Here is a 144,179-nt window from a genome sequence, read left to right as displayed (position 1 = left end):
TGCTTTCCCAGCACCACACTCTTGACTCTAATCTCCAGCATCTGCAGTCCTCACTTTCTACTAACAACGTCCTTTACCTACTGTCGGTCCGATTATGACCTCGCTGCTTCAATCAAATTTCATTTACTCATTGTCCCTATCAGTTTTTCCCCCTTTCCTGCCATACTATCAACCATTCCTTTGTCTAACTTTCTTTCTCTCCCTTTGAGCTTGGTGAGCTCATTTCCGTCATCAGCTTTCGTACAGTTTCTTCCTAGGTACTATCAGTTCTGAAGAGAGGTCACTGGACTCAAAACATTAACTCTGCTTTCTCTCCATGTATGCTGCCAAGACCTGCTGAGTTTCTCCAACAATTTCTGTTTTTAAATCAGCCATTTCCTCTCTTTTCCCCAGGCTGCCACCAGTGAACGTGTGCGTGAAGGTGACGAGAATGTGGAGCGAGGTAACTGGTCCTCGAAGATTGACTACTTGCTCTCAGTGATCGGTTCTGCTGTGGGTTTGGGCAATGTATAAAGATTCCCGTACCTGGCCTACAGAAATGGAGGAGGTATTGTCATGAAATCCAAAATACAGGGGAGAAACAAGCACAAAGACAACAAGTAAATGGTGTAAAAAAAAAATCACATTCAAAGAACCAGAGAGCATTTTTAACCTGCGCTCACCAACGGTAATGCCATCCGCCCTTACTCCACACTAGCACTGTGATCAAGTTTCAAATATAAAAACAGTATGTGTGCAATTTAACAAAAACATACAATCACAAACAGGCACTACAAAAATAACTGACCTTTTTGACAAGATGGAAGTTGCTGCTGACTTCAAGACATGCAAATAGTGACTGGTAGATTACTGTCTCAGGTGGTGTCACTTGTGATTTCCTTTGGAGAGCACACAGGAGAACTGAGGACAGCATCTCAGAAAGGGCTTCAATTTCAAACATTTTTGCTCCACTGATACTTTTGTAGTAACTCTAACTTATTTGTGCTCAACAGCATTTCAGTAAATTTGAGAGGGTAGCTGAGATCCTGCATTGAAAGTATTGTTGCCAATCGAAATGATTAGATTAGATTCACTACAGTGTGGAAACAGACCTGCTAAAGAGCGACTCACCCAGACCCATTTCCCTACGTTCACCCCTGACTAATGCACCTAACATTATGGGCAATTTAGCAAGGCCAATTCACCTAACCTGCACGTCTTTAGACTATGGGAGGAAACCGGAGCGCGCGGAGGGCACCCATGCAGACACTGGGAGAATGTGCAAACTCCACACAGACAGTTGCCCGAAGTGGGAATTGAAACCAGGTCCCTGGCGCAGTGCTAACCACTGTGCCACTGTGCAGCCCATATAGTGTATGCACTTAACATCGCTATTCAACTAATGATCGTCCATACTACTACTGCTCATGTCAAATTATGCATCTCACAAAGAATCAGAGAATCCCTCCAATGCAAATAGAGGCCATTCGGCCCATCATCTCTGCATTGTTTATCCCTGTATCCCTGCGTTTCCCGTGGCCTATCCACTTGATCTGGACATCCCTGAAGACTAGGGACAATTCAGCATGGCCAGTCGACCTAAACTGCAGACCTGGAGAAAGTGAGGACTGCAGATGCTGGAGACCAGAGCTGAAAATGTGTTGCTGGAAAAGCGCAGCAGGTCAGACAGCATCTAAACTGCAGACCTTCAGACTGTGGGAGGAAACCAGAGCACCCAGCGGGAACTCCTGCAGACGTGGGGAGAAGCTGTAACCTCCCCACAGTGTGAACAGCCCGGATGTTGCCGCTCTCTAAACTGGGAATCCCGGTGTGAATAGTTGATAGGCAGAAGGATTCCAGCCGCTATCTCTGTAACTTTCCAATGGGGGTAGGGCAGTAAAGGCCAGATTTAACTGTGGGAGAGCCGTCACTGGAAGTAATTGATGGACAGGATCGGGGTAGTTTATATAATGAGGAGGATGTTGATTGAGGGAGTGTATTCCCACCGGTATTTACAGACTCACTCCAACAACACAAGCCGCACCACGTGACCGTCGTTCGTTGGGTCTCGCGCGCTCCAATTCGAACTCCTGGCCGTTGGCCACCAGCTGCTGCGGAGCGCGAACGCACGTCAGAACTACAACTCCCATGAGGCATCGCGGGCAGTCCATCTAATACCAAACGTTGGACTGCACTGCGCAAGTGCAGGGATGGCTAACGGCACCGTGGGTAATGTAGTCCAAACAGGATGTGTTGGCGGAAGTCTTGCGAGGAGAGTCAAAAAGCTAACTGCAGCACTGAAAGGCGCAGGAAAATGGTGTTTTTGATGTTATGAACAAAAGGGAATAAGAATGAAGGGAAAAGATAGTGAAAGTGCCTAGAGGCGGAGGTTGCTAACCGTTGTGAAGTAGCGATTGTACACATTGCTCAGAGCAAAGTCAAGATACAGGCTTGTGGGCAAATGGAAGGAAACTGGAGAGGGCAAACAGGGCAGCGCTTATATAGTTAATGGTAGGGCCCTGCAGAGTGCTGCTGAGCAGAGACCGAGGGATGCAGCTTCACAGTTCCTTCAGAGTCGCAGGTAGACAGGATTGTGAAGGAGGCGTTTGGTACACTTACCCTCATTGGTCAGTACATTGAGTATAGGAGTTAGGATGTACTTTGTGACTCTCCAAAACATTGGCCAGGCCACTTAGGGTCGTCTAGTTATCATTGTTGATCGTCAGGATAAACTCGTCTGGACAGTGGTGAGACCACTTATGTAATACTGTACTGAAACCAATTCCGGTCACTCTTCTATAGAAAAGGCATTGTTAAACTTGAGAGGACACAGAAATGTTGCTGGGATTGGAGGGCTTGATCCATTGGGAGAAGCTGAATAGACTGGACAAAGTTAAAAATCACAAAACTAGGTTATAGTCCAACAGGTTTATTTGGAAGTACTAGCTTTCAAAGCGCTGCTTCTTCATCAGGTGAGTGTGAAGGAGGACAATTTTTAAAAACATTCTTCTTTGGAAATAGAACCAGTTTTACTCAAGATTGGGATACAGACAGACTCAAACCCTCACACCTATAAGGTGGTAAAAACAATGACTGCAGATATTGGAAACTAGATTTTGGATCAGTGGTGCTGGAAGAGCACAGCAGTTCAGGCAGCATCCAAAGTGCAGCGAAATCAAGGCATTCTCTGAGCTGAGATGTCACCTGTTGTGATAAAACCTTAAGTTATCTGGAGAATGTGACTGAAAAGAAGTTCTGGGATTTACATATTAAAGAACCGAAACCAGCAAACCCATTCAAAAAGATGAAAAACTTAACAATCTAGGTGTGTTCAACATATCATTGTGTCACTATAATTTTTTGCTATACATTCTGTGTCATAGGTCCTGATTCATAACCACCTGATGAAGAAGCAGCGCTTTGAAAGCTAGTGCTTCCAAATACCTGTTGGACTATAACCTGGTGTTGTATGACTTTTAACTTTGTCTGCCCCAGTCCAATACTGGCTCCTCCAAATCATGAATAGGCTGGGCATTTTTCCCTAGATTATTGGAGTTGCGGGGTGACCTTAGGGTGGTTTATAAAATCATGAGGGGCATGGATAGGGTGAATAGCCAAGGTGCAGATGTCCAAAACTAGAGGGCAAAGGTTTAAAGGGAGTGGGGAAAGAATTAACAGGGAATCCAGGGGCAATGTTTTCATGCAGAGGAAGGTGCTTTTATGGAACAAGCTGCCAGAGGAAGTTGTGAAGGCTGATACAATTACAAAACTGGAAAGGCAACTTTTATATCAGATACATGAGGAGGAAGGTTTGGAGGGATATGGGCCAGACGTTAATGGGACTAGGTCAGATTGGGATGTCTGGTTGGCATAGACGAGTTGGACTGCAGTGTCTATATCTGTGCTGTATGACTCAATGATTCTATTCTAACCACCAGGTCGTTGTACCGCTCCAGTCTGAAATCAGGTCCTCAAATCATGTAGGCGTTTGAAGATACCATGCATGGCCATCTGTAGTTTCCTGCTGTGAGAGTCAGCACATTGCACCAGTCAAGCTTCAGTCATGAGGGCAGGAATGTAACATTGGGCTGGGTGGCAATATCTGAAAGACAGTAAAGGCTTGCACACAAGGGTGAAGAGTTCAGTGGTGTAAAGCTGGCTTGTGAAGATTTTTGGTGGTTTTTATTTATTGATTAATTTTGGTGCAGGGATTTCCTGGTGGAAGAGTTTGAAATGAGTGTGATGCTGGTGAATGATTGGTGTGTGTTAGGGTGGGGAAGTCTGTGTTCATTGAAGGATAGCCTCACAATCTCATCGTACCCATGTCGATGGGGTCAATGTCACCTTGTCCCTATCTCCTCTTTCCAGTTTCTGACCCTTCCTCTTTCCAAGACAGGAAATGGTGCACAGAGGTAACTTTGCAGCTCTCCAATGGCCAGGACGAAATGGAGAATGTGGTGCATCACCCCAAACTTGGAGAATCTCTCTGACACTCCTGGAAAGATTGCCCTCCTTACAGGAAGCCTTATGGTGTCACACTGTTTTGCTACATTCATGGTTCTTTTCCCTGGTCCACAAGCATGAGAGAAACAGCTCTCCTGAGGAAAATGGAATCAATGTCAGTAGCATCATTCGACTGCACTGATTGTATTTTCATTCCAAGCTTCAATCCTATAAAGAGGCCCTTTCCAACCTCCTGGCCATTGGAATCATGCATTTTCCTCCTGACAGTCATCCTGAGGCTGCCAAGTACAATTATCAAAGCTAAATAAAAGCAAAATAACGCGCATGCTCGGTGCGTAAAACAAATAGAGAATGCTGGAGAAATCAGCAGGTGTGGCTGACCTAAGGTTTTAGGAGCAACACTGTTGTATAGGTCCCTGAATGTTGATTGTACACAGGATCTAAATACAAAAAAAGACGCAATCTACAATCTGCAGCCACACTCTTCTGTCAACAACATTTCATTCCAGTATTAATACGAAATGAATTATTAGTTATGAAACCTGGTGACATTAATATTCAAGCAATTTATTTGACTTTCCCTTTTCTATATTTTGCAGGTGCTTTCCTTATTCCCTACATTCTGATGCTGGCAGTCACTGGGATGCCAATGTTTTTCCTGGAAACTTCCTTTGGGCAGTTTGCCAGCCTTGGACCGGATGCAGTGTGGAAAGCTGTGCCCGTGTTACAGATTAGTGTTCTGAGCAGTCTTGATTTGGCAACAGTTTAAATGAGCAATTGTGTTTTATACCCATGAATATAGTCACTATATTTACTTCACCAGATGTTGGTGTTAGATCGCCTTGCAGAGATGTTGTTCACAATTAAAACAGTGGAATATCCCCTTTCACTGTTTCAAATTCACTTTCTGAAACGGTGGTAGAGGCAGGAACCACTACAGCATTTAAAAACAGTCTAGATGATCACTTGAAACACCAAAGGATACAAGGCTAAGTGCTGGGAAATGGGATTAGAGTAGATCAGTTCTTGATAACTGGTACAGAAACAATAGGTTGAAGAGCATCTTCCTATGCTGTAACACTGTATGACTTGATGTCATTAATTGAGGTAGACAGAGTGGAGATGCTGGAGAGATCCGTTTGTTGACTTCTGAATTTGACAGAACCTATTTGTAAACATGATGTTGTAGGTGATTCTGCTGGGATCTGCAAGAACCTCTGAAACTTGAGTGAGTGAATTATTGAAGACCTTTTCCAGTATAATTATCTTAAGGAGATGTTAATGGAACAGGGGAGTCTCCTTGTTATCCAAACTGGTGAAAGACCTTTGTTACTCCACGTTCATAATGTAAGCATGTTTGTGTACTATTTTCAAACAGATAGCTTTGCAATGAGATTTAAGTAAAACAACAGTTTCCTGTAATAATCTCGTGTCCCTTGATTTATAGGCATAAATCAGTTTCAGCCTTGGGCAAGCTCAACTATTGAGTTTTCATTGTCGTTTGGGGCAAAGATTTCTGAATATTCACTGCCCCTATTTTTGATTGATTGATGAAATTCCAAAAAATTACAGTCCAAAATGACTCACCCTTTATTGTAATATAGGAAACCTTCCTCCTGCGTTGACCATGTCAATCCCTGCAAGACTTTTGTATGATGGCATTAGATCACCTATCATTCTTCTAAACTCCATCTGCAAATTTGGAAATATGATGTTGAACCCTGACTGAAGAGTCATAATGAACTCAAAATGTTAACTCTTTCTTTATGCACGGATGCTACCAGGCCTGCTGAATTTCTCGAGTGTTCTGTTTGTTTCTTTAAGATTCCCAGCCTCTGCAGTATTTTGTTTTTCTTCAAATCATTCCTACAGATTATAAATAGCTGGAGCCCAAACACTGACCCCTTTGGAACCACACTAATTGAAGCTTACTAAACTAAAATTGAATCAGTTGTTCTTATACTCTTTCATGTCCATTAATCAGTTCTCAATCCATGCTAATATATTCCTCCCCCAACTCCCATGTGCTCTAATTTTTTTCACTCCAGTGTGGAACCTTTTTGAAAACATTCTGAAAACCTAAACCGACAACATCTATTGGTTCTTATTTAATATATTATTTAGATCCTTAAACTCTCCCAGGTTTGTCAAAGATGATTTTCCTTTCCTAAATCCATGTAGACTCTTCCAAATCCAATCATATTTTCTAAGTGGGCTGGAATTGTGTCTGCTTCTCATGGATTTACATTTGCTTTTGCTGTTCTATTCCTTTTTACATGTATATAAAAACATTTACACTCTGCTTTTGTTTCTCACTCGTTTAGTTTCATAGTCCATTTTATCAATGTTTTCCTTGGTTCTCCTTTACTAAAATGCTCTGAATCTTTTATTTACTTTCTTTTTGACACTTTACAGGTGTCTTCCTTTGATCCATTATGATCTTAGATTTGTTTTGTTACCCGCAGTTGGAACACTATATTTGGGAGGTCTGTGCTTTAAAAGAATGTATTTTCATTGCTAATTACAGAGAATGAAATTAGCTGGTATGCCTCCCACCTCATCCAGGCAGAATCAGCAGTGAGCTCAGAATCCAAAGCGAGCCTTAAAGCACTACAGGTGGGCACTTATGAAACACCATGAAGAACATCCCACCCAGTGATGATACCAGACAACTTGATTGTTATAAGAAAGGAATCACGCTCCTGCCTACACCAACTGTTTGATGGTGTGCGCAGTGTAATACTGTGGTCAACTGAGTCTTTAACAAATCATTTGACCATTAATTATTTGTGTATGATGAGAGAGTTACTGACTTTAACACCCACCAATGCTCCATGCTTTGGGAATGAGGTCAGGGAGTGTACAGGAATGTTGTGGATTAGCCTACAGTTCCATATAATATCTATCCCCACCAAAAACATATGCTGTTGTGACCTGTGGTATTCCATCATCTTTGTTTGTCTTTCAGTGTTAACCATTAAATGTCTACTGTCGTACCTTTCATTTTGGGTCGTAATCCACCCATAGCTAATCTTTATCTTCACCGTTTATTAAATCCCTTTGTTTATATTTAATATAATCATTTTTGATTGAACTACATCACTTTCAAACTCAATGTAAGATGCTATCATTTACTCTGTCTTATAAATAAGCCAGTTTATTGCACACAAAAAAGGACAAGAAACAGCAATTATAGTCCGTTATACAAGAACTAATTGAAATGGTCTTTTCCAACTGTAAAAAATAAAGAGTCAACCTTTTTATGAGTTATCATTAAATTCTTCATTCCAGATTTGTATTGAATTCAAATTTTGCCATCTGTTATGACAGGAATCGAACCCTGGTTCCCAGAACATTATCTTGGTCTCTGGATTAACAGTTCAGCAATAATACCACCAGGCCGTTTCCTCCCCTTATAAATTATCTGTAAGGTGCTTAGAGATGTCTTACGTTTATGCAAAAGACTATAAGTGGATACCTTTCTTGTTTTCATTCACAGTGAAAGGTAATGTCCTCGATGTTCTCGCCTTGCTGTTAAGACATGCTGCCTCATTGAGTAGTTTGCTGTTTACATAGGATTCGGAGCAGCTCCTTTGCCTTTGGTATGACACTGGGACAGGCCAGTAAAATCTCAGACTATTGGCTTTATTAGTAAATTATTTCTTAGATCAACATCCATTTCAATCCCTTCTAAAATACATAACTGATGACAGCATATCTGGAATCCTGAAAATCTCAGCCTATATTGTTCAGGATTTTTGTTGCAAATGCAATGAAAATGCGACATTTGAAGTTGAATGACTCAAGAATTTTACATTTCAATAATTTAGAAACATATCTATCCAAATTAAGGTTCTTGGAATTAAAGTACAGCTTATACTCATCCATCACGTGCGCACATAATCCTCTGGAAATACAAACAACAACAGAAATTGCAATGCCAACTGGCAACTAGATAAGATTGATTTTGTCTACCAGCTAATTCTGTGAGGAGGAATGGTGTGCCCTTATTCAAGAAGGGCTGTAAAGAAAAGCTTGGGTACGATAGATCAGTAAGCCTAACATGTATGGTAGGTAAGTTGCTTGAGAAGATTCTACGGGGTAAGGTGTACATGCGTTTGGAAAAACGGTTTGTTTAGGAGTAGTCAGCATGGTTTTGTGAATGAGAGACTATGCCTCACAAATTTGTTAGCAACCTTTGGTGAAGTGACCAGGAAGGTGGTTGAGGGTGGGGCGGTAGACATAGTCAAAATGGATTTCAGTATGGCCTTTGATAAGATTCCACATGGTAGGCTGCTCTGAAAGGCTAGATCGCATGTAATCCAGTTGGAGCTGGCACATTGGATCCACAATTGGCTTGATGGTAGAAAGCAGTGGGTAATAACGGAAAGCTGCTTGTTGGACTGCAACAAGTGGAATGCTTCAGAGGTTGGTGCTTGGCCCATTACTGTTTGTTATCTATATGAATGATTTGGATGAGAATGTTCAAAGCGTGATTAGTAACTTTGCTGACGACGCTAAAATAGGTGGTATAATGGAGAGTGAGGAAGGTTATCATAAATTGCAACAGGACCTTGATCAGCTGGGAGTGGTCCGAGAAATGGCAAGTGGAACTTAATATAGATAAGCGTGAGGTCTTGCATTTTGGAAAATCAAATCAAGGTAGGAGTTTCATGGTGAATGGTAAGGCTGTAAGGAGTGAGTGGAACAGAAGGATCTTAGAGTTCAGGGATTCCCAGTTTACTGAAAGTGGAGTCACAGGTAGATAGGGCAGTGAAGAAGGCTTTTGGCACACTGGCCTTCATCAGTCTGGCCAATGAGTATAGAAATTGGGGAGTTATGTTGCAGTTAAACAGGACATTCGTGATGCCGCGCTTGAAGTATTGTGTTCAGTTTTGGTCACTTTGTTATTGGAAATATGTTATTAAACTGGAAAGAGTGCAGTAGAAATTTACAAGGATGTTGCTTGGACTCAATGGTCTGAGTTATTAGGAGACTGAGGGAGGATCTTATAGAGGTGTATAAGATGATAAGAGGCATAGGTAGGGTGAATGCTCTGTCTTTTCACAGAATTGGGGAATTGAGGACCAAAGGGCATCAGTTTAAGGTTAGAGGAAAAGAATAAAAGGGAATAAAACTGAAGGGCAACCTTTTTCATAAGGAGAGTGGTATGCATATGGAATGAGCTGCCAGTGGAAGTGGGTATATTAACAACATTTAAAAGCCATTTGGACAAATAGATGGATAGGAAAGAATTAGAAGGATATGGGCCAAGTGCAGGGAAATGGGATTAGGACAGATGGACATTTGCAATTTTTGAGAAGGTTAGTAGCTCAGGTTGTGGTTCAGGTTGTAAGTTTGCTCGCTGCGTTGGTACATTTGTTCTCAGACATTTTGCTAGGTAACATAATCAGTGAGCCTCTGTTGAAGCGCTGGTGTTCTGTCCTACTTTCTCTTTACGAGTCTCAGTCTGTCATGATGGGTGATATCTTCTGGTTCTTTTTCTAAGTCCAAATGGGGTCCAGATCGATGTATTTGCTGATGGAGTTTCGGTTTGAATGCCAGGCTTCTAGGAATTCCCATGGGTGTCTTTGTTTAGCCTGTCCCAGGATGGATGTATTGTCCCAGTCGAACTAGTGCCCCATTTCATCTGTGTGTAAGGATACCAGTGATAGTTGGTTATGTCTTTTGGTGGCTACTTGGTGCTCGTGTATCCTGTTGGCAATTTTCCTGCCCATCTATCCAATGTAATGTTTGTTGCAGTTCTTCCAGGGTATTTTGTAGAGTGACATTTTGGTCAGCATGGGGCAGTTTGGGCCAAAGGGCCTGCTGCCGTGCTGTAGGACTCTATGGTTCAATGTCTCTTAATTTATTTCAGAACAGTTTCAAAACTAATCTCATGCTTCTTATTTAATTTTAAGGTTTGGGCATAAATACCATTGTATTTACAGCATTTGACAACATTTCATATACCTGTGTCCTCGCCTACAGTCTGTACTACCTGTTTGCATCCTTCCAATCACCATTGCCGTGAGTAGAGTGCTTCAGTTGGTGGGGAGTGGATGAAACATGCAGCAGGACTCTCAAAGGGACAGTGCTCAATTCTGTTGGGACTGATTGCTCATTCTGTCAATCTGAATGAGTGAGAGAAATGGACAATCGTTTTGCATAGAACATCTTGCATAGATGTCAGTAGCAAGAATATTATTGAGTCATTGGATTTCCAAGGATAATCAACGATACCTTTTTTTTGAATATAGGGTAAGCATTCATGAAAATAATAATTTCTATTGCCGGGAATTTAGTACACTTTGGGCCATAAATATACATTAAATCAGAACAGACAATTGTAAATTGTCTGAATTCTGACTTAAATTTCAACTTTTTCATTAACTTCAGTGTGTTAAAATTGCTGACTAATAATGTTCTGACAGCAGGGAATTGTACTGCACAATTTGTCTGTGCCCAGTTAAGGTGAGATGCAAACATCTTGCTGCCTGCTCATCAATATGGTTGCCAGGATCACATCGGGTTTATGACGCAGGAACAGACCATGTGCCAATTGAAATTCTGCAATTCAGCAGGGGAGAGTGAGAGTTGCAGAAGCAATGTGTAAATGTCAGGTGGTCTCATATTTGTTCCCCTCATATAAAGCTGGTATTTTTTGCTCTTGAATACAAGGCATTCTGCTGGCCTTCTGACAGAAACTGCTCTGTGATGGCACTGTACAACTATGATGGTCATGGGCAATACATGATTGGCTGGCCACACCCAGTTGAAATCAAAAAGTATGGGGTTGGAAAAGCACAGCGGGTCAGGCAGCATCAGTGGGACAGGAGAGCCGATGTTTTGGGCAGAAGCCCTTCTTTCAGAATGGGGTTTATGCCCGAAATGTCAACTCTCGTATTCATCAGATGCTGCCTGACCTGTTGTACTTTTCCAGCAGTATGCTTTTGGTCTCTGACTCTCTGGCATCTGCATTCCTCACTTTCTTCTATGTCTTGTTGGGCTAGTTGAAGAAGGGTCAGTGGAAGAACAAAGGTTCTGCATACACCATTTAACAATTAATTCCTAAAACGTTTTCTAATCTAGGCAGCAAAACCCCAAGATACCAGCAGAGTCAACTCTTACCAGAATTGGCTGCTAACACAAAAAGTTATTTCTTGCCTTCAGAGCAGCTGCATTCTATCCCTCTCTGTCCCTCTCTGTCTCTCACTCTCATTCTTGCTCTCTCGCTCTCTCACTTTCTCTCCATAGTCATAGAGACGTACGGCAAAGAAACAGGCCCTTCGGTCCAACTTGTCCATGCCGACCAGATATCCCAACCCAATCTACTCCCACCTGCCAACACCCAGCCAATATCTCTCCAAACCCTTCCTCATCATATGCCCATCCAGATGCCTTTTAAATATTGCAATTCTACTAGCTTCCACCACTTCCTCTGGCAGCTCATTCCATACATTTACCACCATCTGCATAGAAAAGTTGCCCCTTAAGTCTCTTTTATATTTTTCCCCTCTCACCCTAAACCTGTGCCCTCTAGTTCTGGACTCTCCAACCCCAGGAAAAAGACTTTGTCTGTTTATCCTACCCCTCAGCCTCTGACGCTCCTGGGAAAACAGCCCCAGCCTATTCAACCTCTCCCTATTGCTCAAATCTCCAACCTTGGCATCATCCTTGTAAATCTTTTGTGCACATTTTCAAGTTTCACAACATCCTTCCAATAGGAAGGAGACCAGAATTGCACGCAATATTCTAAAATTTGCCTAAAAATGTCCTGTAAGCTGCAACGTGACTTCTCAACTCCTGTACTCAATAGTCTGACCAATTTGATTTTCAGTCAGTTTTGGGTTTGGTTTGTTGTTCATGATGTCCTAATTTCTGAGCAGAGCCATAGTCTTCCCACCATTCTCCTCTCAGGAACATTTTAGTTTCATTTTAAATGAGGGAAGGTTTGTAAAACATAACTATGACTCCTGTAAATTGGATCTACTCCATCATCTGTAAGTGTGTTACTGTTATGATAGAATCCAGCATTTTGCCCACTAGGCTAACCGGTCTATGCTTCCTTCTTTTTTTCTGAAATGGCGGGACTATGTTCATTACTTTCAAAATCTTTGTCAAATCCCAATTTCACCTCTCTCTGCATCAAATGGGCATATTTTTCTTTCGTCTAATTGTTTCAGATTCATATACCCACAGAAACATTTAAAATCTGCTTTCATGTCTCTCTTGTTAGCCAATTCTGATTTTCATTTTTCTTTTCTTGTCCTTTACTGAAGTCTTCAATACCCCAAACCTCAGCTCACTACTGTTTAGGGCGATATTCTTAGATTTTAACTTGCATTGAATGTTGTCTTTACGTCTCTTTGTCACCACAGTTGGACTACATTTTCTGTGCAGTGTTTTTGCCTTAAAGGAATGTACATAAAGTGTGGATTTTACATTAAATTATATTTATCGTAGATTGTCTTCAAATTCTACTTCTGCTTACCTACTACCTCAACTTTTAATTGAGTTTCCCAGTCTATCATAGTTGACCTGTCTGCTATTTAGATACAAGGCCCAAGATTTGACTGATTGTGAAAGCATTTCAATGTTAAACTATTTCATATTACTGTCAGTCAGTCTTCCCTAGAGACTCCTTCTCTACAGGGGTGTTAATTAGTCCTTTCTCATACAGAATGCTTGATCCAAAATTGCCTCCTTGTTGATTTGTGAACACACTGATCTAGGAGATCAATTGCGAACTTTCTCTGTAATTGTCCTGCAAGCTGTCACTGCTATTAATGTTTGCCCAGTCTATATGAAGAGTAACTTTGTCAATGATCAATGATTACCCAAATTACATGGAGCACAAGTCTCCTGACATTCACTCTGCCCTACTCTGCAGCTCCTGTTGGGGGCTGTGTAATAACGTACGCAAGTGCTTTCTCCCCCTTGATTTTACTGAGATCCACCCAAACTGATTCTAATTCTTGATTTCCTGAGGTTAGGTTCTTTCACTCTACTGTCATTATCCCAAAGTTTTGTTGTTCCTTTGGTATTGATACCATTTCAAGTTAGAGTTGCAAAGTCATAACAGTTTGGAAATGGACCCTTTGGTCCAACTAGTCCATGCCGACCATATTCCCTAACTAAACTAGTCCCACTTGCCTGTGTCTGGCCCACATGCCTCCAATTCTTTCCTATTCAAGTATTTATCCAAATGTCTTGCAAATGTTGGAACTGTATCTGCATCCATCACTTCCTCTGGCAGTTCATTCCACATACGAACCACTCTCTGTATGAAAAAGTTGCCCCTCATGTCATTTTTGAATCTTTCTCCTCTCATCTTTTAAAAATATACCCTTAAGTTTTGAACACGCCCACACTAGGGAAGAGACTATTGCTATTCACCTTATCCATGTCCCTCATGACTTTATAAACCTCAATAAGGTAATCTCTCATCCTCCTACTTTGCACAAAAAAGTCCCAGTCCACCCAGTGTTTCTTTATAACTGAATCCCTCCATTCCTGGCAACATCCTGTTCTATCTTTTCTGAACTAATGATATCAGCAATACTATTTATTGTTAGATCATATATAATTTTAATTGGAACTCATAAATCATCTAGTTTGTCTCAAGTGCATTTGAATTGGTGCTTTTATCAAACACTTCTTCCTACTTCTTTCTGACACCACTTTCATCACTAATGCCCTTTCTTTTCCAATCTTTTCCAAATGCAAACATTTCAGTTTCATCCAAAACACTGCTGCATCTCATTGTCTTGGCATTTCCTTTCTTGCCTTTGTATGTTCTGAAACTCCTAATCTGTCCTGCTGCTGCCACCGTCCAACACAATTTGTGTTTGGTTCATGTTCTATCCCACAAATTAGAACGTAGAAAAGAAAAGAAGTTTACCAAATAGGGAGAATAAACAGATGAAAATTGGGAAAACTGTAGTTGCAGTTTATGGGATCATGTGATACTGATGAGGTTTATGCACACATTGTGTGTGCTCAGAGGACTGATTATTTTTCTCTAGTATCATTATCCCAGAGTTTTGTTCTTACTATGGTATTGATGCAATTATGAGTAATAGAGTCATACAGCATGAAAGCAGATCCTTTGGTCCAACAGTCCATGCCAACTGTGTTCCCAAACTAACATGCTTCTGCTTGCCTACTTTTGGTCTAAATCCCTCCAAACCTTTCCTATTCATGTACTTATCCAAATGTCTTTTAAATGTTGTAAATGTACCTGCATCCACCACTTCCTGTGGCATTTCATTCCACATCTCTGTGGTTGTCCCTTATTTCATTTTTAAATCTTACTCCTCACATTCAAACGATGCCCCCTAGTTTTGAACTCACCCACCCTAGGAAAAAGACCCATCCTGATAAATGATATTGGTAACAATATTTGTTATTAGGTCATATATAAATTTGATTTATACTCATTGATCTAATTTATGCTAAGCACTTTTTGCAATTGAATTTGTGCTTCTAGCAAGCACCTCTTCCTTGCGCCACATTATTCACTAATGCCCTTTCATTTCCTGTTTTTCCTAAATGCACACATTTCATTTTCATCCAAAACACTGCTCTCTGTCAATGCCGTGCATTTCTGTTGCTGCTTTTGATTTTTCTGAAAACTTCTACTTTCAAGTCTGTCCGTCCGCTCTCATTGCCCAATCATTGTGTGTCTGTTTGAAATTCTGTCTCCAAACCAGAAAGTAGTAGAAACAAGGTTTACTAAATAGGAGGAAGAAACAGAAGGAAATTGGCAAAACTGCAGTTGCTATTTATGGGATGATATGATGCCGAGAGGTTTGTGCACCCTGATCGTGTGCACTCAGAGGTTCATTCAACAATCACTCTTTCTGTTTAAGTTCTTCACTGAGCCTTCATTGGAAATATGTTGAAGTCCTGTAGTATACTCTTGTCCATGTTCTTGCCAGTTCTGAAATCTTGTGTGATAAATCAACAGTTATTGAAGTCACGCTTAATAATTGAATGCAATATTATCAGTGACAAGCAGTTCAAACTCCGTGAAATTGACCATTGCAAACAGAGTGATTTGCCCGAGCTGGGCTCTGTGTGAGTGCAGCGTACAGACTATAACTCTGTGTTCTGATCCATCTGTAATCTTGCCATGCAAAGGGATTAAACTGATTCAGACAGAGTGGAACAATGATCTTAATTATATCACTAGAATTTGAAATATAAGAATTTGAGCAAAAAACTGGAAATAAAATGTTGACTTCATTGAACGTGACCAGGAGACTCTTGAATTGTTGACTGTACCTCATTGGCAGACTGGTCTATAATAAACTGTTTTATCTTAGCAAATGCGGTTGTCCGTTAACTGCCATCTAAAGAGGCCTAATGACCTGCACAACTAAGATTAGCAGTTAATGCCTGCCCTCCTAATAATCTGTACGTCCTAAGTAAGTAAATTATCCTTTAAAAACTTGTTCCATAATTTCCAGATCCAATCTGCAATTTCTCTCTGGACAATGGATATTTTGAAATTGTTAATATAACATGGCTGCAGACAAACAATGAAACTTGTCGAAATGGATCAGAAATCTCCATTCCTCACCATGGTCCGAGTGAGCAATACTAGGAGTAAGTACGATTCAGAGAGCTACACCTCTAATCTGCATAGCTGGGCCAACAACTCCTCCTGGGATAGTTCGTTGGTAAATGAGAGAGAAGCTGTTTGATTGCAGTCAAGATTTACATTATTCTCCTCTTGTATACTAACAGGGGCTCTTGCTTTAGTTTGTATTTCCCTGGTTTGTAACACCGCAGCTTTCCTTTTAACAGGAATTTAAGCAGTGTAGATTTTATCAAACAAATATTTATTTTCTTATATATTTGGGTTTGAAGACTGATCTCCCTTTCTTTGAATTATCAATTGAATATAGTATTGTGTTTAACCCATAATCCAGGGAAATTTATTAGGGAAATTGGGAGTGAACAGATGTTTAATGATATGAAGGAGCTGAATTCACTGGGAGAGACTAACCCAGGTAGTTTTAACAGAGCAATGTCAGGCTGTCAATGAAGCACCGTCAGGAACTCCTTCAAACCAAATCAGCCCACAGGGGAATCACATCAGCATTGACTATTTAACAAAGCTTTATTCCTATAAAAAATGAGTAGAATGAGAGACAATATTGAAAACAATACCAAATTTAGTCTCCCTTAATACCATTCGCACCCTGGAATATAGTTTTAAAAGGATGTTAACAACAACTACTTAGATTTATATAGAGTTTTGCCCTTAACATCAGTGACAAAACTGAAATATGTTACAAGGGCAGAAAGAATACGTAGAGGCTCCTCCAGCCTGGCGTTCAACACAATCTGATGAATTTCTGCTTAGCCTAGTGCTCAGAAAGTGACCTTTTATCCTGAGGCTAGACTTCCATGTTCTAGATTCTCCAGTCAAACAAAATAAAGGGTGGGATATTCTGTTCTCAGAGCTGGTGAAAAGATTGGTAGATGGGTGAACTTGATCGGGTGAGAGGCAAAAAAGTCACATTCTCACTGTTTAATTACCCTTCAACAAATAATTTCTCCACTGTCAGGTGCTGGGTTAGTTATCTCACCAGCAAGTTATGAGTACGATGGATCATGAGTAAGTCTCATCACTTGCCTTAGATTACACAGTGTATTTTATTACATGACAGTAACTACGTACAGGTTACACTAATCCTTAATGCATTTTGATTTATTGTTGTGGTTCTGCTCGCCGAGCTGGAAGTTTTTGCTGCAAACGTTTCGTTCCCTGGCTAGGGAACATCATCAGTGCTGTTGGAGCCTCGTGTGAAGCGCTGCTTTGATGTTTCTTCCGGTATTTATATTGGTTTGTTCTTGCCTCTTCCGGGTGTCAGTTTCAGCTGTCGTGATTTGTATGTGGGGTCCAGGTCGATGTGTCTGTTGATGGATGTTCTTGCCGCTTCCGGGTGTCAGTTTCAGCTGTAGTGGTTTGTATATGGTGTCCAGGTCAATGTGTCTGTTGATGGAGTTTGGGGATGAATGCCATGCTTCTAGGAATTCTCTGGCTGTTCTCTGTTTGGCTTGTCCTATGATAGTGGTGTTTTCCCAGTCAAATTCATGTTGCTGGTTGTCTGAGTGTATGGCTACTAGAGATAGCTGGTCGTGTCGTTGCTTCTAGGAATTCTCTGGCTGTTCTCTGTTTGGCTTGTCCTATGATAGTGGTGTTTTCCCAGTCAAATTCATGTTGCTGGTTGTCTGAGTGTATGGCTACTAGAGATAGCTGGTCGTGTCGTTTTGTGGCTAGCTGATGTTCAGCTATCTCGAGTAGCCATACACTCAGACAACCAGCATCATGAATTTGACTGGGAAAACACCACTATCATAGGACAAGCCAGACAGAGAACAGCCAGAGAACTCCTAGAAGCATGGCATTCATCCCCAAACTCCATCAACAGACACATTGACCTGGACACCATATACAAACCACTACAGCTGAAACTGACACCCGGAAATGGCAAGAACATCCATCAACAGACACATCGACCTGGACCCCACATACAAATCACTGCAGCTGAAACTGACACCCGGAAGCGGCAAGAACAAACCAATATAAATACCGGAAGAAACATCAAAGCAGCGCTTCACACGAGGCTCCAACAGCACTGATGATGTTCCCTGGCTAGGGAACAAAACGTTTGCAGCAAAAACTTCCAGCTCGGCAAGCAGAACCACAACAACGGATACCCGAGCTACAAATCTTCAATCAGATTTTAATTTTGATTTATTATCAGCCATATGCAGCAAAGACATGTGTATCTCCATCAGGAGACCAGTTCAGACTCCAATTGATTCCTAACCCAGAATTGTGGGACATCAGCAGATTGGGTGGAGATCAATGTAGCTCAAACATTAACTCTTTCAGAGTGTTAGTTTATACAGTAGACACCCATGAGGATCCACAGACTGATGTGGGGTTGTTGTACTGCACTGTGCGTGCTTCCACAGGGGTCATTCTAAAGCAGACCACAGTATTATGGACGAGACCAGACCCTTCTAAGATATAGTAAAGAGATAGCCTCGACCCTACCTTTAATATTTATTTCCAGGCTAGTGTAAGGTGCTGTCTTCCAGATTTGATTTGATTAGTCGACTACTCAGCATTAATCAAAACAAACATTATCCTTATGACGCAATTAAAATACAAAAATAAATGGCATAACTTTAACTGTTTTGAAATACTTAACAGGATGATTCGTACTTAAGTAAAACATTATCAACTGTTCCAATATAAGGAGCATCCCATAAACACACACTTGACAAGGCAATTTAGTAAAACAGTTAAAGTTGTCATGTGCTGCCTCTCTCCTGTCCAACAGAACAAAATACTGAAAGAAATAGTCTACCTCATATTATTTCAAAGAGGAAGCCTTTCACCTAAGACTCTAACAGCAGAGAAGTCAAACTGTTAGCTCAGCAGCAGAAGAAACCATCTCATGAACTAAAAGAAAAGCTAAACCTTTCCTGGGTCTGTATGAACCCTTCACCCATTTATGCCTCTTTTGTCTCATGAAAAAAAAACACTGAGGGATATTGCCAAACTATTTACCAACTGTCTGCCTGCAGCAGACAGTCTGGTCTCTGTGGCAACACCTCTCTGCAAGAGAAACAGCAGATAATACATCTCTCTTAAAGGCACAAAACCATCACAATAGGGCTACTGAGGAAGATACTTCGACCGATGAAGTACTGTGCTGTAGACTATAAACAATGTGTCCGGCATCATAGTTGTTTGCATGTCTTCCACAACCTGACTTTACCAAAGGGTAATGTCTCAGAGGTGAAGAGATGAAAGAATGAGTTATTATTTGAGGAGGTAGCTGGAATTGAGGATACTGTGATGGCCCAGGATGGCTCAGGTGGATATAAGGAATACATGGCTATGGTCTGATGAACTAGGGAGTGACATGAATACCTCAATGCTGCACACCCCTCAGGGAATTGAACTACACTGACACATTTCTTTGACTGTTCTGTTTTTTATTGGCCAGCCTGCCAATTTAAAAACATTGCTGTCTGCTTCCTGTCTGTATTAATCAATTCTTCACATTTACATTCCAATATCTTGCTGCCTTCAATGATCAATGCGAAACAACTGCCAACAACTTTTAATCACGTAAGCTCTTTCGAACAATGCCATTAAATCTGTATTACCTCTACTCATCACTTCTGCCAAAAAAGCATCACTTCATGTGTCTTTGGATGAAATCCCATTTGCCATCTACCTGTCCATTTGGCCTGAATAAACATTTCACAGAGGTCAAATATCTTTCTTTCAAAAGCTTCTTTTAGATTTTGAATGCTCCATTTTGATGTTTTTTTTTGATTTTCAGGGTTTCCTTTTCCATTCTCACTCACACTTTCATTAGGTGATGCACTCAGGCAGTAACATTATCTTCTGTACACGTGTTGACAAGTATGGAATTGAGACCTAACTCAAAAGCAGAATTTGAAGAATCCTCAATTATCATCCTCCATTAAACATATGATCAGCACACCCACGATAAGCATTAATATTGTCAGCACAGCAGTATTTTAATCAGTATAAGGCAATAGGCAGAAGTTAGAAACTAAAGCTTCTTTCAAAAATATCTGACGAACACTGCAGCACAGAAAATCATTACCCTACCCTGTCCACACTGGTGAAGTCACAACTAACACATTTTCATTGGATATGCTTGAAGTTGGAGGATTTTAACCGGGCAGTTATTATCCTTTTTACTATATCTTAGACTCAATAGATTTTAATTTAACAATTTATCCAACATTGCTTTTAATCAAGCATCAATTCTTACTTGCATATTTGAGTTCTAAACTTCTTCCAGCTGCCTTATGTAAATGTTTCCTAATTTCACTCCTGAAGGTTCTGTCTCTAATTTTCAGGTTATGCACCTTTGCCATAGACTCCCCTAAATTAATTGTTTGCTTATTTGATTATTTTTCTTCCCACTATAATATCTAATTAGACTTCCCTAGTGTTTCCTTCACTGACTAACACTTTGAAAAATCTTAAAGTCTTGAAAAACACTATTAAAATGCAGCTGTTTATCATTGTTTGGGATCTCAGTTCATACAAAAAAATTGCAAGTTTAACTTTAACACAGTCCTTGCATCTCAGGTGTTCATGGTATGCAAAATAATTTGAGAGATGTTAACACAAAAAACAAACCTGTTTTTATTGAAATAAATCTATTCAGTATTCAATTATCCAAATAATAGTGTGCATTAGAATAATATCCACTGCTTTTTTTCCTGTACAGTCTTGAATTTACACAGCCTTAAGCTAAAGACGTCACATTTATTTGCAAGGAATTCATTGTCTCAGAGGCTTGACATTTTTCTGACCAACAGTAAATTTTTAATTGACAAGTTTAAAGCTGTTCTGTTCCCTTCACAGCCTTTTCCCTTTACACCTTCTTTTCTTCCTGGCCTCTACATTGTAGCCTTTCTCTCCTAGCAACGCCATTTCCCCCTTGTAGTCTCTACCAACAGAAACCACTGTCTTCTTGGCAGCGCTTGCCCCACAGCAACATCTCCTCATGGCAGCCTTGTTCCCATCAGTGTCTCCTCATTGCCTCTCTCATTGGCAGTCTCTTCCCCAGAGGAACATCTCCCCAACAGCCTCTCACATCATTACTGTTGTGGTGCTCAGGATTATGTGCCCCCCACTCACATCTGCTTACTGCTCCTGCAATCACAGGCTGTTTCTCCCCCACATTTCTGCACTAGTCACCCTATCAGTAGCAAATGTGGGAGAAACAGCACATGATTGGAGAGCAGCCCCTTCCAGATGCTGAACAGGGTTTCTTTTCTTGGTCACTTCCACAACTGAAATTTCCAGGTCTTTTTGGGCCATTCAGTATGAAATCACACATGAAATCTGTGCATTTGGAACTCATCCATGTAAAGCAGCAAGTTAGCATGTGTGCAGGGTTTGAGTTCAAGGCAGACGAGGAATGAAGCAAAAACGAAGGATAACTTAGGATTTATTACTAGAAATCATGAGGATAAGAAAATTATCATTAAGGTGCTTCATCTGAATGCTCGTAGTATTCGTAACAAAGTAGATGAATTAATGGCACAAATCATTGTGAATAATTATGATGTAGGCATCACAGAGACGTGATTACAGGGGTTTCAGGACTGGCAGTTAAATATCCAAGGATTAACAGCTTATCGAAAAGACAGGGAGGTGGGCGGAGGGGGCAGGTTGCCTTGTTAGTTAAGAATGAAATTAAATCTATGGCACTGAATGACATTCGGGTCAGATGATTTGGAGTCTGTGTGGGTGGAGTTGAGGAACCACAAAGGTCAAAAAAACATGATGGGAGTTATGTGCAGACCTCTTAACAGTTGTCAAGACCAGTAGCATAAGATGGACTGGGAAATAGACAGAACATGTCAGAAAGGCAAGGGGGACTTCAATATGTAGGTGGACTGGGTGAATAATGTTGCCGGTGGATCCATAGAAAGGGAATTCATGGAATGCTTAGAGAATGGCTTTTTGGAACAGCTTATGATGGAGCCCACAAGGGAGCAGGCTATTCTGGACTTAGTGCTATGTAATGAGGCATAGTAAGGGAACACGTAGGAGGCAGCGAACAGAATATGATAGATTTCAGTCTGCAGTTTGAAAGAGAGAAGGCAAAATCGGATGTAATGTTGTTACAGTTAAATAAAGATAATCACAGGCACATGAGAGAAGAACTGAAGAAAAATGACTGGAAGCAGAGCCTAGTGGGGAAGACAGAGCAACAATGGCAGGAGTTTCTGGATGTAATTTAGGACACAGTACAGAGGTTCATCCCAAGGAAAATAAAGATTATCGGGTGAGGGGGTGGGGGTGATTAGACAGCCATAGCTGACAAAGGAAGTCAGGAAATGTGTCAAAGAAAAAGAGAGAGTCTATAAAGTGGCCAGGAGCGCTCGGAAATCAGAAGATTGGGAAGAGTACAAAAACAAACAAAGAATAACAAGAAGAGAAATAAGAAAGGAGAAGATCAAATGAAGGTAGACTAGCCAGTGATATTAGAAATGGTAGTAAAAGTTTCTTTCAATACATAAGAAACAAACGAGAGGCAAAAGTAGACATTAGGCTGCTCCAAATTGATGTAGGAAGGCTAGTGCTGGGAGATAAGGAAATAGCTGAAGAACTTAATAAGTACTTTGCGTCAATCTTCACAGTGGAAGACACGAGTAATATCCCAACAATTAAGGAGAGTCAGGGGACAGAGTTGAGTATGGTAGCCATTACAAAAGAGAAAATGCTAGAGAAGCTAAAAGATGTAAAAATTCTTAAATCTCTTAGCATCGATAGGCTACATCCTAGAGTTCAGAGGAAATAGCGGAGGTGTTGGTTGTGATCTTTCAAAGCTCATTAGTGTCAGTGAAAGTCCCAGATGATTGGAAAATCGCTGTTGTTATCCCCTTCTTCAAGAAAGAATCAAGACATAAGATGGAAAATTATAAGCCGATTAGCCTAACCTAAGTTGTTGGTAAAATTCTAGAATCCATTGTTAAAGATGAGACATCTAAATTCTTGGAAGTGCAGGGTCAGATTAGAACAAGTCAGCATGGATTTTGTAAGGGGAGGTTGTGCCTGACAAACCTTTCAATACTTTGAAGAGGTAACAAGTAAGTTAGACCAGGGAAACCCAGTAAAAATAATCTATCTGGACTTCCAAAAGGCCTTTGATAAGGTGCCTCATGAAAGGCTGCTGAGTAAGATGAGCGCCCATGGTGTTTGAGGTGAGCTACTGGCATGGATTGAGGATTGGCTGTCTGACAGAAGGCAGAGAATTGGGATAAAAGGTTCTTTTTCGGAATGGCAGCCAGTGACCAGTAGTGTCCCGCAGGGTTTGGTGTAGGGGCCACAGCTGTTCACTTTATGTTAATGATCTGAATGAAGGGACTGGTGGCAATCTGGTGAAGCTTGACGATCTTAGGAAGTTATGTGGACAGGCAGGTAGTACTGAGGAGGTGGGGAGGCTGCAGAAAGATTTAGACAGTTTAGGAGAGTGGTCCAGGAACTGGCTGATGAAATTCAAAGTGAGCAAATGTGAGGTCTTGCACTTTGGAAAAAAGAATACAGGCATGGACTATTTTCTAAATGGTAAGAAAATTCCTAAAGCCAAAGTATAAAGGGATCTGGAAGTGCTAGTCCAGGATTCTCTAAAGGTTAATTTGCAGGTTGAATCTGTGATTAAGAAAGCAAATGTAATGTTGTCATTTATCTCAAAAGGGCTGGAATGTAAAAGCAGCGATGTGCTTCTGAGACTTTATAAAACATTAGCTAGGCCCCATTTAGAGTAGTGTGTCCAATTTTGGGCCCCACACCTCAGGAAGGACTCACTGCACTGGAGCGTGTCCAGCGGAGATTCACCTGGATGATCCCTGGAATGGTGGCCTAACATGTGATATACACTGAGGATCCTGGGATTGTTTAGAGTTTAGAAGGTTGAGGGGAGATCTAATAGAAACTTGCAAGATAATGCATGGCTTAAAAGGGTGGACTCTGGGAAGTTGTTTCCATTAGGTGGGGAGACTAGGACCCGTGGGCACAGCTTTAGAATTAGAGGGGTTCAATTCAGAACGGAAATGAGGAGACATGTCTTCAGCCAGAGAGTGGTGGGCCTGTGGAATTCATTGCCACAGAGCACAGTGGAGGCTGGGACGTTAAATGTCTTCAAGGCAGAGATTGATAAATTTTTGATTTCACAAGGAATTAAGGCCTCCGAGGAGTGTGCGGGTAAGTGGTGTTGAAATGCTCATCAGGTATGATTAAATGGCGGAGTGGACTCGATGGGCCAAATGGCCTTGCTTCCACTTCTATGTCTTATGGTCTGATGGTCTAAAGTTGGAGGCAATTTCTATCATTGTCACTGCTCACCAATTCTTGAAGTCTGGTTTCTTCCGCAAGATCTTGAAGTACTATTCTGCATTCTGGAGTCAGGCTATTTAGAGTAAACGCAAATCAAATCATGGATCCAGTATTGATCCTTGGGATACACCACTGTATATTATCCTTCACTATGACAATAACCAATTCCTATAATTCATTGTATTCTACATTTAAGCCATTTTAAAACACAGTTGGACACAGGTCCTCCTATACCAGAAGCATCAGTTTTATTAACCAGTTTTTTAATGTGTCAAATGTAGTTTTAAAATCGATATATACAACATACATTGGATTTCCATCATCAGCATTATCCATTATTTCATTACAAATTATCAATTAAGTTAGTCGAGTATGATCTGCCTTTTGAAATCATGCTGTCTATTCTCCATCCATGCTGATGTGCCCCCTTAACTCCATGACCATTTTATTTGTACACTAATCTTTTCTCCGACATAACTGAATACCTTTGAAAATCCAAATTCTTCATTATTTGTAACCAAGAAAGCATCTAACAAATTAATTGAATATGATTTTCATTTAGTAAATATGTATCGTATAATATGTTTGTAATGGGTTGTTATGTTTCTCTTGATAATAACATTAAAACATTTTTCCATCAATTGATGTCAGCTGCCTGGTCAGTCAGTTCCTATTTTCACTTTCCTGTTTTTTCTTGGAAAGTAATGGTACATTTGCTAATTTCACTGAGACCATTCTAAACCATAGGGATTCTGAAACATATTCACTCATTGGTCCATTATCTCTGTAGATACCTCTTTCCAGATGAGGATGTACCCCTTAAGGTCCTGGGGATCTATTGGCTTTTCATCACTTAGTTTTTTCCAATACTTTTTCACTGCTGATATTAATTAGCTTAAGTTCCCTTTTATTATTAGTTCCTTGGGTATTCTCTCTTTCTGGCCTTGACTTGATATGGCATGAAATGCTGGTGATTTGCAACTATCACACTGTGACACTTTTATTCACGCCTATAACATAAAGATGAAATGTGGGTTATGCAGTACTAAAGAATTCAATAGACTTGTTATAGCTCCTCATATTTACTAGTGTACACTACAGTCACTGACAATTGTGCGTTTGGACTCAAGCTCAATAATCAAATGTACTGTAGTATGTTTCTCAGTATGTCATTCTGCAAGAGGCTAGAGGTCAGTAAGATGGAGACGGAGAACTTTGTACCACTATGTCACATGCCATGATATATTGCTGGCATCATGACCATTTTTCGAAATGGTATATCACACATGGATGTTGAGATATAACCTGACATAACCCTTTTTTCCAAAGATAAGAGGTCACAAACAGACAAATGAAACTGTTTTATACAAGTACCTGTTGTCCTTTTAATAATTATAAAAATATATTGAAACAGTATTAACAACATTAATAGAGTCATAGAGATGTATAGCACTGAAACAGACTTTTCAGTTCAACTTGTCCATGCTGACCAGATATCCCAACCCAATCTCGTCCCACTTGCCAGCACTGGACCCATATCCTTCCATAACTTTCCTATTCATATACCCATCCAGATGCCTTTTAAATGTTGCAATTGTACTAGCCTCCACCACTTCCTTTGGCAGCTCATTCCATACATGTATGACTCTTGCATGAAAAAGTTGCCTCTTTGGACTCTTTTATACCTTTCCCCCTCACTCTAAACCTATGCCTTCCAGTTCTGGACACTTCCCTCCCCAGGGAAAATACCTTGTCTATTTATCCTATCCATGCCCCTCATGATTTTATAAATCTCAGCCTCTGATGCTCAAGGGAAAACAATCGCAGCCTATTCAACCTCTCTCTACAGCTCAAATTCTCCAACCATGGCAACATCCTTGTAAATCTTTTCTGAACCTCGGATAGTAAGCTGATAGGGGGATATGAGTCACTCCTCCTTTGACACACATGCCTTAGGTTGGTTTGACAAAGATCTGCGATCCATTGTCAGATACTATCTACTTTGATATGCCAAATAAACTGACAATAGTAGGAATTATTTAAGTAATGCTTACATTCATCATATTACCAATTCATCAAACAGTTATTAGTTTAGTGAAGTTATCAGTCATGAGGATGTATCCTGCCCGTGCACTGTAAGCATGTTAGTTGCTATTTTTCTCCAGTGATTAAAAGGAACATTGTCCAGATGTAGAGGTTGCTGAGGTCGGTCAGTTTTGCCTTTAGCATGTGTCTCTGAGTTGCTAGATTTCCTTATTCATCTCAGACTTTTATCTATTTCATTAAGGAGTGAGGGCGAAGCTGAGGTGGTGGAGGTCAGGTCCCAGATCAGTCACAAACTCATTTAATGGTAGGACAGGCTCAAGGGGTTAAATAGCCTTCCTCTGTTCCTGTATTCATATCTATAGTCAGGAAGTCAATGAAGGGGTTCCTGTGCATGGTAAAGCAGTCAATGAATCATTTCTTATGAATGTTTGTTTTTGAATTAAATTAGAATCTGAGGAATTTCATCAGCGTTCACAGTGTGAACAAAATCTTGAAGATCCCTTGTGATGTGGTGGTAATGTCCCTTCAACTGAGCCAGCAGGTCTGAGTTCATTTCCTATCTGCTCCAAAGATATGTAATAACACTTTTCAACAGGATAATTGAAAAATACCTAGACAAAACCTGTTAACCTTATAAGGTGTCTCTGTGCAAAGACATTTGACCTTAGACAAACTGTTTTCTATTGTTATTTTGTTCAGTAAAGCGGTTTTACGCCGTATAAGTTCAATGGATGAGACTGGGGAGATCGTCTGGTATTTAGCCCTCTGTCTGTTTCTGGCCTGGCTCATAATTGGGGCGGTGTTATCAAAAGGAATCAAATCTTCAGGAAAGGTAAATGATTAGTGCTGAGTAGAATTAAAACAATTATAAAAATACAGATTTCTATAACAATAAAACTAGAGCTTATAAATTATTTGTGAAGTGGCTGGTTTATCTCCCAGGTAATGTTAACAGTGTCTCATTGAAGAGGGGGAGATTCATAAAACTTAATTGGCACTTCAGGCCTGAGGGAGATCTGTGGATCTTTCTCCTGAGGAAAAGAACAGCAGTATTCCTGCAATGTCTCCCTCATTTTAAGGATTTCAGTTACTGCTACAGGGACTCTGGGGAGTTTTGTTTCCCTCATGCATGTGTTGAACCCTGATCTTTAACTCAAAAGTACAAATTTTTTGTACTACGACCCACTTCGAATATGAAACCAAACATGCTGTGATGTAAACTTACTGGATAGCAATATAGAACAGCACACGTGTGAAGGTATGTGTTCAGCTTCTCGTGTTTGCTTACAAGCTATTATCCCCTTGCATTACTGTTGGTGGTTGGGTTGATGGGAACAGTCTGCGACATAGTAAGTACAATAGCTTGTTTATAGGTCAGAATGGATTACAATCTCTCCAAAATCTCTCTCTTGTGACAGCAAACTCCCTATCTTTGAATTAAAATCTTACCCTTTGACATATAACTTTTCATGAGTATATATCATATCTTAGAAAAATAATGTATGATTTAATTTCAGTTACAGTGTACTCCAGCTGATTATTATTTCTCTAATTCTATTCTGTTTCATTCTCTGCATCGATTAAAGTCCTATTGCTTTAATATTCAGTTAAGTTGAATACTTTAAATGGGGAATATGGGAATATCTAATAATTTATTCTGTGCTCAGGTGGTTTATTTCACTGCGACATTACCTAATGTGATTCTGACCATACTCCTGATCCGAGGGCTTACCCTGGAGGGAACCTCTAAAGGAATTGAATTCTACATTGGAATCCAATCAGACTTCTCCAAACTGGCAGAAGGTCATGTACGTACACGACAATAATCCATAGAATTTCAGTTGCCTCATCAGAATCAAAGTAACATCTTTGACAGTTATAGTATAGCACACATTGAGAGATGTACTTTTGGTCAGCTGACTGGAGTCTGGACGTGAAGCTGTTCAGGGCTGTACTAACCTTAGACAACACTGATAATACATACCCACCTTGACTCCATTAGAAAGAGGTTTTCTTCCAGGAGACTGCAGATATCAGCAAAGACATGGCACAGAGGTCTGACTGTTGCAAGGCACTATTTATCTGTCAATTGAGGAAGCCAATCCTCTACTTACATACCTTTTGCCAGGCATATATCCCCCTTGGAACTAGGTCTCTGTCTCCACCATGTCTGTGTGATGGAGAGGGATGTGCCTGTCGAGAGGGTTGCTGCTGTTTGTCCTTGTGCTGTTGCTATTGGTATCCCTCCTGTTCCTCATCAGAGATCCCAATTGGACATGTACAAGCTCCCATTCTGCAGTGCTGCTTTATAGCAGGGCAGTTCAGATTGAAATGAGAGTTTTGTTTGCATATTTATTCAAGGGATACATCACTGGCCAGACCAGTATTCATTGTCCATCCCTAATTACCTCGAGGGTAGTAGAGGGCAGTAGGGTGTCATACTTGCTATGGATCTTGTACATAATCTAAGGTCTTTTTTTTTGAGATGACTGAAATTATATCCAACAATATATTTAACTTGGCTCTCAGGTACAGTCCTGGGAGTGCAGCGCACTGTCACAGACAGAGAAACAGCTCAGCAGTTTCTGTCTTCAAAAGATTTCAAACTTGACAGCCTCTTTTAGTGAGAAATCTCCACGGTGGTCTCATTTTATTGACTGGCAAATCTGTGCATCAGCTACTAATGCCACTTAAATTTTGATTGGTTATTGATATGGTCAAACTAAAGATCCAACACATTAATGGGTTATTTCACATGAGTGGTTCACAAGAATGATCCTGGGGACAAAGGGCTTGACATATAAGGAGTGGTAGAGGACTCTGGGTCAGTATCGATGAAGCTTAGAAAGATGAAACTTACGGTATACTGAAAACCTGGATAGAGTGGATGTAGAGAAGATGCTTCCTCGTAGTGAAGGGATGACCTTTGAAAATTAAGATGAGGAGGAATTTCTTCAGCTAGATGTTGGTTCATCTGTTGAAGTTATAGCCCAATAAAGGCAGCTACAGAGGTTTGAGGGAGGAGCTGGGTAGAATCGACTGGGAGAGGAGCCTAGCAGGAAAGACAGTGGAACAGCGATGGCAGGAGTTTCTGGAAACACAACAGAAATTCATCCCTAGGAAAAAGAAGCATGGTACACCAAAGTGAATCACTTCACACTTTTCCAGGTTGAACTCCATCAGCCCAGTTCTGCATTCTATCAATGTTCCAATGCAACCCACAACAACCCTCCACACTATCCACAACTCTACCAACTTTCATATCATCCAAGTCATTTATAAAAACCACAAAGAGTAGGAGTCCTAGAACAGATCCCTGCAGAACACCATTGGTCACCAAGCTCCAGGCTAAATACTTACCATCTATCACCACCCTCTGTCTTCTATGGGCCAGCCAATTTATATCCAGACAGCCAGATTTCCCTGTATCTCATGCCACCTTACTTTCTGAATGAGCCTACTGTGTGGAACATTATCAAACACCTTGCTAAAATTCATGTATACCACATCCACTGCTCTACCTTCATCAATGTGTTTTATCACATCCTCAAAGAATTCAATAAGTTTGTGAGGCATGACCTGCCCCTCACAAAGCCATGCTGACTGTCTCTAATCAAACTACAATCAATCAATCAAATAATCATAAATCCTCTCTCTCAGAGCACTCTCCAGCATTTGCCCACCACTGACATAATTCCAAGGATTATCCTTTTTCCCTTTCTCAAACAAGTATTTTCCACCCTCTAATCACCTGCTACAATTCCAGTGGCAAATCACCAGCAAAGGTGCAGCAATCTCTTCCCTCACTTACTGTAGTAACCTAAGAATTATCCTGTCCGGACCAGGGGATTTATCTATCCTTATGTTTTTCAAAATTTTCTGCACATCTTCCTTCCTAACATCAACCTATTCTAGCATATCAATCTGTTTCATGCTGTCCTCTGAAACATCAAGTTCCCTCCCAGTAGTGACTACTGAAGCAAAGTATTCATTAAGGACCCTTCAAGTTCCCTTCACTATCCCTGATCGGCCTGACCCTCAATTTGGCCATCCTCTTGTTCCTCACATAAGTGTAGAACGCTTTAGGATTATCCTTAACCTTACCCACTAAAGCTTTTTCATGACCCTTCCTAGTTCTCCCAATAAACCTGTGGAATCTCTTTGGATTATCCTTAACCTTATTTGCCAAAGCTATCTCATTTCTGCTCTTTGCTTTCCTGATCTCCATCTTAAGAATGCCCCTACCCTCTTTATATTGCTCAAGAAGTTTATTTAAACCAAGTTGTCTTTATCAGACATATGATTCTTTTTTTCTTGACTAGAACCTCAATATCTTTATTCATCTATTGTTCTCTAATCCTACCAGCCTTACTTTTTACTCTAACAGGAACTCTGAACTCTCGTTATCTCACTTCTTTTTATTCATTTGTGGGATATGTGGGTGTCGCTAGCTGGGCCAACATTTATAGCCCATCCCAAGTTGTTCTTGAGAGGTGGTGGTGAGCTGCCTTCTTGAACTGCTGCAGTCCACCTGCTGTGGGTTGACCCACAATGCCTTTAGGGAGGGAATTCCAGGATTTTGATCCAGTGACAGTGAAGGAATGGCAATATATTTCCAAAACTGGAGAGTAAATGGCTTGGAGGAGATCTTGAAGGTGGTGGTGTTGCCCTTGTTCTTTGAGATGAAACTGATAGTGGGTTTGAAAGGTGCTGTCTAAGGATCTTCAATGAATTTCTGCAATAGTTCTTGTAGATCGTAAAAACTGCTGCTCCTGAGCATCGTTGGTGCAGAGAGTGGATGGTTGTGAATGTAATACCAATCAGTGGGCTGCTTTATCCTGGAAGGTGTCAAGCTTCTTGAGTGTTGTTGGAGCTGCACTCATCCAGGCAAGTGGGGAGTATTCCATCACATTCCTGACTTGTGCCTTGTAGATATTGGACAGTCTTTGGGAAGTCAGGGTTACTCGCTGCAGTATCCCTTGTCTCTGACCTGCTCTTGTAGCCAATGTGTTTTTATATGGTAAGTTCAGTTAAGTTTCTGGTCAATGATAACCCCCAGGATGATGACAGTGGGGGATTTGGTAATGGTAACACCATTGACTGTCAAGGGGTGGTATTTAGAATGACTTTTAGTGGAGGTGGTCAATGTTACTTGTCACTTGTCAGCCCAAACGTAGATATTGTCAAGATCTTCTTAAATTTAAACATGGACTGCTTCAGTATCTGAGGAGTTGCAAATGGTGCTCAACATTGTGCAATTATCATCGAACATCCCCACCTCTGACCTTATGATGGAGGGAAGGTCATTGATGAAGCAGCTGAAGATGGTTGGGCCTAGGGCACTACCCTGAGGAACTCCTGCATAAGTGTCCTGGAGCTGAGATGACTGACCTCCAACAACCATGACCACCTTCCTATGTGTCAGGTTTGACTCTAACCACCTAAGAATTTGCCCCTGGATTCCCATTGATTCCAGTTTTGTTTCTGATCCTTGATGCCACACTCAGTTAGCTACAATTTTGATGTCAAGGCCTGTCACTCTCCCCTCACCTCTGGAATTCAGTTTTTTTTTCAATGTTTAAACCAAGGCTGTAATGAGGTCAGGAGCTGAGTGGCCCTGGTGGAATCCAAACTGGGCGTCACTGAGCAGGCTATTGCTGAGCAGGTGCTGTTTAATAATACTGTTGATGACACCTTCCATCACTATACTGATGAACAAGAGGAGACTGATGGGGCAATAACTGGACTGTCTGGGTTTGTCCTGCATTTTATTTCCAGACAATTTTTCACATTGTTGGGTAGATGCCAGTGTAACTGTACTGGAACAGCTTGGCTAGGGGAGCGGCAAATTCTGGAGCACAAATCTTCAGTATTAGGTGGCTATTTTGCCTGCCATTGTACCAGGGTTTCAGATATCTACTCAGAGTTGAAAAGCTATTTTCAAAGATAGGGGGAGGGTCCAGTGGTAATGGTCTGTGTAGGTAACAGCAAATTACAGAATTTGAAGATTATAACCTTTGGATGATTACCTAACTCGCCTGTAAATTAGCATAGGCCAAATCCAATGAGGAAGACAAGTATACTGCTGAAAGCCTGGTGTGGGAGAAATGCACTCTGATCTGTGCGCCATTTGCACTAGGGAAAGGTGCAGCTGTACCATTGGGATAGTCTGAACTGCACTGGGGCCAATATTTATGCAAAGGGTGTCAAACTATCTAGTGGTGTCAAGGGATCAATTGCGATAATTAATGGCATATCAAAAAGCACAGACATGGTAAGAGAGGAATATACAGGCAGCTCCCAGGTCAATTTGTTTACATGTCATTAGCACAATTCAGGACAATGGGAAGCAGCCATTCATAAGTGTAAGAAATGTCAGGTCTTCAAACTTGAAAATCAGTACAGGATCATGTTCATAATTACTCGCATTTGTAAGTCCAACATTCTGAAATTGGGGAGCCCCTGTGTGGGATACAACAGAGTTCATGTGGGTAAGTCTGAGAAGGGTAAAGGAAAGACATTATTGTGTTGAGACAATCGGAATTCAAACATTAGCCGCAGGCATGAAACTGGTTGCAAGTGAATTATCCTTAAAGGAAACATCTGGGAATTACAGTAGGAACAAGTGATGTTGATGAGCAAGTTTTGGTCATGCCTAGCTTAACAGATAACTACAGAATAACGAGAAACGTCTTGTGGTTGGACATGTAAAATGTGATTGGTTAGAAGTAAATGGGATGATAAGTGGACACTAAGGATTGGGTAAACAAGAGAGCATAGAATGGAGAAATAAAGTATAAGAATGTGAGGCAAATACAGATAGATCTGCTTTGCATCACCTTGCTATGTACCATTAACACCATGCTTCTGCAATAAAGATTTCAAGAAAACATCGTGTAGATCCCTGCCTGGTTATTCCTACTATCGGGGACATGAGTACCCAACAACTAGGCGTAGTCAGCAGGATCGCAAAAGGATAATGGGGAAGAGGTTTTGAAAATCATTTCAATCTAATCGTCACCGAGCGGTAAGGACTCTTCATGTAATAAACATCCAACGCGGGGAAGTGGTGGTCTGAGATTTTCCCTGTCTGACGCGATCTGAAACTACTAGACAGTTTCGATCTGAGACATAGGACAGAAAAAGGAGAGCCATTGTCTATGACTCTTAGAGAGTCTATTTTGGTTCAAATCTAACCTGAAATCCAGGGATAATGTCTAAATTTGAACTACCTACCAAAGTTAAAGGTGGTCAGGCACCACCTGACATTGTTGTGGATGAAGTCTTGTAGAAATTAAGGGAACATATTGAACAACAACTTAACCATCCTACGACTCTGACTAAAATTTGTCTAAAGTATGGACCCTCCATGGGCAGTGGTCCCTGGATGATATTAAATGGGTCTGGGGAAAGACTACCCATATAAAAATAAGAAAAAAAAATTGCTGGTCACTCTGTGTAATACAACAACTCAGATAGAGACAAGAAATAATTGAAAAATTGAATTATGATAGAGAAATTCATAGTCTAAGAGAGGAAATAAAACCTGTTTGAGAGGAATTAAAAACCACAGAGAAAGAATTATCACAAACTCAAAAGGAATTAGAACAATTAAAACTACGTCACACACGTCACCTCCTCCCTACGTGATTGCCCCATTGTATCCAAAACCCTTGCCTCAACCAGCCCCTCCAGGTGATGGCCCAGATAAGATTCGTACTATCAGTGGTGCCCACTGCCCTGAGGGAAGTTCTGACACATCCATCAGTTCAGAAGATAAGAGGCACCCCCTGTTGTTCTGAGGCCTGTATGGAGGAAACGACAGAAGGGAAGAAAAGTAAAGATTGAGGGAGAGGTTTGGGATAAGATATAAATTTATCCAATTTTAATCCATGAGACAAACTAGTTGAAAGTAGGCCCAAAGAATTGCCACACCTGAAGAGGGGAGGTATGAAAACATGGAAAGGGTTAGAAAAACTCAAGAAAATATCTACCTGACAGTCTATGGATGGAGTTCTAATCTTGTTTGCCACAATGGGGAACAATGCACGACAAACATTGTACTGCAGGGTTAACAACCACATGGGACAGGAAGAACAGACTTTAAATCACAGTTGGCAGGCAATCCACAATTGGCTGCAAAAATTTGGACCATCTAAAACTGATTGGAGTAAAAAACCTGCATGCCAACAGAATGGAAGTGAAGATGTTAAAAACTTTGCAGAAAGATTTGTTGATGTCTGGATCAAGCTTCCTGGTCTAGCTCCTAATAACAATCCAGAGAAAGAGGACGAAATTTGGTCCGAGTAAAGGCTGCTTTCGGAGCAGCCTTACAGTTTGAACTAGCTAAGATGTTAAAAGTACAATGTCATGATTTGGATAAAAGCTCACCCACTTGTGGTGAAGTAATAGAGGAAGCTAATCGTCTGGGGGCAAATATAGAATTGAAGCTCAGAGCCATGCAGACCATAGAGGCTCCTAACACTGAGAAAAACCCAGGGAAGTGCGACAGTTGTGGAAAAGAGGGTGATTTGGCTAAAAGGTGCAACTTAGAAAAGGGAAATACTGACAAAACAGGCCCCCAAACTGGATAAGAAAGAGTCTGGATGGGAGAGGTTGTCCTTGAACGAGCATCTTATGTTATTAGAACAGCTCCAGCGCTGTACTGAACTTCAGGTAAAAGAACTCATTAATAAAAAACTAGAGCAACCCATCACCATCTTTGAGCCCATTATTTTCACGGCCATCGAGAACCATTTGGATAGCTGCTATATTTTGATGGGGTGGGTGATAGGAAAGTTGACTGCCTTTTTTGACATTAGTGCAGAACTAACATGTTTACCCTTAATTGATGGACATAATTTACCTTTGGAGGGATAGCGGAGAACTGCTGTAGGAGTAGGGGGGAAAGAACTAAGACTTGAGAAAACTAAGCCTCTGCCAATAAGATTGAAGCCAACGAGATTTTTACATCTGTATGGGTTAGACCCATACCACAGGCCCTATTAGCGATAGATGTATTAACTCAATACATTTGCTGTTACACTTTGAGAGTGGCCATGTTAGTGGGCGGCATGGTGGCACAGTGGTTAGCACTGCTGCCTCACAGCGCCAGAGACCCGGGTTCAATTCCCGCCTCAGGCGACTGTGTGGAGTTTGCACGTTCTCCCCGTGTCTGCGTGGGTTTTCTCCGGATGCTCCGGTTTCCTCCCACAGTCCAAAGATGTGCAGGTCAGGTGAATTGGTTATGCTAAATTGCCCGTAGTGTTATGTAATTCGTAATTGTATGGGTGGGTTGCGCTTCGGCGGGTCGGTGTGGATTTGTTGGGCCGAAGGGCCTATTTCCACTCTGTAAGTAATCTAATCTAATGTTATTTGGTCAATATGACATCTCAAACAGGAAGAATGGCAGAATCATCCCATTTGGGCAAAGGACAAAAATGACTGCGGCCTGTTAAAGATGACCCACTTTTACTGGAGTTCTCCCAGCATGTACTAAACAATACTCCATTAGTTTTGTCTCCATTGCTGATGTTTTACCTGTAATCAAATGATTAGAGCAACAAGGTATACCAGTAGAAGTCCATAGTTCATCTGGTTAAAAAGACAGACTGAACTTCACATCTGACAGTAGATTACCGGAAAGTGACCCAATGCATTGACCAAAAAGCACCCTTGGTTGCAGATCCCTGTGCCATTTTTAATTCTCTTTCACCCAAATACAAATATTTTTCAGTGATAGACATGGCCAACGGATTTGGGTCCGTTCCTTTGGCCTGTGAGGGACAACCATGGTTTGCTTTTCCCAGCCAACAACGACAGTATATCTGGTTGCATCTACTGCAGAGCTTTCACAGTAGCCCTACTATATTCCACATGGCCTTGCAAGATCATTTGTGGGAATTGCCTCTGATAACATCCACAATGATTCAGTATATGGGTGATATTCAAATAGCATTCCAGACTAAGGAACAGCATAGGGCAGTTTTAAGCATTCTCCTTGATCGTTTGTACTCTTTAAGGCAAACCTGAAGAAGGTGCAACTCGCCCAAGAAGAGGTAGAATACCTGGGACAAAACATTTCAGCAGGAAAACATGAAATAAGGCAGGACTGGACAGCCGTTACTTGAACAGCCAAATAACCCACTACTATTCGGGAATTCAGATCTTTTCTAGGTCATTGTAATTTCAAGTGAAACTGGATTGGTAGTTGCGCACATCTAGCTCCGCCACTGAATGATCTCCTGAAAGAAAAGAGTGAATCCAAGCAGACTGACCCCAAAGTAGCATTCTGCCTTCCAAAAATTAAAATCTGCTGTGTGCTCAGCCTCAGCTTTGGGTATCCCAAATAACAGGAGACCTTTTCACTCTTCATGTCCATGAAAAGGACAGTTATATGAAAGCTGTACTGCCCCAGGAAAACAGTGACAGACATTGGCCCATTAGCTACTATTGTGTTATGCTCGGTTGGACCCAGTGGCGCTGGGATGGGGTAGCCGTTTGAGAGCTACGAAAGGTACCTCCAAGGTGCTAATAGCCACAGCATCCTGTATTGAATCAGAAACTGATTGTGAAGTGCCCTCACACAGTCCTTGCCATGTTGTCTATGAATCAGGCCTCCCACCCTCTTGGAAGCTCTCAACCTCCACCTTGTTGCCGCCAGTTCAGTCCAATTTTGCTCCCAACCCCGCAGAACCAATTGGTGGAGGGGTGGGGGGGTGGGGGAGAGTTGGGAGGGTGGGGAGGAGGAGGAGGGGAAGAGACTGATTAGGTCAAAGGCGAACATGATTGTGCGGAAATTCTGCAGCAGCTCGGGTGGCTAAGGAACCCTTGCAGAATCCAGATTGAGTTATCTTCATAGACATATCTTTGTTTGTTGAGAATGGTACTCAGAACGCCAGCTGGGCTGTTACTAGCCTGCATGAAGTCATAGCCCAAGGAGGTCTGTCAGCGAGCACTTCAGCACAGCAAAGTGCTCTTAGCTGCAGGAACCCCAATTAGAATTGGGGGTGAAACTCATAATCTCCGAAATGCCGTACAATTACCACAAGAAGTCTGCATTTTAAACTGTAAAGTCCATAATAAAGAAAATCCCATGGAATTCTCACTGTTTTTGAAGCTGCTAGAAAGGCAGCCTCTGAAGGTAATGGCTGACAAGAGACAGTAATAACTAAATTGCAGACTTTAGTCGCAAGTGACAAGATTTAAAGACAATGAAGGGACAGTGTTCATGGGAAGAAAAGTGGGCATGCATTGAAGTGTGTGGTTAATGGTGTTTGAAGGCAGAGAGACCAATAAACCGGTAACACCACGAATACTAGGAGCTGGAGGCCAAAGTCTCGGCTCGCCTAGGCCGCTGGACAGGACTGCTCTGAGTGCTATCTTACAGGAGCCGAGTGCTAGTCATAAACCAGCTGGTGGCCGCCATGCTGTGGTACCGGCTGGTCACTTTGGTCCCTCCTCCTGGCTTTGTCGCTGACATCCAGAGAACGTTGGTCAACTTCTTCTGGGACAAAAAGATGCACTGGGTCGCTGCGCAGGTTCTGAGTCTCCCTATTGAGGAGGGCAGTCAGTCGCTGGTGTGCGTCCGCACCCAGGTCGCGACCTTCCTCCTTCAGACCTTGCAGCGATACCTTTACGTCGAGCCTCCTCCTAGGTGGTGCGCCCTGGCGACTTATTTTTTCCGCCAGGTGCGTAACCTCAACTACGACACGCAGCTCCTGTTCGTCGACCGTGACGGTTTGGAGGTCGCCCTCAAGGTGCTGCCTGTCTTTTACTAGGACCTGGTCACTGTCTGGAACATGGTCGAATCGCGCCGCGCCTACCCACCGGCAGAAGTAGCGGCTGTCGTCAGGGAGCAGTTGCTCAGGAATCCGCACCTCCGTGCTTGCGGATTCGAGTGGCTGTCGGAGGGGAGGCGTGGCGACGAGGGTGACCAGGGTCGGGGACGTGCTGGGTGCCGGGGGCCTGGGCTGGACATTGCCGCAAACATAGCGAGCAGGGCAGCGGTAGATGTCCGGTACGTGGCCACCGTCATCCGACGCCTTAAAACGGCGTTGCTCGGGCCCGACGTAGTGCACCAGTTGGAGGATGCTCAGGTGTGCAGTGGGATCCCGTCCGCGCTCACCCCAGCCCGGACGGAATTTCACCGTGGCCCCAAGGTCCCGTACTTCCCGCGGGAGCCTGTGCCCCACAACCTGAGCCACCTCCGGAATTTTAATTTTGTTTCTTTTCAGGGGGTGAAAAGGCGGGCCTTGTATCGACTGCTGCTGCACACCGTCCACCTCTTCTCCATCATCCACCGTCCGGACACGCCCTGGCGTGCCCATTTGCCACCGGACGGTGGGGATCCCCAGTGGAGGGCCCTCTACGCGGGAGTCCTCCCCCTTTCTCTCGGGGATCTGGGGTGGAGGGTGCTGCATGCAGCAATCCCCTGCAACCGCAGTTTGCGGTGGTTCATGGATTCCCAGCCCAACTGTTTGTTCTGTGGCGCTGTGGAGTCCGTGGACCATGTGTATATTGGGTGTGGGCGTTTGAACTCCCTTTTTGATTTTCTGAAAAACCTCCTCCTCTGCTTTTGGTTGCACTTCAGTCCCACGCTCCTGATCTTCGGACACCCGGTGCGGAGGAGGGAGGGCAGGTCTGAAGACCTCCTCGTGGGTCTGCTCCTGGGCCTGGCCAAACTGGCCATAAACAGGTCCAGGCAACGGGCCGTGGAGGGGGTCGTTAGGGCCGACTGCCTGCCCCTATTCCGCGGTTACGTTAGGGCCCGGGTGTCCTTGAAGAAGGAGCACGCGGTGTCCACCAACACCCTGGAGTTGTTCAGGGAGAGGTGGGCGCCGCAGGGAGTGGGGTGCATCATTTCCCCCTCCAACTCTATTTTGATTTAGTCCCTGCCCTCCCCTTCACTGTTTGATCACACAGCATTGCCCTTTGATGTGAAGGGCACTGCTTGTCACAGGCCATTTGGGTGTTTCCTTTCTTCCTGGTGGTGGAAATTAAATAAAGATTTGTGCAACTTGTGTCTCTTACTGTGTCTCACAATTGCATACACACACCATGGGTGCAGGGGAAAAAATAAGCACTACCGCAGTTAGGCGGTAGTGTGGGGGTTAAAAAAAACAAAAAAGGGAAAAAATAAAAAGAACACCACGAATACTAATGACATTTCTGGCACAGAAAATTTATTGGTGGGGACATTTGTTTCCATTACAGATGATGGCAAGGCTCTAAAAGAGTTAGTGAGGAACAGGATTCAAGTAACATACGCTATTTGTGGCAAATCGTTGCGCAACATGCAAAAATAATCCTGGACCAACCACAGTGATTGCACAATTGAGACCTCTGGCACCTGCTGGGCTCTTCCAACATCTTCTTAGATATCCCGACCAAAATGTCAAGGATATTTCGAGGTTTGAGTCACTCTTAACAAATTGTCAAGCTGGGTGGAAGCATCTCCCACTTGGCAAGCCACGTCCAATCATACCACTACAACCCTCTGTAAGGAATACATTCCCCGATGGGGACTCCCAAGTTGTATAGATTTGGACCAAGAGACTCAATTTGTAGATGCATTGTGCCAGGAAGTGTAGAGACTGCTGAGTATTAAGTGGGAATTGCATTGGCCTAATCACCCTCAGTCACTGCGACAGGTGGAACACACAAATCGGATTCTGAACCAACACTCGGCTAATTATCATCAGGAAGGATTGCCTTGGCCTCAAGCTCTGCCTCTGGTATGATGTAGCATTTGAGCTATCCCTAATTAAACCACAGGTATGAGCCCTTCTGAGGTGATAACTGGTAGACTCATGTCTTTACCTGATACAATTGATCTTAGAACAGCAGATTGTCAACTATTGAGTGATTCATTGTTAAAGTATTTCAGGATCTAACCGATTCTGTTCATTTTGCTTCCCAACAGGTGTCAGCAGCTTGAGGAGATTCCCCTAAAGGTGTTCACGACATCATTCCCGGCAAGTGGGTCTACGTTAAGAAAATAGACAAAGAACCGTTGGGTGCCAAGTGGGAAGGTCGGTATCAAGTTCTTCTCCTATCACCTTCAGCCATGAATATGCAGGGCAGGAAGGCTCGGATTCATGCATCACATGTCAAAAGGGCTAACACCCCTGCCCCATTGTGACAAAGTTTTTATTTTTGGAACTCGTAATTGTTTTGATCTCTTGGGTCACATGAACATGCACTGTCAGGCACAAGTTGTATGCGAATACTTTTTTGTGCATGTCTTATGTTTATCCTGGACATACGAATGTCTCCAGTGCTGGGTTTGCTCTCATATTCCCATACATTCAAAGGACGGTATCCCCTTAGACCCATGCCTTTTAATGTATCTGCAGTGGCTGAATGGGTCACTCTCCAGAACGAATCCCACATGGCTGCCACATCTTCCACAGAGAAAGGGATATATTGGGTGGAAATTAATGGCACCAGAGGTATGTGGGAATTGACAGGGTACAGTTCTTCGGCATTTGAATGCTGGTATCAACCTCAATTTAATACCGTCCGTATCACCATCACTAATACATCAATGGTGGGAAAACCGTTATGTTCTATTTGTCGCACTTGATTTAAGCCGAAGGGTTGGTTTGCAGGTCAGAGTAATTGTACCTAATATTTTAATGGCACATCCGATGCTTGTCTTCCATTTAAACTTAAATTTATTATCTCACATCAGCAGAAACTTTTGACCACACCTGGCTCCCGAACTATATAACTCAGTTTATCCTGTGCAATGGTACTTTTTTTTGTTTGCGGACATAATGCTTACCACGTGGTTACCTCTGTCATGATCTGGTTTCTGTTTATTTAGCTTTTTTAGTCCCTTTTATGTGTCATACTCTACCTTTCATCCCTTATCCTCCATAAACGTTGCAACTCTAAGATAGACAAGTTCTTTGACCTTTGGTATTGGCCATATGCTGCATATAAATCCTTTTCTGAGATTCAATTACTCTATTCCATATTGGAACAAGTAGTTCATGACACCTCCCAAGCCCTTGATAAGAGTAATGTAGAAATGGTTGCTATTCGAACAAGAACATTACAAAATTACAAAATGGCCCTGGATTGGCTACTATCTGAGAAAGGACGGACCTGTGCCCACGTAGGAAAAGAGTGTTGTACCTACATTCTGGCCAATTCTGAGGAGATCATAAATTCAACTGCTCATATTCACAAGGAGGTCGACAAACTTAGACAACTCCTTTCAAGTACCATATAGAATTGGGCTATAACTGGTCAGGATCACTTGAAACATCTATCCTCCAGGAGATTAACATCTTTCTTGTTGTTATTCTTGCTTTATATGTATGTATCAAATGTTGTTTTACTCGTGCCCTTAACCCTCCCAAGTTACGACATCAGAAGAAGTGAATACTGACTGCTGCATATGGGTAATGATTCATAATGTACAATGTGATTGGAATCAAAAGGGCCAAACGCAGGCAAGTGGAACTAGTTTAGTTTGGGAAACATAGTTAGCATGGATGAGTTGGATCAAAGGGTCTGTTTCCGTGCTCTATAACTTTATGAGAATTTTAAATTCCCTCAGTTGCTAACTATAACAGTACAGTTGACAAACAAAATATCGAGTACCCTGTAAAGGAAACATCTGGCAATCACAATCAGAACAAGTTGTGTTGATGAGTAAATTTTGGTTATGCTTAACTTAGCAGATAATCACAGGACATAGAGAAACATTTTGTGATTGGACATGTAAGATGTGATTGGTTAGAAGTACTCAGAGTAAGTGGAGGCTGAGGATTGGGTAAAGGGAGAGCATAGAATGAAGAAATAATGTATAAGAATGTGAGCAAAACACAGACAGATGTGCTTTGCATCACCTTGCTATGTACCATTAACGCCATACTTCTGCAATAAAGGCATTCACGAAGGCATTGTGCAGTTCCCTGTCTGGTTATTCCTATTATCAGGGAAACAAGTACCCAACACTGCCAAAAGCTGTGAGCCATAGAATCGTAGCATCCATACAGTATGGAAACAGGCCCTTTGGCCCAACAAGTCCACATCGAATCTCCAAAGAGTAACCCAACCAGACCCATTCCCCTACCCATTTATCCTATATTTACCCCTGACTCATGCACCTAGCCTTACATCCCTGAACACTACGGGAATTTATAGCATGGCCAATTCATCTAGCTTGCTTGGATTGTTGCAGGAAACCAGAGCACCCAGAGAAAACTCGCACAGACACGGGGAAAATGTGCAAACTCCTCAGAGACAGTCAGCCAAGGCTGGAATCAAACCTGAGTTCCTGGTGAGTGAGGCAACAGTGCTAACCACTGAACCACCATGGTGCCCACATCTCCATATTTCATCACAATAGTTTGTGAGGTTTCCATGTGATTAATAGAATCTGGAATTGAACGATGCCATAAAACAACCATCAGTTATTGCAGACACCTACCTGCTTCACCAGAGTCATTGTCAAAAAATATTTCTCATGATTGCTAGGTCTGGCCTACGTGTGACTGCACAGCATTGCGATTAACAGTTAACTATCTTTTGTTAGTTAACAGGTCCTCCTGGGTCAACAGGTCACTCATTATCAGGGTAATCCAGAATGGGCAACAAATGTGAAGATGCTAACATCTTGTGAAATAATTTTAAAAACGAGAGTAACCTCGCTGAGTTTGGAGCAGATGCATCTAGATACAGGTTGTTTTGCTGTAATGCAGCCGTTGCGTTCTTCTGGAACTCCGCACTACAGAAAATCGTGCTATTGAAATTGTTACAGAGAATTGTGTTGTAGATTGCTACAGAAAATCTGCTCAAGAGAAACTTCGCATTATCCAAACATCACCCATAATTAATTAAGTGGGAATTGCACTGGCCTAATCACCCTCAGTCACTGCGACAGGTGGAACACACAAATCGGATTCTGAACCAACACTCGGCTAACTATCATCAGGAAGGATTGCCTTGGCCTCAAGCTCTGCCTCTGGTATGATGTAGCATTTGAGCTATCCCTAATTAAACCACAGGTATGAGCCCTTCTGAGGTGATAACTGGTAGATTCATGTCTTTACCTGATACAATTGATCTTAGAACAGCAGATTGTCAACTATTGAGTGATTCATTGTTAAAGTATTTCAGGATCTAACCGATTCTGTTCATTTTGCTTCCCACAGGTGTCAGCAGCTTGAGGAGATTCCCCTAAAGGTGTTCACGACATCATTCCCGGCAAGTGGGTCTACGTTAAGAAAATACACAAAGAACCGTTGGGTGCCAAGTGGGAAGGTCGGTATCAAGTTCTTCTCCTATCACCTTCAGCCATGAATATGCAGGGCAGGAAGGCTTGGATTCATGCATCACATGCCAAAAGGGCTAACACCCCTGCCCCATTGTGACAAAGTTTTTATTTTTGGAACTCGTAATTGTTTTGATCTCTTGGGTCACATGAACATGCACTGTCAGGCACAAGTTGTATGCGAATACTTTTTTGTGCATGTCTTATGTTTATCCTGGACATACGAATGTCTCCAGCTGCTGGGTTTGCTCTCATATTCCCATACATTCAAAGGACGGTATCCCCTTAGACCCATGCCTTTTAATGTATCTGCAGTGGCTGAATGGGTCACTCTCCAGAACGAATCCCACATGGCTGCCACATCTTCCACAGAGAAAGGGATATATTGGGTGGAAATTAATGGCACCAGAGGTATGTGGGAATTGACAGGGTACAGTTCTTCGGCATTTGAATGCTGGAATCAACCTCAATTTAATACCGTCCGTATCACCATCACTAATACATCAATGGTGGGAAAACCGTTATGTTCTATTTGTCGCACTTGATTTAAGCCGAAGGGTTGGTTTGCAGGTCAGAGTAATTGTACCTAATATTTTAATGGCACATCTGATGCTTGTGTTCCATTTAAACTTAAATTTATTATCTCACATCAGCAGAAACTTTTGACCACACCTGGCTCCCGAACTATATAACTCAGTTTATCCTGTGCAATGGTACTTTTTTTTGTTTGCGGACATAATGCTTACCACGTGGTTACCTCTGTCATGATCTGGTTTCTGTTTATTTAGCTTTTTTAGTCCCTTTTATGTGTCATACTCTACCTTTCATCCCTTATCCTCCATAAACGTTGCAACTCTAAGATAGACAAGTTCTTTGACCTTTGGTATTGGCCATATGCTGCATATAAATCCTTTTCTGAGATTCAATTACTCTATTCCATATTGGAACAAGTAGTTCATGACACCTCCCAAGCCCTTGATAAGAGTAATGTAGAAATGGTTGCTATTCGAACAAGAACATTACAAAATTACAAAATGGCCCTGGATTGGCTACTATCTGAGAAAGGACGGACCTGTGCCCACGTAGGAAAAGAGTGTTGTACCTACATTCTGGCCAATTCTGAGGAGATCATAAATTCAACTGCTCATATTCACAAGGAGGTCGACAAACTTAGACAACTCCTTTCAAGTACCATATAGAATTGGGCTATAACTGGTCAGGATCACTTGAAACATCTATCCTCCAGGAGATTAACATCTTTCTTGTTGTTATTCTTGCTTTATATGTATGTATCAAATGTTGTTTTACTCGTGCCCTTAACCCTCCCAAGTTACGACATCAGAAGAAGTGGATACTGACTGCTGCATATGGGTAATGATTCATAATGTACAATGTGATTGGAATCAAAAGGGCCAAACGCAGGCAAGTGGAACTAGTTTAGTTTGGGAAACATAGTTAGCATGGATGAGTTGGATCAAAGGGTCTGTTTCCGTGCTCTATAACTTCATGAGAATTTTAAATTCCCTCAGTTGCTAACTATAACAGTACAGTTGACAAACAAAATATCGAGTACCCTGTAAAGGAAACATCTGGCAATCACAATCAGAACAAGTTGTGTTGATGAGTAAATTTTGGTCATGCTTAACTTAGCAGATAATCACAGGACATAGAGAAACATTTTGTGATTGGACATGTAAGATGTGATTGGTTAGAAGTACTCAGAGTAAGTGGAGGCTGAGGATTGGGTAAAGGGAGAGCATAGAATGAAGAAATAATGTATAAGAATGTGAGCAAAACACAGACAGATGTGCTTTGCATCACCTTGCTATGTACCATTAACGCCATACTTCTGCAATAAAGGCATTCACGAAGGCATTGTGCAGTTCCCTGTCTGGTTATTCCTATTATCAGGGAAACAAGTACCCAACACTGCCAAAAGCTGTGAGCCATAGAATCGTAGCATCCATACAGTATGGAAACAGGCCCTTTGGCCCAACAAGTCCACATCGAATCTCCAAAGAGTAACCCAACCAGACCCATTCCCCTACCCATTTATCCTATATTTACCCCTGACTCATGCACCTAGCCTATACATCCCTGAACACTACGGGGAATTTATAGCATGGCCAATTCATCTAGCTTGCTTGGATTGTTGCAGGAAACCAGAGCACCCAGAGAAAACTCGCACAGACACGGGGAAAATGTGCAAACTCCTCAGAGACAGTCAGCCAAGGCTGGAATCAAACCTGAGTTCCTGGTGAGTGAGGCAACAGTGCTAACCACTGAACCACCATGGTGCCCACATCTCCATATTTCATCACAATGGTTTGTGAGGTTTCCATGTGATTAATAGAATCTGGAATTGAATGATGCCATAAAACAACCATCACTTATTGCAGACACCTACCTGCTTCACCAGAGTCATTGTCAAAAAATATTTCTCATGATTGCTAGGTCTGGCCTACGTGTGACTGCACAGCATTGCGATTAACAGTTAACTATCTTTTGTTAGTTAACAGGTCCTCCTGGGTCAACAGGTCACTCATTATCAGGGTAATCCAGAATGGGCAACAAATGTGAAGATGCTAACATCTTGTGAAATAATTTTAAAAACGAGAGTAACCTCGCTGAGCTTGGAGCAGATGCATCTAGATACAGGTTGTTTTGCTGTAATGCAGCCGTTGCGTTCTTCTGGAACTCCGCACTACAGAAAATCGTGCTATTGAAATTGTTACAGAGAATTGTGTTGTAGATTGCTACAGAAAATCTGCTCAAGAGAAACTTCGCATTATCCAAACATCACCCATAATTAATTAATCACATTGTAGCCAAACCGCAATGACAAATCGCACATTATAGCAGGAACACCGAGAGTCATTGAGTCATAGAGATGTCCAGCATAGAAACAGAACCTGCGGTCCAACTCGTCCATGCCAACCAGATATCCTAATCCAATCTAGTCCCACTTGCAAGCGCCCGAACCTCCAAACACTTCCTATTCATACACCCATCCAAATGCCTTTTAAATATTGTACCAGCCTCCATCACTTCCTCTGGTAGCTCATTCCATACATGTACCACCCTCTGTGTGAAAAAGTTGCCCCTTAGGTCTCTTTTATATCTTTCCCCTCTCACCCTAAACCTATGCCCTCTAATTCTGGACTCCCACACCCAGGGAAAAGACTTTGTCTATTTATCTTATCCATGCCCCTCATAATTTTGTAAATCTCTAAAAGGTCACCCCTCAGCCTCTGATGCTCCAGGGAAAACAGCCCCAGCCTGTTCAGCCTCTCCCTATAGACCAAATCCTCCAAACCTGGCAACATCCTTGTAAATCTTTTGTGAACCCTTTCAAGTTTCACAACATCTTTCCGATATGAAGGAGACCAGAATTGCATGCAATATTCCAACAGTGGCCTAATCAATGTCCTGTGCAGCAGCAACATGAGCTCCCAACTCCTGTACTCAATACTCGGATCAATAAAGGAAGGCATACCAAATGTCTTCTTCACTATCCTATCGACCTGCGACTCCACTTTCAAGGAGCTATGAACCTGCACTCCAAGATCTCTTTGTTCAGCAACACTCCCTAGGACCTTACCATTAAGTGTATAAGTCCTGCTAAGATTTGGCCTCCCAAAATGCAGCACTTCGCATTTATCTGAATTAAATTCCATCTGCCACTTCTCAGCCCATTGGCCCATCTGGTCAAGATCCTGTTGTAATCTGAGGTAACCTTCTTCTTTGTCCACTACACCTCCAATTTTAGTGTCATCTGCAAACTTACTAACTAGACCTCTTATGCTTGCATCCAAATCATTTATGTAAATGACAATAAGTAGAGGACCCAGCACCGATCATTGTGGCACTCCACTGGTCATAGGCCTCCAGACTGAAAAACAACCCTCCACCACCACCCTCTGTCTTCTACCTTTGAAACAGTTCCATATCCAAATGGCTAGTTCTCCCTGTATTCCATGAGATCTGACCTTGCTAACCAGTCTTCCATGGGGAACTTTGTCGAACACCATACTGAAGTTCATATAGATCACATCTACCATTCTACCCTCATCAATCCTCTTTGTTACTTCTTCAAACAACTCAATCAAGTTTGTGAGACATGATTTCCCACGCATAAAATCATGCTGACTATCCCTAATTAGTCCTTGCCTTTCCAAATACATGTATATCCTGTGCCTCAGGATTCTCTCCAACAACTTGCCCACCACCAACTTCAGGCTCACTGGCCGCCTTGCTGATCTTTGAGGGGCCCTCCTCTCTCCCTTGTTACCCTTTTGTCCTTAATGTATTTGTAAAAACCCTTTGGATTCTCCTGAATTCTATTTGCCAAAGCTATTTCATGTCCCCTTTTTACCCTCCTGCTTTCCCTTTTAAGTATACTCCTACTGCCTTTATACTCTTCTTAGGATTCACTCGATCTATCCTGTCTATACCTTACATATGCTTCCTTCTTTTTCTTAACCAAGTCCGCAATTTCGTTAGTAATCCAGCATTCCCTAAACCACCAGCCTTTCCTTTCACCCTAACAGGAATATACTTTCTCTGGATTCTCATTATCTCATTTCTGAAGGCTTCCCATTTTCCAGCCGTCCCTTTACCTGCGAACATCTACCCCCAATCAGCTTTTGAAAGTTCTTGCCTAATACTGTCAAAATTGGCCTTTTTCCAATTTAAAAATTCAACTTTTAGATCTGATCTATCCTTTTCCATCACAGTTTTAAATCTAATAGAATTATGGTCACTGGCCCCAAAGTGCTCCCCCACTGACACTTCAGTCACCTGCCCTGCCTTATTTCCCAAGAGTAGATCAAGTTTTGCACCTTCCCTAGTAGGTACATCCACATACTGAATCAGAAAATGTTCTTGTAATGCGCTTAACAAATTCCTCTCCATCTAAACCCTTAACACTATGGCAGTCCCAGTCCACGTTTGGAAAGTTAAGATCCCTGGCCATAGCCACCCTATTATTTTTGCAGAAAACTGAGATCTCCTTGCAAGTTTGTTTCTCAATTTCTCTCTGACTATTAGGAGGTCTATAATACAATCCCAATAAGGTAATCATCCTTTTCTTATTTCTCAGTTCCACCTAAATAACTTCCCTGGATATATTTCCAGGAATATCCTCCCTTATCACAAATGCCACTCCCCCTCCTCTCTCGCCTCCCTTTCTATCCTTCCTGTAGCATTTGTATCCTGGAACATTAAGCTGCCAGTCCTGCTCATCCCTGAGCCATGTTTCTGTAATTGCTGGGATGTTCCAGACGCACATTCCTAATCATGCCCTGAGTTCAGCTGTCTTCCCTGTCAGGCCCCTTGCATTGAAATAAATGCTGTTTAATTTATTAGTCCTATCTTGTCCCTGCCTGCCCTGTTTGACTTGCTCCTATTCTCAACTGTACCATCTCAGATCGATCTCTTTCCTTACTATCTCCCTGGGTCCCACCCCCCTAACCCCCACCTTACTAGTTTTAATCCTCCCGAGCAGCTCAAGCAAATTTCCCTGCCAGTATATTAGTCCCCTTCCAAATTAGGTGCAATCCGTCCTTCTTGTACAGGTCACTTCTACCCCAAAGGAGATTCTAATGATCCAAAAAAATGTGAATCCTTCTCCCATACACTGGCTCCTCAGCCATGCATTCATCTACTCTATCCTCCTATTCCTGCTCTCACTAGCTCATAGCACTGGGAGTAATGCAGATATTACTACTCTTGAGGACCTCCTTTTTAAATTCCTGCCTAATTCTCTGTAATCTCCCTTCAGAATCTCAACCTTTCCCCTTCCTATGTCATTGGTTCCAATATGGACAATGACCTCTTGCTGGTACCCCTCCTCCTTGAGAACATTTTGCACCCTCTCTGAGACATCCTTGATCCTGGCACCAGGGAAATATCTCCAAAAACATATAACATATATATTCCGTTGATAGAGATTTGTCAGACCATGTGAAATTTCTGATGCTGGATTAGTGGTGTTGTAAAAGCACAGCAGTTCAGGCAGCATCTGAGGAGCAGTAAAATCGATGTTTCAGGCAAAAGCCCTTCATCAGTAATACAGGCAGAGTGCCTGAAGGGTAGAGAGATAAATGAGAGAAGGGTGGAGGTGGGGAGAAAGTAGCATAGAGTACAATAGGTGAGTGGGGGAGGTGTTGAAGGTGATAGGTCAGGGAGGAGGGTCGAGTGGATAGATTGAAAAGAAGATCGGCTGGTAGGACAAGTCATGGGGACAGTGCTGAGCTGGAAATTTGGAACTGGGGTGAGGTGGGGGAAGGAGAAATGAGGAAACTGTTGAAGTCCACATTAATGCCCTGGGGTTGAAGTGTTCCGAGGCGGAAGATGAGGCATTCTTCCTCCAAGCATTGGGTGGTGAGGGAGCAGCGGTGAAGGAGGCCCAGGACGTCCATGTCCTTGGCAGAGTGGGAGGGGGAGATGAAATGTTGGGTCACAGGGCAGTGGGGTTGATTGGTGCAGATGTCCAGTCTTCCCAATATAGAGAGGACCAATGGATACAATAAATGATATTGGTGGATGTGCAGGTAAAACTTTGATGGATGTGGAAGGCTCCTTTAGGGCCTTGGATGGAGGTGAGGGAGGAGGTGTGGGCGCAGGTTTTGCAATTCCTGCAGTGGCAGGGGAAGGTGCCAGCATGGGAGGGTGGGTTGTAGGGGGGCGTGGACCTGACCAGGTAGTCACGGATAAATGGTCTTTGTGGAAGGCGGAAAGGGGTGGGGAGAGAACTATATCCCTGGTGGTGGGGTCCGTTTGGAGGTGGCGGAAATGTCATTGGATGATTTGGTTTATGCAAAGGTTGGTAGGGTGGAAGGTGAACACCAGAGGGGTTCTGTCCTTGTTACAGTTGGAGGGGTGGGGTCTGAGGGCAGAGGTGAGGGGTGTAGACGAGATGCGTTGGAGGGCATCATTAACCACGTGGGAAGGGAAATTGGAAGGAGGCCATCTGTTGTGTTCTGTGGTGGAACTGGTCCTCATGGGAGCAGATATGGCGGAGATGGAGGAATTGGAAATACAGGCTGGCATTTTTGCAGGAGGTAGGGTGGGAAGAGGTGTAATCCAGGTAGCTGTGGAAGTCGGTAGGTTTGTAAAAAATGTCAGTGTCAAGTCGGTCGTCATTAATGGAGATGGAGAGGTCCAGGAAGGGGAGGGAGGTGTCAGAGATGGTCCAGGTAAATTTAAAATCAGGGTGGAATGTTTTGGTGAAGTTGTTGAATTGCTCAACCTCCTTGCGGGAGCACGAGGTGGTGCCAATGCAGCCATCAATGTAGCGGAGGAGGAGGTGGGGAGTGGTGCTGGTGTAATTACGGAAGATGGACTGTTCTACGTAGCCAACAAAGAGACAGGCATAGCTGGGGCCCATTCGGGTGCCCATGGCTACCCCTTTGGTCTGGAGGAAGTGGGAGGATTCGAAGGAGAAATTGTTAAGTGTCAGGACCAGTTTGGCCAAACGAATGAGAGTGTCGATGGAAGGGTACTGTTGGGAACATCGGTAGAGGAAGAAACGGAGGGCTTGGAGGCCCTGGTCATGATGCCCCAGCTGACTGTGAGGGAACTGAATGGGATTTTTAATTTTCCCAACAGCAAATCCCCTGTGTCTGGTTCACTCTGACAAAGTCCTTTGAAATCTCAAGACTTCAAAATATTGGCGCTGCATTCAGCCTCAATCTGAATGGTCACTCAATAGTCAATCTTTGAATCTTTCTGATAATTGTATGGCAAGCAGGGATAGTAGGAGAGATTCCTGGTCAATTGGAAACATTGAGGTAGTGCAGAGTAACAGCCACCCCACGGTGAAAGCTGCAGACGCTGATTCATGCCATGGCCTCTCTCTATATTGTGTGACCTCCTCATTTCAAAGCATTGGTGAGAAATATGTGATGCAAAATAGATATATTCTGACATTGAGTATTCTGAAACAAACCTGAAATTCTATTATTTTTAGTGTGGAGATTGCATCAGAAATAGTCAGGAAATGTGGACATCACCCAGACCTGAGCAACTAGATCTTGCCCTTTTGGACACATCTTGTCATTCTCACCAGTCATTTACTTGGTGAAAGGCTGAACAGTTCTTAATCACAGTCCTGGAATTTTGGAAAGATAGAACATCTTCGGGCAAGATTTGCTCCTTAAGGTTTACATCCAGCTCCTGAGCAAGCGAAGAAAGTATTCATGGCTGTCTGAAGATGGACCAGAGGCAGTTGGCTTTATCTGAATTCTCACAGAATGAACAGGAAACACACTCTCCAATAGATACAGTGAGTATTTTAGCAAAACATGAAATTACACTCATGTAAAATCCTGAGAAGTGCTGATTCTTTGGGGATTTTAGCTTTTGTGAACTGCAGTCACCCATCTTGTTTCCAAACTACTAAGTGATTGCTGTTAACTGGGGAATGAAGAAATGTTTTTACAGTAGGGAAAAGTTGAACTAAGTGCTTAAGTTTAGATTGAGAAAATCTACTTTCTAATTTAGTCATTTCCTTTCTTTGCCCCAAGAGTGCTGCCAATCCAACAGTGAACAGAAATGATGAAAATGTGAAGAGAGGTAACTGGTCCTCAAAGACTGACTACTTGCTCTTGATGATTGGCTGTGCTGTGGGTCTAGGCAATGTCTGGAGATTCCCTTTCCTGGCTTACAAAAATGGAGGAGGTACTGTCTGGAATTTGAATTAAGGGGATAGAAATGCAGAGGGAGCATTTCAATGATCTTTAAGGACTGTTGGCTTGGATATTGCTCTTGTCAGTGCTTCCCATCGTAACAATTGATGTGGAGGTGCCGGTGTTTGACTGGAGTAGGCAAAGTCAGAATGCAACAACTCCAGGTTATGATCCAACAGGTTTAACCTTCACCTGATGAAGCAGCAGAACCCCAGAAGCTTCTGATTTCAAATAAACCTGCTGGACTATAGCCTGGTCTTGTGTGTTTTCTGACATCCTAACAATTGTGCAGGGGTTAGAAATGTTACAGTCTGGACATGGCACAGTTAAATACTAAAGTGCAAAGTGGTGGTTGAAATTAATTCAAGTGACTTTTGAGCAAATCAGATTGTCTCATTACAGGTTGTAGTTTGAATCTGTGGCCCATTTCTCATCAGGAGTAAAAAGCATTATACTTTTATACCTTTAAATACTTTATATTGCTAAATTCCTAAAACTGAAATAATTCTAAAAACACAACAGAATGTCATTAAGACCCAGATTGTTCCCAGCATTTTCAATAAACAGTAGATTAATAAAACTCATGTAGCCCCTTTTTCATTTGTCTAGTTCAAGTCAGAGTAGACCACATTTTCAGTTTAAATAGGCATAGATTGATTCATTACAAGTTTTATGGAAGATTCCTTTGGAGTTAAGATAATAAAGTCCTTGTCAGCAATATCGACAGATGTTAAGATTAAAACAAGGATAGAAAACACAAAAGAATAAAGTTTCAATCAGTCTTTGTAGCATGCTAGTGGAATCACTGTTGACTTTACTTACAGCAGAAATACATGGACATCATGATGGATCACAATATTGAACACATAATTTTGGTCGGTTTATCAGGAATACCCATTGATAAGGTGCTAGCTAAAACAAAGTTGCTGTACCTACTTTACCATCTCACAGTGAGTTATCAATGAACTTCATTATCTCCTGGATTACAGTTATTACTTACCTTCATTTCGATCTTAGTTTGCCTCCAGTAATGTATATATATATGCTTATATATTATCCACCATAACATAAGAGACTGAGTCTGGATATCATGCTATCAGAGAAACCAGCAGATATTTATTATAATGATATAAAGTCAAGGATTTTACGCAGGCCAGTCATTATTTGGTGTCGACGATGAGTCACCATGAATATTCTGTGGAATCCCCATTCTAGCACACTCTGAAGGTATTGCCCAGGAAACTGGATTTTCCACTAGACAATTCTCCGATTCTTGGAACACTCCAAAAGTCTCTATTTCCATCGGAAATTTCAGAAGGTACTGATGAATTTAAGTAAAATAATTAATCAGGAAAGTTAGATTATTAAATCTAACACCCCTGCCATGTCCAGACCTGCTCCAAACCCCCACATCCATCAGATCTGAGTTGACATCTACCTAGCAACTCCTTGCATCAGTCAAATGTGACCCAACCCAACCCAACATTTACATAGAGTCATAGAGTCCTACAGCACGGAGACAAGCCCTTTGGTCCAAATTGGTCCATGCCTACCAAACTGTCCATCCATGCTAACCCCATTTCGCTGCACTTAGCCATTTCCTTCTAAACTTTTCCTATCTATGTACTTGTCTAAATACCTTTTGATGTTGTTAATGTAATCAACCTTCTGCTGGCAGCTCATTCCAGATGCATTCCACCCTCTGCGTCAAAACGTCCCCCTCAGGGTCTCCTTTATTCTTTCCCCTCTAACCTTAAACCGATGCCCTCCTGTCCTCGATTCCCCAATTCTGGAAAAAAGTGCATTCACTCTATCCATGCCTATCATGATATTATACATTTCTATAACAAACTTCCTCAATCTCTTCAGCTCTAAAGAAAAAAGTCTTAGGTTGTTCAACCTTTCCCTATAACTCAGACCATTGCATCCTGGCACCATCCCTGTAAATTTCTTCTGAACTCTTCCCAGTTTAACAACATCCTTCCTCTAGCAGGGAGACCAAAACTGAGCATAACACTCCAAATGTGGCCTCACCAACATCCTGTACAAGTGCAACATAACTTCCAGGCATTTATACTCAGTGCCCTGACTGATGAAAGACAGTATGCCAAAAGCCTTCTTCCCTGTCCTGTCTGTCTGTGACTCCACACCCTCGACAGAACTGTCCGCTGGCCTCTACTGTCAACCTGACCTCCTGCCCAGCTGACATCCTATCTAGCTAGTGAACAGTCAGGAGGGAGTTGCCCTGGGAGTCCTCAAAATTGACGCCAGACCCTTGAAGTCTCATGGCTTCAGGTTAAAAAGGGGGCAAAAAGGTCCTGCTGATTATCACATACCATCCTCCCTCAGCTGATGAATCAGTACTCCTCAATGCTGAACAAACTTGGAGGAAGCATTGAGGGTGGCAAGGGCACAACATGTCCTTTAGGTGGGGGATTTCAACATTGACCATCATGACTGGCTCAGCAGTAGCACTACTGATCAACGTGGTTATGTCCTAAAGAACTTCACTGCTACACTGGATCTGTGGTAGGTGGTGAGGAAACCAACAGGAGTGAAAAACATAGTTGACTTCATCCTCGCCAATCGACTGAGGATTGAGTTGTAGAAATAGCGGAGGCGCTGAATGTGATCTTTCAAACATCACTGGAATCAGGAAAGTTCCAGATGATTGGAAAATTGCTATTGTAACTCCCTTGTTCAAGAAAGGACCAAGACAGAAGATGGAAAATGATAGGCCGATGAGCCTACCCTTGGTTGTAGGTAAAATTCTAGAATCCATCGTTAAGGACGGAATTTCTAAATTCTTGGAAGTGCAGGGTCAGATTAGAACAAGTCAGCATGGATTTAGTAAGGGAAGGTCATGCCTGAGAAACCTGTTAGAATTCTTTGAAGAGGTAACAAGTAGGTTAGACCAGGGAAACCCAGTGGATGTCATCTATGTACACTACCAAAATGCCTTTGATAAGGTGCCTCACAGGAAGCTGCAGAGTAAGGTGAGGGCCCCTGGTGTTCAAGGTAAGCTACTGGCATAAGTTGGGGATTGGCTGTCTGACAGAAGGCAGCGAGTTGGGATAAAAGGTTCTTATTCGGAATGGCAGCTGGTGACAAGCGGGGTCCTGCAGGGTTCAGTGTTGGGGCCACAGCTGTTCATTTTATATATTAATGATCTGGATGAAGGGACAGGGAGAATTCTGGCAAAGTTCGCCGATGATACGAAGTTAGGCGGACAGGCAGGTAGTACTGAGGAGGTGGGGAGGCTGCAGAAGGATCTAGACAGTTTGGGAGAGTGGTCCAGGGAATAGCTGATGAAATTCAATGCTGCTACACTGGGTTTGTGGTAGGTGATGAGGGAACCAATAGGAGGGAAAAACTTACTTGACTTCATCGTCACCAATCTGCTGGCTGTATTGGTATGAGTGATACTGCACAGTCCTTGTGGAGATGAAGTTACACCTTCACATTCAGAATACCATCCATCCTGTTGTATTGCACTATCACTGAGCTAAATGGGACAGACTTCAAGCAGATTTAGCAACTAAGACTTCAGGCACTGTGGGCCATCATCAGCAACAGAAGCATACTTCAGCACAATCTGCAAACTCATGGCCCAGCATCTCTCCCACTCAAGCATTACCATCAAGCCGGGGATCAGCCTGGTTCAATGGACAGTGAAGTTGGGGAGTCAGGAACAGCACTAGACATACCTAAACATGAGGTGTCAAGCTAGTGAAGCTACTAAACATGCCAAACACAATAAGCAGCATGTGATAGAGCTAAGCAACCAGTCTGAACCAGACTCTGCTGTCCTGCCACATCCAATCATGAATGGTGATAGACATTTAAACAACTCACTGGATGAGGAGGCTCCACAAATGTCCCCATCCTCAATGATGAAAGAGCCCAACACATCAGTGCAAAAGGTAAGGCTGAAGTGCTGAGTGGATGATCCATCTCAATGTTCTCTACTTGTCCCCAACATTACAGGTGCCAGCCTTCAGCCAATTTGATTCACTCCATGAGATAACAAAATACAGTTCAATGCACTGGATACTGCAAAACCTATGGGCCTTGACATCATTCTGGCAATAGTACTGAACGTCTGTGCTCCAGAACTTGCTGCACACCTAGCCAAGCTCTTCGAGTTTAGTTACAACATCAGCATCCACTCATCATTGTGAAAATTGCTCAGATATGCTCTGCATCCATAAAAAAGCTGGACAAATCCAACCCGGCCCATTACACCCCATCAGTCGATGATCAGTGAAGTGATGGAAGCTGTCGTCAACAATGCTATCCAGCAGCACCTGCTCAGCAATAACCTGCTTGGTGATGCCCAGTTTGGATTCCGCCAGAACCACTCAGCTCCTGACCTCATTACAGCCTTGGTTCTAACATGGACAAAAGAGCTGAATTCCAGAGAGGAGGTGATAGTGGCAGCCCTGGGCAAAAACAATGGCTGCAGATACTGGAAACCAGATTCTGGAGTAGAGTGGTGCTGGAAAAGCACAGCAGTTCAGGCAGCATCCGCGAAGCAGTAAAATCGACGTTTCGGGCAAACGCCCTTCATCAGGAATACAGCTGTCTGCCTGATGAAGGGCTTTTGCCCAAAACGTCGATTTTACTGCTCCTCGGATGCTGCCTGAACTGCTGTGCTTTTCCAGCACCACTCTACTCCAGATAGTGACAGCGGTGGACATCAAGGCCACAGTTGACTGAGTGTGATATCCAGGAGCCCTAGCAAAACTGGAATCAATGAGTGTCAAGGATCAAACACTTCTCTGGCCCCCAGGAAAGTGCATGGTTGCAAATCCTCAACACCATTCACAATTGCTTAGATACTGAAGCAGCCCATGTTCAAATGCAGATTTGGGATAACAAGTGGCAAGCACATTCATGTCACACAATTGGCAGAAATGACCCCCTCCAACAAGAGAGAATCCAGCCATTATTTTGTGAAATTCATTATCATGACCATTACTGAATCTCCCGTTGTCAACAGCCTGGGGTTACCATTTACCAGAAACTGAACTAGACTCATACTCTGGTTACAAGAGCAAGTCAGAGTTTAGGAATATTGCAGCAAGTAACTCACCCCTAACTCCACAAAGCCTGTACATCATCTCCCAGGCACAAGTGCCAAACACTGATATTATAATGTAAAGGTTGAATTTATCATCAATCAGTGATTCTTTAAGATTGTCTACTGCTATCTATGATTGATAAATAAATTAATAGATAAGGAGATAATGTATTCCAACCCCAGATGAACAACTGGCAAATATCAACATATAACTTTATTCCCCTTCTAACTCCTCACGCTCACAGTCATACACAGATAGAACATAGAACAGTACGGGCTCTTCAGCCCTCTATGTTGCGCGAACCTTTTATCCTATTCTAAGATCAAACTAACCTACATACCCTACATTTTACTATCATCCAAATACCAAGTGATGTAAGACTGACTGGTCTGTAATTCCCAGGGTTATCCATTTCCTCTTTTTTGAACAAGGGAATGACATTTGCCACCCTCCAATCATCTGGTACTACTCCAGTAGCCAGTGAGCATGTGAAGATCATTACTTCTGTTGTAATGTCCTGTACCTTTAAGAAAGAGTGAATGCTGTTCTGCACTGAGAGCTTACAAGCACCTGTCATATGATTTAACTAGCAGTGTCAGAGTGTACTGGAAAATTGAAAATATATAACATTTGGCTGTGAAATGGAAACCTGAATTGTTTGCTGTTTTGGCAACAAATCCAATTTAAACAAACAGTTTAAATTATGCCTCAGGATACTAAAACCCAATCCAGTTTGAATTTATTGTTTTACCAACATCAAACTGATGATCCAATTTTGGGGGAAAATGAAAAAGGCAGCCATTTTGAAAATCAGATAGAGCAACTGCAATCGAGAGAGAGAGAGACCCAAGACATTGAAATACTCTGTATCAAAGGTACCTTTCATACGAAACATCTTAACAGTAAAAAGAAAGAAGATGATCCAGTGAGGTCTTCAGCCGGAAGAAGAAAGACACCAAAGATGACAGCCACTGAAAGGTTTTGAAATTGATTTGATGTAATTTTAATAAATGTTTTATTGGAACAGTATATTATAGCATTGGAGGCAAGTATTAAGCAGTTAAGAGAAAAGGGGCCTTAGTGTTGTGAATATTTGTTGCTTGATGTTCCCTTTTAGAGTTAAAGAATGAATTGATGTTATTTTCTTGAAATATTAGAAATATGAGGTGAGGTGAGCTTCTCTGGGTGTTTGGTTTAATGAAGAGAGAGGTTCACCTCTGTGTCATAACACTTTAGGCACAGCAATCTCTTCCCTCGCTTCCTGCAGCAAAGTTAGGTATATCCCGTCTGGTTCAGGCGACTTATCTATCCTCATGCTTTTCAAAATTTGCAGCATATCCTCCTTCTTAACATCAACCTGTTTGAGCATATCAGTCTGTTTCACGCTGTCCTCACAAACAATAAGGTCCCTCTCCCTAGTGAATACTCATACAACATATTCATTAACGACCTCCCCAAATGCCAACTCCAGGCACAAGTTCCCATCACTATCCCTGATTGGCCCTACCCGCACTTGCTGTAAGTTCTCCGTAAACAACCTCAACATTTCTGTTGTACATTTCCCTGAGAATATCTACTCCCAATTTATGATTCACGGTTCCTGCCTAATAGCATTGTAATTTCCCCCTTCCCCAACTAAATGCTTTCGCATACCATCTGCTCCTATCCCTCTCCATGACTATAGTAAAGGTCAGGGAGTTGTGATTACTATAACAGAAATGTTCTCCCACCAAGAGATCTGTCACCTGGCTTGGTTTATTACCAAGCACCAAATCCAAATGGCCTCCCCTTTGGTTGGCCTAGCTAAATATTTAATCAGGAATCCTTCTTGGATACACCTGACAAAATCTGCTGCATCCAAACTATTTGCGCTAAGGAGGTTCCAGTCAATATTAGGGAAGTTGAAGTCACCCGACACAAGCCTGTTACGTATGCACCTTGTCAAAATCTGCCTCACAATCGGCTCCTCCATGCCTTTGTTGCTATTGGGTGTTATTGAAAACTCCCAATAAAGTGACTGCTCCTTTCCTGTTTCTGACTTCCACTTATAATGACTCAGTGGACAAACCATTCCCGACAATCTTCATTTCTCCAACTATTATACTGTCCCTTATTAGCAATGCCACCCAGCCATCTATTTTACCTCCATCTCTGTTCCTATCCCGGAACATTCAGCAACCATTCCTGCCCCTGTGATATCAAAGCCTCCGTAATAGCCACAACATTGTAGCTTCAAGAAACTCCGTGCTCCATTGTAGCTCCATGCTCTAAGTTCATCACCCTTATTCTTGACACTTCTTGCATTAAAATAGACCCATCACACTGACTGCAGCTTTACCCTATCAACTGCCTATCCTTTCTCACAGTCTCTCTGCATGCTGTATCTGCCTGTTCACCAGCATCCACATCCTTTGATCCATAGTTCCAGTTCCCATCCCTCTGCCAAAATAGTTTAAACCCTCCCGAAGATCTCTAGCAAACCTCCTGTCCAGGATATTGATGCCCCTCAAGATCAGGTGCAACCCGTACAGGTCCCACCTTCTGCAGAAGATCCACATACCTGAAGCCCTCCCTCCTATACCAGCTCTGCAGCCACGTGTTTAGCTGCACACACTCTCCGTTCCTAGCTTCACTAGACAATGGCACCAATAGCAATCCTGGGATTACTACTCTGCTCTTACTAATTAACCTTACTCTTACTAATCTTTCAATGTTCCCTCAATACAGGAGTTGTCCCACTGGACTGAAGAATTGCAGACATTATTCCACTTTAGAACAGGGGCGAAAGAGGAAAATCAGGGATTTATAGATCAGTTAGCCTAACATCTGTGCTGGGGCACTGGTTGGTGTCTCTAATTAAGGATAAAATAACTGAGCACTTCAAATTTCTTCAGTTAATCAGGGACAGTAGGTCATGCCTGACAAACCTCATTTAATTTTTTGAAGCCATGACTAAGATAGTGGACAGGGGAATGTCTATGGTTGTTGTTTGTATGGACTTCAGATGGCATGTGATAAATTGCACATAAGAGCTTATTAACTAAGGTAGAGGCTGATGGAATTGAGGGCAAATTACTTATATAGTTCAGAAATTAGTTGAGTGGCAGGTGCCAGAAAATAAGGATAATGAGTAGGTCCTGAAATTTGCAGGATGTGACCAGTGGTATCCCCGTAAGGATCTGTGTTAGGGTCTCAATTATTCATATTTGTTATTGACAACTAGGATTATAACATAGAAAATCATATATCCAAATATACTGATGACAAAAGTTAGGGGGCATTGTAGACAATGTAGTCAACAGCATAAAATTGCAGAGGGTTCTTGATAGACTCAGTAATTGGGCAAAAATGTAGCAGATGAAGTTCAATGTAAGCAAGTGTGTGGTTATCCATTTTGACCGATATAGTATCAACCTGGATACTTCCTAGATGGCATCAAGTTAAACACAATGGATGCCAAAAGAGACTTGGGGGTTCAGGTGCATGGACCTTTAAAGTACCACAAACAGGTACAGTAAATAATGAAGAAAGCTCATGGAATCTGGCTTTTACACCTCGAGGACATGAATACAAGGATGTAGACAGTATGCTGCAGATATACAAAACCCTGGTTCGACCACAATTGAAGTACTGTGGGAAGATCTGGGCACTACATCTAAGGGAGGATATATTGGCCTTGGAGGGAGTACAACATGGTTTTGCAAGAATGATAACCTCGATTTTAGGGGTTTGGTTATGAGGAGAGATTCTAAAGATTAGGCCTGTTTCTCTGTTAGTATAAAGTTGTTGTTACCATCCACTTGAAACTGCAGAGTATGTTGGGAATTCACATCCATGGACCCTGTTTCACCTTTTTATTCTATTTTCCAGGTGTATTTCTTATTCCCTACTCAATCATGCTGGGTCTTGTTGGGATACCAATATTTTTCTTGGAATCTTCCTTTGGACAGTTTGCCAGCCTCGGGCCTGTTGCAGTGTGGAAATCTGTACCAATGTTACAAGGTTAGAGATTATTGAATAATTAAAACTCAGCAACAATTTCAATGCATTTTAATGTTTAATTCATATTAATAAACTAATTATAATTGAGTGATTAAATGAGAGTGTATCTGAGCCTTGCTGTCATTCTCTTTGAAAACTTTGTTATGTTACACCAAGATATGTCAGTGATTAACACTGATGTTAGTTTAGTTTCTTATTCATTAAATGCGCGTGATTGTGATTGTGTTCAGTTCACCTGGATGGTTGACTCCAAATCTCATTGTTTTTTCAGAGTCAATTTTTCCTTGGATCATTTAAAGAATGATTAGATTAGATTCCCTACAGTGCAGAAACAGGCCCTTGGGCCCACCAAGTCCACACTGACCCTCTAAAGAGTAACCCACCCAGATACATTTCCCTCTGACTAACACAACAGACAATTTAGCATGGCCAACCCATCTTTGTTTTGTGGGAGGAAACCGAGCACCTAGAGGAAACCCACACAGACACAGGGAGACTATGCAAACTCCACACAGACAGTCGTCCGAGGCCGGAATCAAACTCAGGTCCCTAGCGCTGTGAGGCTGCAGAGCGATCCACTGAGCCACTGTGCTGCCCTTGTAAATTGTACCAAGTTGCTGTGGTGAGATTTGAACCCATGTCCCTTGAGCATTAACCTGAGCTTCTTGACTACCAAGCCAGTGACTCCTCCACTACACCACCATCTCCAGGAAACTTGACTAGTAACATGCCCAACTATTGTAAACTAATAGCAAACTACTAGCTCAGAAATGTGTATGCTTGAGCAATGTAATGAATGTCTGTTGGGTTGCCCAATACCACAATATCATGCCCAGTTTCTGACATTGTGTTATATAACAAAAGCATTCCTCCATCAAGTAAAACACCCTGGTGGAGGCAAACTCACACCATAGCAACAGCAGTTACTATCTCTTAACGACATCATAGATGTACATATTTAGAAAACAAATTGATGTCCAGCATGACTTTGGAAGCAGACAGTTTGGAATAGGGAGAAGTTTGTTATCTTAAACAGCATCAGTTTTTCAGAGTACAGACAATTGTACACATCTGTAGATGGAGCATTAAGCACGAGAACAATGGAACATATTTCTAATTTTCATTAGGATGCAAATTCTTTCAAGGTAAAATATATTTCTAAGATTTCCTTGGTAATAAAAACAAATTAAAATGCTAAAGAATGCCCTTGATCTATGACAAAGGCCAGTGCATTACAGAAAACTTGAATCCTAGAAAGCTCGGTTGATGGAAGTTAATACATAATGACAATTACAAACGTCTTTGTTCTTAAGGAAAGAGCAGTATAATTTGGAGAGACAAAAATATCAGGGACACACAGCAAAAGCTGGTGTTTTTGTAAAGGCCAACTCATGGATAGCAACAAAACTGGTGTGGATTTGGCATCCAGCAACACCTTCACTGATTTTACTGTTCCAAAACTTCATGCAGTTCTATTTTGCAGATCAAGGTCTAGGTGAGGCCATGAAAAGAACTCTTAAAAGTCTTGTCAGAACTCAGGGAGGTACAGTGGCCTTACATTGCCAGGGATCCGGGTTTGAATTGACCCTCAGGCAACTGTCTATGTGGAGTTTACACATTCTGCCCATTTCAGATGGGTCCCACCAGGTGCTTGGGTTTCCTCTCACGGTCCAAAGATATGCATGTTTGGTGGATTGGCTGTGCTAAATTGCTGATAGCGTCCAGGGATGTGTAGGTTAGGTGGATTAGCGAGGGGAAATGGAGAGTTGCAGGGATAGGGTAAGAGATTGGTTCTGGATGGGATGCTGTTCAGAGGGTCATGCAGACTCAATGAGCTGAATGGCCTGCTTCCACTCCGTAGGGATTTTATGACTTGACAAGGAGGAGCTTCACATTATTAACATGCACAGTTTTTCTGGGTGGATCAGAAAAGTCTGGATATGATTTGGAAAGATCTTGAAGAGCAGATCAAGATAAGAATTCACTTCAGGATGAACAGACTTGACATCATTTCAAATAGACAAGAATCCTCAAGAGACTATTCACCAGTTTGTTGGAGGATGCCATTGCAAAGGGCATGAGTGTGACTTTACTGAAGAGGAACGGCCAGAGAATATTAATGAGTTGATTATCACATTCACATGAATTAAAGTCAGTTGGAAGAAACATTTGTGCAATAAGGAGGGCCACAGCCTTGACCTGTTACTTGAGGGTAGACAGATCTATGAAGATGTCGTAGCAGGCCAGCAACGATTACATGCTTTAGGTGCTACCAATACTATTTTGCTACCAACAAAAGCTCCAATAGCAGTAGTTTGTTGCACTTCTCCAAAGTCCATGCTCTATTTTTTGATATCTGTAGCATCAAGGGACATGGCTATGTGCAGGAAATCTGTTTCCAAAAGCCAAGTCAGGCCCTTACATTAAACCTGCAAATGTGTTGCTGGTCAAAGCACAGCAGGTTAGGCAGCATCTCAGGAATAGAGAATTCGACGTTTCGAGCATAAGCCCTTCATCAGGAATAAGAGAGAGAGAGCCAAGCCGGCTGAGATAAAAGGTAGGGAGGAGGGACTAGGGGGAGGGGCGATGGAGGTGGGATAGGTGGAAGGAGGTCAAGGTGAGGGTGATAGGCCGGAGTGGGGTGGGGGCGGAGAGGTCAGGAAGAGGATTGCAGGTTAGGAGGGCGGTGCTGAGTTAGGGAACCGACTGAGACAAGGTGGGGGGAGGGGAAATGAGGAAGCTGGAGAAATCTGAATTCATACCTTGTGGTTGGAGGGTTCCCAGGCGGAAGATGAGGCGCTCCTCCTCCAGCCGTCGTGTAGTTGTGTTCTGCCGGTGGAGGAGTCCAAGGACCTGCATGTCCTCGGTGGAGTGGGAGGGGGAGTTAAAGTGTTGAGCCACGGGGTGATTGGGTTGGTTGGTTCGGGCGGCCCAGAGGTGTTCTCTGAAGCGTTCCGCAAGTAAGCGGCCTGTCTCACCAATATAGAGGAGGCCACATCGGGTGCAGCGGATGCAATAGATGATGTGTGTGGAGGTACAGGTGAACTTGTGGCGGATATGGAAGGATCCCTTGGGGCCTTGGAGGGAAGTGAGTGTGGAGGTGTGGGCGCAAGTTTTACATTTCCTGCGGTTGCAGGGAAGGTGCCGGGGGTGGAGGTTGGGTTGGTGGGGGGTGTGGATCTGACAAGGGAGTCACGAAGGGAGTGGTCCTTGCGGAACGCTGATAGGGGAGGGGAGGGAAATATATCCTTGGTGGTGGGGTCCGTTTGGAGGTGGCGGAAATGGCGGCGGATAATACGTTGTATGCGCAGGTTGGTGGGTGGTAGGTGAGAACCAGTGGGGTTCTGTCTTGGTGGCGGTTGGAGGAGCGGGGCTCAAGGGCGGAGGAGCGGGAAGTGGAGGAGATGCGGTGGAGGGCATCGTCGATCACGTCTGGGGGGAATCTGCGGTCCTTGAAGAAGGAGGCCATCTGGGTTGTGCGGTGTTGGAATTGGTCCTCCTGGGAGCAGATGCGGCGGAGACGAAGGAATTGGGAATATGGGATGGCGTTTTTACAGGGGGCAGGGTGGGAGGAGGTGTAGTCCAGGTAGCTGTGGGAGTCAGTCGGTTTATAATAGATGTCTGTGTTGAGTCGGTCGCCCGAGATAGAAATGGAAAGGTCTAGGAAGGGAGGGAGGAGTCTGAGACAGTCCAGGTGAATTTCAGGTCGGGATGGAAGGTGTTAGTAAAGTTGATGAACTGTTCAACCTCCTCGTGGGAGCACGAGGCAGCGCCGATACAGTCATCGATGTAGCGGAGGAAAAGGTGGGGGGTGGTGCCAGTGTAGTTGCGGAAGATGGACTGTTCCACATATCCTACAAAGAGGCAGGCATAGCTGGGGCCCATGCGGGTGCCCATGGCAACTCCTTTAGTTTGAGGAAGTGGGAGGATTGAAAAGAGAAGTTATTCAGGTGAGGACCAGTTCAGTCAGTCGAAGGAGGGTGTCAGTGGAAGGGTACTGGTTAGTGCGGCGGGAAAGGAAGAAGCGGAGGGCTTTGAGTCCTTCGTGATGGGGATGGAGGTGTACAGGGACTGGATGTCCATAGTGAAAATAAGGCGTTGGGGACCGGGGAAGCGAAAATCCTGGAGGAGGTGGAGGGCGTGGGTGGTGTCCCGAACGTAGGTGGGGAGTTCTTGGACTAAAGGGGACAGGACCGTGTCGAGGTATTGGGAGATGAGTTCGGTGGGGCAGGAGCAGGCTGAGACAATGGGTCGGCCGGGGCAGGCAGGTTTGTGGATTTTGGGCAGGAGGTAGAAACGGGCGGTGCGGGGTTGTGGGACTATGAGGTTGGAGGCGGTGGATGGGAGATGGCAGGAGGTAGAAACGGGCGGTGCGGGGTTGTGGACTATGAGGTTGGAGGCGGTGGATGGGAGATGGCAGGAGGTAGAAACGGGCGGTGCGGGGTTGTGGGACTGGCAGGAGGTAGAAACGGGCGGTGCGGGGTTGTGGGACTGGCAGGAGGTAGAAACGGGCGGTGCGGGGTTGTGGGACTGGCAGGAGGTAGAAACGGGCGGTGCGGGGTTGTGGGACTGGCAGGAGGTAGAAACGGGCGGTGCGGGGTTGTGGGACTGGCAGGAGGTAGAAACGGCCGGAGTTAGTGTTACCATGTAACCACTATATGGCCTCAATGACATGCACCTGAGCAAGTAATGTTCCATGGTACAGGCTATGAGAAACCATCTCTCAGTGGAGACAGCAGATCAACAATTGTATGTTACTCGAAGATTTTTTACTCGAAGATTTTAACCTTACATTAAACCAACAAGCGACTGACATGACAGTATAGAGTAATAACAAATCATCAGCAACAAGGAAACTGTTACCAAGGTGCACCAAGGCAACCACATTAATGAGGTTCAGAGTCAACCAAATGAAAGGCAAATTTTAGAAAATGAGCAGGCTTTACATGATGTTAATCTCACACTCTGTGTCGGGAGTAGAAAGCAATCAGGAGCTCTTTAATATCATGTGTCCTGAGAAGGCAGTGTGATACAAGATAAAAGCTAAAATCAACACCGGAGTTAGTGTTACCATGTAACCACTATATGGCCTCAATGACATGCACCTGAGCAAGTAATGTTCCATGGTACAGGCTATGAGAAACCATCTCTCAGTGGAGACAGCAGATCAACAATTGTATGTATTGTCAATGAGTGTCAATGCGCAAACTCTCACTGGCTTCCCGAAATATTTAGTCTAACAGATACATGGTTACCAGTATGTACAGATCTAAGTGCAGTCTCAAATCATGACATTCAAACCACACCCACCATGGCAGAACAAGTCACATATGGTGCAATTGAATTAGTCAAGAATTGGCAAAGTTATAACTTTGAAGTAGTAATTAAGCCAGGTAGCCAAGATGATTGCATATGATTTACAGAACAGCTTATCCAAAATACAAAGATATTCATCTTGATCTGCACCATGATCACCTAAACTATGAAATTAAATGTGCTCTCAAGGCTGACATGTTATACTTTGGACAATGTGAATTGTTTTCATTGGGCGCAGTTTCAAATCATGCCCATGCTACCACAGGAACGTATGAGTATTGAAAGTTCAAAATGATTGGCATAACAATCCAGGGATGAATCGGGATATTCAATGACTCACGAATGCAATATATAAACAGTGGGAGACTCTATATCCATATGATATTTCATCCAATTCTTCAGCAAAGTAGCAACAGAGCTGTTCATATTGTATGGGGAGATTACTTCCTTGTGACAGATTACTTCTCTAAATCACCCATTTGTTTGGTGAATTAGCAGCAAAATGAGTACAAGTGTCACTGACACAATGGTGGTATTTTTAGGTTATTTGGTGTCCCAAGTAAGAATCTCCAAAATTGCTCACTGGGCAGAGAGTGAGAGTTAGAAATACAAATCTTTGGATACCAGCAATGGTTTCTAAAATATGCAACCAGCCCAGGTCACAGAAATGTATTGCAGCTCATGATATTACATGAAAAAGGAACAGAAGCCAGCTCTGAACAATTTATGACAGACCAATCATGTATGAAGAGATTGAGAGTTGAACCCTCTGATGATGTTGTGTGGTAGGGTTGATTAATAGCAACCAGCAGCAACTAACCAAGTTGTCAAACAAGTGCAACAGAGATCAATGGGTACCTTTCCAGGTGGACATACATGCACCAAGTCAGGAAAAATTGTCAAACTTTCAAAACATTACATTGAATTTTGAAACATTAATCTTTAAACTCTGTCTTACCTGTGTGCATAATTGTCAAATTAATTCCATGTGCCTCTGCACAACCATGTATATCTGTTTTGGAAAAGTTTACCTTATTCTGTTGTAAAATATCAGCCCAGATGCTATTTTGCCTTAGGAGTGTACCACTTGTTTGCAATAGTTAATTGTAACAAATGTTTAACAGTCTCTTCAAACCCATGATATTCACACTCAGTTTCTTATGTTATTGGGGATCACATAAGCATTGTCACATCTGGTAAAACATCCTGCTGAAGATAAACTCACACCAGCAGTTGCTGTTCTACTTTGAATTAAATTAAAGCTAAATCACAAGATATGGGTTAGCAAAGCAGCTAGTTATGAGCTGCAGTGAGAACTCTGGAGCTGAACCTGTGCCCTCAGTTTAAGTTGGAAAACACAAACCAAGGATCCTGTCACTGATTCCCAATCCTTGGTAAAAAAAAATACCAAACTGCATACTACACATTGGGTCAAGTCTGGACCCAGCGAGTTAATAGTTGATGGAGTTCAATGTTTCAGTGGTTAGTTTTTAGGTTGAAGAATGCTCACTTGGACATCAGGTGCGGGATTAAACCCTCAAATGAAATAGACATTGAGGAAACGAGGGAGGAGCTAAAACCAACTCCTGGTACTTATCAATGGTGCCAAGGGATATAGTCATAGAGATGTACAGCCTGCAAACAACCCTTTGGTCCAACCCTTCCATGCAGACCAGATATCCCAACCCAATCTAGCCCCACCTGGCCCATATCCCTCCAAACTCTTCCTTTCATATGCCCATCCAAATGCCTTTAAAATGTTGCAATTGTACCAGCCTCTACTATTTCCTCTGGCAGCTCATTTCATACATGTACCACCCTCTGTAAGAAAAAGTTGCCTATTAGGTCTCTTTTATATCTTTCCCCGTTCACTCTAAACCTATGCCCTCTAGTTCTGGACTCCCACACCCCAGGGAAAAGACTTTGTCTATTTATCCTATCCATGCCTCACATAATTTTGTAAACCTCTATAAGGTCACCCCTCAGCCTCCGACGCTCCAGGGAAAACAACCCCAGTCTGTACAGCCTCTCCCTATAGCTCAAATCCTCCAACCCTGGCAACATCCTTGTAAACCTCTTCTGAATCCTTTCAAGTTTCACAATATCTTTCCAATATATTGCACACAACATTCCAACAGTGGCCTAACAAATGTCCTGTACAGCTGCAACACGACCTCCCAGCTCCTGTACTCAATACTCTGACTGATAAAGGAAAGCATACCAAAAGCCTTCTTCACTATCCTATCTACCTGCGACTCCACTTTCAAGGAGCTATGAACCTGCACTCTTTGTTCAGGTCTCTTTGTTCAGCAACAGACCCCAAGACCTTACCACTAAATGTATAAGTCCTGCTGAGATTGTTCTTCAATGAGCTTTTTTCTTATTCGTTCAAGGAACTTGTTTTCTCTGGCTGGGCCAGCATTTATTGCCTATCGCTAGTTACTCATGAGAAGTAGTGATGAGCTGCCTTCTAGAACCTCTGCAGTCTATGCGCTGTAGGTTTCCCTACAATGTCCTTTGGAAAGGAATTCCAGGATTTTGACCCAGTGACTGTGAAGGATCAATGGTATATTTCCAAGTCAGCATGGTGATCATTTTAGAGGGGATTTTTGCAGGTAGTGGTATTCCCCTGTATTTTCTGCCCTTGTCTTTCTAGATGGAAGTGGTCCTGGGTTTGGAAGGTGCTTTCAAAGGAGCCTTGGTAAATTTCTGCAGTGCATCTTGTAGGTAGCACAAACTGTTGCAATTGTGTATCAGTGCGAAGGGAATGGATGCTTGTAGATGTTTTGCCAATCAAGTAAGCAGCTTTGTCCTGGAGGGTGTCAAACTTCTGGCGTGCTCTTGGAGCAGGCAAGTGAGGAATATTCAATTAAACTCCTGACTTATGCCTTGTAGATGATAACAAGCTTGGGGAGACAGGAGGTGAGTTACTCCTGCAGTATTCCTAGCCTCTGACCGGCTCTTGTCACCATTGTGTTTGTATAGTAAGTCCAGTTGAGTTTCTGGTTAATGGTGACAACAAGGATATTGATTGTGGGGGTATTCATTGATGGTAACACCATTGAATATCATGGAGCAGTGGTTAGATTGTCTCTTGTTGGAAATGGTCATTGCCTGGCATTTGGGTGGTAGGAGTGTTACTTGCCACTTGTCAGCCCAAGCCTGGATATTGTTCAGGACTTCTTCAGTATCTGAGGAGTTGCGAATATTGCTGAACATTGTGCAATCATTGTGAACATGCCTACTTCTGACCTTATGGTGGAGGGAAGATCATTGATGAAACAGTTAGAGATGGTTGGACCTCAGACACTAAGCTAGAACATAGAACAATACAGTGCAATACAGGCCCTTTGGCCCTCAATGTTGCGCCGATCCAAGCCCACCTAACCTACACTAGCCCACTATCCTCCATATGTCTATCCAATGCCCGTTTAAATGCCCATGAAGAGGGAGAGTCCACCACTGCTACTGGCAGGGCATTCCATGAACTCACGACTCACTGAGTAAAGAATCTACCCCTAACATCTGTCCTATACCTACCACCCCTTAATTTAAAGCTATGCCACCTCGTAATAGCTGACTCAATTCTTGGAAAAAGGTTCTCATGGTCAACCCTATCTAAACCCCAAATCATCTTGTACACCTCTATCAAGTCACACCTAAACCTTCTCTTCTCCAATGAAAACAGCCCCAAGTGCCTCAGCCTTTCCTCATACGATCTTCCTACCATATCAGGCAACATCCTGGTAAACCTCCTCTGCACCCGTTCCAGTGCCTCCACATCCTTCCTATAGTATGGCGACCAAAACTGCACACAATACTCCAGATGCAGCCGCACCAGAGTCTTATACAACTGCAACATGAGCTCAGGAATCCGGAACTCAATTCCTCTACCAATAAAAGCCAGTACGCCATATGCCTTTTTCACAGCACTATTTACCTGGGTGGCAACTTTCAGAGATCTGTGTACATGGACACCAAGATCCCTCTGCTCATCCACACTACCAAATATCCGACTATTAGCCCAGTACTCCATCTTCTTGTTACTCTTACCAAAGTGAATCGCTTCACACTTACCTACATTGAACTCCATTTGCCACCTTTCTGTCCAGCTCTGAGCTTATCTATATCCCGCTGTAATCTGCCACATCCTTCCTCACTGTCAACAACTCCACCGACTTTTGTATCATCCGCAAATTTGCTCACCCAGCCTTCTAGCCCCTCCTCCAGGTCATTTATAAAAATGACAAACAGCAATGGTCCCAAAACAGATCCTTGCGGAACACTGCTAGTAACTGTACTCCAAGATGAACCTTTACCATCAACTACTACCCTCTGTCTTCTTCCAGCCAGCCAATTCCTAATCCAAACCTCCAACTCACCCTCAATGCCATACCTCCGTATTTTTTGCAGTAGCCTACCATGGGGAACCTTATCAAATGCCTTACTAAAATCCATATACACCACATCTACCGCTTTACACTCATCCACCTCCTTAGTCACCTTCTCAAAGAATTTAATAAGGTTTGTGAGGCACGACCTACCCTTCACAAAACCATGTTGACTATCCTTGATCACATTATTCCTATCCAGATGTTCATAAATCCTATCCCTTACAATTCTCCCTAAGACTTTGCCTGATGAACTCTTCCAGAGATGTCCTAGAGCTGAGATAACTGGCCTCCGGCATCCATATCCATCTTTCAGTGTTCCAGGTATGACTCGAACAAGTGAAGAGTTTGTCCCTTGACACTAATTGATTTCAGTTTGCTCAGGCTTCTTGATGCCACACACGGGCAAATGCGGCCTTGATGTCAAGGACTGTCACTTCCACCATACCTCTGGAATCCAGCTGTTTTGTTTAAACCAAGGCCAGGCACTGAGTGACCCTGGAGGAACACAAGCTGGGTGTCACTGAGCAGGTTGTTTCCGATGATTGAGAGAGTGGACTGTTAGGGCAGTAATTGGCTTTTGTGTCCAGAACATATCTGGTCAATGTTTCATGTTGTCAGGTATATGCCAGTGTTCTTACTGTACTGTAAGAGCTTGGCGATGAATTCTGGAGCACAACTCTTCAGTACTGTTGCTGTAACGCTGTCAGGGCCCAAATCCCTTGCACTATGCAGTGACTCTAACTGTTTCTTGACACCAAGTGGAGTGAATTGATTTGGCTGAAGACTGGCATCTGTGATGCTGGCGACCGTCGGATGAGGCCAAGGTGGATCATCCACTCAACAATTTTAGCTGAACATTGTTGGAAATGCTGACCAAATCTAACACCCACTAAGACAATGACAATACTAGAGGGATAGTTGTAACAACAGAATAATATTCTCTTGTCCAATTCTTGTTTAGATTCTGAACCTAATTGTCTGTAACTTTATCATAATTTCTGAACTCTGAGGATGACCTGTGCTTATATTCAAAACAGGGATAATAAAGTTGATGGCTTATTTTCAACTTTATAAGTTCAGACTGGAGAGAAGCAACATCAGTCAACCATGGCTGCCTTATTTCAAAACACTGTCTCCCTCTCTCTCTCTCTCAAATAACATTAAACATATTCTAGTTGGAAATACATTGCAATTGAATTCAAGAGAACAATTTTATTTCAAATAAACAGTATTGTTTCTAAGCTCTTTTTCCTTTGTTCAATTTTAAGGTGTTGGAGTCACCATGGTCCTTCTGATCGTAATTGCCAACATTTCCTATGCCTGCATTATTGGTTACAGTCTGTACTACCAGTTTGCTTCCTTCCAATCACCCCTACCATGGGCAGACTGCTTCAGTTGGTGGGGAGCAGATGAAACATGCAGCAGGACTCCCAAAGGTGCAGTGTTCACTTTGACTGGGGACATTCCGTGACTGTTCATATTTTATTCTGTTGATCTGTCATAAGAAAAGTAGCCAATGCTTTCGATAACCAACTTCATTGTGATTGTACAGCAGAGAGACTTGGACAGGATCCAGCTCCAAGGATCATGTCACTGAGTCACTGAAGTGAAAGATTGTCAATAATAATTGCTTACAGGCAAGAGAGATGCTTCAAAGAAAATCATCTCTCCTTTAGTATTGTCACTGTTGGTCATTCTCGGCTGCTTTACTCTACCTGGACTGTAGATGTAGGGAAGCTAAGGTAGTTTCAACCTTTTATTATCAGTACCTACATTACTACTGTCTGGTACAGAGTTCAGTTTTTCTCTTTGTTTTCATCTCAGGCTCATCTCCCTCAAAATCTTCATTCAATGTCATCAGTAACACAATGAATGATTTACATTCACTCCTTGACCTTTAGGATTAGGGGTCATGAGATTGGATGCTGGATTTTGAGCCTGAAAGGAAATTTGAAGATCAGGACCAGGACGCAGATTTCAAACGTCATTGGTTTTACAAATGGGAGTGAGAGTAGCAACAAGTTTCAGAACAACATGTGTGTTAAACAGAGATAGGTGGAGGGACAGATAATGTTGAGGAGGTAGGGAGGCTGCAGAAAGACTTGGAGAGTAGATGAAGAAGTGGCAGATGGAACACTGTGGCAAGTGTGGAATTATGCACTTTGGTTGGAAAAGTAGAGCGCAGAATATTTTTTACATGGAGCAAGTCTTCGGATATCAGAAGCACAAAGGAATTTCAGAGTCCTAGTTCAGGATTTTCTTGATGTGAATATGCAGGTTCAGTTGGGTGCTGGGAAGGCAAATGCAATTTTAGAATTTATTCCAAAAGGCTTAAAATGCAAGAGCAGGAATATACTGTTGTGATCGTAAAGTATCTATTCAGATTACTTTTGGCAGATTGCAAGCAGTTTTGGGCTCTGCTTCTAAGGAAGGATGTGCTGGCATTGGAGGAGGAGGAGGCTTACAAGAATGATCATGGGGATGAATGGCTTGTCATAGGAGGAGCAGTTAGGGACTTCGGGTTTCTACTTGATGGGATTCAGAAGGATGAGAGGGATCTTATTGAAACCTGCAAAATACTGAAAGGCCTATATAGAGTCTGATAGGACCCGAGACACAGCCTTAGAGTGATGGTACGAAGCCTCAGAGCTGAGATGAAGGGTGAATCTGTGGGACTCATTTCTGCAGAAGACAATGGAGGCCAAATCATTGAATATATTTAAGACAGAAAGATAGGTTCTTGATTAGTCAGGGGATCATAGGTTATGGGGAGATGGCAGGAGAATGGGGTTGAGAAACATATCAGCTATGATTGAATGGTGGAATAGACTTGATAGGTTGAAAGGCATAATGATCTTCCTATCTCTTATAGCCTTATGGTCTTATTTTATTTCAAAAATGTTTAAGTTGTTTCCCTCTGAGTCAAGGAAACCAATGTATGACCTGCAACTGGTGTCAATTTTAAGTACCAATAGCCAATGACTTACAACAGTGTTTGCCCTTATTCAATACATTGGGAGGTGCTCTTCTCGTCAGCCGACTATGTACATATTCTTGCTGCATTTTGCCTCTTAAGGGAAGGTGTGAGTCTTGGAAAACAAGAAATTCATGATTTAAATAATACCTTTTAATTTCCATATATCTGCATTTTGGACTCACATTCCTGTCTGTGACCCTGTGCATGGGTCCAGGAAGTTACTCTCAATCTTTTTTTTATTATAAAACACAATTCACAAGTTTTGAAGCCTGGAAAGTGATCGTACTGGAGTTAGGGAATCAGAAGTAATTAATTATCAGGATTAATATTCATTTTCTGATCCATTAATGAAAGCTTATCACATGGCTTTTGACAGTGGTATTGCCCCAACCTCTGACCCACAAGGTTAATTTCTAAACCCCCCCCCCCCCCAGAGGTGTGTCATAAATGTCTGAACAAACTGATCAAGGGATGTGGGCACCACTGTCTATGCCAATGTTCATTGTTTATCCCAAATGCCCTTAGTAATGTGGTGGTGAACCACTGCAATCTATAATAATGGTATAGCATAGATATGTATATTGTAAATATTGAGAGTTAGAACTTGTTCATAAGATGTGGATATGAAAATATAGTCATGAAAATACCTAAAAAATGTGTCAATATAGTATCTGAGTTAATGTGTGAGGGATTGAGACCAGGGAGTTTGAGACTTAAGCTTATAGACCAGACTGAGTAAGGAGGCTGGGGTATCGTCTTTGAGGGATGGGATGTCTGAAAGCTCAGTGATTGGCTGGTCCTTCCTGAGTGAGTCTGAATACATTAACAATTACATGGCTAGCACAGACCAAGTGGATCTGAAGGGACACATTTGGCACCCATGTAGAAAGTTCTTTACTCATTTGTCTCTTCTGTTTGTGCTCCACAATGCTGACATTTCTGTCAGCTTCAAACATGGTGTATGAGACACTTTTCTTAAAATCCCTAAATGATGCTGTCATTAGTGTGAACTAATGATGTGGAATACAAGGAGGGAGCTCAGTACATGTACCCAGCGTGTACAGTCTGGATAGAATGAAGGGCCAATTAAAACCATTCGCAACCAATGGTGACTCAATGGAAATTTTTATCCACACAGCAAGAAGTTAGGATTGCATATGTATTGCCTGAGAGTGTGGTGGAGGTTACTTTTATTCAAGACATTCAAATGGGAGATCGATCATTGTTTGAAAAGGAAGGAGTTCAGAGCTACTGAGTGGAGGAACTAGGTGAAACTCTAATTTGGATTTTCACAACAGTTTGCATCGTCTCATTCTGTGCTATAATAATTTAGTGATTCTCTGTGCTGTTGCAGACTGGTGCTCAACAAAAAACATTGTGTCTCAGTCCCTGTGTGATTTCTTTCACATGCAGGATATGCTATTGAGTGTCATAGGATGCATCTTCATGAAGTGGGAACCTTCACTGTTGATGTACCTATTTGTGTGTTAAGGGAGCTTTTGGGCCACTTGCATCTACCACTAGTACCAATCACTTTATGGAAGCCAGTAATTGAACAATGCAATTTTCTTCAATGTCATTGGATACCTCTATTGGGCACCCACCTGAAAATCTACCCTCCTAGGAAACAACAGACCAGATAGAGTGAACCCACATATTGTGCCGCTTCCCCACCCCCACCCTTCAACACATACATAAGAATGCCAATGGCAGCCAGCATACCCATTTAAGACATCTCTTAGGGAGTCAATTTACGTCTGGCAAGAAAGGCTGTCCTCAAACCATCCTACCCTGGATTCAATGAGTGGACACTGGGAAGAAGAGAGGCTCTTCATTTTATATATTCCTACCTCAGTCTATGCCTCTGATTCCACCTTATGTAATGGATGAGGTTGGGTTGGGTTGCCCAGAGACCCTGATTGTACCACTAGAAATGGCAGCATTGTTCAACAAGGAGCAGTAAAGTTCTAAAACACATTCAACATTTTCTAGATCCATTATGCAATCTTACTCTGGATGATGGATATTTTGAAGTCATTAATACAACATGGCTGCAGACGTATAATAACACTTGCCTAATTGGATCAGAAATCTCCATTCCTCACCAGGGTCCGTGTGAGCAATACTGGGAGTAAGTACATTGTTGTTTAGTAAGACAGACTTTGATTAATGCTGACAAAAGAAACATTAAGTCAAAACTTCCTGTCTTCCATTCATTCTGAAAATTTGCAAGAAATACTAAAGTGAAGGGAAAATAACAGGAACAAAAAAAAACCAGAAATTGTTGGAGAAACTCAGCAGGTTTGGTAGCATCTGCAGAGAGAAGGCAGAGTTAATGTTTTGGGTCCAGCAATCTTTCTTCAGAACTGGACCTGAATCATTGACTTTGCTTTCTCCCCATAGATGCTGCCAGACCTGCTGAGTTTCTCCAGAAATTTTTGCTTTTGTTTCAGATTTCCAACATTTGTTTTCTGTTAGTGGAAAATAACAGATGCTGAATGAGAGGTGCATTCCGATTGGTTGACAAGTGAACTCTGATTGGTTGAGTTGTTACACTGAGGGATGTGCCCATTAGAGCTAATTGACATTTATCTGGCAGATTTTGTTTAAATTTAAACCAGGAGGTTGATAGATTGGCCAGAGCATTGTCCGAGTTAATGGCTGTCATCTATTCTGTTCATTTGAATCGGGGCAGAGCTCATACACAGTTTTTCTGTCTACAAAGATGATCCCTGTGTCTTCATATACAAAGTTTCCAGTGCATGCAAGTGTGCTACACTGGAAAATCATAATTGTAGCTTTATCCTAAATTTAATGCAAGTGTAATTACATAGAACATAGGAAAGTACAGCATAGAACAGGCCATTTGGCCTACCATGTTGTGCCAAGGTTTAATCCTAATGTAAAATAAAATAACCAAACCTACGCACCCCTCAACTCACTGTTATCCATGTATATGTCCAGCAGTCACTTAAATGTCCCTAATGACTCTGCTTCCACTACCACAACTGGCAATGCATTCCATGCATTCACAACTCTCTGCGTAATGAACCTACCTCTGACGTCTCCTTTATACCTTCCTCCTAAAATCTTAAAACTATGACCCCTTGTGCCAGTCAATCTTGCTCTGGGGAAATCTCTCTGGCTGTTGACTCTATCCATGCCTCTCATGAGGGATATGGCCTCCTCTATATTGGGGTGACAGGCCACCTACTTGCGGAACGTTTCAGAGAACACCTCTGGGACACCTGGACCAACCAACCCAACCACCCCGTGGCTCAACACTTCAACTCCCCCTCCCACTCCACTAAGGACATGCAGGTCCTTGGACTCCTGCATCGCCAGACCATAACAACACGGCGGCTGGAGGAAGAGCGCCTCATCTTCTGCCTAGGAACCCTCCAACCACAAGGGATGAACTCAGATTTCTCCAGTTTCCTCATTTCCCCTCCCCCCACCTTGTCTCAGTCCCAACCCTCAAACTCAGCACCACCTTCCTAACCTGCAATCTTCTTCCTGACCTCTCCGCCCCCACCCCCCCCCCCCAACCCGGCCTATCACCCTCACCTTATCACCTTCACCTTAACCTCCTTCCACCTATCGCATTTCCAACACCCCTCCCCCAAGTCCCTCCTTCCTACCTTTTATCTTAGCCAGCTTGGCACACTGTCCTCATTCTTGAAGAAGGGCTCATGCTCGAAACGTCGAATCTCCTGCTCCTTGGATGCTGCCTGTTTGCTGCGCTTTTCCAGCAACACATTTTCAGCTCTGATCTCCAGCATCTGCAGTCCTCACTTTCTCCATGCCTCTCATTACCTTGTATACCTCAATCAGGTCACCTCTCTTCCTCCTAATCTGCAGCGAGAAAAATCCGAGCTTAGTCAACCTCTCTTTGTAAGACAAGCAGCATCTTGGTAAACCTTCTTTGCACCCTCTCCTAAGCCTCTGTATCTTTCCTATAATAGGGCGACCAGAACTGGACACAATATTCCAAGTGTGGTCTCACCAGGGACTTGTAGAACTGCAACAAAACCTCGCGGCTCTTAAACTCGTTCCCCCTGTTAATGAAAGCTAAAACACCACATGCTTTCTTAACAACCTTATCCACTTGGGTGGCAACTTTGAGGGATCTATACACTTGAACACTAAGATCCCTATGTTCCTCCACACTGCCAAGAATCCTGTCTTTAATCCTATATTCAGCATTCAAGTTCAACCTTCCCCTTCTAAAATGCATCACTTTGCATTTATCCAGATTGAACTCCATCTACCATTTCTCAGCCCAGCTCTGCATCCTGTCTATGAGGTGTTGCAACCTACAGTAGCCCTCGATACTATCAACAGTACTTCCAACCTTTGTGTCATTTGCAAATTTACTAACCCACCCCTCAACCTCTTCATCCAAATCATTTATAAAATTTACGAAGAACAGAGGTCCAAGAACAGAGCTCTGTGGGACCCCACTCAACATTGACCTCCAGGCAGAATGCTTTCCGTCTACAACCATTCTCTGCCTTCTGTCAGCCAGCCAATTCTGAATCCAGACAACCAAATCTCCCTGTAACCCATACCTCCTAACTTTATGAATGAATCTACCATAGGGAACCTTATCAAATGCCTTGCTGAAGTCCATATACACCACACCCATTTCTCGACCTTATTAGGATGGAGCTACCGTCCCCGGTGTTCGTTTGAAGGAGAGAAACACTGGATCTGATTCAAAATATAAGCTTTTACTGAGAGAGAGACGTATACAATACAGTGAGATGTTTACTGCTCACTGGAGAAAGCGCCTTCTGATCTATTGTTCTCTTTGTCTAGCTTTTAGCCCCTCGCATCCCAGTGCTACATCCTTATTTGGTAAGAAGCGGTATACTCTAATAGGATTGGTCCCAAAAGTGATAACATTCAGTTACCTCAGTATGAGCTACGTGCAATCTAACACGGTTTCAATGTCCTGTTATCTGTTCACCCTCCCTGGGGCCTCATTATGCCATCAGTGTTTCAGTCTGTTCTTAGTGTAACATAATGGCTTACTGTTGTCTAGTGAAGCTAACAATTTCCAGACTTGCTAATACTACCTTACGTGAGCACTACCTAACAATAAAGTTTCTGAACACAACCTAACCTTAATAATGCTTCCTAACAACCTTCATCGACCTGCTACGTCACCTCCTCAAAGAACTCAATAAGATTTGTGAGGCATAACCTTCCCTTCCCAAAGCCATGTTGACTGCCTTTAATCACACTATGCTTTTCCAAATAGTCATAAATCCTACCCCTCAGAATTCTTTCCAAAACCTTGCTGACCACAGACGTAAGACTGCCTGGCTTGTAATTGCCAGGGATTTCCCTTTTCATTCTGCCATGTTTTATCGCCCACTCTTTTACTCTGCCTGTATCCCTCCAGTCTCTGTGTGTCATCCTCACCATTTGCCTTCCCATCTATTTTCATATCATCCACAAACTTGGCGATAGTCCATTCACTTTCCTCATCAAAGTCATTAATATATTGTAAATAATTGTGGCCGCGGCACTACAGCACTCCATTAGTTATAGGCCATCCTGAAAATGCCCCCATTATCGCAAATCTGTCTTCTATTAGTTAGTCATTCCTCTGCCTGTGCTATTATCCTTCCTCCAACACCACAGGTTCTTATTAACGAGCCAAGTGCATAGTATTGAATGTGTTTTCAAACTCCTCCTCCACAAATGGTGGGATTGTCCTGTGAGAAAGTGAGCACTGCAGATGTTGGAGATCAGAGCTGAAAAATGTGTTGCTGGAAAAGCGCAGCAGGTCAGTCAGCATCAAAGGAGCAGGAAAATCGACGTTTCGGGCATAAGCCCTTCTTCAGGAATCAGATTCCTGAAGAAGGGCTTATGCCCAAAACGTCGATTCTCCTGCTCCTTGGATGCTGCCTGACCTGCTGCGCTTTTCCAGCAACACATTTTTCAGGATTGTCCAGTGAGGAATTTTGTGTGTCTGAATGAGATAATCTTTCATTCTTCTAAACTCTAGATCCTAAAACTACCTCTCTGTTTTAGGAGCAACCGTTTTACACATCTAGCATTTGCCAAGATTTCTGCAAATCTGCCTCAACTTGAAAATAAACAGCATTTTTCCCCAAACCCAAAAGACTTCAGAATCTTCAATCTGAGAGACCAATATACGGCTGTTTATTTTGTTCCCTTGTAATTATTTGAACACTCAGGATTATCCAGTAAACATAATTCAGTTTTAGAATCTCAATTAATATTAAACACTGTATCGTGAATTTGTATTTGCAGGCTGGCTTGGTACAGCTAGAATGTTTTTCTTGGGAACAGTTGAGTGAATTATTGATACGATCCATCAGTCTTTAGGATATATAACATTGAAACATGGCATCACACCAGCACTAAAATTAATATACCACATTATTTATTAGTTCTAAGCAAAACATCTTGTTGGTTTAATATCAGCATCATGTTCGTAACAAAAATAGTAACAATGTGAAACAGTTGACTTCAACTCTTGATCAAACATTGGAGATACCTTGCCCTTTCAGACCTGAAGAGGACTGGGCACTTCCAGGCCTACCTTAGGGCCTGTAATGTCTGTTTGGAACATACATTGAGGGATTATCTGATCAGTGGCCATTACCTGCAGGGTGCTTGAGAAGTGCCATACTTCAACATTACATTTACATGGCCAATAAATTTACAAGGTTGCTGATCATGCCCATTTTGCAGTATATGAAAGCATAGGAATCTCAACATGTGTACTGACTTCTGAAGGTAGATCTTTGATATATAGGAGTAGAGAACCCCTGGCTGATTTCCCAACTAGAACTCTAGCTAAGGAGATTAATTTGACTGTTCCATTTCAAGTGTAAATTTGAGCATAAGATGGAGCCCATTAAGACATGCCACGAATTTTTTCATGCAGTTGCAGATTCAAATATAGCAAACGCACCCACATTCTGTTTGAATAAGATGTAGAAAGAGAAAAACATAAAGGACATCAAACTTCAGTAACCATTCTCTTATTTAAAAGTAGGACTTATTCTGTAACAACTGAATATTTTTAAAAGCCCTGTATATTGCACTAAATACTCAGATGCATTGAGCACATAGTATCTATGTGTAATAAACAGTACCCTTATGAAAAATATTTTCTCTTTTTTTAACTCAGTCAAGCAGTTTTACACCGTACAAGTTCATTGGATGAGACTGGGGAGATTGTCTGGCATTTAGCCCTCTGTCTGCTTCTAGCCTGGCTGATGGTTGGGGCAGCATTTTTGAAAGGAATCAAATCTTCAGGAAAGGTAAGTGACTGGTGATGAAGACAGTTACAACTACTGACAAAATACAGATTCCCTGTAAGAATAAAACTAGAATTTATGGACTGTTGTGAAGTGCATAGTTTATATCCTTGGTGATGTTAACAGTTCCTGTAAGGTATAGAGAACAGAAAATGAACTAGTGTGTAGTAATCCTTTGTAGCTTCCACAGAGCATGGTTACCCTTTGAGGGGATACAGCCTTGAAGAGGAGCAGATATGACACCTCATGCTGCTCAATCACCTGCCAAGTGTTCAGCCACAAACTGTGTGGGTCCTGCTCTGAACAACACAACAATCAGAGAAATGACGAGGCTGAAATAAGTGTGAAAAAAAGTGTGAAGAACAGTCACAAATTGTAATATCCACAACTGAAATTGAACATAACTAATTTCTAGCCCCAGCAATGCCCCCAAATTCCTGAATGTGTCCCTCATTCTAAGGGTTTCAGTCACTGACACAGGGACTCTGGGGGAAATTCCAATTGCTGCGGAAGGCTGGGCAGGACTGGGGGAAGGGACTGAGCAGATTAGGGTCAGGGTTTTATTTACCATTTGTCTGGATTATTAGAATAGTAAAGAATCATGAAATATGAAGTGTTGCATATATTTGTGAAGTTCTCATCAATTCTCCTGAATACATCTGTCATTTCCCTGAATGTGATTAATTATAAAACTAAAAATAATATTGTAGAATTTAAACTTATTTCCAACATGTAGCTCAGTGTTAAATATCCCCATCATGTAGCCAACTGTCTTCTGATTCACTCTTTGTTTATATTCCTATCAGTTTACAATCAGCTGGATCCAATAAAGTAAATGTTGTACCACTAATACAGGAAAATCTTCCAATTTATTCTCCATTCTCAGGTTGTTTATTTCACTGCAATTATCCCGTATGTGGTTGTGACGATACTCCTGATCCAAGGGGTTACCCTGGAGGGAGCCTCTAAAGGAATTGAATTCTACATCGGAAGCCATTCAGACTTCTCCAAACTGGCTGATGCTCAGGTAAGCTCAACAACAGAATCAATTGAATTTCAAAAATCACTTTGTTTTATTTAACGGTTCCTTCTTTTATTTTGTCTGATTGAGGTATTAAAATTTAGAATTGAAATGTACCTTTCAGTCTTTTGTTTGTATTTGGAAAGATCATTTTGCACATGTTGCGAAAAGCTAGCTGAGACTTTGTGATGAATTGTAATGAGTTAGTTTATTGTTGTAATCATCTTGGTATGAGCAGGAGGGAATCAATGCTCAGGGCTAGGATGATGAGATTAGATACAACTGGATGAGATCGGCAGTGGGATGCAAAGGATTGTTTATTGTCAGTGCCTCTTTCTTTCTGAAATCATGGATTGATTCAGTAATCAGATTTTCAGTTACAATCACTTATGAGACTATGTCATCAATATTTGTTCAATATACATTGGTGGGATATGGGCATTGCTGGCTGGCCAGCATTCATTGCCCATCTCTACTTGCCCTTGAGAATGGCAAAGCTGTGGTAATCCATTTGACAATTCCTGACCTGTTTAATGTCAATGATATTTGGAGTTTATTGAGAAGTGGGAGATGGCATTGTCACAATATCATCTGTACCTGAGATGTGACTACAGAGAGAAAGCAACTGAGCATCTGCTTAACCAAGTAAATTGTTTGATTGCAAAATTAACAGCACATGAACTGTGATAGTGAAGGAAATGTAACTCTCAATGAGTGAACTTAGAGTAGTTCAGAAATAAAATGCAGAATTTTATGCCCTTCCAAATGACAATTTGGGAGCAATGGGACATGAAATTGGGTGGGAAAGCATTAGTTTGTAGCTTCTTGTCACTCATCTATCGTGGTGGCAGAAGATTCATGGATGGATTTTGATGCTCTGCCATTACTTATGGTGTTTAAGTGGCCAATGAATGGCCATTGAAACATCTCCTCCCTGGTTCTGCACCTACTTGTGGAGACCAGGGGACAATCATGAGGAAAAGCGAAATCAAAATCCTGTGAATTCCTATCGGGCTTCCAAGAAGAGGCAATTCATCTAAAGGCATCAACACTTTTTTGAAGGACTCTACTTCATGTAGATGGGAGGACCTGGGGGAGCTGCTGAGAGCTAAGATCCTGCCTTTCAGTTGATCTTCTCCCCCTTCCCCCCCAAACCCTTCTTCCACATCAACAATAATAATGTGACTCTACGCATGTAATAGGTAATTTCACACTGAGCCAAGTTTGTAAATGTCAGGAGATACCATTTTTATAACAGCAGAGTGGTGCATATCAGAGATATTTCTCTGAACCTCTGAGTGCAGTCAGAAATTGCTGTGGAATTTACACATAAATAACAAGGAGCATCTGGAGCCTCACCATTTAAGTATAAGATGGTTTGTTACAAATGTGCACTTAGTTTGACATTCATACCTATTTTAAATCTAATTTAAATCATTTTTGTGATCCAAATTAACCCCAATGTGTGCAGTTTACATTTTGCTTAACAGACTGCAGTGCAGAAAATAGCAATGTCTTTGCAGAAGATCAGATTTTTGGTCCAGTGGGGTTTTATTTCTGCTATGAGTCAATTTTGGAGGGAAAATCTTAAAGTTGGCAGCAAGTAGTCAAAGGAAAATCAAATGATGGCCCTCCTATTAAGTGAGATGGTGTTGATCAGAGCTAGTTTAATTCAGTCAGATCACATTGAGCTGCTGGACTAACTCACACTATGCTTCTTGTGGTCAATGTAGTTTTTCAGTTGAATGAGTTCAAGTGAAATCGTTCAGCGCTGATGAATTCTCCCTTCTATTTATCAGGTCTGGAAAGATGCTGCAACACAAATTTTCTACTCGACATCAGTGGGTTGGGGCAGTTTAATCACATTGTCATCCTACAACAAATTTCACAACAACTGTTACCAAGATACCATCATTGTCTGTGTTGTTAATTGTGCTACGAGTGTGTTTGCGGGATTTATCATCTTCTCCACTCTTGGACACATGGCTCATGTGCAAAACAAGCCCGTTTCAGAGGTTGCACAGTCAGGTAAATACAAAGTTAACCATACTATTCTGCTGCAGGATAGCACATATGTGTCATTTGTTAGACATCGATGGGGTACTAGAGGACACCTGGGCCTGAGTGTAATTTGCCCAAAAGAGCATTGAGTCAATGGGATTAATGGAATGAGAAAGGAACAGAAAAATAATTGAGAATGATAGTAACAGGGCAACAGGCAAACATAAGACAGGTGCTCAGAGAATTCAGTAACAGAAAGATCAACTTTTCCTACATTATTGGAATTGGTGCACAATGAAGTTCTCATGGAATGATTGTGTTTATTAGTGGCTTCTATTTCCGGATTTATTTTGATGTTAAATAAAAGTTGGGTTGATAGCTAGGGAATGGTAGAACAATTATTGCGTGGCAGTGATTAGATTACTGAATAACCTGGGTATCTGTCCAGGGACAACCATGCCAACCACCACCACCTGCCTCCTCCTATTCATTCTCCCAGGATAACTCTGCCATCCTGGAAGCAAGATTTGAGAGATTCAGCAAACCTCTAGTGATTTTGAGATGTACTCCATTTGAACTTGATTTGATACCTTCAGGAAGCCAGTGGTTTGATCCACCATGTTCCTGTTGATAGCGAGTGTTCCATTGTACACCAGCTTGAGTGGCAAGGAAAAACCACCAGCAAGGACAGGTCTGGATATTCCAGTTGTTCTGAACTCCTTGTCACTGCCCTCTTGTTTGACTGAGGCTGGAGGAGTGCATTATCTCCCACTCATCCACTACTCCATTGATAACAGCATGCATGTAAATGTTTTACCCAGTAACCACCTTGGGCAATGATATAACTTAGCTAGAATGGGTTTAAACTTAGAAGATCTATAAACCAGGTTTCTTTGGGAATCCAAGATGGCAGCGACCCAGCAAGTCTGAGTCTACAGTGCTCCTCCCAAGACTTGGGCAAAGTGGGTCGCCCACCCCCACCACACTCACCAAATCATTTAAAATAGTTTTTACTTAATGTAATTAGTTGTTTAGTATTGAATTTAAACAATTTCATCTCCAGTAAAAATGACTAAAGGGGAGCCTGCAGCTCTCAGCAAGCAGGAACCCCTCCCCCACCCTCTCCAGCTGCAGAAGAATTTAAAATGAAGTGCCAGGGGCAATACAAATTCAAAATCCCATATTTCTCTCCATTTATAAGGGCTTTAATCAGAATATATCGTCCAGATTCGTCTTTTATCTGATTTAGGATTTTGAAAGGGAAATTCTTCCGAATAAGAATAACAACTCCCCTGCGTTTTGAGCTAAAAGAAGAAAAAAAGGCCTGATCAAATCCACCCTGTCGTCATTTCAAGTGTTCTTTATCCAATAAGTGTGTCTCCTGTAGGAGAGCTCTATCAACCCTTTCTTTCTTGAGGTTTGATAATATTTTCTTCCTTTTGACTGGTGAATTACTCCCCTTGACATTCCAGGTGCACCACTTAACCGACTGATCAACCATAATCGTCCAGGCAAATCCGAGACCCCTCGGGAGGGGAAACCCTATCCTGAACATCCCGAGCAAAGAGCATATAAAATTCACAAAAATAAAGGCTCTCTAATACACTCACAACAGTAAAATAAAAAACTATTTCGAAATAAAAAAAATATAAACCGTATTTAAATGGAGATTTTCCCCCTTGTTCCCGGGGGTATCACTTCCTTTCCAAAAGTCTATTGTATCCCCTCCAAACCAGTGCCCCACCCTTGACCCAGGCGCTCCTCAATAGGATGAAAAAAATTCAAATATACTACAGAACTAGAGTTAACAGTGAGCACCCTACTCGCCCCACCCCAACCTACACCAACGCCTGGATATATTTGGTAATGTTAATACCATGTATAAACATATATAACTATGAAATTACAACCTCAACAAGTAATAATTAAATATAATAATACAAAATAACAAGGGAAAACAACCCCGCTCCGAGAGACAGGTAAAATAGTATAAGGTAACCACCTCCCCCCACCAACATTAACTAGACCCCCCAGCCTATATATATGTATAAAATAAAAAACACAAGGAGGTGGAGAAAATCGTTAAGTAGAGAACAAATAAATAAATCCCTCTCCCCACCCCCGCAAGATAATATTAAACAGTAAGGTAAAAAAATGATTAATATATTAAAAAAAAGGGAGGGTGGAATGTAAACCGGAGTGGGGGGAAAGCAAACCAACATCAATTATCTCTTACAATTTATCTAAGAGAGTCCAAAAATTCCTTGGTCTTTTCCAGCGATCCGAAGTTATACATGGACCCTTTTGGGAAAATGCCAGAAGAATCACCATCCTTAACAGAACTCAGGCTATTCAGCTGAAGATACTTCATAGGGCCCATATAGCACCGGATCGATTGGCAAAATTTAAGGCAGGAACATCTCCAATGTGTCCCAAATGTAAAATAGAGGTGGGCACTTTTGTACATTGCCTATGGACCTGTCATAAGATCCGTAGATATTGGACTAAAGTAGCAACTGCTATGACAGAAATCTTAGGAACGGAAATTAGAGTGGAACTTGTATCTCTCTTTTTGGGCTTTTCGAACTCACCCTCCCTGGATATGCACGGGAAGAGATTATTTTCTATTCTCTCTTTCTATGCAAGGAAAAATATTTTGGTAAACTGGGTGGCTGAGGGCCCCCCTGGACTTTCAATTTGGCACAGATTAGTTATGGAATGTATTCCCCTTGATTTCCTTACAAATATGGTGCACCAAAAGACCAAATTATTCCATAAAATATGGCAGTCCTTCTTGAATTATATAAATACATATATTTCGGCCGTCCTAACAAGGGCTTTTATTTAATTGAAATGGCAAACCTGGCTGGTCCGTGGCCCCTTGGGAGAGGAATCCCACACGAATACGGGTTTTGTTACATATGATGTTAATACATTCCCAGTATGTATCTCAGTACCCAATTTCTGTGTTATCCGTTGGGTTTTTGTTTCTCTTAATTTAATAATGTAAGAGACTTAATTCTGCACTCTGGTTAGTTGTCGGTTAGATTAGTAGTTAGTTGAGTTTTTTTTGTCGGTTTTTTTTGTTAAATTTTGGTTATTATTTATTTAAGATTTAATTGTATATCAATGTTTATGCTTGGGTTTTTTTTATTTTGTAAACTTGTAAAAATGTTAAATTTTCAATAAAAATACCTATAAAAAAACAAGTTTCTTTAAAATTATTGATTCCCATTGAAAGTAGGCACTATTCAACAAATGTACAGAACTGATTTAACATAGTTTCAGAGATGAAATTACTGGCCTTCGACATATCCAGTTCACAATTAAGATGTCACAATCTCACCATTCTGAATTACTGATCTCATGTCCATACATTCATCCTTATATTCAGGGTGTGCCACATGGTATGTTCCAGAAGTAATTGGAATGTCTCAGCTGAGACTTTTTGAATTTGCCTCAACATCAGTGACTATACGGAATTAAATGTAGCAGTGTGTGTTGATTGTACGCAGGACTAATATTATCATTTGTTTTGTATCCATTGTTCAGGGTTTGGTTTGTCCTTTATTGCCTACCCAGAGGCCCTTGCACAGTTGCCATGGGCAACTTTATGGTCCATTTTATTTTTCTTCATGCTGCTCACTTTGGGACTTGACACATTGTTTGCAAGTTTTGGTAAAAATGACATCTTTTAAGTTCAACAATAATGTTACTTAATTTAACCAATCTCTTTCTACTTCTATAAAAGGAACTTATCTAAGCTATTATGTTTGGAACTACTGCTGATGATTGTAATGCATGAGAAAACAATGTTACTCGAGAGTCAAATTCTCCACAATGTCTTAATGAAACCTCAGCTTGGTTGAATGAAGCGTGTTCCAAGTTGTAGGAAAGAAATATTCAGGTCATTGTTACCTAACATCTGGAAGATTTACAGTGGAATTCATGTTTTTTAAAAATCTGCATTCATGTTCAGTCGCTGTTCACAATTTTGTTTTTCTTCATTCATTCATGGGATGAGATCATTGCTGCCTAGGCAGCATTTATTGCCCATCTCTAATTGCCCAGATGGCAGTTAAGAGTCAACCACATTGCAACGGGTCTGGAGCCACATCTAGGCCAGGCCAAGTAAGGATGGCAGCTTCCTTCTCTAAAAGACATTAGGAAATCAGGTCAGCTTTTCCAACAATCAATTCATGGTCATCATTAGATTCTGAATTCCACCAACTGCCGTGGCAGGATTTGAGCCTGGGTCCCTTGGATATAATCTCTGGATTAACAGTCCAACGGTAATACCATTAGGCCATTGCTTCCCCTTTCCTTGTTCTTTCTGTTGTATCATACAACTCATATTTCTGTTTCTGCTGCCAAGTTCTAGGTGTCTCAATATAATAACTATCATTTTTGATGTACATCTAGACCCTTTTCATCAGGAACAGGATTTGTTAAAATGTACTGAGCAGCAATTATGTTGTGATTCAGTTAACAGACTAATCTGGAGGCCTGGATAAATGACCTGGAGACATGAGATCAACCCTCACCTCTATGTCAAAAAAGAACTGCAGATGCTGGAAATCAGAAATTGCAGGAAGAACTCAGCAGGTTTGGCAGCATCTGTAGAGAGGAAGCACAGTTAATGTTTTGTGTCCAGTGACCCTTCTTCAAAAAACAGCATTCTGAAGTAGGGTCACTGGATCTGAAATGTTAATTCTGCTTTCTCTCCACAGATGCTGCCAAACCTGCAGAGTGTTTCCAATAGTTTCTGGTTGTGTTTCACGTCAGTGTCTGAGGAATTTGAATTCAATCAAATAAACCTGGATGAAATAACATTGCTGTCAGTAATTTTGACTGTAGAGCTATTATTGTGTCAGAAAAACCCATCTGACACCTAATGCCTTTTATAGAAGGAGATTGTGTGTGAGAGACCTTCTTGAAAACCTCAGAACCATAATCATATGTTAGACCCTGGAATCCTTGATGTGCATTTTGCTTCAATGCTTTATGTTATTAAAGAATCCAACAGAATATTTATTGCAGCTCACTGTTATATACAAACATTATATTCATGTACGCTTCTCGGTGAGTATGAAAGTTCTCAATTACAACATGCAGCACAGTTTGTCAGTATGTCATGCTTGAAGTGGCCCAAGTCAAGATAGTTTCTGAGACCTTTCTGCTCTTAAGTCACATAATTATGCAGTGTTTATATAATGTCTTACAGGTTATTATATTAAATAAGATTCTCTACTGTGTGGAAACAGACCCTTTGGCCCAACAGGTACACACCGACCCTCCGAAGAGTAACCCACCCAGACCCATTCTCCTACGTTTACTCCTGACTAATGCACCTAATACTCCAGGCATTTTAGCATGGCCAACTCACCTAATTTGCACATCCTTAGATTGTGGGAGGAAACCAAGCATCCGGAGGAAACCCATGCAGACATCACAACTCACACTCATTCCACAAAGACAGGCACCCAAGGCTGGAATTGAACCTGGGTCCCTGGCACTGTGAGGCAGCAATGCTAACCACTGAGCAACCTTGCTGCCCCACAGTGCTGTGGTAACATATTAATTGTGAGGCATGAAACAACAAGCCTCTCTGAAATAAAGTGGCAAGCCACTCAGTTGTGGCTCATTGCTCCGATAGGAAAAATAAACCAGATGAACTGCCTGGCATCAGAAACAGCAAAGGTACAATCTTCCCAATCAGTGTTGCAAACTCTTCTGCAATACAATCTGAGAGAGTTCTCCCACACATTGTTGAACTAAATGTCTAATATTGTCGTTCCCACTGAATCACAGCCTATAGCCCACATCTCAGAATCTTCTATCACCCACCCTGAGATGGTGAGTTACTTTCAGGAGACATTAGCAAGCCTCCATTTTCCAAACATTGCTCTTATACAATTCTGCCCATAGACAGAGAAATCTCTCCCCATTGGCTCCTTTAGTTCTCTTGGCTGCCATTCCTCTGGTGGTGGATTTATCTAAGACTTGGTATAAATCATTAATTAATCACTGATAACTTTTGTTTTCAATAGAAACAGTAATAACAAGCCTGCTGGACCAGTTTCCTGAGTTCCTTAGGCCAAAGCGTCTTTATCTGACAGCTGGTCTTTGTTTGTTCTTTTATATCCTTGGCCTTCTGTTTGTAACACAGGTAAGTTATAGCTTAGTCATTTGCTATGTTTCCACATGAGCAATCAACCCTCTCTAGACAAGGATACTCAGTAAAATGAGACACTGTTTCATAAATCACAAAGAATTAAGTTCAGTCTAAATAAGCTCCCAGCATTTAGAACCCCACTGCTGGTTTGGTTTTGGACCAGGGATGATGATAAAAATGGATAATTGGCAGTCCAGAATAAGAAGAATTAACTGGAGGAGAGCTGACTTCAATGGGCAAAGAATGGAGCTGAGCCAGAGAGACAGGAACAAAATTATGGTGGGAAAAACAGTCACTGAACAAAGGGCTATGTTTAAAATAGACATGATTCAGGTACAATCAAGGTATGTTCCCTCAAAAAGCAAAAGGAGAACAAACAAATGCAGAGCTCTGAGGATGAACAAAGGAGATAGAATACAAAATGAAGAAGAAAAAGTGAGGTTATGATGAGTGTCAAGACAAAAACTTCAAGCAGAACACTAAGGTTCAAAGGGGAAATGAAAAGCATATTGGAGAAGTGAAGGGGGTTTAATAAGAAGATTAAGGTCAGAGGTAAAGCCACCATGGGCCTCCTGGGCCACAGAGAGGCGACGAGTGGTGGTTTAATGTGAGAATCACCACACCTCAGGGAAGGGGAGAGGTTGATACTTCGTGGTATCTTCAGCTGGTGCAGGAATTGAAACGCACCTCTGACATCTCTCAGCATTTCAAGACAGCTGTCCAGCCAAATGTACTAACTGATGAGAAAGCACTGATGAGAAAGCACTGTCAGCCAACCATATCAAGGAATCCCAAAGTCTTCTATAGGCACATTAATTGCAAAATGAGGAGTTGAGTCAATTAGGGTAAAAAAGGTGGTTTACACAGTGAATCATAGAATCCTATAGTACAGAAGAGGACCTTTGGCCCTCAAGTCTGTACAACCAAAATTATATTAATTCTACATTAATCTCACTTTCCAGCACTTGGCCCACAAGTTGAAATATAGGAAATATGGAGACAAGAGACATGACTAACGGGTTAACTGAATACCTTGCATCTGTCTTTACTAAGGAGATGGAAGCGACACCAGTTATAGTAATGGAGGAGGAAGCTCTATCACGATAAAGATCAATATTCACCAGGAAGAAGTTTTGAGTAGGCAATCAATATTTAAATTGACAAGGTCCAGAAGAGGTGTCATGCATCCAAGAACATTTAGGGAAGCAAGTGTAGAAATTAAAGCACCACTGACCATAATTTTCCAGCCTTCCCTAAACTCAGGGGAGGTGCTGACTGGTTCGACAATTGCAGACGTTACGCCTTTATTTGTAAAAAAAAACCTGTGAAGGTGAGCCCAGCAATGACAGACAATTCAGTTTAACTTCAGTGGTGGATAAAAATCTGGAAACAAATATTAATGACAGAATCAGTTGAGGCATAGATAAATATGTGGGTTAATTAGGAACAGTCAGCGTGGATTTCTAAAAGGCAAATCGTGGCTGACAATTCTTGAAGAGGTAATAGAAAGGATCGATGAGGGTAATGTCATTGATGTGGTGTACATGAACCTTCAAAACTCACTTTAAGCAATGTTACACAGCAGACTTATGAAGAAAGTTATAGCTCATGGTATAAAGGAGATAATAGCAGTCTGGATACAAAATTGGCTGGGTGAAATAAAATGGAGAATAGTGATCACCAAATATTTTTTGGGTTGTTGGAAGGCTTGTAATGGAGTTCGACAGAGATCGGGATTGGAACAAAAACAGAAATTGCTGGTGAAACCCAGAAAGTCTGACAGCATCTGAAGGGAGAAAGCAGAGTTAATGTTTCAAGTCCAGTGACTCATCATCGAAAAATGGTAACTCCACTTTCTCACCAGAGATGTACCGTAGCTGCTAGGTTTCACCAGCAATTTCTGTTTGTGTTTTTGATTCAGATGTCCAACATCCATAGTTCCTTGTTTTACATCAGTTGTGGGAGCCCTGCTTTTCCTGCTTTATTTGCAGGGTATAGACCTTGTCTTGTAAGGGACAGTTTCAAAGTTTGGAGGTGACATGAACCTTGGAAGGATTGTAAACTCTAAGCAAGAGAGTTGAAAAGTCCACAAGTTCACAGACATGTTGGTGGAGTGAGCAGGTAGCTTTCAGGTAAAGCTTAATGCAAGAAGTTTGAGACGATCCATTTTGGGGAGAGAAAACATTTGTAACGTCAGGGATGCAGTACTTAAGAAGTGCAGGAGTGGTCTGGGCAGCTTTTCACAGATCATTGAAGATAGTAGGATATGGAGAGAGAGCATATGGTATCCTGGGCTTTAATAATAGAGTTATTAGGGTATAATAGCAAGAAGGTTATGTTGAACTTGTATAAGAAATTTGTTAATCCTCACCAGGTGTGCTGAGCACTGTTGTGAATGCTACAATATTGGAAGGATGTGAACACTTTGGAAGAATGCAGAAGAGATCGACAAAAATGATTCCAAAATGAGAAACTTAATGTATGAGAATACACTGGACAGATTGGGTCATTCTCCTTAGAGAGGAGAGGAGGGGTCAAGAGAAGATGTGACAGACATTGCCAAACTCATATGAGGTCTGAATAGAGTAGATAGGGAGAAACTGTTCCCCTTTGTGAAAGGATCGAGAATGAGATGGCTCAGATTTAAAGCGATTTGCAAATGTAATGAAGAAGATCTTTTTCACGTTCAGGTCTGGAGTGCACAGCTTTGAAATGTGATGGTGAGTCAATTGAGGTATTGGTGATTATTTAATTGGAAAAAGGGTGTGAGGAAGGGGTGTGTGGCAGGAGTCATAATGCTTGCTGGGGAGCAGTGTGGACATAATGGGCTGAATGGCCACCTTCTGTACTGTAACAATCTATGATTCTGTGACTCTTTCTCTTGTTTGTTTGTGGAATGTGAGTATTGCTGGCTAAGAAGACAGTCAACAGGATGTGATTTATCTATTCCCTGCAGCCTTACAGTGCAGTGGGCAGGATAAATTTCCTAATAATGGGGCTCATGCCAATCACCAGCAGGAAGAGGTGCCATCCTCAGCAAGAGTATCCGATTGACCAGCCATTCCACCAGTGTCAGCAGTGCCACAAGCTCAGTGGTGGGCACTGCTGGTACTGCAGGCAAGGCCACATGTGGGACCAAGGAATCTATAAATCCTGGATATTGGGTCGAGGAAGGTTTGTAAATCTTTGGTTGGGATGGATTTTGCAGAGCAGTTGAGCATGATGCTATGTGTAATTGGAGTGCCCCCAAGTTGCCCCCTGAAAACAACACCCTCCCTTCTTTCCTTCCCACCATTTTATGCATGTCTTTATAAACAAAATGTGGATTCCTACCGACTTGCTTTGCAAAATCCATTTCCAACTTCCACCCTCAGTACCCTTGTCCCTTGATGAAGATTTCCAATTCCTTCCTGAAGGATCATCATTGAGCTGAAATGTTAATCTTATTCATCTCCCTGTTGAATCTGTCTGCCCTGTTGAATAATTCTAGAATTTCCTGATTTCCATCTCAACCTTCCAGCACCTGAAATTCTTTGCTTTGTAAATCAACTTTCTTTTCTGCCTGGTGCCTGCTTTAGCTTGGTTGTGGGGAATGCAGTTTTGTAAAGTGCTCTTGCAGGACACTTGCCGAAGTGGTGAATGTTGAAGGTGTTCCTTGGTGAGTCAATTAAACAGGCAGCGTTCTCTTGGATTGTGTCATGCTTTCTGTGTTTTACAAAGTCCATAAGCCTCATCAATTGGATCACAAAACTGTAGAATAGAAATCAGAAGGAATGGTCATCAAACTTTACAGCACTGTGGTCAGACCTTACCTTAACTACTGCATCCAGTTCTTCCCAACAAGACAGACAGACACATGGATACTGGAGACTGTAATGCTTGGAGCCACAAGATTGACCCCTAGAATTGGGGTTTTGAGTTATGAGGAAAGATTCAAGAAATTGTACTTTTCAGGCTGCAGACCAGTTCATTTTGAGAGGTGATCTTATGCGGTTATGGAATGTGATTTTACTCAGAATATTAAATTTATGAGATTGGAGAGCTTGGTTTAAAATGAGGAAAAGCAATTTGAGAATTTATGTCTGGAATTCTGCAACACATGAAGAATGATTGACACACAGCACTAATTTCTGCATTGAGCAGTGGAGGCTAAAATCTAGAAATCATTGATGAAGCAATCAGACGTTGCAATATCAGGGTGTTCACCAATTATTAACGTCTGTATGAAGATGGAGTGATGACCTTCCTCATCCAGGATAAAGCTGTGGTCTCTATATTTATTGCTGCCTTTAATTCCCACGATCGCAGTAATAAAAAGAAAATATTTTGACTAATGTTGCAGATTTAATTTAATAAAGACGATTGCAATTTGAGCAGAGGTAAAGTTGATGAGGAATATGTGTCATCTGAGAATGTAGTAGAGGTCATGGGAAGGGGAGATATCTAGACTTTTGTGAACATTTCATAAATATCATTAGTACAATGTTCCCAGGAAGTTAAAACAGTGAATAAAATATTGAAAGGCATGGAAAGATCATAATATATAAATCCAGAGAGGTGTTGCACCTGACCGAGATCACATCTGGACAGAATCAAAGACTCTCTGCAGTGTGGAAATACCATTTAGCCCATCAAGTCTGCATTGATCCTCTGAAGAGCTGCGCACCCAGAACCAACCTCTACCCTACAACCCTGCGTTCCCCATGGTTAATCCGCCTAGCCTTTGCATCCCTGGACACTATGAACAATTTAGCATGGCCAATCCACCTAATCCACATATTTAAAGTCTGGTTGAAGATTTGTAGCTCGGGTGTCCGTTGTTGTGGTTCTGTTTGCCGAGCTGGAAGTTTTTGCTGCAAACGTTTCGTTCCCTGGCTAGGGAACATCATCAGTGCTATTGGAGCCTCCTGTGAAGCGCTGCTTTGATGTTTCTTCCGGTATTTACAGTGGAAGCGGCAAGAACAAACCACTATAAATACCGGAAGAAACATCAAAGCAGCGCTTCACAGGAGGCTCCAATAGCACTGATGATGTTCCCTAGCCAGGGAACGAAACGTTTGCAGCAAAAACTTCCAGCTCGGCGAACAGAACCACAATAATCCACATATCTTTGGAACTGTGGAAGGAAACCAGAGCACCTGGAGTAAACCCACACAGACATGGGGAGAACTTATAAACTCCACACAGACAGTCACCCAAGGTGGAATCAGACTTGCATTCCTGGCATTGTGAGGCAGCACTGCTAACCACTGAGCCACTGTGCTGCTACATGCAAAATTGATTGTTTATTTCAAAAAAGAAAAATGGAACACAACTAATTCCAGCCCTTCAAGGAATGAGAATAAATCGAGGAAACAGGGTATTTTGCAGTTGAGAAAAGATAAATTCTTAAATCCTTTTAATGTCTATTTTAAAGATTTGAATGTTATGTTTTTTTTCCATTTAATGCTTTCTAATTTTCCATTTCATTTTAGGCTGGGATTTATTGGTTACATTTAATGGATTATTTCTGTACTGGATGGATTCTCATTGTAGTTGCTCTGTTGGAACTCATTGGTCTCAGCTGGATCTATGGTGGGTATGACTGGAAAAAAAAATAATTACAATTGAAATGTATTTATGAGAATACTTTCACCTCTTCAGAGAACACTACAAAATCTACACTGGATATTGTGCAGATAACTATAGGGTTTGAACAGTTAGTGAGGATTTAGACTTGAGTCAAATGAATAATGACAGAGGCAAAAGTTTAGGATTATAAAATTCATGAACTAATTTTATTGAACGATGTTTCAAAATCACAAGGCTATGATACAGATATAACAGGTGAACAACATCATGCATGTCCCACAGTGAAAAGCAAAATTTAGAAACTAATTGACTTGCTATTCAATCATGCCCTCACTTGATAACTACCCCACAGCAACTGAATCCTTCCAATCCAATTAACCTGTGGCATACTTGCCTTCATTGGAAGTGGCATTGATTGTAAGGGTAGGCAAATTATGCTGCAGCTTTATGGAACTTTAGTTAAGTCACACTTGGTATATTACATACAGTTCTGGTCACCACAGTAGCAGATGGATGTGGATGCTTAGGAAATGTTTACCAGGATGTTGCAGGGTATGGGGATTTTAGCTATGAAGAACATTTAGACAGACTGGGTTTGTTTTCATTGGAATATGAAAGGTTGAGGGGTGACTTGATAGAAGTTTAGAAGATTGTGATGGCATGGATTGAGTGGAAGGTAAGAGGTTTTTTTCCCCAGGGTGGAGGGATCAATTACTAGGGGACACACTTTCAAGGTGTGGGGGGATGTTTCGAAGTGATCTACAAGGCATGTTTTTCACACAAAGGGTGGTGAGTTCCTGGAACACGCCTGCTAGAGGAGATGGTGGAAGTAGACACAATAGCAGCATTCAAGAAGCACCTGGACAAATACATGAATAGGAAGGGAATAGAGGGATACAGATCCTGTTCGTGAGGACAGTTTTATTATGGAAGAGCAAAATGTGTAAGCGCAGGCTTAGAGGGCCGATAGGCCTATTTCTATACAGTTGTGTTCTTTGTCCATTCTGACTGTTTCAAAACCCCCAAATATTCCCTTCCACCTTCATAACAGAAGCATCACATGGGTAGATTCTTAACATTGTTTCAAGACTTCTCACTTCCCTGACCACAATGATGATCCTACAGAATCAGGAGATTCCCTTAATGAGATTGTTCCTGTGAGTGTCTTGATCATCATAGAGATTAGGAACATTAATATGCTTCCTGATCCTTTATCTTGGGACACAGGAATAAGAGTAGGCCATTCAGTCCATCCAACCTGTTTCCTTATTTAATACCATCATGGTCAGACAACACTCCAATGTCTTTTATCTGTGCTATCCATATCTATTCATTCCATTGGACAAGTTTCTTGATCATTTTCTTGCCCTATGGTGCCCTAAGAATACAGCCAAGGGAATACTATTTCCTGATTACCTGTTTACAGGAATTAACATTAGCCATTGTTGCCATTCCCTTAACTATTGTTCACACAAAGATCAGGCTCATCAATTCTAAAGTGATGAATGCAATTTCTTAGCCGACATTTTACATTTCCAGATTTTGGGAGACCAGACATTGGCTGGAAGCTGTACACCAGGATCAGGCAGATGTCCCAACACACTGGCTATATGGGAATTGCCTGGGAATGTATGATACTCATGGAAATACCCAGTGTCAAAAATCCTCTGAATAAGTTCCAACTCTGAGTTAGAGACAGAGACTTCAGAAAGTTCTGACTGACTTATAATTACCCAGGAAATGTTAGAAGGATTAAAATCTGCTCTCATTATAAAAATGACTCCCTCAATCATTCACGTTGACCTGACAATGAATAACATTAACAGTCTCCCACCAAGTCATTCACCTGTGACATCACTTCCCATGGGCATGTGACCACCCACCACTCTCTATTCCAGACAACACACACCTCTCATCTCCACTATCAAACACTCCCAACTCCATACCTGACCAGATCCAAATCTTCCACAACACTGCTCCACAACCAACATGACTTCACCACATCATCAATCCCCACTCATTGGCACCTTTGGCCTCAACCTGCCACCTCACTTCATCTCCCATTCACCTTGAACACTTGTCTTCTCGAAACAGTGTGAGAGTTCCTTCAAGACCTTTAAATCTTGGAGTACAGATAATCGATTTGGTGATAAGGAACACTCTGTTCATCCAATTTGAAATCTTCAGCAATCCTTTCTCTGTTTAACCTGTTCATCAATGCCACCTGTACAAGATGAACTTCAACAGAAAACAAGCTGCCCTGAAGACAGGACAGCGCGAGTGATGGTGTCTCTCTGCTTCCTTGCCATTCACAGGGATAAACAGATTCATCAAGGACATTGAGATGATGATTGGGAAAAGGAATTGGCTTTTCTGGCTCTGGTGGAGAGCTTGTTGGATTCTGATCTCTCCGTGCATTTTAACCGTAAGGAGATGTTACATCTTTGAGTCATTTAAGCTGAATGTAAAAATGTACAGTAAGTCCCTTTCATCATGTTACTGATTTTACTTTCTGTGTTTATTTCATTCAGGCAATCTTAATCTGGTCCTTAACAACATTTGCCCCTCCAACATATGGACCAGTTGAATACTCTGTCTGGTCAATAGCGCTGGGCTGGTGTATGATCATCTTGTGTATTATGTGGGTACCCATAATAGCCGTGGTGAGAGTTGTCCAAGCTGAGGGCCCCACCTTGTGGCAGGTGAGGAAATGTTTGAAAGATCAGGAAACACTTTCTGTGACAACCTCTCAGACTCCTACTTTACAGCAACTTTTAGTAATACAGTGCCTCTACTGCTATATTATATCCCACTGTACTCTCAAGAAGTGTCATAAAGTAAAATCTTACACCAAACCTCACGACAAATTACACGTAGAAGAACAGAAGCTTGGCTGAACCAGTCGGTGTGAAGATATGTTGAGAAGGAGAAAAGAGAAATAGAGAAGTCTAATCGTGAATATGTAACCACTGGTGATTGTCATTGAAATGCATTTGGTTTACTAATGTCCTTCACGAAAGGACATAATTGATTCTTACCTATTTTGACAGCAAACAAAACATCCGACATCAACCTAAGCACCAGACAGGACAAACGCAGCCTTGCCGACACTGTGATGTCCTCCTTATTTACAGCTGGGGATTTGTTGCTTAATCGGAATAGCCTCTCCTATCTCTGCATCATGCACCATTAGGCTAATACTTCCCAGGTTATTTCCTCATATCTCCCCATGTGATAGTAATGCTCTTTCAGGTAATTTCAATTTCTCTCAGGAAGATAACCCAATCATTTATCCCAATTTTTGACAACTTCCTCATTGTCCCATTTAATTTGAGGAATGTCCAATTCAGAAGCCTCTGAACTTGGCTCTTCCTTCTGTGCTGTAATCATTAACACCTTCTCTTGCTTTCCTTCCCTGTCAAAATATCTTTTGAGTATCCCACAAGACACACTCTGTGAGATTTCTTCCAGTCTGGGGTCCATATCAAGTAGTTTACCTCACTCAATGTCCTTTCGATTTTATAAGATCCACTAAATCCTGCTTTTAAAGGTTCACCTATTACTGGAAGTACCACAATACCTTATCCCTGATAGCAAAATAGCAATATTTTGATTTCTTATTCCACTTGCTGAGTCATTGTGAGCTGTGGTACTTTTAAATGCTGTTGAGTCAACTCCCTAGCTCAATTTAATCATTCTCTAAAATTTGACACAAAGTCCAAATGGGTGGTCTCTGAATTCTGACATATTAATTTCTCCTTAATCAATTTTAGTGGTCCTCTCACTTCATGTCCAAAAACTAACTCAAATAGACTGAATTCGGTGGATTCATTTGGTACATCTCTGATCATAAAAAGAACAACCAAATTCCCTTATTCCAATCATCTGGATAATCCTGACTATAAGCCCTCAACATGGTCTTTAGTGTTCAATGCCATCTTTCTAACGCTTCCTGCGATTCTGGATGGTACGCAGTAGATTTGAATTGTTTTAAGTCTAAACTGTCCATAACTTCCTTAAATAGTTTGGATGTGAAGTTTGACCCTTGATTTGACTGTATCTCTGTTGGTAGTCTGTATCTAGTGAAAACTTTGAGTAAATCCTCTACAATCCTTTTAGCTGTGATATTGTGTAATGGAACAGCCTCTTGAAATCTTGTCGATGTATACATTATTGTTAACAAATATTGGTTCCCACTTTTTGTTTGTGGTAGGGGACCTACTCAATCAATTAAGACTCTGGTAAAAAGTTCCTCAAAATCTGGAATAGGTATTAAAGTTACAGGTTTTATTACCATCGGTAGTTTTCCAATCACTTGACATGCATGACATAGCTAGCAAAATTCAACTACATTCTTGTGCAGTCCAGTAAAAATGTCTTTATATTTTAGCTTGTGTTTTCCTCACTTCTAAATGGCCTCCAAGTGGTGATCCATGTGCCACCTGCAACATTTCCTTTCTATACCCCACTGGCAATACAATTTGATGAATCTCTGCCCGTTTCTCATCTGCTTGAATATGTGATGGTCTCTTTTCCCTAATTAAGACATCATTTTTCAGGTAACAGCACACAGGGATAAATTCAGACTCCTTCTCTGTATATGCCTTTTGATACAATTGCTTTAAGTTTTCATCTTTCTGCTGAACCTCAATGAGTTTTGCACAGGTAAAGATATTGCATGATTATTTATTTATTCCTGTTTTATCTTAACTAACTGATCGAATACAGTCTCTGCTAATCCCACTTCAGATTTCTTATCTGTACCCTTTGATCTCTCCTCCTTCAACTGGTGACTCTGTGACCTCATTACTACACAAACAGGGAAGATTCCCAAGTAAGATTCTTGCAGTGCTTTAGTTGCTTGAGTATCCACAGGTCTTTCAACTGCAGTAGGCAGCACACCTACCAGTGAATCAGCTGTATCATTCACAAGGACAAATTGTTTTCCTGGAACCGAGACTTTGTCCAGTACTCCTATACACATTCTCCACTCTTTTCTCGTCACTCTAGCATCATTTTACATAATTGAGCACTTTTTGTCTCACCATGAACTCTTGTTACCAGTAACTTTTCTGGCAATAGTCCTTCAGGAGTATATTCCTCCACATCCTTCAGCATCACAGACTGAGAGAATCCTGTGTCCCTTAATATTATAACCTCTTTACTTGCTACTCTAACATGAATAAACTTTACCTTTTCAGGTATATTTTTTAAGCAGATCTGGCATTTCTTCCTTAACCAACCTCTGATCAGCTTGTGCACTCTGATGCAGCTTTCTAGCTCCCAGTTACCACTCCAACAACACTTCCAGGGTTATCCTGCTTTCCCACGCCTGGCTTTCCTGTGCTTTTCCTAGCCCACCAACACTGTGATTTCATGTGATCTACTTTATTGCAATAAAAACACTGGAGCTTTTACCTTCTTCGTCCCCTTCTGGGGTTTCCTTTTTACGCTGTGATAAGGTCTCCTTATGATCTCCACTGAGATCTATCTTACCCTTTCCACAGGAGGATTTCTCTTTTCCCCAACTTCTATCCCTCATGGATTGAAATTGATGCAGGAAGTCAGACCGTGATTTATGGACCAACTCATAATCATCAGCCACTTCAATTGCTAAGCTTGCCATTTTTAACTCTCTGCGCTGCCAAATGAATTTGCACTATGTCAGGCAGTGAATTTTTAAACTCCTCCAAAATAATTGTCTCTCTAAGGGTATTGTAAGTTTGTTCTATTTTTAAAGCTCGTATCCACCTACCAAAATTACTTTGTTTAATTCTTTCAAACTCAATATAAGTTTGACCAGGGTTCCTCCTTAGATTCTTTAAACGTCTATAGGCTTTCTGGTACCAATTCATATGCGCTTAAGATTGATTCTTTTCCCTACTCATACTCCCCAGATACCTGCTCTGATAGCGATGTGAATTCCTCACTAGCTCAACCCACAAGTTTGGTTTGGATCAACAAAACCCACACACTGACTGGCCATTGCATTTGTTTAGATTCTTTTTCAAATGAAATGACAAGGGCTTCCACATTCTTCTCATTAAATTTAGGCCTTGTTTGAACATACTTAAACAGTTTCTCACTAGGCTTCTGACTGCCAGGGGCTTGCTCATCCTCACTCTCTTCCTCACTAAACCTACCTTCAGCCTGCATCTCCATCCTTTTGTGCTGACTTCCCTTTTTAAGTGTCAATTTCTAAAGTTCAATCTCTTTGCTTTTTCTTTCTCTTCTGCTAGAGTTCTTCATTATCTTTCTTTCTCTGTGGCTAAAGCCCTTAATGTGTTTGCTTTTTCTCTCTCTTCTGATTTTAATTGTAATTCAAACTGTTTCATTTCTGCTGCCCTTTCCTTATCTCTCCCCTCTAACTCAAGCTGCTTCATTTACAATCGAATTCTTGCCATCTCTACAGATCCTGATAGTGTTTCCAGCAAATTTGAATACTGAGCTACTGCTGAATTCATCTCATCTTTCCTCACATTAGGAGGTAAATTCAACCCTAGCTTGTCTATTAATTCCTGCAGTTTGGTCTTATCTGCCTTTTGCAAAACCCCCGAGGTCACTTCTTCCACCTCCAGGAACTCCTTGGTGATTGAAAGAGCCATTGCCATCCGAACACGGTTTAAACCAACCAAGTCAACACCCGAAATAAAAGACACTAGCAACTACCACTCGCTGTTTAAATCCCGCAAAAAGCCCCCAGTCTGTCATGGACTAGGTCTGCCTGTAACTTTGCTATTTGTTTAATGAGGTGTACAGTGGATATTCCTGGAGTACATCAGCTTGGTCAACTGTCAGGTTTTAAACAAACAAAATTTATTTGCAAAATTATAAAATGAATTACAAAGAACAGAAAACAGAATACCCGATAACTTATCCTATCCAAACCCTACCAAATGATGCTGTTCTGAAAATTCTTGCAACAATCCCAGTACACAGATCCCTAAGCACAAACAGCAAACAATGGCACAGGCCGCATTCAGTTCAAAATCAGAAGGGCAGAAGGATAGAGAGAAGGCTTCCAGTTTCCCCCATGACTCTACTCCCTCCCGTACTGAACTGAACAGCTAGAGAGCTGGCCACGTCCCCTTGACAAGACCAAGTTTTCAAAAGGTCTTTCAAGCTTTTGATCTGAAGCAGTATTTGTTTGGGGAAACAACAAGGCCCCAGTGAACCATTCAAAGTTCAGGCACGATGGAGCCTGGCCAATGATCCCCTCTCTAAAAAAAAACTCAAGGGCAAACTAACTTGTACCAGACCATTACTGTGACAACTGTTGGGGGCTTATAATCCAATCCAATCAAAGTGATCACCCCTTTCTTATTTTTAGTTCATCCATATACTAAACAATCACCCAGGAATATTCTGTCTAAGTACAAGTTGAATTCCCTAATCAAAAACAGCATTCCCTCACCTCTTGTGCACCTTTTTATCCTTCCGATAGCATCAACATGCCAAGCATTAAGCTGCCAGTCATCATCCTCCCTCAGCCAAATTTCTGCAAAGGGTATGATATCCCAGTCCCATGTTCCTATCCATACCCTACGTACATCTGCCTTACCTGTCAGTCCTCTTGTGTTGAAATAAATGTGTTTAATTCATTGTTTTTCCTCATAGCCCACCATGCTCTTGCCTGCCTTGTTTATTGAACTTTATCCCTTTATCTTTTGTATCAGCCTCAACCTTCTCTCTTTTCTCATTGTTGCTCCCATCCCTGACCCCCATCACGGTTTAAGAAAATGCAGTCAGAGAGGAGAAGGGTATTATTAAGCAGGAGAGGGGTCAGGAGGGATTTACCAGGATGTGGCCAGGTATGGAAGGTTTGAGTTATAAAGAAAGGCTGAAATGTTTTTTCACTGGAGCGTAGGAGGTTGAGAGGTGACCTGATAGAAGTTTATAAAATAATGAGAGGTATAGATAGAGTTGATGGTAGTTGTCTTTTCCCTAAGATGGGGAATTTCAAGACTAGGGGGACATTTTTAAGGTGAGCGGTGAGAAGAGAGAGATTTGAACAAGGCATGAGGCAATTTTTTTAAACCAAGAGTAGTTTGTGTGTGGACTATACTTCCTGAGGAAATGATGGATGTGGATACAATTATAGCGTTTAAAAGATATTTTGATGGAGATGTGAATAGGAAAGGTTTGGAGGGATATGAGCCAAGACCAGGCAGGTGAGACTAACTTAGTTTGGGATTATGTTCAGCATGGACTGGTTAAACCAAAGTGTTTCCATGCTGTATGAGTCTATGACTCTATGACCAACCAGAAAGAGGCTGGCAAGAAGTCAGGAAAGCCCCAGAGTGCATTGCGATCTGGAACAGATTAGTGTTGGATCACCACATTTATTTCTGGAGAAGGTGGGACGTACATAAGTGTTCTGGTTTGCTGAAGGTATTGCTGATTGTGATGATGGGATTCAAAACTAATTTTTGCAGGGGTCTGGGATACTAAGTGGAGGTTCAGTAAAGGTTGATGTACTGAAAAGTATTGAAGAACCCACCATTGCAGTGCAGAAATTCGTGCAAATATATTCAAGTTAGTGCAGAATGGAGTGTGGCAAAGATGGATGGTATTTTTTAATGCAAGGAGTCTTGTGAGTAAGGCAGAGGAGTTGTGCATGTTTATTAATGTATGAGGATCTAATATCATTGCTATCACAGAGATGGTTGTGATTGAGGAAAGAACATGATTGTCAGCACAATATTCTGGGTTATAGAATCTTCAGGTGAGATAGGGGAGATGGGTGAGGGTGTAAAAGAGCTGGTGTCACCACATTGATCAGGGAGTCAGTTACTCCAGTAAGCAGGAATAATATCTTAAAAACAAACACAAACAATGCTGCAGAACACAGAAGGTCTGGCAGAATCAATAGAGAGATAAACAGAGTTAATTAGTTGAGTCCAGTACAAGGCTTCTTCAGAGTTGAAAGTTGTAGGAAAATGGGCCTTTATACTTTTGTCAGAGACAGAGGAGGGTGTAGGGGCCAGAGGACCAGTGCAAAAGACAGGGAGCAGCAGCAGCAAGAGAGAACAGCTCCTTCGGGTGATTGATGGCGGTTGCAGCTGCCATGGTGATCGGTCTTCCTGTGGTTTTTTTTGTTTCTGCATGGGAGTCGGTTGGGGCAGGGCCCCATGCAGTCCCAGATCCTTGGCTGGCTCTGGCTCTAGCACTGAGGTCACAGATGAGGCCTGAGCCAGGATCCCGATGACTGGTGGCAGCTTCGCAGGGAGACCAGTAGGTAGGAGATCAGGCCCATGGCTCCAGCTCAGACATAGAGGCTTGTGGGAGACGTGGCAATGGCAGGGGTGGGTCCATAATTAAGAACTCAGAGCCCAATGACAAGACCCTGGAGCCCGTTACAAAGACCCTGGCTGATGTTAAGCAGTGAATGGAGGAGGAGCGGAGGGTATTAAGAAAAGGGAAAGATGAACTCAAAGCCAGTAAAATTTTGCATTAAACTCAGTCTTTCAAGATGACGCTGAATGTGGTGACACATTGCATTTTGCACAAGAGAATACACTTTTTGTTGTATTTTTATATGCAATCATCACTCTTCCAAACCCACTGGTGTTTGTGATTCAGCCAAAAGATCATGCACCTAGCAAAGCTTCTAATGATCCAGCCAGATGGCTAAGCTGACCAGTAAATAACATTTGAAAGCAATGGAAGTTTTTCAGTAATTAGCTCTGGATCTCACACTGAGAGAGCCCTATCTAATCATACAATTCAGAATATTGCTTTACCCTATCAATAACCTACTCCAATACAATGAAGACTTTTGAATATTAATGTGCTGCACTTTCAATTGGTGACTTGCTGATAGTCAGAGGCAACAGTGTGGGAACCATACTATTTAATAGTTACTTAACTTTTCCAACTATAGAACTATTACACCTCACTTTAGTAAGCATAGTTATAATTTAGGCGATAACATTTCATGATGGAATGCTAAGAAAGCAATACAGATTCACTTCTCTCTTATGATCTTCTAACTTTAAACATTTGGTTAGAGGTGAGACTGCCAGATCAATGGACAAGCAATCATGTTTTTCCCAAATCCATGTACATTTCATCTTATATAGGGATTACAAAACTGCAGCCACACATTCAAAACTAATTAAAATTTCATTACGTAAAATGAACTCGGGTAGCAGGGGATGACAATTATATTTCTAATATGGGAGAAGACCCGTTCATTTTTAGAAGAAATCTTAGATAGCTTTTCTTTGGCTGAAGTTCAACTTGGTTTGGATTCACTTGGAAGCTATTCCTTTTAAAACCAGCGCTTTGCCCAAACCCTGAGGACAGGGAATGAATGCCCTTTGATCGTAACTGTTCTGAAAACAAATCATTTAACTCAATAGAAATGTTTAGTGTGGAAATTGAATGATTAGCTAAGTAGAGTTACACCTGTTATGAAACACAGTAAGAGGCTGACTTCTGACTCAACAAGAATAATCCATTCATGAGAAGTTGAAGGACTTTTGGCCAAAAGGAGTGTCCTCATTTTACTTCCAATTCTTGTGCAAGTGGAAGAATAGTTCATTGATGTCTGAAAATGGACCGAAGGCATTTATTTCGGTTCTTACTGAATGACAATCGGCCAAACCCTCCACAGGATACGGTGAGTATTTCAACAAAACAAAACAGTAAAAATCCATGTAAGACAATTTGAGATACTGTTGATTTGTAGATTTTGGTCGTTGTGAATTGTAGACTCTCTGTGGACATCTGGCTGTTTCTAACCTGACTGACATTGCTGCTAAATAGAGAACTGCACCATTTTCCGATAGTTGTGGGAGTGGTGACTATACATTTCACTTGAGATCTAGTCTGAGAAAGATTAATGTCTGAGCTTGCCATTTCAATTCTTTCTCCCAGGATACCGCCAATGAACATGGTGCTGTGGGTGATGAGAATGTGGAACGGGGTAACTGGTCTTCGAAGACTGATTACCTGCTCTCAATGATTGGTAATGCAGTGGGTTTTGGGAATGTTTGGAGATTTCCTTACCTGGCTTACAAAAATGGAGGAGGTATGGTAGAGAAATTAAAAATATCGGAGAGTAAGAAAGGCAGAACTAAATGGATTGATTTGTTGACTTATCCTGAAAATTGTAGTTCAGTAAATAACAAATGTTTATTGCACTAAAAATGATATAGTAAATAATGCAGAGTTAAACAATTTCAATGTGAACTGGTAAGTTCAATCCCACAGCTAACAAGTTTGACTACTATTTTCTTATGAAGAGAGATATATGTCAAGGTAATAGTTTAAAATTAGCAATGTGATGCATCAAATATATGCTATTTATAAACCAAAGTAAATGGTTCATTTATTAATTTGCAATGTATTTTCAATTGATATTGTTTAGAATGCATGAGCCATCCACATCAGATATATTTACTGCACAATGTGTGAAATCCTTAGAATAGCAGGCTCCTCAGTCAGGCCCTGTGTTCAGGTTTGTACATTATCATCAAAACTGCTCAAATTAGGGCTCTTCACAACCCACACCATTGGATTGATGGAAACTGTAGCGGGTCCTTTTCCTGCTTTACTCCGCGCTGAGTCGGTATCTGACAGGGTGGCCACCTGCGCGTGTCTCGCACCAGCTGGTTCTAGGAACCGGGGAAATCCCACACTATGGGATTCCCTCTGGGGCGAGCGCTGAGTCAAAACTGCTGCAGGCTGCACAGCAAGTCTGACCCTTATATCACCCAGGTAACCCACTGCCACCAATACTCAGGCGATTCTCCCTTCCGTCAGTGGTTTAATGGCCACCCCATTGTCTACCCACTCGGGCAGTTTCCCCGGAAGAGAGAAAAGGACTGGGCTGTTTATGCCTGACCAGACCCAGTCCTGAGTGGACGGCTTCGAGGTGTCCCAGGAAAAACCCTAGATTCTTGACTCCGGAATTATGGCAAGGCCTTTTGAAACACTGTGACTTTACCAGAGGTCCGTGGTGAGGGTGCAATGGAGCAAACAAGACGCAGGGCGACAGTCCAACACCATTTTATTATCAACACCCACCAGAACCCGTAAGAAAGACAAACATTAGACACTATACAGTTTACTATGACTATGGGAACAAGATGCTAACGCACACAACGTAAGGCCTTACTTTACACAAGATAGCAATGCTTATAACTATGACAGTGGAGAACCCCCTTTCCCACAAAGCCTCAACCACTGATATGGTTCTCGGAAAACGCCACGCTTCTGGGTAAGAAACTTACAGCCAGGCTTGAAATTGAGTGCGAGAGTGAACAGCAGGCCTGTCCCAGCAGCCAGCGAAGAGAGAGGGAGAGAGAGATCTGTCCCAGCAGTCAGGAGAGCCCCCCCGAGAGAGCCCAGGTACCTCTGCAGTTATAGCCTGGAAATGCCCCCAGGGCACTGGCAATGTCCAATGTGTTTTACACCTCCCTACTGTGCAGGTGAAATGACCTCCGTGGCTGTGTCCATTGTTTCATAATCTCTCCGTTTGCTGACACGGAGGTGCTAATGGCTCTCTTCTGTTCTCCTGAGCCTAGCCCAGACATCGTGACTCCAGGCTTTGTTAGTTTATCAGGCCTGCATAGTGGCCACTTCCCCCCTCCAATACACATAGGTGTCTGGCCGATTCCTGCCAGAACACCTTGGGGGCTGGGCTCTCTTTTGTACAGGCACAGAGAGCCTGCTGGGAAATCATGTCAAGCTTTCAGAAAAAGGTGGCTGCTCTGTCCATTTTAGCTGCTTTTCCCAGGTTCCACTGCTTGCTCCCCGCTTCTGTGTTGCCCGAAATTGCTACAGTTGCCCCTTCGATACGTCCAGACTTGCTCGGACCGTATCGACATAGCAGAGGAGGGCAACACAAGGTGGCTGCTCTGTCCATTTTAGCTGTTTTTTCCAGGTTCCACTGTTTGCTCCCCGCTTCTGTGTTGCCCGAAATTGCTACAATATTGCCCCTTCGATACATCCAGACTTGCTCAGACCGTATCGACATAGCAGAGAAGGGCAACACACTCATCTCATATCCCTTTTTTTTCCGTGACTGTAGTCCTTACCCATACACGTGGCGCTCGGTTCCCGAGACCTCCCCTTAATCTGAACTATACCCCCCCCAGTACCACAGAAAGGCGATATAAACGGATTATCCAGGATAACAAATACAAACATGGAAAGTTATTTAGAAAAAAACAATTCAACCACGGGTCCCAAAAGATAGGGGTGACCATAACACACAATAAATAAAAACAAATACAATTGGAGGTTTTGCTGGGGCAACTTCTCCTTTGGCCTGTCACAGTCTTCTCTTGTTTGTTTTCCTTCGCCAAAGGTTCCGATTCTTCCTCCACCGCTTCTGGCGGAGAGCCCTGCAGTGATGCAAAAACAGGTACAACAATACCCCGGCCTGTGCGACTACCAGCAGGTGGGACGCTATACGGATCCAAGGCGGGATAACAATCCATGACCCCATATTCCACCAATCGGGACCTTTAATGTCCGCAATTTCCCCTGCTATTTCCCATGTCTTTTGTTCCAGGGCATAAAAGTGCTTCTGTGATAGTTTCACTGCCTCAAGTAAAACCGTTAAATCCTCTTGAACTGGGGGAATATCGTACCCAAACCGAGCTACATACTGTTGCAGATCACTAAAGTTATCCCTGACCGAGAGGTGAATTGTGGAGGGTTCAGGAATGGGCCATATCCGCTGCTGTGCCACATGGACCTCTGCTGTGGGATTAAAACAGAAGCTGCTGTACGGTATCGCACACTACTGCTGTGGTCCGTGCCTATACCGCTGGGCCCCAGTGGTAACGCAATATGTCCCACTCCCTACATATGCCACCACCTGGGGTTGCATATGGCTCGCTGCCATTGCCTCCATGGTGCAATTTATAGGTTCTGCCCCAGCAGTTGTAAACCCGCACTGAGGCCGCACCTCAGTGCCCATGTGCTGAGGACACAGGATCACCTGCGCTCCCCGGCTCCGACACCCCGAGAGGTCAGTGCCTGTCACAGCTTGTTCCCGCACTATGACATAAGGCGAGACCTTCACATAGCGGACATGCACCCCTCCTCCAACCACCCCCACATTCTCCACTCGGTGCAGGGGTACCGGTTTTGCCGACTCTCCCAGGACTGGGATCCGGACCACTACCCCTAAAACAGTGTGGTTGGACTTCCCGCAGTCCACCGGTACTGGATACGCCTCGGAAGCTGCACGAAGCTGACAAGGACTCAAGGTGCTGTTGTAAGGGTGTAGCGCTGCAAGATGCTGGTTATTGATCCATGACGGCACCTGCCCTTGTCTCAGGTCCTCCAGGTTATTTCGCCCTTCACTCAGCAACCACGCACCATACAACCCACACACCTCATTCTGAGCAGCCTGGTCGGACGCATTCCTGTCCTCTTTGATTAAAGCATTAATCGTCTTGGCGTGCTTTTCCAATTGCCCTATGATTTCCTTTAGATGCAGGGTCATTGCCTCCTCTTCGTGCAGCTGTGATCCCAATACGGTATTCCCGTCCCCCAGAACCTTCCGGAGCTGGCCCTTTAGCTGGTTTATCTGGAGGGCCAACTCCACAGTGTCCATACTATTAACAATTGATGTACCCGTATTAAAAGCAGTGAACCCATCATCAACCAGCCCTCGCCGCTGTCGGCTGGAACCTCCTGGAATTTCCCCCTCTCCGTGATATAATTGGTCAATGTTTATATCGTCGAAGTCCAAATCGTGAAATTTACGAAACATATCCTTCAATAAGGCCTGGTACAACATTTCCGTCTCACGGGGACACCATGCTGGTAACCGCACATCCGTTAAATTCAAAACAACCAAAGCGACGGCATAATGCACACCCTGATATAATACCTTTCTGGTGGGAACCAATACTAGCCCATTCTCGGGCCCCTTCGTGGCTGTCGGACAGTGGCGAGGTTCGATCGGTTGGGCTGTGGGCAGGGGCTTCCTCACCTGAACTAGTAGTTCAGTGGCTCTCACACTCATCCCTTCCCTGGGAGTCACACACCCCTTCCCACTGCGGTCCCAATTTATCCCGTTACCTGGGTTCTGCCACCACCTTACAAATCGGATCGATGCCCCTTGTGGGCAGACCCTGGCAGACTCCCACAGGCATAAATAGGTCCCCTGGTCAGCCTCCCACCACTTATCCCAACATAAGGTGATCCCGCCCAGTGATCTCGTGATGGTCCTATAAGTGTTGTTGTCCAGTCTCTCCCATGCCGACGATCGATTTTTCATGTCCGGGCTCAGCTTCCTGAGCCACCACCATCTTCCTGCCGGGACATCCCCCTTACATGTCAGGCACACTCGTCTCCCCTCTGTCACCCTAACCCGGTCTGCGATGACTTTGATATTTTTGCAAGTAGTAGACGGGAGTATCTGGTAGAGTTTGACCCCAACCACCCTGGCCACCTTCCCTCATGAAAATATACAACCTGTCCAGACGCTGCAAGTGTCCCCTGGGTAGTTGTTACCGTGGGTGCCTGGCCACCGGAGCACCCATACACCATATGCTCCTCTGTACTTCGAAAGGTCCCTCTAGCCGTTCCCAGGCATATCCATGCTGTTAGCTTCCAGATTAGTTGCTCCATCTGTAAAATAAAGAAGAAAAAGCCCTCCTGCTGCCTCCACGACATTCCTCCCTTCTCAGAGCAGGTTATCCCCGAGAGGGTGACCTCAGATCACCTCCTGCACTGATCTCTGGGTCATGAACTTGTACACTTCCTTCTTTTCCACCCCACCTGACTCTGCCGTCACAGGGAACTCCTTTAACTCTGTACATTCACCATTTTGGGACCCCCTCCGTGCTTCAATCTCAATGGGAGTCCCCTAGCCAGTCAGAGCCCTCCATTGCTGAATGGGAGTCCCTCGTCCAACAGAAACACACACACACCTGGCTGCCCCAGCCAATGGAAGAAAATCACTATAAACCACAAGAAATCACACCCACTCGAGAAAGGTAAACAAACTGCCAGCTGTACAAACAAAACCCCTTTGAAATTGCATTACCCAAACCGCAACGACTTGACAGTACTACAACATTGAAACTACTAGGGACCACCATCAGAAAACATGTGAACCGGACTAAAGAAACAGAACTTCACTATATACAATGCCACCCGTCTCCGGGTGGCCAGCTCATAACTGGTCCTCAGCTTCCTGAGGCCAGCTGCCCTCCTGCTCTGGCTCAGTCCCCCAGACCCCCTGTGGTTGGGGTTCTTGGCTGCCCCTCTCTTCCCCTCCCCTGGAGGGAACTGTCTTACTGCCCCAGCTTCCTGCGGGACCTACGTTCTCTGGGGTGCCCCTTGGAAGGGTTCCCTGTATTACCTTCTCCACCCGGGACTTCGTGGTGGGGGTCCTTGGTCGGTTGACCATATGAGAGGGAGACCACCTCACCGTGGGCTTGGGGACCCTGTTACTTTTTCGCCCCCTGACTGTCTCCCACAGTAATGGGGATACCTCCACCTCTTCTGCCTCTGCCACTGCCACTTCCCTGACACAACTGATCGGGCCAGAGAGTGGGGGTTCAGTGATTTTAAAAATCCCTGAGCTGGGTGCTGGAATCACCGCTTCCCTAACAGCTAGACCGTCCCTCACGGCTGCCCTGCCACAGCAGCCTGCTGCTACTGTGGCTACTGCTCTTGCGGTGGGGTCAGGAATTATTTCTGCTGTCTTGATACCTATGGGGGCCTCTTCTGCTACTACCCCCTGTCTGACTTTATTCTTGCTCCTGCCTTCTCTGGTAGGGGCAAACAGTTTGCATTGGTTGGCGTGGAACCATTTAACCTTTTTGGGGAGTTTAACCGCATACACTAGTGGGCTGGCCTTGTCCACGATGCTATAGGGGCCGGCATAAAGCGGCTCGAAAACCCCTACTCGGGCAAAGTTACGGACCATCACCTGGTCCCCTACCGCCCACTCCTGGGTTCTGCGAGGCTCCACTAGCAGCTGGTTGCGGCGGTGGGTCTCCCCCATATTCCCTGCTGCCCTGAGGTAAACTCCCTGCAGCTGCTCTATCAGCTTTTTAGCAAACTGGTCCCGGCTCACTTCCCTCATCTGCCCCTCGGTTAGGGCAGGCACTAATAGGTGTAATGGGGTCCTCATGGCCCGTCCAGTCATGAGCTTGTGGGGGGAGTATCCTGTACTGCGGGACTGACTTCCGTGTGCCCATGAGGACAAGTGGTAGGACTTCTACCCACTTACTTGGGGAATCTCCAGTCTCCTTTCTCAACCGTTCCTTGAGGGTCCGGTTGAGCCTCTCCACTGGGCCAGATGATTGGGGATTATAGGCCACATGCCACCGAGCCTTTATCCCCAGTACTTTCAGGGTCGCCTGCATTACCTGCCCCGTGAAGTGGCTGCCCTGGTCTGACTCCACGTACTGTGGGAGACCCCATCGAGAGAACACCTCCCTAACTAGGATCTTAGCGGTGCCGAGAGCGGTGGCTGTTCGGCAGGGGAAGGCCTCTACCCACTTGGAGAACACATCCACAAGCACTAAGCAGTATTTGTAGCCTCCGGCTGCGACTGGAAGGGGCCCTATATAGTCAATCTGGATCGACTTCCATGGCCCTTCTACCCTTCGGACATGTCCTAGAGGGACTTTCCTTTTCTGAGGGTCGGGGTTGTTGGCGGCACACACCAGGCAGTTCGCACAGAAGTCACGAACGTCCTCCGGCAGCCCGGACCACCAGCCCACTTCCTCCACCCGCCGCCAGGTGGTTTCGGGACCGGGGTGTCCCGCTCCAGGGCTCTGGTGTGCCATAGTCAGGAATTCCCCCCGATGCTGGGAGGGAACTACCCACTGGTTGCCCCGAAACAGCATGCCCTCCTTCACGGCTATGCCCTCCCCTGCATAAGGACCCTCTATCTTTTCCCCTCTTGCTCAGGCTGAAATCGCTGCTTTAATCTCTGGGTCCTGGGCCTGGGCGGTAGCCAGATCTGGGGCCAATGCCGTCCCGGGATCCCCCCTGCGCGGCTGCTCCCTAGCGGCATCGATCCGTCCACCTTCATATGGGTCCCAGGCTATCCCGTTCCTAGCCCCCTCCCTGGCCAGGAGGTCTGCTTTCTGGTTCCCCTCTGCCCGTGGTTCTGTCTTGGAATGGGCCTTAACCTTGAGGATGTACCTATCCCCACCCTTCCCCACGGCGGCTACGATCCTCTCTAGCAGAGGTTTCATGGCGAGGGGCTTCCCGTCCGAGGAGGTGTACCCTCAACGGGACCAGATGGCCAGGTACTCAGTGCAGGAGTTGCAGGTGAACATGCTATCGGAACAGATAGTATAGGGGGTTGGGAACTGTTCCGGGTGAGTGACCACATACATCACCGCGGCCAGCTCTGCCTGTTGAGCGCTCAGTGTATTGGGGAGCTTAATGGCTAGGGCTAAGTCCGCTTCAGGGTCCCAGATTCCGCAGCCCGTAAGCCTGATGCCCTCGGACACAGTACTGGACCCGTCCACATAAATCTCCCTGCCTGTCGGATGGACCCCTGCCCTGAATCCAAAATCCACCTCCCAGACTCCCTCTACGGTACAGTGATGGGGTTCCCCGGGGTACATCAGGTTGGCTGCGTGCTGTGGCTCACTCAGCCGTTTCACCCGCAGTGCCATTTGAGACAGGAGGAGCGTCCACCGGGTAATCCTGGCGCTGCTGACCGTGCCGTCTTTAATTCGGCCGTCTAGAAGCATTTGAGTCGGGGTATGGTGGATTAGGAGTGTGATGGGGGCCATTCTAACAAAAACCTGCGCTCGTTTGACTGCCCAGTATGTGGCAAGCAGGTGCCTCTCACAGTTGGAGTACGACTTCTCCACATCTGTGAGGACTCGGGAGGAATAGACTACCGGTCTCAGCTTGCCGTGTCTTTCCTGGAGTAGCACAGCACTCAGACCATCGCTGCCCGCGGCTACTTCCAGGAAGAATTCCTCCCGGGGATTGATAGCTCCCAGGGCTGGGGCTGTCTGCAAATCTTCCTTTAGTCGGATAAAGGCCGACTCACACTTGCCATCCCAGTCCCACTCCACCCCCTTGTGCAACAACCTGAGCAGGGGTGCTGCCGCGGTGGCATAATCCTCGATGAAGTCCCTGCAGTAGCCCGTGATCCCTAGAAAGGACCTCACCCCCTTTACATCCGTGGGGATAGGGAGCTCCTGTACTGCTTGCCTCCTGGCCGTGTCTATGGCCCTTTTCCCGGCTCTGAGGGTCAATCCCAGAAACTTGACCTCTCTAAGCTCAATCTGAGCTTTCTTGGGGTTAACCTTTAACCCACCCTTCCGCAACAGTCCTAACAGCTCATTCGCTAAGGGGCCATGCTCCTCACTGTTGTCGGTGAATAACAGGATGTCATCCACATACTGTACAAACCTATGAGGCTCGCTGAAATTCTTTAAGCATTCTGCCATGCATTGGTGGAATATACTCGGGCTGTTGTGAAATCCCTGGGGGAGGCATCTCCAGGTGTACTGTTGCCCCTCAAATGTGAAGGCGAATTTATATTGATCCTCTTCCCTGAGGGGAATAGACCAAAACCCGTTGGAAATATCCAGCACGGTAAACACTGCAGCTGATGCCGGGATTTCTCCCAGCAGGTCAGCCACAGCAGCCACCGTGGGCGCACACGCCATGATATTGCTGTTTAATAGCCTGTAATCTACCGTTGCTCTCCATGACCCGTCTGGCTTCTTTACCGGCCAGAGGGGTGAGTTCACGTGGGTGGCAATGGATCTGAGGACTCCCTGTTTCACCAACGAACTCAGGGCTACTTCTAAGTCTGCCTCAGCCTCCCGAGGGAAGTTGTACTGTTTCTGGGTTCGGGACATGGGATCCCCATCTATCCTCACCTCGGTCCCGGTCACCCTCCCGCAATCGTGTTTGTGGGTCGCGAAGGCTGCCAGGTTTGCCCTCACGACCCCTTGTAAGCTCTCTGGGGTATTCTCAATTAAAGTGTCGAGGTTATAGCCCTCCTTCGGCTGCACGATGCACAGTGCCCCTTTCTCCCGTGCTTGGTCTATAACCATGACCTTCCAAGCCTGCTCTCCCGTTATGCCCCACAGGCAGTGGTTTCTCAGATCCACCAGGATCTGATGCGCTACTACGAAATCGGCCCCTAAAATCCCTTTCCCTTCCTGATCCCACTTCATAAGGACACACTTCCACTGGGTTCGGAGTGCCCCTACCTTAATGGACAAGGGGAGAGAGAAAACACCGGTCTTCTCGTTTCCTGTGAAGCCCACAAGACTGTAGGGCACCCCGCTCGATAGAAGGGATGTACGGGGATTGTCCGCGTGGACAACGGTACTGGAAGCACCCGTGTCTAGCAGGTAACTCCCGACCACATCTTGGACCTCCATCTTGACCCAGGGTCTCCCGCATGGGCCGTACTCTACTGGGCAGAGGTACTGGGGCTGGCCGGCTAGTCATAGCTGGGTGCTTGGGGCCGGCGTGGGTCGGCCCTGGCCTGTTGCCATGGCGGCCTGCCCAACACCCCCCCCCCCCCGCCTTACCTTGCGGGTATTCCAGAAAATCTTTAATGTTAAATGTCTCTGGGGCAGTGGCTTCGACTTTTGTCCCCGGGGTCTGACTCTTATTGCGGGGTGCTTCTGCATGCGGGCCCTTACAATCTCTGCGGTAGTGCCCAGGCCTCCCACACCCATAGCAGACCGGCTTCCTATCGGGGAGCTGACTGCCCTCCTGTTTCCACCCCCTCCTAGAGAGGGGTGCTGGCGCTGCCTCGTGCACCTTCCCCTTGTGGGGTTTGTCCTCACCCCATTCCCCATTGCGGTAGGCAAGAGTAAGTTTCCTAATGACCTCTGCCTCGTTAAGGTCCGGGTCCTGTGGGTCGAACCACAGTTCGGCCTTTGCCCTAATGCGGGGCAGGCAATTGGCCACCAGCGTTTTCAGCCAGTGGGCTGTTCTTTCCCCCAAGTGCCTCCTATCTAGCGGGCTTCCACATGCCCCTTCATATACTGTCCACAGCCTGTCTGCGAACATGCTCGGGGACTCTGCTGGCTGCTGCTTAATTTCCCCGACTCTGATGAATGGACTCCCCTGGTCCAGTCCCATAGCCTCCAGTACTGCTGCCTGGGCAGCCCCCCATGTGGTAGGTCTTCCCCCTTCCCTGGAGGTCACTGCTCTACATAGGTAACTGTCCAGGGTCATCAGCAGCATTTTAACCCTTTCAGGCTCGTCGCAATCGTAAATGTCTGCAGCTTGCTGCACCTCCGCAAAATGTAGTGATGGCTGCCCTCCCTTTGTTAACTTTGGGATGTGGGCCACCATACCCCTGAGTGCATGTGCCCCGTGAGGGACCACAATGTCACTCTCCACCGGCCCCCGTGTGTCCCTATTCACTGGGGGACCATATTTTCTCTGTGTAACTGGGCACATCTGCCCCCGGAGCTCCTGCTCCCCTGCTTCACCGGCAGCCTGTCTCCCTCCCACGTCCTGCAGCCCCACCACCCCGGGGTGTACTGCCCATATGGGAGATACTCCTACCTGGGGATACTCCACTGATCCCCACTGAACCCGTCCCTCACCGGACGCCTCAGACCCCACCTGCTGACCCGGACCCCTTGCCAGCGCCTCAGGAGGCGGTCTGTTCCCTCCCGCTTGGGGAGAATCATCCGCTGCGAGTGGCCCTCTGCCCCCGAGGGACCCCCCTGGCCCCACCAGGTGTACCTGTCCCCTAAACTGGGCCAGAGCCCCCTCCAGCTGCTTAATGCGTGCCTCGCACGCTGCGTGGCCCCCACGACTAGCTTCAGCGCAATTAACTCTGTACGCTGCCTGAATGTCCTGGAACTTACCCTCAAGCTCCCTGTACTGCACTGTACCCTGGGCTAGCTTCTCTCGGGCTTCCCGTTCACTCCCCTTTGCCTCCACAACCTGGCATCGGAGGAACTCTATCTCGCACCTGTGAGCTTCCCTTGCCTGTAAGCTATCGTAACGGACCTGCTCTAACTCCTCAGTGCTAGCCCTTAACTGCTTTAATTCTCCCTCCAGCTCCATGACTTGTTGTTCCAACTTGCTCACCTGCTGCACAAGACAGGCTAGCCATATTGCCTTCTCCACAGTTTTGTCATATTTCTTACTGTCTGTCCATGCAGCAGCCGCCTGGACTGGCTGGTCTGCATTAGCTACTTCTACCACCCATGCTTTTGCCAGATTCACTTTCTTCCACACGTATGTGGCTATCCTTTCGTCCATTTTGCTTTGTTCCCTCACCCCCTCTGTAAAGTCACCTAGACCAGGCCACCGGAGTCCTACCTGGCTCGCCATTGTAGCGGGTCCTGTTCCTGCTTTACTCCGCGCTGAGTCGGTATCTGACAGGGTGGCCACCTGCGCGTGTCTCGCACCAGCTGGTTCTAGGAACCGGGGAAATCCCACACTATGGGATTCCCTCTGGGGCGAGCGCTGAGTCAAAACTGCTGCAGGCTGCACAGCAAGTCTGACCCTTATATCACCCAGGTAACCCACTGCCACCAATACTCAGGCGATTCTCGCTTCCGTCAGTGGTTTAATGGCCACCCCGTTGTCTACCCACTCGGGCAGTTTCCCCGGAAGAGAGAAAAGGACTGGGCTGTTTATGCCTGACCAGACCCAGTCCTGAGTGGACGGCTTCGAGGTGTCCCAGGAAAAACCCTAGATTCTTGACTCCGGAATTATGGCAAGGCCTTTGAAACACCGTGACTTTACCAGAGGTCCGTGGTGAGGGTGCAATGGAGCAAACAAGACGCAGAGCGACAGTCCAACACCATTTTATTATCAACACCCACCAGAACCCGTAAGAAAGACAAACATTAGACACAATACAGTTTACTATGACTATGGGAACAAGATGCTAACGCACACAACGTAAGGCCTTACTTTACACAAGTTAGCAATGCTTATAACTATGACAGTGGAGAACCCCCTTTCCCACAAAGCCTCAACCACTGATATGGTTCTCGGAAAACGCCACGCTTCTGGGTAAGAAACTTACAGCCAGGCTTGAAATTGAGTGCGAGGGTGAACAGCAGACCTGTCCCAGCAGCCAGCGAGAGAGAGAGAGAGGGAGAGAGAGAGCCCAGGTACCTCTGCAGTTATAGTCTGGAAATGCCCCCAGGGCACTGGCAATGTCCGATGTGTTTTACACCTCCCTACTGTGCAGGTGAAATGACCTCCGTGGCAGTGTCCATTGTTTCATAATCTCTCCGTTTGCTAACACGGAGGTGCTAATGGCTCTCTTCTGTTCTCCTGACCCTAGCCCAGACATCGTGACTCCAGGCTTTGTTGGCTTATCAGGCCTGCATAGTGGCCACTTCCCCCCTCCAATACACGTAGGTGTCTGGCCGATTCCTGCCAGAACACCTTGGGGGCTGGGCTCTCTTTTGTACAGGCACAGAGATAGCAGCCAGCTGAGCCTGCTGGGAAATCATGTCAAGCTTTCAGAAAAAGGTGGCTGCTCTGTACATTTTAGCTGCTTTTCCCAGGTTCCACTGCTTGCTCCCTGCTTCTGTGTTGCCCGAAATTGCTACATGCATCTACACTGACTGAGCAGAGCCTGGAAAGGCCTGGACCCTCTCATGGGGCCCTTTCACTACTGTCCCTCTGACCAATAATCCCCTTGATCATTTGTGATGTGTGATTCATTAGGCCAGAAGCTAACACCTTCCCTTATTGGTCTCACTGAGCTGTGTGTATCTGAGGTGGTGGATGGTGTGTATGAGCCCTGTGCTGGCTGATGGAGCCCAGTGTTCGCCAGCTCTGGTTATTGGCTTGTACAGAGAGGACAAGAATCAATTCTCTCATAACTCACAAGTCACTTTATTAATGTTGTTCGTCAATACATGTGTGTAGCTAAAACATTTGTTGGCATAGAACATACTTGTACACTCACTAGAGTCTTCTGACACTCTCTGAGTAGTCACAAAATATAAAAGCTAATACCCAAGCAGTATAGCTCCTAACGACGACAAGGTCTGACGCCTCACACTCTCAATGTTGGCACCGGTGGTCTTGACGTAGGGTTTACTTCTGTGATGGTCAGTCTCTGGAGTTTTGACTGGCTCCATATCCAACAGTCATCTTCTTATTCACCCCACAAACTTATAGGTGTGTGTGTAGTGCAATGGGGTTACCTGCAGTGTGCCATGAACCCAAGGTCCCAGTTGTGGCCATCCCAATGGGTACTGAACTTGAATATCAGCCTCATTGCACTTTCCACACACACACACACACACTCACAGTTACACCCATGTATACACTCTCACACAGACACTCACAACCACAACCACCATCACCATCACTACCCTCCGCCCCCAACCCCACCCTCCCTCCACACATATAAAAGTTTGTGGGGTGAATTTGTACCTGCAGACATACATTTTCCTTCACTCAAAAACTGCATGAATCCATATTAGATCCGATAAATTCATTTGTTTAGATTAAAATCAGTCTAAACATTGTGGCACAGATAGTATCACACAGGGGAACTCACACCTTCGATATATTATCTTGGCTGACAGGCACCAATTGTTAAAGTTCACTTGAGAATGTACATTTTTAAAAAATGTTTTGCGATTTTTCATATGAAAGAACTGAAACCAAAGGGGTCACTCTAACAGATGAGAGACTTAACCAACAATCCAGGTCTTTTTCGATATATAATTTCAGTTACATAACATTGTAAACTTTTTGCCATAAATTCTGTATCATACAATCTTATATACCATGACCACCTGATGAAGGAGCAGCGCTCCTAAAGCTAGTGCTACCAATTAAACCTGTTGAACTATAACCTGGCATTGTGTGATTTTTAACAGTTGGATTTGGGGTTTTCAGAACGGGCGCGGCAGCTAGTGCTTGCTTTAGAGCTGCAATGTCTTCTTCCATTTGCACACCACATTCTTTTTTAATAACTCCATCAGTGGGGCTACCTTATTGGTCAATGTGGTCCCTTTAATGCCCCGCTAAGCTTGGGAAGGATCTCAACCTTTGACATCCCACAGAACAAGGAATCTGCCAATTGCCTCTACCTTTCATTTGTCCATTTCTTGTTTTCTCAGTGACAGAATCATTCCCAGATAAGTAATGTCCTACTTCATATCTGCGCTCTCTTAGGGTTCACTTTCAGACCCAACTCATGCCACAATTGCAGTAATTCACTTAACAGCTGATAACGTTCCTTTTTAGTTTCAGTTTGAAAAAGCAAGTCGTCTACATACTGCACCAGACATTAAGGTTTCCAGAATTCTTTTAACCCTTCACTTAGACATTATGGACGGGGAGTTAGGAAATCACTGAAGCAGGGCAGTCCAAGTATATTGCTGGCCTTGGAAAGTAAATGTGGGTTTATATCGGCATTCATTCTCCAGTGAGTTGACCAAAACACATTACTTATGTCCAAAACTGTGACCCATTGCGCATCCTCACTTTGCTTGACTACGATCTCTGGGTTAGTTGCTATGGTGGGGGCTGTAGACAGGGTGGCCTTGTTCAATGTCCAGTTATCTACCGCTATTTGCCAGCTACTGTCTGGTTTCGTAACTGGTCGAATAGGTGAGTTGATAGTGGAAGCTACTGGTCTCCGTATCCCTTGTTGCAGAAAACTATTACCTTCCTGACCTCTTCTTCTGCCTGTTTTGGAAAACCATACTGCTTCAGTGATTGTTGTCTGGATCCTGTATAAACACACTCTTGGCCAGTCATGTTTATGTTGTGGTTCTATTTGCCGAGCTGGGAATTTGCGTTGCAGACGTTTCGTTCCCTGTCTAGCTGACATCCTCAGTGCTTAGGAGCCTCCTGTGAAGTGCTTCTGTGATCTTTCCTCCGGCATTTGTAGTGGTTTCAATCTGCCGTTTCCGGTTATCAGTTCCAGCTGCAGTGGTCGGTATATTGGGTCCAGGTTGATGTGCTTGTTGATTGAATCTGTGGATGAGTGCCATGCCTTTAGGAATTCCCTGGCTGTTCTCTGTTTGGCTTGAACTATAACAGCAGTGTTGTCCCAGTCAAATTCATGTTGCTTGTCATCTGCGCGCGTGGCTACTAAGAATAGCTGGTCATGTTGTTTTGTGGCTAGTTGGTGTTCATGGATGCGGATCGTTAGCCGTCTTCCTGTTTGTCCTATGTAGTGTTTTGTGCAGCCCTTGCATAGGAGTTTGTACACTATCGTAGAGTGGCTGTTGGTTTGTGTGCTGTTATGAGTCTTAGTGGTCGCAGTAGTCTGGCTGTCAGTTCGGAAATGTTTTGATGGTAGTGTGGCTAGTCCTTTAGGTTGCTGCATGTCCTCATTCTGTTGTCTTTCCCTCAGGCATCTGTTGATGAAGTTGCGCGGGTATCTGTTTTTGCCAAATATATTGTATAGGTGTTCTTCTTCCTCTTTTTGCAGTTCTGGTGTACTGCAGTGTGTTGTGGCCCTTTTGAATAGTGTCTTGATGCAACATCTTTGTGTGTGTTGGGGTGGTTGCTTTCGTAGTTCAGGACTTGGTCGGTGTGTGTGGCTTTCCTGTATACTTTGTGGTGAATTCTCCGTTTGGTGTTCTCTGTACCATCACATCTAGGAATGGGAGTTAGTTGTCCTTTTCTTCCTCTCTCGTGAATCAGATTCCTGTGAGTGTGGCGTTGATGATCCGGTGTGTGTTCTCTATTTCTGTGTTTTTAATGATTACAAAGGTGTCATCCACATATCTGACCCAGAGTTTGGGTTAATATGCGGTTTGTTCTAATCTTTGCATTATAGCTTCTGCTATGAGTCTAGAGATGGGTGAGCCCATGGGTGTGCCATTGATTTGTTCATATATTTGGTTGTTGAATGTAAAGTGTGTTGTGAGGCACAGGTCCAGTAGTTTGAGTATGCCATCTTTGTCGATAGGTTCAATGTCCTGTTGTCTGTTCTGTATGTTCAGCAGGTTGGTCATTGTTTCTCTGGCTAGAGTTTTGTCGATAGAGGTGAACAGTGCCGTTACATCGGATGAGACCATGCTTTCTTCCTTGTCTATGTGTACTACTATTATAGGACAAGCCAAACAGAGAACAGCCAGGGAATTCCTACAGGCTTGGCACTCATCCACAGATTCAATCAATAAGCACATCGACCTGGACCCAATATACCAACCACTGCAACGGACAGCTGGAACTAACAACCGGAAGCACCAGACTCAAACCACTACAAATGCCGGAGGAAAGAAGCACTTTACAGGAGGCTCCCAAGCACTGACGATATCACCCAGACAGGGGACAAAATGTCTGCAACAAAGAACGGTAGGTCAGGCAGCATCCAAGGAGCAGGAGAATCGACGTTTCGGGCATGAGCCATTCCTGAAGAAGGGCTCATGCCCGAAACATCGATTCTCCTGCTCCTTGGCTGCTGCGCTTTTCCAGCGACACATTGTCAGCTCTGATCTACAGTCCTCACTTTCTCCCTCAGGGGAAGAACAGCCACATAAAAGTGATTATATAGGCCATAATTGATTAACAATTAGCAAACTGTTAATTGCAGGATAATTAGCAAGCTGGGCACCTTGCTTCAGTCACGTAATGTCTGGACAGTGTCAGTTAGTAAATGATAAGCAGGCGTTAGTAGACAAATAGGTCATTGCAAAGAGAAGAATAGCTCCATCCAAAGAGAAGAATTTATCAGGTATCAGTACAGTTGCAAGGCCAACTGCCTTAGCCGGGCATGGGAAAACACAGACTTTGAGCAAGCAAGCACTAAGATGAAATTTAAAATGGTTTCCAGGCTTTTAATATGTGACAAAATAGCTGCAATGAATCTAACAATTCTCCCACATTCAGACAGTGCACAAATTGAATTCATGCTGTGGCCATCTATTTGCATTGCAAACCATCCAGCCAGCCAGCTGAGCTAACAAGATCCTTCAGTGTGGGGCTGGAACAGCACAGCAGCTCGGGCAGCATCAGAGGAGCTGGAGAATCGACGTTTTGGGCAAAAGCCCTTCATCAGGAATCTGCCCAAAGCTTCAATTCAGGTTTGGGCTTTTGTCCAAAATGTTGATTCTCCTGGTCCTCAGATGCTCCCTGACTTGCTGTGCTTTCCCAGCACCACACTCTTGACTCTAATCTCCAGCATCTGCAGTCCTCACTTTCTACTAACAACGTCCTTTACCTACTGTAGGTCCGATTATGACCTCGCTGCTTCAATCAAATTTCATTTACTCATTGTCCCTATCAGTTTTTCCCCCTTTCCTGCCATACTATCAACCATTCCTTTGTCTAACTTTCTTTCTCTCCCTTTGGGCTTGGTTAGCTCATTTCCGTCATCAGCTTTCGTACAGTTTCTTCCTAGGTACTATCAGTTCTGAAGAGAGGTCACTGGACTCAAAACATTAACTCTGCTTTCTCTCCATGTATGCTGCCAAGACCTGCTGAGTTTCTCCAACAATTTCTGTTTTTAAATCAGCCATTTCCTCTCTTTTCCCCAGGCTGCCACCAGTGAACGTGTGCGTGAAGGTGACGAGAATATGGAGCGAGGTAACTGGTCCTCGAAGATTGACTACTTGCTCTCAGTGATCGGTTCTGCTGTGGGTTTGGGCAATGTATGGAGATTCCCGTACCTGGCCTACAGAAATGGAGGAGGTACTGTCATGAAATCCAAAATACAGGGGAGAAAAAAAGCACAAAGACAACAAGTAAATGGTGTAAAAAAAAATCACATTCAAAGAACCAGAGAGCATTTTTAACCTGCGGTCACCAACGGTTATGCCATCCGCCCTTACTCCACACTAGCACTGTGATCAAGTTTCAAATATAAGAACAGTATGTGTGCAATTTAACAAAAACATACAATCACAAACAGGCACTACAAAAATAACTGACCTTTTTGACAAGATGGAAGTTGCTGCTGACTTCAAGACATGCAAATAGTGACTGGTAGATTACTTTACTGTCTCAGGTGGTGTCACTTGTGATTTCCTTTGGAGAGCACACAGGAGAACTGAGGACAGCATCTCAGAAAGGGCTTCAATTTCAAACATTTCTGCTCCACTGAACCTTTTGTAGTAACTCTAACTTATTTGTGCTCAACAGCATTTCAGTAAATTTGAAAGGGTAGCTGAGATCCTGCATTGAAAGTATTGTTGCCAATTGAAATGATTAGATTAGATTCACTACAGTGTGGAAACAGACCTGCTAAAGAGCAACTCACCCAGACCCATTTCCCTACGTTCACCCCTGACTAATGCACCTAACATTATGGGCAATTTAGCAAGGCCGATTCACCTAACCTGCACATCTTTAGACTATGGGAGGAAACCGGAGCGCCCGGAGGACACCCATGCAGACACTGGGAGAATGTGCAAACTCCACACAGACAGTTGCCCGAAGTGGGAATTGAAACCAGGTCCCTGGCGCAGTGCTAACCACTGTGCCACCCATATAGTGTATGCACTTAACATCGCTATTCAACTAATGATCGTCCATACTACTACTGCTCAAGTCAAATTATGCATCTCACAAAGAATCAGAGAATCCCCCCAATGCAAATAGAGGCCATTCGGCCCATCATCTCTGCATTGTTTATCCCTGTATCCCTGCGTTTCCCGTGGCTTATCCACTTGGTCTGGACATCCCTGAAGACTAGGGACAATTCAGCATGGCCAGTCGACCTAAACTGCAAACCTGGAGAAAGTGAGGACTGCAGATGCTGGAGACCAGAGCTGAAAATGTGTTGCTGGAAAAGCGCAGCAGGTCAGACAGCATCTAAACTGCAGACCTTCAGACTGTGGGAGGAAACCAGAGCACCCAGCGGGAACTCCTGCAGACGTGGGGAGAAGCTGTAACCTCCCCACAGTGTGAACAGCCCGGATGGTGCCGCTCTCTAAACTGGGAATCCCGGTGTGAATAGTTGATAGGCAGAAGGATTCCAGCCGCTATCTCTGTAACTTTCCAATGGGGGTAGGGCAGTAAAGGCCAGATTTAACTGTGGGAGAGCCGTCACTGGAAGTAATTGATGGACAGGATCGGGGTAGTTTATATAATGAGGAGGATGTTGATTGAGGGAGTGTATTCCCACCGGTATTTACAGACTCACTCCAACAACACAAGCCGCACCACGTGACCGTCGTTCGTTGGGTCTCGCGCGCTCCAATTCGAACTCCTGGCCGTTGGCCACCAGCTGCTGCGGAGCGCGAACGCACGTCAGAACTACAACTCCCATGAGGCATCGCGGGCAGTCCATCTAATACCAAACGTTGGCCTGCACTGCGCAAGTGCAGGGATGGCTAACGGCACCGTGGGTAATGTAGTCCAAACAGGATGTGTTGGCGGAAGTCTTGCGAGGAGAGTCGAAAAGCTAACTGCAGCACTGAAAGGCGCAGGAAAATGGTGTTTTTGATGTTATGAACAAAAGGGAATAAGAATGAAGGGAAAAGATAGTGAAAGTGCCTAGAGGCGGAGGTTGCTAACCGTTGTGAAGTAGCGATTGTACACATTGCTCAGAGCAAAGTCAAGATACAGGCTTGTGGGCAAATGGAAGGAAACTGGAGAGGGCAAACAGGGCAGCGCTTATATAGTTAATGGTAGGGCCCTGCAGAGTGCTGCTGAGCAGAGACCGAGGGATGCAGCTTCACAGTTCCTTCAGAGTCGCAGGTAGACAGGATTGTGAAGGAGGCGTTTGGTACACTTACCCTCATTGGTCAGTACATTGAGTATAGGAGTTAGGATGTACTTTGTGACTCTCCAAAACATTGGCCAGGCCACTTAGGGTCGTCTAGTTATCATTGTTGATCGTCAGGATAAACTCGTCTGGACAGTGGTGAGACCACTTATGTAATACTGTACTGAAACCAATTCTGGTCACTCTTCTATAGAAAAGGCATTGTTAAACTTGAGAGGACACAGAAATGTTGCTGGAATTGGAGGGCTTGATCCATTGGGAGAAGCTGAATAGACTGGACAAAGTTAAAAATCACAAAACTAGGTTATAGTCCAACAGGTTTATTTGGAAGTACTAGCTTTCAAAGCGCTGCTTATTCATCAGGTGAGTGTGAAGGAGGACAATTTTTAAAAACATTCTTCTTTGGAAATAGAACCAGTTTTACTCAAGATTGGGATACAGACAGACTCAAACCCTCACACCTATAAGGTGGTAAAAACAATGACTGCAGATATTGGAAACTAGATTTTGGATCAGTGGTGCTGGAAGAGCACAGCAGTTCAGGCAGCATCCAAAGTGCAGCGAAATCAAGGCATTCTCTGAGCTGCGATGTCACCTGTTGTGATAAAACCTTAAGTTATCTGGAGAATGTGACTGAAAAGAAGTTCTGGGATTTACATATTAAAGAATTGAAACCAGCAAACCCATTCAAAAAGCTGAAAAACTTAACAATCTAGGTGTGTTCAACATATCATTGTGTCACTATAATTTTTTGCTATACATTCTGTGTCATAGGTCCTGATTCATAACCACCTGATGAAGAAGCAGCGCTTTGAAAGCTAGTGCTTCCAAATACCTGTTGGACTATAACCTGGTGTTGTATGACTTTTAACTTTGTCTGCCCCAGTCCAATTCTGGCTCCTCCAAATCATGAATAGGCTGGGCATTTTTCCCTAGATTATTGGAGTTGCGGGGTGACCTTAGGGTGGTTTATAAAATCATGAGGGGCATGGATAGGGTGAATAGCCAAGGTGCAGATGTCCAAAACTAGAGGGCAAAGGTTTAAAGGGAGTGGGGAAAGAATTAACAGGGAATCCAGGGGCAATGTTTTCATGCAGAGGAAGGTGCTTTTATGGAACAAGCTGCCAGAGGAAGTTGTGAAGGCTGATACAATTACAAAACTGGAAAGGCAACTTTTATATCAGATACATGAGGAGGAAGGTTTGGAGGGATATGGGCCAGACGTTAATGGGACTAGGTCAGATTGGGATGTCTGGTTGGCATAGACTAGTTGGACTGCAGTGTCTATATCTGTGCTGTATGACTCAATGATTCTATTCTAACCACCAGGTCGTTGTACCGCTCCAGTCTGAGATCAGGTCCTCAAATCATGTAGGCGTTTGAAGATACCATGCATGGCCATCTGTAGTTTCCTGCTGTGAGAGTCAGCACATTGCACCAGTCAAGCTTCAGTCATGAGGGCAGGAATGTAACATTGGGCTGGGTGGCAATATCTGAAAGACAGTAAAGGCTTGCACACAAGGGTGAAGAGTTCAGTGGTGTAAAGCTGGCTTGTGAAGATTTTGGTGGTTTTTATTTATTGATTAATTTTGGTGCAGGGATTTCCTGGTGGAAGAGTTTGAAATGAGTGTGATGCTGGTGAATGATTGGTGTGTGTTAGGGTGGGGAAGTCTGTGTTCATTGAAGGAAAGCCTCACAATCTCATCGTACCCATGTCGATGGGGTCAATGTCACCTTGTCCCTATCTCCTCTTTCCAGTTTCTGACCCTTCCTCTTTCCAAGACAGGAAATGGTGCACAGAGGTAACTTTGCAGCTCTCCAATGGCCAGGACGAAATGGAGAATGTGGTGCATCACCCTAAACTTGGAGAATCTCTCTGACACTCCTGGAAAGATTGCCCTCCTTACAGGAAGCCTTATGGTGTCACACTGTTTTGCTACATTCATGATTCTTTTCCCTCGTCCGCAAGCATGACAGAAACAGCTCTTCTGAGGAAAATGGAATCAATGTCAGTCGCATCATTCGACTGCACTGATTGTATTTTCATTTCAAGCTTCAATCCTATAAAGAGGCCCTTTCCAACCTCCTGGCCATTGGAATCATGCATTTTCCTCCTGACAGTCATCCTGAGGCTGCCAAGTACAATTACCAAAGCTAAATAAAAGCAAAATAACGCGCATGCTCGGTGTGTAAAACAAATAGAGAATGTTGGAGAAATCAGCAGGTGTGGCTGACCTAAGGTTTTAGGAGCAACACTGTTGTATAGGTCCCTGAATGTTGATTGTACACAGGATCTAAATACAAAAAAGACGCAATCTACAATCTGCAGCCACACTCCTCTGTCAACAACATTTCATTCCAGTATTAATACGAAATGAACTATTAGTTATGAAACCTGGTGACATTAATATTCAAGCAATTTATTTGACTTTCCCTTTTCTATATTTTGCAGGTGCTTTCCTTATTCCCTACATTCTGATGCTGGCAGTCACTGGGATGCCAATGTTTTTCCTGGAAACTTCCTTTGGGCAGTTTGCCAGCCTTGGACTGGATGCAGTGTGGAAAGCTGTGCCCATGTTACAGATTAGTCTTGATTTGGCAACAGTTTAAATGAGCAATTGTGTTTTATACCCATGAATATAGTCACTATATTTACTTCACCAGATGTTGGTGTTAGATCGCCTTGCAGAGATGTTGTTCACAATTAAAAGAGTGGAATATCCCCTTTCACTGTTTCAAATTCACTTTCTGAAACAGTGGTAGAGGCAGGAACCACTACAGCATTTAAAAACAGTCTAGATCATCACTTGAAACACCAAAGGATACAAGGCTAAGTGCTGGGAAATGGGATTAGAGTAGATCAGTTCTTGATAACTGGTACAGAAACAATAGGTTGAAGAGCATCTTCCTATGCTGTAACACTGTATGAGTTGATGTCATTAATTGAGGTAGACAGAGTGGAGATGCTGGAGAGATCCGTTTGTTGACTTCTGAATTTGACAGAACCTATTTGTGAAAATGATGTTGTAGGTGATTCTGCTGGGATCTGCAAGAACCTGTGAAACTTGAGTGAGTGAATTAGTGAAGACCTTTTCCAGTATAATTATCTTAAGGAGATGTTAATGGAACAGGGGAGTCTCCTTGTTATCCAAACTGGTGAAAGACCTTTGTTACTCCACGTTCATAATGTAAGCATGTTTGTGTACTATTTTCAAACAGATAGCTTTGCAATGAGATTTAAGTAAAACAACAGTTTCCTGTAATAATCTCGTGTCCCTTGATTTATAGGCATAAATCAGTTTCAGCCTTGGGCAAGCTCAACTATTGAGTTTTCATTGTCGTTTGGGGCAAAGATTTCTGAATATTCACTGCCCCTATTTTTGATTGATTGATGAAATTCCAAAAAATTACAGTCCAAAATGACTCACCCTTTATTGTAATATAGGAAACCTTCCTCCTGCGTTGACCATGTCAATCCCTGCAAGATTTTGTATGATGGCATTAGATCACCTATCATTCTTCTAAACTCCATCTGCAAATTTGGAAATATGATGTTGAACCCTGACTGAAGAGTCATAATGAACTCAAAATGTTAACTCTTTCTTTCTGCACGGATGCTACCAGGCCTGCTGAGTTCCTCGAGTGTTCTGTTTGTTTCTTTAAGATTCCCAGCCTCTGCAGTATTTTGTTTTTCTTCAAATCATTCCTACAGATTATAAATAGCTGGAGCCTAAACACTGACCCCTTTGGAACCACACTAGTTGAAGCTTACTAAACTAAAATTGAATCAGTTGTTCTTATACTCTTTCATGTCCATTAATCAGTTCTCAATCCATGCTAATATATTCCTCCCCCAACTCCCATGTGCTCTAATTTTTTTCACTCCAGTGTGGAACCTTTTTGAAAACATTCTGAAAATCTAAACCGACAACATCTATCGGTTCTTATTTAATATATTATTTAGATCCTTAAACTCTCCCAGGTTTGTCAAAGATGATTTTCTTTTTCTAAATCCATGTAGACTCTTCCAAATCCAATCATATTTTCTAAGTGGGCTGGAATTGTGTCTGCTTCTAATGGATTTACGTTTGCTTTTGCTGTTCTATTCCTTTTTACATGTATACAAAAACATTTACACTCTGCTTTTGTTTCTCACTCGTTTAGTTTCACAGTCCATTTTATCAATGTTTTCCTTGGTTCTCCTTTACTAAAATGCTCTGAATCTTTTATTTACTTTCTTTTTGACACTTTACAGGTGTCTTCCTTTGATCCATTATGATCTTAGATTTGTTTTGTTACCCGCAGTTGGAACACTATACTTGGGAGGTTTCTGTGCTTTAAAAGAATGTATTTTCATTGCTAATTACAGAGAGTGAAATTAGCTGGTATGCCTCCCACCTCATCCAGGCAGAATCAGCAGTGAGCTCAGAATCCAAAGCGAGCCTTAAAGCACTACAGGTGGGCACTTATGAAACACCATGAAGAACATCCCACCCAGTGATGATACCAGACAACTTGATTGTTATAAGAAAGGAATCACGCTCCTACCTACACCATCTGTTTGATGGTGTGCGCAGTGTAATACTGTGGTCAACTGAGTCTTTAACAAATCATTTGACCATTAATTATTTGTGTATGATGAGAGAGTTACTGACTTTAACACCCACCAATGCTCCATGCTTTGGGAATGAGGTCAGGGAGTGTACAGGAATGTTGTGGATTAGCCTACAGTTCCATATAATATCTATCCCCACCAAAAACATATGCTGTTGTGACCTGTGGTATTCCATCATCTTTGTTTGTCTTTCAGTGTTAACCATTAAATGTCTACTGTCGTACCTTTCATTTTGGGTCGTAATCCACCCATAACTAATCTTTATCTTCACCGTTTATTAAATCCCTTTGTTTATATTTAATATAATCATTTTTGATTGAACTACATCACTTTCAAACTCAATGTAAGATGCTATCATTTACTCTATCTTATAAATAAGCCAGTTTATTGCACACAAAAAAGGACAAGAAACAGCAATTATAGTCCGTTATACAAGAACTAATTGAAATGGTCTTTTCCAACTGTAAAAAATAAAGAGTTAACCTTTTTATGAGTTATCATTAAATTCTTCATTCCAGATTTGTATTGAATTCAAATTTTGCCATCTGTTATGACAGGAATCGAACCCTGGTTCCCAGAACATTATCTTGATCTCTGGATTAACAGTTCAGCAATAATACCACCAGGCCGTTTCCTCCCCTTATAAATTATCTGTAAGGTGCTTAGAGATGTCTTACGTTTATGCAAAAGACTATAAGTGGATACCTTTCTTGTTTTCATTCACAGTGAAAGGTAATGTCCTCGATGTTCTTGCCTTGCTGTTAAGACATGCTGCCTCATTGAGTAGTTTGCTGTTTACATAGGATTCGGAGCAGCTCCTTTGCCTTTGGTATGATACTGGGACAGGCCAGTAAAATCTCAGACTATTGGCTTTATTAGTAAATTATTTCTTAGATAAACATCCATTTCAATCCCTTCTAAAATACATAACTGATGACAGCATATCTGGAATCCTGAAAATCTCAGCCTTATTGTTCAGAATTTTTGTTGCAAATGCAATGAAAATGCGACATTTGAAGTTGAATGACTCAAGAATTTTACATTTCAATAATTTCGAAACATATCTATCCAAATTAAGGTTCTTGGAATTAAAGTACAGCTTATACTCATCCATCACGTGCGCACATAATCCTCTGGAAATACAAACAACAACAGAAATTGCAATGCCAACTGGCAACTAGATAAGATTGATTTTGTCTACCAGCTAATTCTGAGGAGGAGGAATGGTGTGCCCTTATTCAAGAAGGGCTGTAAAGAAAAGCTGGGGTACAATAGATCAGTAAGCCTAACATGTATGGTAGGTAAGTTGCTTGAGAAGATTCTACGGGGTAATGTGTACATGCGTTTGGAAAAACGGTTTGTTTAGGAGTAGTCAGCATGGTTTTGTGAATGAGAGACTATGCCTCACAAATTTGTTAGCAACCTTTGGTGAAGTGACCAGGAAGGTGATTGAGGGTGGGGCGGTAGACATAGTCAAAATGGATTTCAGTATGGCCTTTGATAAGATTCCACATGGTAGGCTGCTCTGAAAGGCTAGATCGCATGTAATCCAGTTGGAGCTGGCACATTGGATCCACAATTGGCTTGATGGTAGAAAGCAGTGGGTAATAACGGAAAGCTGCTTGTTGGACTGCAACAAGTGGAATGCTTCAGAGGTTGGTGCTTGGCCCATTACTGTTTGTTATCTATATGAATGATTTGGATGAGAATGTTCAAAGCGTGATTAGTAACTTTGCTAACGACGCTAAAATAGGTGGTATAATGGAGAGTGAGGAAGGTTATCATAAATTGCAACAGGACCTTGATCAGCTGGGAGTGGTCCGAGAAATGGCAAGTGGAACTTAATATAGATAAGCGTGAGGTCTTGCATTTTGGAAAATCAAATCAAGGTAGGAGTTTCATGGTGAATGGTAAGGCTGTAAGGAGTGAGTGGAACAGAAGGATCTTAGAGTTCAGGGATTCCCAGTTTACTGAAAGTGGAGTCACAGGTAGATAGGGCAGTGAAGAAGGCTTTTGGCACACTGGCCTTCATCAGTCTGGCCAATGAGTATAGAAATTGGGGAGTTATGTTGCAGTTAAACAGGACATTCGTGATGCCGCGCTTGAAGTATTGTGTTCAGTTTTGGTCACTTTGTTATTGGAAATATGTTATTAAACTGGAAAGAGTGCAGTAGAAATTTACAAGGATGTTGCTTGGACTCAATGGTCTGAGTTATAGGGAGAGCTTGGACAAGCTAGGACCTTTTTTTTAGAGTGTAGGAGACTGAGGGAGGATCTTATAGAGGTGTATAAGATGATAAGAGGCATAGGTAGGGTGAATGCTCTGTCTTTTCACAGAATTGGGGAATTGAGGACCAAAGGGCATCAGTTTAAGGTTAGAGGAAAAGAATAAAAGGGAATAAAACTGAAGGGCAACCTTTTTCATAAGAAGAGTGGTATGCATATGGAATGAGCTGCCAGTGGAAGTGGGTATATTAACAACATTTAAAAGCCATTTGGACAAATAGATGGATAGGAAAGAATTAGAAGGATATGGGCCAAGTGCAGGGAAATGGGATTAGGACAGATGGACATTTGCAATTTTTGAGAAGGTTAGTAGCTCAGGTTGTGGTTCAGGTTGTAAGTTTGCTCGCTGCGTTGGTACATTTGTTCTCAGACATTTTGCTAGGTAACATAATCAGTGAGCCTCTGTTGAAGCGCTGGTGTTCCGTCCTACTTTCTCTTTACGAGTCTCAGTCTGTCATGATGGGTGATATCTTCTGGTTCTTTTTCTAAGTCCAAATGGGGTCCAGATCGATATATTTGCTGATGGAGTTTCGGTTTGAATGCCAGGCTTCTAGGAATTCCCATGGGTGTCTTTGTTTAGCCTGTCCCAGGATGGATGTATTGTCCCAGTCGAACTAGTGTCCCATTTCATCTGTGTGTAAGGATACCAGTGATAGTTGGTTATGTCTTTTGGTGGCTACTTGGTGCTCGTGTATCCTGTTGGCAATTTTCCTGTCCATCTATCCAATGTAATGTTTGTTGCAGTTCTTCCAGGGTATTTTGTAGAGTGATGTTTTGGTCAGCATGGGGCAGTTTGGGCCAAAGGGCCTGCTGCTGTGCTGTAGGACTCTATGGTTCAATGTCTCTTAATTTATTTCAAAACAGTTTCAAAACTAATCTCATGCTTCTTATTTAATTTTAAGGTTTGGGCATAAATACCATTGTATTTACAGCATTTGACAACATTTCATATACCTGTGTCCTCGCCTACAGTCTGTACTACCTGTTTGCATCCTTCCAATCACCATTGCCGTGAGTAGAGTGCTTCAGTTGGTGGGGAGTGGATGAAACATGCAGCAGGACTCTCAAAGGGACAGTGCTCAATTCTGTTGGGACTGATTGCTCATTCTGTCAATCTGAATGAGTGAGAGAAATGGACAATCGTTTTGCATAGAACATCTTGCACAGATGTCAGTAGCAAGAATATTATTGAGTCATTGGATTTCCAAGGATAATCAACGATACCTTTTTTTTTGAATATAGGGTAAGCATTCATGAAAATAATATTTCTATTGCCGGGAATTTAGTACACTTTGGGCCATAAGTATACATTATATCAGAACAGACAATTGTAAATTGTCTGAATTCTGACTTAAATTTCAACTTTTTCATTAACTTCAGTGTGTTAAAATTGCTGACTAATAATGTTCTGACAGCAGGGAATTGTACTGCACAATTTGTCTGTGCCCAGTTAAGGTGAGATGCAAACATCTTGCTGCCTGCTCATCAATATGGTTGCCAGGATCACATCGGGTTTATGACGCAGGAACAGACCATGTGCCAATTGAAATTCTGCAATTCAGCAGGGGAGAGTGAGAGTTGCAGAAGCAATGTGTAAATGTCAGGTGGTCTCATATTTGTTCCCCTCATATAAAGCTGGTATTTTTTGCTCTTGAATACAAGGCATTCTGCTGGTCTTCTGACAGACACTGCTCTGTGATGGCACTGTACAACTATGATGGTCATGGGCAATACATGATTGGCTGGCCACACCCAGTTGAAATCAAAAAGTATGGGGTTGGAAAAGCACAGCGGGTCAGGCAGCATCAGTGGGACAGGAGAGCCAATGTTTTGGGCAGAAGTCCTTCTTTCAGAATGGGGTTTATGCCCGAAATGTCAACTCTCGTATTCATCAGATGCTGCCTGACCTGTTGTACTTTTCCAGCAGTATGGTTTTGGTCTCTGACTCTCTGGGATCTGCATTCCTCACTTTCTTCTACGTCTTGTTGGGCTAGTTGAAGAAGGGTCAGTGGAAGAACAAAGGTTCTGCGTACACCATTTAACAATTAATTCCTAAAATGTTTTCTAATCTAGGCAGCAAAACCCCAAGATACCAGCAGAGTCAACTCTTACCAGAATTGGCTGCTAACACAAAAAGTTATTTCTTGCCTTCAGAGCAGCTGCATTCTATCCCTCTCTGTCCCTCTCTGTCTCTCACTCTCATTCTTGCTCTCTCGCTCTCTCACTTTCTCTCCATAGTCATAGAGACGTACAGCAAAGAAACAGGCCCTTTGGTCCAACTTGTCCATGCCGACCAGATATCCCAACCCAATCTACTCCCGCCTGCCAACACCCGGCCAATATCTCTCCAAACCCTTCCTAATCATATGCCCATCCAGATGCCTTTTAAATATTGCAATTCTACTAGCTTCCACCACTTCCTCTGGCAGCTCATTCCATACATTTACCATCATCGGCATAGAAAAGTTGCCCCTTAAGTCTCTTTTATATTTTTCCCCTCTCACCCTAAACCTGTGCTCTCTAGTTCTGGACTCTCCAACCCCAGGAAAAAGACTTTGTCTGTTTATCCTACCCCTCAGCCTCTGACGCTCCTGGGAAAACAGCCCCAGCCTATTCAACCTCTCCCTATTGCTCAAATCTCCAACCTTGGCATCATCCTTGTAAATCTTTTGTGCACATTTTCAAATTTCACAACATCCTTCCAATAGAAGGAGACCAGAATTGCACGCAATATTCTAAAATTTGCCTAAAAATGTCCTGTAAGCTGCAATGTGACTTCTCAACTCCTGTACTCAATAGTCTGACCAATTTGATTTTCAGTCAGTTTTGGGTTTGGTTTGTTGTTCATGATGTCCTAATTTCTGAGCAGAGCCATAGTCTTCCCACCATTCTCCTCTCAGGAACATTTTAGTTTCATTTTAAATGAGGGAAGGTTTGTAAAACATAACTATGACTCCTGTAAATTGGATCTACTCCATCATCTGTAAGTGTGTTACTGTTATGATAAAATCCAGCATTTTGCCCACTAGGCAAACCGGTCTATGCTTCCTTCTTTTTTTCTGAAATGGCGGGACTATGTTCATTACTTTCAAAATCTTTGTCAAATCCCAATTTCACCTCTCTCTGCATCAAATGGGCATATTTTTCTTTCGTCTAATTGTTTCAGATTCATATACCCACAGAAACATTTAAAATCTGCTTTCATGTCTCTCTTGTTAGCCAATTCTGATTTTCATTTTTCTTTTCTTGTCCTTTACTGAAGTCTTCAAGACCCCAAACCTCAGCTCACTACCGTTTAGGGGGATATTCTTAGATTTTAACTTGCATTGAATGTTGTCTTTACGTCTCTTTGTCACCACAGTTGGACTACATTTTCTGTGCAGTGTTTTTGCCTTAAAGGAATGTACATAAAGTGTGGATTTTACATTAAATTATATTTATCGTAGATTGTCTTCAAATTCTACTTCTGCTTCTATGAGTTTTCCAGTCTATCATGTCTTTCCCAGTTGACCTGTCTGCTATTTAGATATAAGGCCCGAGATTTGACTGATAGTTTAACATTGAAATGCTTTCACAATTTCATATTACTGTCAGTCAGTCTTCCCTAGAGACTCCTTCTCTACAGGGGTGTTAATTAGTCTTTTCTCATACAGAATGCTTGATCCAAAATTGCATCCTCGTTGATTTGTGAACACACTGATCTAGGAGATCAATTGCGAACTTTCTCTGTACTTGTCCTGCAAGCTGTCACTGCTATTAATGTTTGCCCAGTCTATATGAAGAGTAAATTTGTCAATGATCAATGATTACCCAAATTACATGGAGCACAAGTCTCCTGACATTCACTCTGCCCTACTCTGCAGCTACTGTTGGGGGCTGTGTAATAACGTACGCAAGTGCTTTCTCCCCCTTGATTTTACTGAGATCCACCCAAACTGATTCTAATTCTTGATTTCCTGAGGTTAGGTTCTTTCACTCTACTGTCATTATCCCAAAGTTTTGTTATTCCTTTGGTATTGCTACCATTGTGGGCGGCACGGTGGCACAGTGGTTAGCACTGCTGCCTCACAGCGCCTGTAGACCCGGGTTCAATTCCCGACTCAGGCGACTGACTGTGTGGAGTTTGCATGTTCTCCCGTGTCTGCGTGGGTTTCCTCCGGGTGCTCCGGTTTCCTCCCACAGTCACAAAGATGTGCGGGTCAGGTGAATTGGCCATGCTAAATTGCCCATAGTGTTAGGTAAGGGGTAAATGTAGGGGTATGGGTGGGTTGCGCTTCGGCGGGTCGGTGTGGACTTGTTGGGCCGAAGGGCCTGTTTCCACACTGTAAGTCTAATCTAATCATTTCAAGTTAGAGTTGCAAAGTCATAACAGTTTGGAAATGGACCCTTTGGTCCAACTAGTCCATGCCGACCATATTCCCTAACTAAACTAGTCCCACTTGCCTGTGTCTGGCCCACATCCCTCCAATTCTTTCCTATTCAAGTATTTATCCAAATGTCTTGCAAATTTTGTAACTGTATCTGCATCCATCACTTCCTCTGGCAGTTCATTCCACATACGAACCACTCTCTGTATGAAAAAGTTGCCCCTCATGTCATTTTTGAATCTTTCTCCTCTCATCTTTTAAAAATATACCCTTAAATTTTGAACACGCCCACACTAGGGAAGAGACTATTGCTATTCACCTTATCCATGTCCCTCATGACTTTATGAACCTCAATAAGGTAATCTCTCATCCTCCTACTTTGCACAAAAAAGTCCCAGTCCACCCAGTGTTTCTTTATAACTGAATCCCTCCATTCCTGGCAACATCCTGTTCTATCTTTTCTGAACTAATGATATCAGCAATACTATTTATTGTTAGATCATATATAATTTTAATTGGAACTCATAAATCATCTAGTTTGTCTCAAGTGCATTTGAATTGGTGCTTTTATCAAACACTTCTTCCTACTTCTTTCTGACACCACTTTCATCACTAATGCCATTTCTTTTCCAATCTTTTCCAAATGCAAACATTTCAGTTTCATCCAAAACACTGCTGCATCTCATTGTCTTGGCATTTCCTTTCTTGCCTTTGTATGTTCTGAAACTCCTAATCTGTCCTGCTGCTGCCACCATCCAACACAATTTGTGTTTGGTTCATGTTCTATCCCACAAATTAGAACGTAGAAAAGAAAAGAAGTTTACCAAATAGGGAGAATAAACAGATGAAAATTGGGAAAACTGTAGTTGCAGTTTATGGGATCATGTGATACTGATGAGGTTTATGCACACATTGTGTGTGCTCAGAGGACTGATTTATTTTTCTCTAGTATCATTATCCCAGAGTTTTGTTCTTACTATGGTATTGATGCAATTATGAGTAATAGAGTCATACAGCATGAAAGCAGATCTTTGGTCCAACAGTCCATGCCAACTGTGTTCCCAAACTAACATGCTTCTGCTTGCCTACTTTTGGTCTAAATCCCTCCAAACCTTTCCTATTCATGTACTTATCCAAATATCTTTTAAATGTTGTAAATGTACCTGCATCCACCACTTCCTGTGGTATTTCATTCCACATCTCTGTGGTTGTCCCTTATTGCATTTTTAAATCTTACTCCTCACATTCAAACGATGCCCCCTAGTTTTGAACTCACCCACCCTAGGAAAAAGACCCATCCTGATAAATGATATTGGTAACAATATTTGCTATTAGGTCATATATAAATTTGATTTATACTCATTGATCTAATTTATGCTAAGCACTTTTTGCAATTGAATTTGTGCTTCTAGCAAGCACCTCTTCCTTGCGCCACATTATTCACTAATGCCCTTTCATTTCCTGTTTTTCCTAAATGCACACATTTCATTTTCATCCAAAACACTGCTCTCTGTCAATGCCGTGCATTTCTGTTGCTGCTTTTGATTTTTCTGAAAACTTCTACTTTCAAGTCTGTCCGTCCGCTCTCATTGCCCAATCATTGTGTGTCTGTTTGAAATTCTGTCTCCAAACCAGAAAGTAGTAGAAACAAGGTTTACTAAATAGGAGGAAGAAACAGAAGGAAATTGGCAAAACTGCAGTTGCTATTTATGGGATGATATGATGCCGAGAGGTTTGTACACCCTGATCGTGTGCACTCAGAGGTTCATTCAATAATCACTCTTTCTGTTTAAGTTCTTCACTGAGCCTTCATTGGAAATATGTTGAAGTCCTGTAGTATACTCTTGTCCATGTTCTTGCCAGTTCTGAAATCTTGTGTGATAAATCAACAGTTATTGAAGTCACGCTTAATAATTGAATGCAATATTATCAGTGACAAGCAGTTCAAAATCCGTAAAATTGACCATTGCAAACAGGGTGATTTGCCCGAGCTGGGCTCTGTGTGAGTGCAGCGTACAGACTATAACTCTGTGTTCTGATCCATCTGTAATGTTGCCATGCAAAGGGATTAAACTAATTCAGACAGAGTGGAACAATGACCTTAATTATATCACTAGAATTTGAAATATAAGAATTTGAGCAAAAAACTGGAAATAAAATGTTGACTTCATTGAACGTGACCAGGAGACTCTTGAATTGTTGACTGTACCTCATTGGCAGACTGGTCTATAATAAACTGTTTTATCTTAGCAAATGCGGTTGTCCGTTAACTGCCATCTAAAGAGGCCTAATGACCTGCACAACTAAGATTAGCAGTTAATGCCTGCCCTCCTAATAATCTGTAAGTCCTAAGTAAGTAAATTATCCTTTAAAAACTTGTTCCATAATTTCCAGATCCAATCTGCAATTTCTCTCTGGACAATGGATATTTTGAAATTGTTAATATAACATGGCTGCAGACAAACAATGAAACTTGTCGAAATGGATCAAAAATCTCCATTCCTCACCATGGTCCGAGTGAACAATACTAGGAGTAAGTACGTTTCAGGGAGCTACACCTCTAATCTGCATAGCTGGGCCAACAACTCCTCCTGGGATAGTTCGTTGGTAAATGAGAGAGAAGCTGTTTGATTGCAGTCAAGATTTACATTATTCTCCTCTTGTATACTAACAGGGGCTCCTGCTTTAGTTTGTATTTCCCTGGTTTGTAACACCGCAGCTTTCCTTTTAACAGGAATTTAAGCAGTGTAGATTTTATCAAACAAATATTTATTTTCTTATATATTTGGGTTTGAAGATGGATCTCCCTTTCTTTGAATTATCAATTGAATATAGTATTGTGTTCAACCCATAATCCAGGGAAATTTATTAGGGAAATTGGGAGTGAACAGATGTTTAATGATATGAAGGAGCTGAATTCACTGGGAGAGACTAACCCAGGTAGTTTTAAGAGAGCAATGTCAGGCTGTCAATGAAGCACCGTCAGGAACTCCTTCAAACCAAATCAGCCCACAAGGGAATCACATCAGCATTGACTATTTAACAAAGCTTTATTCTTATAAAAAATGAGTAGAATGAGAGACAATATTGAAAACAATACCAAATTTAGTCTCCCTTAATACCATTCGCACCCTAGAATATAGTTTTAAAAGGATGTTAACAACAACTACTCAGATTTATATAGAGTTTTGTCCTTAACATCAGTGACAAAACTGAAATATGTTAGAAGGGCAGAAAGAATACGTAGAGGCTCCTCCAGCCTGGCGTTCAACACAATCTGATGAATTTCTGCTTAGCCTAGTGCTCAGAAAGTGACCTTTTATCCTGAGGCTAGACTTCCATGTTCTAGATTCTCCAGTCAAACAAAATAAAGGGTGGGATATTCTGTTCTCAGAGCTGGTGAAAAGATTGGTAGATGGGTGAACTTGATCGGGTGAGAGGCAAAAAAGTCACATTCTCACTGTTTAATTAACCTTCAACAAATAATTTCTCCACTTTCAGGTGCTGGGTTAGTTATCTCACCAGCAAGTTATGAGTACGATGGATCATGAGTAAGTCTCAGCACTTGCCTTAGATTACACAGTGTATTTTATTACATGACAGTAACTACGTACAGGTTACACTAATCCTTAATGCATTTTGATTTATTATCAGCCATATGCAGCAAAGACATGTGTATCTCCATCAGGAGACCAGTTCAGACTCCAATTGATTCCTAACTCAGAATTGTGGGACATCAGCAGATTGGGTGGAGATCAATGTAGCTCAAACATTAACTCTTTCAGAGTGTTAGTTTATACAGTAGACACCCATGAGGATCCACAGACTGATGTGGGGTTGTTGCACTGCACTGTGCGTGATTCCACAGGGGTCATTCTAAAGCAGACCACAGTATTATGGACGAGACCAGACCCTTCTAAGATATAGTAAAGAGATAGCCTTGACCCTACCTTTAATATTTATTTCTAGGCTAGTGTAAGGTGCTGTCTTCCAGATTTGATTTGATTAGTCGACTACTCGGCTTTAATCAAAACAAACATTATCCTTATGACGCAATTAAAATACAAAAATAAATGTCATAACTTTAACTGTTTTGAAATACTTAACAGGATGATTCGTACTTAAGTAAAACATTATCAACTGTTCCAATATAAGGAGCATCCCATAAACACACACTTGACAAGGCAATTTAGTAAAACAGTTAAAGTCGTCATGTGCTGCCTCTCTTCTGTCCAACAGAACAAAATACTGAAAGAAATAGTCTACCTCATATTATTTCAAAGAGGAAGCCTTTCACCTAAGACTCTAACAGCAGAGAAGTCAAGCTGTTAGCTCAGCAGCAGAAGAAACCATCTCATGAACTAAAAGAAAAGCTAAACCTTTCCTGGGTCTGTATGAACCCTTCACCCATTTATGCCTCTTTTGTCTCATGAAAAAAAACACTGAGGGATATTGCCAAACTATTTACCAACTGTCAGCCTGCAGCAGACAGTCTGGTCTCTGTGGCAACACCTCTCTGCAAGAGAAACAGCAGCTAATACATCTCTCTTAAAGGCACAAAACCATCACAATAGGGCTACTGAGGAAGATACTTCGACCGATGAAGTACCGTGCTGTAGACTATAAACAATGTGTCCGGCATCATAGTTGTTTGCATGTCTTCCACAACCTGACTTTACCAAAGGGTAATGTCTCAGAGGTGAAGAGATGAAAGAATGAGCTATTATTTGAGGAGGTAGCTGGAATTGAGGATGCTGTGATGGCCCAGGATGGCTCAGGTGGATATAAGGAATACATGGCTATGGTCTGATGAACTAGGGAGTGGCATGAATACCTCAATGCTGCACACCCCTCAGGGAATTGAACTACACTGACACATTTCTTTGACTGTTCTGTTTTTTATTGGCCAGCCTGCCAATTTAAAAACATTGCTGTCTGCTTCCTGTCTGTATTCATCAATTTTTCACATTTACATTCCAATATCTTGCTGCCTTCAATGATCAATGCAAAACAACTGCCAACAACTTTTAATCACGTAAGCTCTTTCGAACAATGCCATTAAATCTGTATTACCTCTACTCATCACTTCTGCCAAAAAAGCATCACTTCATGTGTCTTTGGATGAAATCCCATTTGCCATCTACCTGTCCATTTGGCCTGAATAAACATGTCACAGAGGTCAAATATCTTTCTTTCAAAAGCTTCTTTAAGATTTTGAATGCTCCATTTTGATGTTTTTGATTTTCAGGGGTTCCTTTTCCATTCTCACTCACACTTCCGTTAGGTGATGCAGTCAGGCAGGAACATTATCTTCTGTACACGTGTTGACATGTATGGAACTGAGATCTAACTCAAAAGCAGAATTTGAAGAATCCTCAATTATCATCCTCCATTAAACATATAATCAGCGCACCCACGATAAGCATTAATATTGTCAGCACAGCAGTATTTTAATCAGTATAAGGCAATAGGCAGAAGTTAGAAACTAAAGCTTCTTTCAAAAATAACTGACGAACACTGCAGCACAGAAAATCATTACCCTACCCTATCCACACTGGTGAAGTCACAACTAACACATTTTCATTGGATATGCTTGAAGTTGGAGGATTTTAACCGGCCAGTTATTATCCTTTTTACTATATCTTAGACTCGATAGATTTTAATTTAACAATTTATCCAACATTGCTTTTAATCAAGCATCAATTCTTACTTGCATATTTGAGTTCTAAACTTCTTCCAGCTGCCTTATGTAAATGTTTCCTAATTTCACTCCTGAAGGTTCTGTCTCTAATTTTCAGGTTATGCACCTTTGCCATAGACTCCCCTAAATTAATTGTTTGCTTATTTGATTATTTTTCTTCCCACTATAATATCTAATTAGACTTCCCTAGTGTTTCCTTCACTGACTAACACTTTGAAAAATCTTCAAGTCATGAAAAACACTATTAAAATGCAGCTGTTTATCATTGTTTGGGATCTCAGTTCATACAAAAAAATTGCAAGCTTAACTTTAACACAGTCCTTGCATCTCAGGTGTTCATGGTATGCAAAATA

General features: G+C 42.9%; 1 protein-coding gene and 1 pseudogene across 1 annotated transcript; both read left to right on the top strand.

Moving 5' to 3' along the window:
- Positions 1 to 34,453: 34,453 nt before the first annotated feature.
- On the top strand, positions 34,454 to 109,697 carry LOC132820010 (sodium- and chloride-dependent neutral and basic amino acid transporter B(0+)-like). Its single transcript, XM_060831937.1, has 14 exons — positions 34,454 to 34,725; positions 43,591 to 43,699; positions 52,238 to 52,391; positions 61,354 to 61,485; positions 72,464 to 72,579; positions 75,586 to 75,644; positions 81,347 to 81,479; positions 82,363 to 82,503; positions 84,297 to 84,525; positions 88,051 to 88,176; positions 90,549 to 90,667; positions 107,126 to 107,284; positions 108,428 to 108,601; positions 109,563 to 109,697. The coding sequence occupies exons 1-14, from the start codon at positions 34,454 to 34,456 to the stop codon at positions 109,695 to 109,697; spliced, it is 2,058 nt and encodes a 685-aa protein (XP_060687920.1).
- Positions 109,698 to 118,633: 8,936 nt separating this feature from the next.
- Positions 118,634 to 144,179, top strand: part of LOC132820009 (sodium- and chloride-dependent neutral and basic amino acid transporter B(0+)-like) — a 97,680-nt pseudogene continuing 72,134 nt past the window's right edge.

Source organism: Hemiscyllium ocellatum, chromosome 11 (assembly GCF_020745735.1).
Source record: "Hemiscyllium ocellatum isolate sHemOce1 chromosome 11, sHemOce1.pat.X.cur, whole genome shotgun sequence".
In the NCBI taxonomy this organism is placed as follows: domain Eukaryota; kingdom Metazoa; phylum Chordata; class Chondrichthyes; order Orectolobiformes; family Hemiscylliidae; genus Hemiscyllium; species Hemiscyllium ocellatum.
Note: the sequence above shows the minus strand (reverse complement) of the source record. Positions and strands in the feature narration are given on the sequence as shown.

Coding starts and splice junctions, on each gene's coding strand:
- LOC132820010 (XM_060831937.1), top strand. CDS start 34,454: ATGGGGAACAATGCACGACAAACATTGTACTGCAGGGTTAACAACCAC. Junction 88,177..90,548: donor CACATTGTTTGCAAGTTTTG/GTAAAAATGACA, acceptor TGTTTTCAATAG/AAACAGTAATAACAAGCCTG. Junction 90,668..107,125: donor GCCTTCTGTTTGTAACACAG/GTAAGTTATAGC, acceptor TCTTTCTCCCAG/GATACCGCCAATGAACATGG.